Source organism: Paramisgurnus dabryanus, chromosome 18 (assembly GCF_030506205.2).
Source record: "Paramisgurnus dabryanus chromosome 18, PD_genome_1.1, whole genome shotgun sequence".
NCBI classification, from domain to species: domain Eukaryota; kingdom Metazoa; phylum Chordata; class Actinopteri; order Cypriniformes; family Cobitidae; genus Paramisgurnus; species Paramisgurnus dabryanus.
In genome coordinates this window covers 4,728,019-4,872,197 of record NC_133354.1, presented here as the reverse complement: position 1 = coordinate 4,872,197, position 144,179 = coordinate 4,728,019, and the positions used below count along the sequence as shown (strand labels likewise).

General features: G+C 36.7%; 1 protein-coding gene and 1 long non-coding RNA gene across 5 annotated transcripts; one reads left to right on the top strand and one right to left on the bottom strand.

The window, feature by feature from the left end:
- Window positions 1-13,122: 13,122 nt before the first annotated feature.
- LOC135721786 (uncharacterized) lies at window positions 13,123-15,633 on the top strand. Its single transcript, XR_010521572.2, has 3 exons — window positions 13,123-13,244; window positions 14,187-14,251; window positions 14,622-15,633. It is a non-coding gene; the product is annotated as an uncharacterized lncRNA (long non-coding RNA).
- Window positions 15,634-45,496: 29,863 nt separating this feature from the next.
- Window positions 45,497-113,874, bottom strand: ctif (CBP80/20-dependent translation initiation factor). 4 transcript variants are annotated; one of them, XM_065243795.1, is made up of 14 exons: window positions 113,716-113,874; window positions 100,959-101,172; window positions 100,724-100,795; window positions 96,534-96,650; window positions 96,367-96,437; window positions 93,661-93,765; window positions 92,926-93,001; window positions 82,125-82,201; window positions 77,773-77,841; window positions 70,187-70,679; window positions 66,712-67,029; window positions 62,254-62,409; window positions 49,412-49,465; window positions 45,497-48,876 (listed from the first exon to the last, which is right to left on the bottom strand). In XM_065243795.1, exons 2-14 carry the CDS (start codon window positions 101,136-101,138, stop codon window positions 48,661-48,663), a joined length of 2,004 nt encoding a protein of 667 aa, XP_065099867.1. In that variant the 5' UTR covers window positions 101,139-101,172; window positions 113,716-113,874; the 3' UTR covers window positions 45,497-48,660. The 4 variants fall into 4 exon arrangements, with proteins under 4 accessions (XP_065099867.1, XP_065099868.1, XP_065099869.1 ...); XM_065243796.1 differs by having other exon boundaries at window positions 66,712-67,011; XM_065243797.1 differs by lacking the exon at window positions 77,773-77,841.
- Between the last annotated feature and the right edge of the window lie 30,305 nt (window positions 113,875-144,179).

Sequence of the window (144,179 nt, the reverse complement as noted above, 5' to 3'; positions counted from 1 at the left end):
CCAAAACAGCCAAGAATTTACATTGCGATCTGTTCTGTCACTGAAGCGAAAGCGCAAGACATGCGGTTATTTAAAGTGACAGCGCGCTATTCTAATTCAGTCAGTTTGACATCGCTTTTTATCCAATCATGACTGTTGACACCACAAATATGCAAATGAAAATGTTAACCCAGGGTTTAAGAATGGACTGCAACACACGGCTAGTGAAAGACGAGAAGTTGGGAATTAAAAGTACTTTTATTTTGTTTTTTGGCGAAAATTATGATCGTTTCGCTAGACCCTAATGCCTCGGTTGGGATCATTTAGAGCCCTTTGAAGCTGCATTGAAACTGTAAACCGTTGAGTAAAGTCCACTATATGGAGAAAAATCCTGGAATGTTTTCCTCAAAAAACTTAATTTCTTTTAGCCTGAACAAAAAAAAGACAAAAACATCTTGGATAACATGGGGGTGAGTAAATTATCAGGATTTTTTAAATGAAAGTGGACTATTCCTTTACTAGACATATGTTATGCATAAGACAGCAGACAACTCGGGGCCGAATCCGCACCGGATCTGAGCCGTAGTCAGCAGCTCCGGTTCGGATCCGGCTCAGAGTTGTCTGCTGTCCTGGTTAATATTTTGTTATGTGATTAAACTGAAACAATTAATAAGAAGTTTAGCAACATCTACAAGAACAACCTACCTGAAACTACAGTACAACACAGCACTGATGTTTGCAAAAGTAACAAATAGATTTTTATTTATAAATAAATTAACCTCTATGAACTAAATCAAAACAATGTTTGGTGTGCCAACTTTACAATGGCTCACATCGCATACGGCAAAAAATAAATAAATAATAATAATTCAAATAAACATATAATAATAATAATAAGCTGAAATATATTTCGAAAAAAAAATAGCCTATGTTACAAAAATGTATTTTCACCAAAATTTTGTATATTTGAAAATATAACAATAAATATATTTTAAAGCATTTAAATTCACTTTACTTTGGAAGAAAAACTTTTTATGTTTAAAAAGGTTCAACAAAAAATATGTTTCTTGCCAAATGGTTTGGAAAAGTAGAAATGTATTTATTGCCAATGTGAAATATATGTTGATTCAAAAAATTTTCAAATTAAAAAATATATTTAATTAAGCTTAACTTTTTAAAAAATGCATATTTTTGGTTAGAGAAGTTAGAGAATATTTTTCACCGTATGGGATACTGTATTTATTTTTACCAGCCCATTCTCATGAAACACGTATGATTAGACTTTTTAGAGTTAAAAAGTCGTGCAATAGGCTACATATGCCAAATTCCAATTTTGCATGCATATGATACGCCAGTCTTTCCCATTGACTTATGCGGCGCATCTTTTCATGTCGTTTTATTTATTGTTTTTTTTACAATTGTCGCTTGGGTCAACTCTAATCATAAACCCAAGTGACAATGGTAAAAAACTGAAAAAAAGAGAAACCAAAAAATAAAACGACATGAAAAGATGCGCCATATAAGTGAACTGGAAGGACTTATGTATTACATGCACATAAAATTGGAATTTGGCGTATGTATTGCACGACTTTTGAACTAGGTGCTATACGAATTTTTATATTTATTAACGCTTAAATATTTTAAGGATCATCTTCATTGGTTTGTTTGTAAAGACAGCTAAGCAGTCACGCACAATAAGTTAATACATCTGTAAGTGATTCGACTTGAACAAACCAGTAATAAACCTCTCTCTGTGTGTGACACTGCACTAAAACTGGCCTGAGAAATCACTGTTTGGGAAGAAAAGGAAAAGAGAGATTGAGAGTTGTTCTCTGGCCGTTGTTAAGGAAAAGCTGAGTTGTGTGAATTCCTCAGTGGATTGCCATAAATTACAGCGAGGAAGTACACACAACACACACACATCACAGATACACAACAGTCAGAAACACACACAGAAACGAACAGCACTTATTGTGTGGGCCTTTGCTGTCTTTCCATCTCTCTCACTCACTCAAAACTGTAAATAACGCTGAAGACTTGAAAGCGTTTGTCGACTGATTATACCTTTAAACCATCGGTTTCTTAAACAGAGAGTCTGGAAAAACTTACTCATGAGATACTCAGCTACCTTTATTTATTCACTTTCTATACTTCACCAAACATGAAGAAGGGTTTACACGAGCAGCGTTTATTTCAATGCAAATGAAGTCGCTGATGTCATCGTTACAGAATCTTTACAAGCCTTTAGGTTTTTAGTTTCTGTTGTTTTCAATTAAACAGCGAATCTAACCAATAGCTGCCATTTTCTCAAACCAAAACTCATAAAATCTGCAGTGAATGTTCAAACAACAAACACTACATAAACAATAAACCAGATGAGTAAACACAGTTAGAGGAACAATAATGAATGTGTGTGCATTCATGCATAATGACATCAGACCTGAGCTACACTGTAAAAAAATTCCGTAGAAATTGCAGCTGGGTTGCCGGTAACTTACCGTAGATTTAATTTTATGTTTTTTACTGGCAACATTTTGTTCAAAGTTAAATGAAAATGAAACATTTACAAGTCTTTGTCTTTACAGAGTAAAACTAAAAAAACAGCATCAAGCAAAACATTCTGGGAAACAAAATCTGAAGCAAGAAACAGAAAAAGGTTGATGATGATTTCTGGTTCCCAGAATGCTTTGCATGAGGCTGTTACTGTATAGTTTTATTCTGTAAAGATAAAGACTTGTTAATATTTAAAATGTATTTGACTTTGAACAAACTCTTGCCAGTAAATAACATAAATGTAAATCTACGGTAAATTACCGGCAACCCAGCTGCAATAACATTGTAATTTCAACGGATTTTTTTTACAGTGTACAGACTCAATAAAACCCTAAAGACTGATGTGAAACTTTCAAAATAACCAGCAATTCTGTCATTTAACATAATGCAATGTAAATAAAATTTGAGTTAAACATATTAATGACATAGTTCTCTTTTAATTCATTAAGTATTTATGTCATTGCATCTATGGTTATATTCATGGTGAGAACCACACATTGGCGAAGGGCAATTAGTAACGGATTACATGTAATCTGGATTACGTAATCAGATTCCAAAAATCAAGTACTTGTAATTAGATTAAACTACATTTTAAAAAACTTGTAATCAGACTACTAATTTTTTATGGATTACATGATTACATATTATTCACCTTATGGCAGTATGATGTTCACAATTTTGTTTATCTTTTTTTTTTTACATTTTTCATAATAAATGTATCTACCGCTTACGTTAGACAAGATGCAAAATGGAGAAGCACTCAGCGTTTAATCACTGGATGCAAAGGCGTTGATTTGGGTAAGGACACTAGGGACATGTCCCTACGAATATGCAGGGAACACTAAATTGTCCCTAGCAATAATTTCGACCAAACAATGAATCTATATGTAAGTATAACCACTGATGTCTGTTTGTTTTTTATGTATTACTTATTTTATTTAAAATAAAGCAGATCTGGGGGAAATATTTTGGTTCAATTCTTGCCATGCCAGAATTTTAAAATTAACCAAAAATGTACCAAAAATAATAAATTAAATATAATGATAGTATATTTGTTGTTTTTTACTGAGCCCATAAGGTGACATTCGAGTAAAAAAATCTAAAGTTTAGTTTCATGTGCTCACGTGATAGTTTACGTGTAGCCTGGCTCCGCCCTCCTACGTGCTTCCGCTTAATTTTCATTTCGCTTCAGCAGTACGTCTGGGATTTCTCTATAGAGTTTCGTTTTCTCCTGAAAAAATCTGCAGGACCAATCAGCGAACAGATGGGGGTGGCTAAGAACGATGACGTTGAGGTCGTGCGTCAGTTTGAGTTGTAGTTCAGTAATGGCAGCGGAGAAAGACGTGAGAAAAGCTATTCGGTCCGTTGTTGCAAAACTGCCGAATATACAGAAGTTAAAGCCGGAGCAAGAACCAGGTTTGGTAAGTTTTGTTTGTTTGATTATTCTGACTTGTTTGTTTCCGGATGGTTTCGGTGCATGATATACGTCACGACCACACGTTAGCGATTGGCTTTGGCAGATCCTGAGTGACTCTGGGCAGATCCAATAGTTTTAAACTTCAACAATGGACCCTCCTTAATGGAAGTAACGCTTTGCAATGGAGCGTGGCCAGACTCTCTGTACAAATGAAATGAATGTACGAGAGTCTGGTTGGACCAGGCTAGTTTACGTGGGCACGCAAAACTAAAATTTAATTAATTTTTGCTCCAAGTTCCCTTAGGGGCTCCGTCGTTTTTTGCCTGTTACCTTAATAAATAAGATTATGATAACAAAAATACTATTTAAAATATTGTTCAAGTAAACAGCAAAAAACCTTTGTGACAATGCAGCTCTGAAGACAGTTTTATTTATTTCCCCACCAATGTCAAAATCAAACTTACTGGCTGTATAGACACCACTTTATTTTTAAAGAAACTCGCGGTTTAAAGAAACACTTCAGTTTTATTTGTGATAAGAAATTTTAGACCTACCAGTGTTGTTGCAGTGAATTTTGTGAAATTCACAATTGTTTTTTGCAATGTAGCTACTTTTGTTTTTATTAGTGCTGGGCAAAGATTAATCGCGATTAATCGCATACAAAATAAAAGTGATTTTTTGCATAATATATGTGCGTGTACTGTGTCTAATAATTGTGTATGTTTAACCCCACACACATTCATATATTCATTTCAGAATTGTTTTACTTATATATAATTGTTTTTAATTTATTTTTAATATAGAATATATAAAAATATAAATAAATATATATAAACATGTAAATGTGTCTTAAATACATACATGATTGTGTCTGTATTTATTTATACATAATAATTACACACAGCACATACTTATATATTATGCCAAAAATCACTTTTATTTTGTATGCGATTAATCGCGATTAATCTTTGCCCAGCACTAGTTTTTATTTAATTAAAATGAGGTAAATGTGTTTTAAATTCATAAAGAGTGATTTTTTTATCAGTTGAAACTAATAGCAAAGTAAATCAGTGTTAGTATTGTAAAATATTAACTGTCCGTACATTTCACTTTAAAAATGAGTTTTTAAGGCTCTTGTTGGTGAAAAAGAATTGAATATATTTTCCCCCTATATTTGAAATCAAATAAGATGTCAAAAGTAATCTAAATGTAATCCAAAAGTAGTCAGATTACGTTACCAATGATGTGTAATCTAAGAGATTATATTACTGACTACAAATTTTCTCATGTAATTCATAATCAGTAACAGATTACAATTCATAATCTACACCAATGTTTTGGACTGAGAAAGGTAATCAAAGTCACTTCTCTTTTTTTGATGGTGGTGCTGTGTCTGAGTGACAGCACGCTGATGTTTGGAGGGTGGAGGAGGTGCAGGACGACTGTCTGTCCCACCTGTGGAGCTCCTGACTGCACTGCACTGTCTACTAATGGCCTGTAAATCAGCTCACAGTCACACTGGAAGAGAGGTTGACTTTAATCCACACGCCTTTTATCTTATTAAAGTGTCTGTAAGAAGAGCTGTAGGGAGCCGACAATAACCCAGCGCACGCACACACACACACATGCACACGCACACAGAAAGAGAGAGAGAGAGAAAGAGAGAGAGAGATAGAGAAAGATAGAGAGAGAGAGAGAGAGAGAGAGAGAGAGAGAGAGAGAGAGAGAGAGAGAGAGAGAGAGAGACACGCACACAGAAAGAGACAGACAGACAGACAGACAGACACACATGCACACACACACACACACACACACACACACACAAAATGCTGAAAAGCAGAAAAATATGCATGCCAGTAAATAAACACACACAATCCTGTAACAAACAATCACAAAATGCCAGTAAACAAACATACACACACATATACATGTTGCTCATAAACACACACACACATAGCTGAAAAGTAGAAACATGTGTGTGCCAGTAAACAAACACACAAACTCTCTCAAACACACTGTTCAGTTCACATCACTATGTAATTATTTTCTGGGTTTTGAACCAGTGGCGGCTGCTGACTTCTTTTTCAGAGGGCGCTCGATGTAAAGTTCGTCACAAAATGTATGTAGCCCGTCATGTGTGTGGTTCGTCATTTCAATAATGGGTGATTCTCGCAAAATTAGACTTATGAGGTGTCATGAAACATTTTGATAAAAAAGTAAGAGTATCAAAATAATAAGCATACAGTTATAAACATCTCTTCATGTATTATGATTTCAAATGACATCATACAAACTAATTTTGTTGTTTTTCCACATTTAAGGGGACATTTTTCATTACCGCAACGTGTCCATGACTGGACTTTGGTTCTTTGACATGGAAATATTTATAATTAAAAAATCTAAAAAATAAAAAGCTTCAGTGCATGTTATACTATAAACATTTACAGTAAAGAAACATGTGGTATTTGGTGATCATTGGTAAATGTAGAGACAATAATAAGGAATATAAATGTGTCCAAGGATGTGTCTCATCCTCCGCAACAATTTTCAATCATTGTTTAAGCCCTCAAGGAACTAACAAAAAAAAATTGTTGTAAGGGACATAATTGACCATGTAAGCAGTTCTTATTTTTCTCTCCAGATAAAAGTTAAAATTTTGTTTGTCATAGTACCTAGACAACTTTTTAGTTCTCATTACCGAAACATGAGTTTGTAAATGCATATATTTAATGTAATATCATGTTGCAGTAATGATCATTTTTGATAATGATAATCAAAAAAATTTAAATAATTCGATAGGAATTTATATTTTTTAAATCCCCTAAAAATAATGGTAATAGTAAGTTTACACTTTAATCTTATATGTGCAAAAAAATTGGCTTCAAGGGCTTTTTAAAAATTCTGATGCTGGACACCTTCTAAGTCTGGATTTCGTGAGAATCACCCAAACGCTCGCGTTTGCCAGATACTCACATATCTCACTTGAGATTCACAAGACTTTTATAAGATGTAATATAAATCTTTGCTGTCCCAAGAGTACATATATGAATTTTTAGCTCAAAATACCCCACAGATAATTTATTATAACATGTTAAAATTGCCACTTTGTAGGTGTGAGCAAAAATTGGCCGTTTTTGGTGTGTCCTTTAAAATTCAAATGAGCTGATGAAATGCAAACACTGATCGCCATAATGGTGGTTTGTTGAAATTGAAACACAATTGTGCTGTCAATTATTTTATTTCTCTCTCTCTACAATAAATGGCAGTGCTGTGGTTGGACATTGCAGATTAAGGGGTGGTATTATCCCCTTCTGACATCAAAAGGGGAGCCACATTTGAATTACCTATTTTTTCACATGCTAAGTCTAAGGCCCTGTTTATATTAGAGCATTTGTGTTTTAAAACGGCATTTTAAAATGAAAACGATCCTCGTTTATACTGGCATTTTAAAAAGAATCTTCATCCACACTATACACCACCATAAACGCATGAAACATGACCAATTACGTAACTGGGCATGCGCATAAAAGTGTAAAATAACTTATTACTCTAATAATAGTTTACCTTTGCGCATTTATGCAGCCTAGGGGTGTGCGATATTGACAAAATTCATACCTGGGTCCTTTGCTGGCAACTATAACAGACATTATTTTTGAACCTATAAAAATGTGTTTGGGAAAGTCTTATACTGTTCTAGCTTCCCCCTACAACATATTAATATGATTAATAGGTTAATTTTGATTTTATAACTAAACAGAAAGGTCTTTATGATTTAAAAAGAAAGCATTCAAGTGAACAGTACTAAATGTACTTGAAGCAAAAATAAATTTCAGCAAATGCAAACTTCAATCAAACATACAGTAGTAAGAGGTGAAGTATAGCTTTAGCCTACCAGAAATGCTTATTGCATTCATTTTTAAAAGTGTGCGAGGTCCGTGCACGTCCTCCGCTAGCAACACAGAAATAGCTAAAAGCGCAAGCGGCTAAACGAGCATTAAATATGAATTTTTATTGAGTTTATTTTTTTTAAAATTTATATTCACAAAACATCGATTAAAATTAAGAGACAAATTATATGAAACGAAACTCATTTTAAAGTAGAAAACAAAACTTAAATTAAACTCGAAAATAATGTCTGACCCATTACAATTCTCCCATCATATTGGCCTTTACAACGCCCTATATGGCGTTTAAAATTACGGTCTATCTTTCGTAATAAGCTAACTAAATTTAAACAAAACATAAACACATTACAATATTCAAACCCAACAATACTCAAATATAAATATAAAATAGACATGTATCCTTATAGATCATGTTAAAACAATCCGATATAGGGTTTATAATAGCTGGTTGGTAGATGTTTACTATTTTTGGCAAAACCTCCGTTGCAAACCTCCATTTACCTGAATAAAATAATTTTTACTTTGAAAATGATGCGCTGTCACGTTAACATCAGCTGTTCGTTTACATAAGACTCCGTCTACGTTCATTTACAATCAGCGCAATGTCTGAGTTCTCAAACTAAAACAGGGTCTTCAGCGTTTGCGAACAAATCCGTTTATGAGGGTCGAAAACGGTGATGTAGTGTATATGAAAGGCGTAAACGTAGCAAAAGTAACGCGTTTTAAAGGATAAACGCATTAATGTAAACATAGCCTAAGTTACTGGGTTGATCTTTTTCACATTTTCTAGGCACTGGGGACCATATTACAGCACTTAAAAAACAAATAGGAAAAAGTCAGATTTTCATGATATGTCCCCTTTAATGAATGAGAAAGATAAGAATAGACAACTCAGCGACTTGTTAGTTATTGCACATACAGTATGAAGAGGTTTTTTTATACAAAACACTTAAAGTCTGTTTAATTTTGATGTTTTCGCTCAATGTTATTTAAACATCCTACCTTGTCAAATTCTCTTCAAACGACATCTTTCAGATTAAAATGCACACATGAAGTTGACATCATAACATGTCTTCATTCTGACCACATGAAAGATCTCATTGTGTTTATGTGAATGTCTCTACACATGATGGATGTTCTGACAGTCCAACAATCAAGATAAAAGGTTGAATGAATCTCTATACTGCACATCAACACATCACCGCAGTAAAATAAAGGCCAGATTACGGGAACACACACACGCACAATGTTGATGTCATGTCAAAACATATATGTGATTGATGCCATTAGCAGAAGGTCACACCTGCTTTGAGTCACGTCTTATGAGACAGAAGCACAAACAAACATCATGTTGATCTGATTCTAGCTGATCATCTGATCGATGGGTCTGATCCCCTTCCAGAAATTCACCATGTTTTACACACAAAAAAAATCACAATCACTACAGTAAAATCATGGTAACTATGCAGAGAAAATAACCAAATGACAGAAAGGTAAAGTTTAGTTCACTATTTACAAGAAAATAATAAGCTCACATTGAGGCAGATGTTGTCCAGAACATCACAGAAACCTGAACGAGAAGCTTTGGGCCATCAAACATCCATCAACCACCGAGAAGACTCTAGAAACCAGAAGAAAAGACTTTAAGATTCATCCCACAACATATGAGCTTCATGAAGGTACATTTCTTATTCATAAAGTATTTGATCAGAAACATAAAACATCATTTCATGTAGACAAACCATAGAGACAGTGTTTCATTTATGGTTCTGGGTCTACATATCATTATATATTTAATAATAGCATCATCCATCATATTTAATACAAACATGCCGTGCATCTTTTATGGAGCCTGGTTTTGAATTCCCACAATTAGTGTCCAGTAAGACCACAATGAAATTCCCCTTCATACAGTTACCAAGCAACCATCCGCCTGAAAATAGAAGTGATAACCAAAGTTATTTTTGACAATGGACTCATCACTTGTTTTCATCCTTTAGCCTCACATCCAAAACTGTACAAGCAGATTTAATATTCAACGACATACCAACAGTAACCTACAAATTTATCAACTTAGTTTGACAAGTCAATCCATCTGTGGGTTAGTTTGGCTAAACGCTCATTGTTTATTAACATCTCGAAACCAGTTTACCATGTCTAAAGTTAAGAGCAATAAACACGTTTACAAACACACCTGTCAATACAAATAAACTAACAATACACTGTAATAAAACACATATTAATAACATTAAGTGAGAAAAAGTTATATTAACATAACACACATGCATGGATCATTGACAAAAATGTCAATGGCAAGATGAGAAATTCAAATTAACATAAATACACTGTGCATTGAAATTAACCTGATGCATGCTTTTAAAACTTGTTTAACTTGGTTAATTTCAATGCACAGTGTATTTATGTTAATTTTATGCAATAAAAAATTACATTTGCACCATTTTTATGAAAGACTAAATGAACCTGAAAATGTCAAATGGTGTAATCACCAATTGCGCCAAAGAATGAGAAATATTAAATATTTTATCCAGCTTGATGTAAGCATAATCATAAAAAAATAATAATTTTAAAATATCATTTTATTAGTTATTTCTAAATGTACATTTTAATGTGTTTTTGTAATATTTGTCCTGACATATGCTGAAAACAGCTCTGTTTTCTAAATAATCTTTGACAAATGATGTAAAAATGTATGTAAAAAAATCATATTACACTAAACAAGATGATTATATTTTTTTCCACATTTGTTATGAATATATTTATATTTTAATAAAAAAAATGCTAGTTACACCAATTGACACAGACCGGTTACACAACATTGACATTTTTGCAATTATCCCCCAAATATTCTTTCAAAATGAAAAAAACCCAGAAATTTTAGAGTTGGTCCTCAAAAAGAGAATGTATGGAAGTAATCTGCAAATTTATTTTGAAATTTTAACCCATTTACATTTTATTTATCCATACTACGGACACAAAATACACACATTTTAGGGACTCAAAATCATTTTAACTCAAGATGCTTGGTAGTTTACTCATAGTGCTCAAATTTAAAGTAGATTTAAGTTTTTAAAAGTGATGTAAAGGCATCTTTGTCATATATAAATGTACAGAAATGCAATGTAAAAAGGTACTTTTTTTGGCAAAAAAGTCTTTCATCCACAGACAGACTGAAGTGAACTTATGACTGCATGGATATCAGATAGAAAACTCAATCTACCTGCTCTGATCCCTGCACAAAACATCAACCAGCAGGAATTACAATAAAAGCAAAGATAAACCTACAACTGAACTTTCCATTACAATTTGATTTGAAGATAACACATGCAATGCAATGCGATTTCATGCAACATTTACACACGCACACACATGCATGCACGCACGCAAACGCACACACACAGCAAAGAAACACATGGAAAAAACAACAACATTACACTTTCTAAGTGCAAACACAAAAGATTCACACAATGCAAAGATGCCATACTGAACAAAGCTTAGTATAAACAGTTATTTCAGCAAAATATGTGAACTGAGCTTAGATGAAAATCTAAATTTTTTAAAGATATGCAATCCAGAATTGCATGTAAAGATTTACAAAATCAGCATTTTATTTTTCAGTTTCACAGTTCTAAAGTGAGCTGAGATGGTGACAGACAGAGAGAGAGAGAGAGAGAGCGAGAGCGAGCGAGAGACAGAGAGAGCGAGAGAGAGATGAGTTCTTGAATGTCAAGGGTTTGGGTAAGGTTACAACCCTAACCCCTAACCCTACCCCAAGGGAAATTATACAGCAATCTTTTTGGTATAAAATTTTTGTAAATGCTTTACATTTTGTAGCTTTAAAAACCTAATGCTACGATTAAATGTTGCAAATACGTCTACATTGTACACATCCGCATCCTCTTAAAAGTATGTTTTATGTTTTTTTTTTTTAGTTCCGTGCACTAAACAGCGGCTCTTGAACATCATGTCTCTGATGGTGACTGTGGTTTCCTGTCGGCACGGCAACAGTGATGTCTGATGCCTGACAGGTACAAATGAACAAAAAATTACCCATAAAAGAAAAAAAAATGTGTCTGAACATTAAAACTTAGCTCCTGAGTCTGCAGGTGGACCTGATCTCATTTTAATACTTAGGAAGTAAAGCGGTTGCTAGGGTGTTGGATGTTGTTAAATGGTTACTAAGGTGCAATGAGTTGCAGGGATTGGACAGATGAATATCTGATATATCATTTTCCAAACTTCCTATCAATATACATGTACATTTCAAAAAAATAAATTCAGATGGTACTATTTTATTTCTGCTACTGATACAAACAGAACACACAGACTCCCGAGGTATTAAAAACATACATCATTCGAATGTCTTGGCATGATCATCCTTTCCTCAATAACAGAAATGTAATATTATATCACAGCAGATCAGCATTCATCATGAATATTACACACAAACAGCTCTGTGGATGTTTGATTGCTTCTGACTGATTAAAACAATCAAACCAGAAGCTTTGTGCAGGAGATATAAAAGAGAGATCCCAGAAGATTACGTGTGTGTTGTTTTTCAGACTCGGTGTGGGTTTAATGTAAAGTGTCTCCTTCTGTTTGTCGTAATTCTGTTGCTTTTGATGAATATACACATATCTGTATCTGTGTGTGATGATGGGTAACATCTGCAGGTCTTTTGGTGGATTCTGGGATTGCTGGTGATGAATCGATATGTTGTGAAAGCTTGTGTTGCTGCCTTCATGTGCTATCAAAAATGTGATAATTTCCACTTCTGAAGTTGTGATTACGAGCTTGTTGTGTTCAGGTGTTTTGTTGTCTTGACTTAAAGAATGGAGGACACTTGCATGTGTCTTCAGTTAATGTTATTTAAATACTACTGGGCGGTTTCGCAAACAAGGCTTACATTAAGTCAGGATTAGGTCTTATTTATAAAAGGAGTTTGTACAACTTATAAAAACATTACTGGTTGCATCTTGAGACTAAACAATGGCACTGATATATTTTAGGATATGTGAGTGCAGTTTTTTAGTTGCTCAAACATGTATTTTAGTCAAAGTAATCTCATTAGAATACGTGTCTATTTTTACGTAAAGTGGTTGTAGGACACATACTTTTACACTCTAAAAACGGCTGGGTTATTTTTTAACCCAAAATGCTGGGTTGAGTCTGTTGGGTTGTTTTGCTGGGTTAATTTTTAACATTTTAAACACTTTTGGGTAGTTTCAGTTTTCTGGTTGTTGGGTTAAAACTGCTGGGTTATTATACTGGGTTGTTTGAAGAGGCTCACGTGCTTCGCGCCTTTGATGTTTGAATGTGCTCAGCAACGGTCGTCGTGAAAGGACAGAGTCACTGGAAGCAGTTGTTTCAAGGTAAGTTTATATGTTTTTGTAAACATTTCATGAATATAAACAAGATTATAACATTTTGCGAGACAGTAACGTGTTAATTTATACAGACTAAGACGACGGGTGTAATTTAGAGGAATGACGACTGTTACCTCAGATCGCCATTTACAAAAATTGACTCGAATAATCGTTCTAAGATGTTTAATATGGCATATTAATAAAATTAATAAAATCGATGTTACAAAATCCCCATCATACGGTTGATTACGTTAACTCATGACAATTTCTGTAAGCCTTTAACAAAGCGAGTCAAAACCGGTACCGAGCCGACCTCCGCAACGTTTCGGCTTTTTGTGTCACACACGCGCATAGTTTTCCCAGCTTAGCAATAGCGACACTATTAAATTAAAGTTGATGACAAACGAGTTGCTTTCTTGTCATTCGATATGGAAAGACAGACCGCGAGGCGCGAGCACAAGTTAACTTAACCGGCGGCGGAGAATTGCGGAGCCGCGGCGTCTACTCTGTCACTGAGAGGCAGGGACAAGCAGCACATTCACTTCACAGTCGGTACGGCGGGTAACGCGTCGATAAATGAAAACGAAACAGCGTTTCCAAGAACCGGTGTCTTATATGTATATTGCTTGGTCCTCTCTTTTAAAATGAAACAATAATGTCAGTGTTTGGACATGAACTTGAATACATAAATGCATTTGTCACCAAGACACTGCGTGTCACTGCGTGTACAGTTTAACAAACATTTATATGTGTTATATGAATGAAGATGTGTTATTGAGTCGTATTTAGTAACTATTTTATATTAATTTTATAATATTCTTGGGTTGTCTCCTGTGATTTCAAATTTATATTGACCAACCCTCTGATCTGTGGCTGATACTGTATCAGAGATGTTATGTTTTTAGCAGAGATCAGATGTGATGTTGTTTTCCCATTCTTTTTGTCTAGAGTGTGCAGAGTTTTTATGTCCATCCATTAATGAGGCTAGCAAGACCTTCATACAACTTCAGCCAGTAAGTATAACATTTAATAACTCCTATTTAAAATGTATTGGGAATGTCTTAATTATCTGCTGCATTTTATTCTGCAGCACTTTATTCTTTATAGTCAGATCATCCTATTTGTCAGTCTGTGTGGTTTGCAGCCGTTGTTGTTGGCACAACAGTTAAAGGAGTGTAACACCAAAGTCGTATGCAAACCGACGACAGGCCATTGCATTTTTGGGGAAAAAAATCTCACACGTGGTGGTAATGCGGCCAGGGATGCAAAAGAAAGTCTTATAATTTTTATAAAATGTATAATTCACTTGGCCCACATGGTTTTCTGAACACTTAAATCTGATCATTTAGTTCAGACCACTAAAAGTTTTTTCCTCTTTTGTAGGTTGCAACAAATGTGGTGGAAGTTCTTCTCTGGACAGAATCCTCGAAATCCTTTCCTTTATTTCCTGGCCATGGGAAACATGCAATCAGTCTCTCTGATGGAGCCAATACGGAAGTGACTTAAACTGCAATTCGGCCAAGATGGCGACGGCACGCACCGCCTACTTTAGGCTTCAAAAATGCTCTTCACAATCAATGGGTGACATCACGGACACTACTTTCATATTTTTTTTCAGTCTATGGTTTAAAGGCATTTTACGTGCTTGAAAATAAATACCCCAGGCAATGTGCATCTACTGTAGTCTGTCATTTTCCAAATGGATGAATCCTCTGCTGTTCGGTTCCTTTGTACATCTTTGTTCGTGAGGAGTAACTTTAATAAATGAAGTATTTTTAGTCAAATACATTCCATACTCTGAAACTTGGAACATCTGTTCTGTAAAAACTTTACACATCTGTAAATGATTTTACTTTTAATTTAACAATTACATTGTTTATTTTCTTACACTGCTGCAGTTTTGTTTATGTACATTTCAGTATTTCATTTATATATTGTATATACTTATATACAAATTCTGTCTTAAATTCAAACAAATTGATTTAACCTGTTACATTGTTACTTCAATGTGCATAATTTCTGATATTTAATAAATATATTTATACTTGATGTCAGTAAGCAGCAGTCCTTTAAATGATTTTGCAACTGCCAACTGTAAAAATGTAAGAGTTTGTAGTTATTTTGAAGTCAAATAAACATTTATTTGGTGTTCACAATGGTCTTGATTTACAATAAAGCACATGATAAAAATAACCCAGCAAGAATAACCCAAACCCAGAATATTAATCTCATAAGTGGTTAAAATGACTACACGTTGGGTTTTTTCAACAACCCAACCTGCTGGGTTAAAATGTGTTACCCAGCGTGTTGGGTTACTTTAACCCAGCATGTGTTCTGTCCAATATTTACCCAGCGCTGGGTTGCCAATTGGGTTGTTTTTAACCCAACCATTTTTAGAGTGTACTTACGTTTTCATATAGACTGAAACGTATAATATTGACGCACTGACAGGACTAATATGTTAATTATTTACGTATTAACAGCTTTAAAGAGGTACAAATTTGTACGTATTCCTATTAATAAAAATTGCAAGCATTGCCATTTCTTACTCATATTAATGACATGTTTCATTCATGACTTATTTATTTAAGACCATTTATTAATTAACTAATGAAATGTTTGTGAATGACACAATATTAAACACGTCTACACTTTAAAACCTTACAATCACTAACGTTTCTGTAATCATTTAACCATTTTGAAATATTTAGTTTGTTTGTCATGACACACAAAAACAAGTTTTCTCATATCATATGCAATAATAATTACACCAAGACACAACATAAATTGTTAATTTTATTAATTTGCTGTATTTCAAATCTTTAAAATTTATACATTGCGATGAAGTTATCAAAATTCAGCCCTTTATCCAACGATCTTCATCCCAGTTGTTATCAGCGACTGTAAACATCAAATCTTGCGTGCATTATAAATCTAAATTCAAATATTGTGCCTCAAGAAGCTTTACGACACGTTGCTGTATGGCAGTGATGTCAAACGCTCATTGGTTCTTGCGTGCTACATCACAGATTTGCGACATTTCCGTCTTTCAGTCGATGTACTTTTGAAATTTGAAATGCGCGCCTTGACAGAGAGAAGCTGGATTAACGTTCTCATAGATTAATAACTTCAATATTTCTGTGTACTTCATCATAAACTAAGCACATTGTCATTTTTAATACTTTTGGTCATGCTTTTAAAATTTTACAATAAATAAATTATTGTGATTACACTTGTCTGTCTGTTATGCTTATTATTTATAACAATAAATTACTTTAATAAACTGTTTTTGGTAGGTATAGGGGTAGCGGCGTAAAATATTCTTTAAATGCTATTTTGATACTAAAATTTTTCTACACATTTCTGTCATTTACGTTGCATAATATAAAAATAATACATTGCGTATTTAAATTTTTGTATATATTTGGGGTAGGGTTAGGTTGGTAACATTATTGTTAAAATGGTGATAGGGAAATTGTACCGCAATCTTCATGGTATGATCGATTTGTGAATGTTTTACGTTTTATAGCTGTAAAAACGTAATAATGCTATTATTAAATGTTGCAAATACTTCTACATTGAACGCTTCAGCATTCAATTAAACGTACAATAGAGTATGTTTTGTGTTTTTGTGTTACATGTTAATACTATGTTTTAACAGCGAGACCAGGCTGATTTTAGTCTTGCACTACGCCTAAACCCTGTCCGGAAAACCACCCTACAGTACATGTACTACTTTAACCACAAACAAATTAAATAAGGATAAAATAATGCAATGAAGCATACCTGCAATGCACAGCAGAAATCTTTTTCTCATCCACCATTTTTAAAGTTTGAGGCCCATATCGAAATGATTTCCAATCAGAGGGCGTTACGATAATTCTGGACTGATGAGTTGATATCTAAAAAAAACAAGGAAGAGGTTCAGAAACTAAAATAAAAAATGAGTATCTAATAAAAGTGAATAATTTGATGGGTATGCTTAATGAAAGGCAAAATATATTTAAATATTTACAATAAAAATGTAGTTCCCAGACAGCAGACAACTTCAGGCCGGAGTCGTCTGCTTTAAACAAATTGTTAAACAATATCGTTCAGAACTTTACAACATTTTATAAATGTTAAATGCATTTAAAAACATGAACAAATGATACAAAAATGACACAAGTTCTTCAAACTGTAAATATTTTTTCATAATTCTCTGAAAGATGTTTGGACGTGACCTATATCACAGCTCAAGTTCCTCTGTGTTAAGTTTGTAAGGTTATGATTGTGTTATATGTTGATATGAAAATCTGTTAAATCATCACTAATAATTCATTTTAGACTGAAAATTCAACGACCATGTACGATGTGATGACTCTCTGGTGCAGATACAGAGAGGTTTCTCCTGCATTCATCTTCTCGTCTCATGCTCTGACAGGTTCGGGTTTAGTTGACTATTGTCTGTTGATCGATGGTGCCGGGCGGTTATGAATAACAACAGTGGGTTAGTTGACAGGTTATTCAGAAAGGCATGTGTTTTAACCTGACGGTATCTCTTGAAAGTCTTCTTTGCATCTCTGAACAATAGCAGATAGGGTGTGTGTGCGTCAAAAACACTTAAATCATCTAGTCGTCTTCTACACGCATTTGTTCCTATAGTGCAGTGTTAATACAGGATTGACATTATCCTCAAGTCAATTAAATATAATTAGTGTGAGAAAAAACACGCACAAACACACACACAATGAGTGTCTGTGCAGTCGTGTTTTCACGTGTACGGCAGGGGTAAAGGAGATTAGCCGAGGACAAACGGCATGTGATTGGTTGATACAGAGTAATGTTTGATGTATGTTTAACATACATATACTGTGAGAACGACTGTTTCATCACATGAAAGGAATGTTGTACAGAAAGTACGACCACACACACACACAACTGTATATACCGACACTTGCCACTATTGCCCATAGACGTCTACAATACTTAAATCAGAATAAAGGTATAATTGGTACAGTTTAAGTCTAAAGAGGGTTCACATGGGACCAAAACGCACAGCTGCTGGTTTTGTTGGATCTGTGTGATGGGGTTTGATGGTAGTGTGTACAATTACAGTAATGTACCTCAACAAATGCATTGATGCGACTGTTTTTTATTACGGTAAAATAAGTACTGTCATCATGATATGAGTTTTTTTTATGGCGGATGCCAATATCGATATAGAAAAAGTAGGATGACCGATTGGCCGATATAACACAAATTTAATTACAGCCAAAGAAAGACAAACCCATAATAAATATTATGCATAAAAATGCATAAACATTTTTATGCGTAATATTTATAAACATAACTTTTTAAGTACTTGAAAAGTATCTACAAGACATATGTACTGAGGATGATTTTGCTGCACACCAAAGTGTTGTTGTGTGTATCTTCACAATAAAAAGTGAATAATGATTGGTTATTTTACTGTCTGTCAGACTTTGGCTTTACATCAGAATGGATTTACATTACAAACATGCAACAAATATAAGTAACAGAAAGATTTATTATTCGATTAAAAAGATTTATCGGCTGATGTCAATTATTTAAATTTTACAAATATGGGCCAATATAAAAGCCACTGCAATAAATCGGTCTACCGCTACAAATAATATTTTTAGCAATAATTGAAGAGAAAAATTGAATGGAAAAATGATCATGAAATTAAGAAACATGAATATAAAATATTAATTTGAATGAAATTATTTGGTAAGTGTACACGGCAAAAAAAATATTTTCAAATAAAGAAAAATTCTTAGTATTTTTGTCTTGTTTTCAGTAAAAATATTTTAAATTAAGATGCATTTTCTTGATGATCAAAACAACCCAGGAAAATAAGTCTAGTTTTTAGACCAAAAATGTCAAATTTAAGTGACTTTGTGAATGAAACAAGCAAAAAAAATCTGCCAATGGGGTAAGCAAAACAATTTTGAACATTTTTCTTAAACATTAAATTCAAGAAAAATTAATGAAAAATGTGCTTACCCTTATTGGCAGATTTTGCTTGTTTTATGCACAAAATCACTTAAATTTGATATCTAAAAACTAGACTTATTTTCTTGAGTCGTTTTGGTCATCAAGAAAAAGCATCTTAATTTAAGAATTTTTATTTATTTTACTGAAAACAAGACAAAAATACAAAGAATTTTTTTCTTGAAAATCATTTTTTGCAGTGAATTCTTCTTTTTAAAATTATAAATATTTCTAAGCTGATTGCTTGTATACTTTACTCCATGTATTAAACATACATTTTAACATATAAATACAAATAATTTTCACATTTTACATTAAAATGTCATTAAGTGTTAATACTCTTTATCTCAATATTTTTCTTGACCTCAACTACAGTGGTAAAAATTGAACTTGTAATTAAAATGTCAATAAGTGTCAATACTATGTCAAATAAATGCATTTACCTTAACAAAATGCAACAGATACGTCAAAAGATTATACTTAATTTTATGTGATAATGCAATAAAATATAATTTGATTAATTTTTAGTTATTATTGGATTTTATTTCTTAAACACCTGGAGGAAACAAACAAAAAAGAAAAAAATATTATTAATGATGTTGTTGATGATATTTTAATTACAAGTTCAATTTGTGTAGTTGAGGTCAAGAAAAATATTTATGATGCTGTTATCAAACTGTTTGACAGAGTATTAACACTTAACGATATATTAATCACACTGGTAAAAAGTGGTCATTTATGATGTCTTGGTATTGTCAAGTTTTCATAACAAAGACATCTCAAAAAATGTCATATTTGCATTAAAATTGACATAATTGAACAAATGACACTTAATGTCATAAATGTGCATAAAATCTTCAGTTGCCAGTACTGTAATTTCTACAACATTTTACTATGTGTGTGAAAGAGAGGATGAAAATGACTTCACAATTCAGGAAACCAGATAATATCTATAAAGGCACCCCAAATGTTGTTAAAATATAAAGATCTTAAGAACTCATGAAGTAATGTCTTTAGGGGTAAGAAAATATCATTATCACAGTATAATAAGCATTAAGTCAACAGTAAGCAGACATTCTGTGTGCACTTATCAGTGTTTTAATCCTTCATGCACTCTTATCACCATTAATTTGAGCGTATAGGGGGCTTTGCCTTAGATTTGTCACCTTAAATTACAATGTTGCACATAAAGTTTTAACAGGAAAGTTGTGCTGGTGTTGTGTAGCATTACTGGGCATGCAGTGCACACATCAGCAAACACATTTGTGTGTCGTAAATGTTTCCTCCATTACTGAACTGCTGGCAATAATTTCACACGCCAGACACCATTTAGCAGAAAGAAACGCAAACGCTCTGACAAAATCTGAGTATGTGAATGACGAAAAGATGGAAAACGGGATAAAGAGAAGAAAGAGAGGGAAAAGAAAAGTACAGATGAAAAGACGACAAAAATGTAGAGGGGGAAGTGAATCAAAGAATGAGGTTAATCATAGTTCTCTCTCTCTCATCTTGTTAAAATGTAATTGTTTACTGTAATTGCACCAACTGACTCTTGCGTTGGAAGCAAAAATTCGGAGAAAAAATGTATACTTGTAATGCACTGAACGCACTTTGGATAAAAACATCTGGCAAATGAATAAATGTACATGTAACATGAAAACTAAGACGTCCCAAGAATTACTCTCGTGGGTAAATGCAATTTTAATGTCAAAGATTCCCCATCTGCTGTTACTAGTTAAAAAACAGTGCCATGGTGGGATAGTGCAGATTAAGGGGCGGTATTATCCCCTTCTGACATCACAAGGGGAGCCAAATTTCAATAAGCTATTTTTTCACATGCTTGCAGAGAATGGTTTACCAAAACTAAGTTACTGGGTTGATCTTTTTCACAATTCTAGGTTGAAAGAAGCACTTGGGACCCAATTATAGGACTTAAACATGAAAAAGTCCGATTTTCATGATATGTCCCCTTTAATGTCTTTCTAGCTGTGAAATGATGCTGGCTAGGTGCAGTATTTAGAGGTCAGGTTATGTTAACAAACCGTCGCACACTCTTGAGTTTACATTGTGTTTCACAGCTACACATCAGTCCTTACCAGACCTCTGAATGTGAATGTGTGTGTTTTCACACCATCTTATTTGCTTGGCCTTCACGATCTGTTAAACAGTGAAAGCCAAACACATTCAATCTGGTGTCCTGCACACGGTTCAGCTAAACAGTGTACAAGGTGAGAACATTATACAAATGTTTTCATTTCTCTTGAGTGGGAGTTTCTGTGAATTTATACGACCTGACTTAAGTAAACACTTTAAATGGTGAGTTTATTGAATAAATATTCCTAAACTTAGGTATCTACTCAGCCCATCCTCTAGTGAAGATCCAATGCTGTTTTAATAGAAATGAAAACCTTCTCCCAAAAAATCCTCCCCTTGATCACAGCTCTCACGATTTAATTCACCTTTTGAACTTGTTTAGGATACTGAAGGTTTGAATGTTGCTGATTGGTTAGTTTGAACATTATGCTAATAATGAGAGAGACAGAGAGCGAGAGAGAGAGAAAGAGAGATAAGGCATATGTGAAAAGAGGAAAACAGGAGATTTTGGGTGTGTGCATGGCGTGATGAATGTGGCTTTGTTTGACTCACATGGCAGTGCAGATTCAGTCGAGCCGAATGACCCCTGACCCACAGCGACGGGCCAGAAGAGTACTTGACTCCAGAATACAACACTGAAGAGATCCAAGAAACATTTAACAGATGGAGGAAGAAACCGAAAGTTGAATTATTATTAGGGATGCACCGAATCCAGGATTCGGCCGAATACTGGGCTTTTTGACGGGGTTCGGCCGAATCCTAGATTTTTTTCCACCGAACCGAACCCTAGGCTTGCGCTACGCTGGTCGATGTCACGCGGCCGTTGATTAAACACATGGGGTGCTGACATAGAGATAAGCTTTTTCTTTCAGTGAGCCTTAGGGGCGGTTCACATTTCGTGGGAGCACCTGGAAAAATGAGCGTGTCACACCGCATCGCTTTTATTATGCATAGGCTTATGGTAATTGTCAAAATTGTTTTTCCCACTTGTCATCCCGGCATAATGTTGCCTTTCTTTTACAGTTAAAATTAAATAAAATGAAAAATACACTGCTGTGGACGTTGTTTACGTCATTAATGGGTTTTACTGTGTTAATGGAATAAGGATGCGAGTAGGATTCGGTATTCGGTTTCGGATGAATCTTAAACAGTGGATTTGGTATTCGGCCGAACCCAAAAAATCTGGATTCAGTGCATCCCTAATTATTATATAAATGACAATATTACAGATGTACGGTGGCCCTGAAGTGCAAACCACAACAACAAATTACTAAACAACAACAACAAATTAAAACTACAAAATAAAAACACCACAGCAAGTTAAAAAAACACTACAGCAAATTAAAAAACACAACTACAAATTAAAAAACACTACAACAAATTAAAAACACAACTACAAATCAAAAAACACTACAACAAAATAAAAAACCATAACAAAATAAAAAACACAACAGCAAGTTAAAAAACACTACAACAAAATAAAAAACAACTACAAAATAAAAAACATTACAACAAATTAAAAAACACAACTACAAATTAAAAAACAAAACAACAAATTAAAATCACAACTACAAATTAAAAAACACAACTACAAATTAAAAAACACAACAACAAATTAAAAACACAACTACAAATTAAAAAACACAACAACAAATTAAAAACACAACTACAAATTAAAAAACACAACTACAGTAACCTATCGAAAGAGGTAGGTACCAGTGGGCAACATGAGACATCGATGATTAGACGACACTGCAGTTCGGCTTTTGAACCGGAAGTTATTCTTCGGAATATTCACTTCGGAATATTCAGTTATTCACTTGTTGTGGTGTTTTTTTATTTGTTGTTGTTGTTTAGTAATTTTTTGTTGTGGTTTGCACTTCAGGGCCACCGTACAGATGTGATAAATGACAGAATATCAGACTTAAAACAAATCAACTCATTAACACAGTTATTCTAATCACTGATCAATATCATAATTATATGATCTGCATCTTTATGCATTCTTTAGGGCAGCCACGGCCTACTGCTAAGAGAGTCAAGCTTGTCGGTTCGAGTCTCACGGCCGGCGGGACCGAGGTGCCCTTGAGGAAGGCACCTGTCTCACATTGCTCCAGTGATGGATGCCCATTGCAGCAGGTCAATTTTCAAATATGGGTCAGCACCATACACTGTAAAAAAAATCCGTAGAAATTGCAGCTGGGTTGCCGGTAATTTACCGTAGATTTAAATTTATGTTTTTACTGGCAATATTTTGTTCAAAGTTAAATGAACATCAAACATTTACAAGTCTTCGTCTTTACAGAGTAAAACTAAAAAAACAGCATCAAGCTAAAAATTCTGGGAAACAAAATCTAAAGCAAAAAACAGAAAAAGGTTGATGATGATTTCTGGTTCCCAGAATGCTTTGCATGAGGCTGTTATTGTATAGTTTTATTCTGTAAAGATTTAAAATTTATTTAACTTTGAACAAACTCTTGCCAGTAAATAACATAAATGTAAATCTACGGTAAATTACCGGCAACCCAGCTGCAATAACATTGTAATTTCTACGGATTTTTTTTACAGTGTAGATTGGTCATTGCATCACTTTAACTTCACTAAAAAGTGTTGGGTTGGGTTTAAATATGGACAAACCCAATCATTAAGTTATAAATAAACCTATACTGGGTTGTTGTTACCCAATCATGGGGCACAAACCTGGATGCCATTTCACGATAGGATTATTTACAGTTTCTTTCCTGCAAAAATGTTCACAGTCACAGAAAATGTAGAAAAAATGGCGTTTTTAACTGATTTAGTAGATGAAAAATACAACAATGAGAGAAAGAGATGACCACATACAGGAATCCAGTGGGCTGTTAGTCTGTCTATTCCAGCGGTGACGCCGTCAGATCTGTGTCTTACATGCTCAACAGTGTATTGTGCTGAGAGCGACCTGACCTTGTGCTCTGACTCTAGAGAGACTTTAAATCAATTTAACATTCAAATCAAATTAACAACATTACAATCACAAACACACCGAACAATCAACTTCATGCAAAAACTCAAACTCTGAACCAGAATCTCAATGCAAATGTTTCTACCCATGCAAACTTGATTTTATTTATTTAGCTTTAAAATATATGCAAATTAAAATACAACACAAGTACATGATCTATCAATATAAGTCCCCAATGGCCTGTTTAACCAATAGATAGGAGAGGACAGGAAAGTATAGGGTGGAGAGATGGGTACGGGATCGGCAAAGGATCTTGGGACCAGGATTTGAACTTGGGTTGGCGAAAGTGCATATGCACCCTATAGTTGGAGCATTGCCCAATACACCATCAACTTTTGGGATCTTTCAATGCTATCTCAGGAAAATGTTTACATATTTTAAGAGTTGGCTAATTTGTATGAATTCATACAAAGCTAATCGTGCAAAAACGTACGATTCTCATGAAAAAACAACTACGAAACAAAACCCCTAACCCCAAGGGTCAAGGCAAATCGTAGAAAAACTTACGAACAGTGTTGGGGAAATTTACTTTTTAAAGTAATGAATTACAATATTAAGTTACTCCCCAAAAAAGTAACTGATTGCGTTACTTTGTTACTTTTCATGGATAGTACGTACGTTAGTTTTGCGTTACTTTTTCTTGCTTGGCTGAGGCTCAATCTCTTTCAGGCCTTGCAGGTGTTTTTTTTACTTAGAAGTTCAGAAATCGCATATTTCCATCATAAAAATGTCAAGCTCTGTCCATCTCCGTTTTTGACTCAAACCGTTCCCGCTCAGGCGCGCATACAAAGAGTGCGTAATTCTACGTGACTACATTCAGTTTAATTCAGTACATTATTTTGTTTTAAATCAAATTAATTAATTGAAAAGTAACTTGCATTACTTTTTTTTAAAAGTAACTCAAATAATAATGTGTACATTTAGAGTATAAAGTAATGCGTTACTTTACTCGTTACCTCAGAAAAGTAATATTATTACTTATTACACGGCTCTCTGGAATGCTTGATTCTGATTGGTCAGTTGAGACATTTGCAGGTTAGTTCTTTTCAAATAATAACCGCTCCAAAATAATAACGCATAGCCGGACTACTTGCACGAGTAAAATCGCTCCGCGCCAATAAAGATCAATAAAGATTACTGTCTGTTTGGCGCCATCTTGTGACAAACACTTGACAACCACGACAAGACACAGACAGCTTACTGAGACTGAACTTGACAAAATAGAGCATGACAGCTACAAAGCCAACACACACAAAATACAGAATGGGCATTAAAACTTCTCAAAGACTGGCTAAAAGAGAAAAAATGGAGACAAGTATGAAGCAGAGGATCTTAATAAGGTATTACGATCATTTTATGCATCTGTGCAAAGTTTCGTGGAAGGATAAAAATGTTAATTTAAAACAAATATGCCAATAAAATGTTTCAAATTCATATTCATGTCCAGTTTTTTTCTTATGTGGCAAGCAGCCGTGTAATAAGCGGGATAATGTAGAGGCAGCCGGTAGTTATTGGGAAATAAGCCCCTTCAGTGTGATACAAGACCCTCCGCTTCGCGTCGGGTCCTGATCACACTGTCGGGGCTTATTTCCCGATAACTACCGGCTGCCTATACATTATCCCTTACAGTACGTAATGCACGTTACTGTACTTGTAATGCGTTACACCCAACACTGCTTACAAATGTGGTGGTCGTATGAATTAATATGAATTAGCCAACTTGTGAAATATGTACGAATTTTCGTGAGAGTGTTGAAAGATCCTCAAAGTTGATGGTGTAGTGGGCAGTGCTCCGACATATGGTGCATCTGCACTTTCGGCAACCTGAGTTTAAATCCTGGTTAGAGATCCTTCGCCGATCCTGTACCCCTCTTTCCACCTTATACTTTCCTGTCCTCTCCTATTATCTAATAAAAGCAAAAATGTCCAAAACACATAACTTTAAAAGTAAAGATCCCAAATGTTGCATGGTCTTTATCGAAACAGTAGTCATGTAACGACAATTTAAAATACACACTTTCAAATATTTACTTTTTATCCACTGATTTTAGAATAACATGCAGTATACACTAAATAGTGCACACTATGCAGTAAGCATGTATTCCATTCCATGGGTCAAAAAGGGACAAACCCAGCATTTTGGGTTGTAATTTAAGATGTGCTGGGTTGTTTAATCCATCTTTGGGTCAAATTTAACATTGTCTGATATAAACGACTGGGCTTGTCCCTTTTTGACCCAACACTGGGTTGAAAATAATCCAGCATTTTTAGAGTCTACTTCAGCCATGAGTGTAACTGTGGGTTCACACCAGACACGAGTTCAACGATTTGCGCGAGTAGATTACATACAAAGTCAATGCAAAGATGCAATCAGACACGTCCTCGCATGGGGCGATGCGAATGATGCAATATGGGTGCCGCGTTTGCCGCGAAAACAGCTCGAGCGAAAAATTCACATGACACGAAGTTAAATCCCACGAGTAATCTAGAGTGAGTCAACAGTCTGGCTCAAATCATGTTTAACATCATATTATAAATAAATTCCATTTAAAGTTTTATAAAGTTCAGAATAAGAAAATTTTTATTATACAAAATTTAGGGTAACACTTTATATTACGACCCACAATGTACCGCGTAATTAAGCCGAATTTAATGCGTATTTATATGTAACAACAGGGTGCCTCTACAGTACGTACTTGTAGGTATAAGGGAACAATATGAAAAAATATATCTTTTTTTTAAGGCAAGTACAATAAAAATAGCAACTTATTCCCTATTTACCAGGTACCTCTAACATTTGCGGACATATTTGAAGTGGTGCTTTGCAATCGGATATGCTTGACTCTGAAACTCTTTTATTTCAAATGACACAATAAAGTCCACAAAGCAGCACGCTATTTATTTATTTTTAATTGCTGTTATCATTGGTAGAATAAAACTTTGCAACATGTGTAAGTACAAGTATTTTAGCCAAATATAATTTATGCAATGGCAAACCAGAATGAAACAACAGCAGATGGGTATCCAGCTCGCAAAAGAATGGCATCTCAATATCACTGCAGTTAAACGCATACGCGAGGACGCGCATCGTCTACGCTGAGCATAGCTGCATCTGGTCGTAGTTTCAGATGGTGTGTAAATATTTTTCACAATGTCGGATGTAGCCAAGCCCGAGGTAGGGCTTACACCCAACTTTTTTACGTCCGGCTGGTGCAACCGGCCCCTGAAATCTAAGCAGTGGCTTTAACACAGAAGCACAAACTATTGGTCCTTTAACAGGAAGTGACATCAGTAACACAAACATGGAAGACAATCAATCAATGTCCACAGGTGTTTATCCAGAGAATGTCAGATACAGAAGCAGCAAATTTACTACAGTGAAACAACCATAAAAAACGCTTAGGTTACTCACGTAACCCCGGTTCCCTGAAATAACGGGAACGAAGCATTGCGTCAGTTAGCTGACGCTATGGGGGAAACTCCTGTTTACTCCGTGACTGAAGCCTATTGGTTAACGTCTGTACAAAGTACAGACCAATGACGTTTGAACCCGCGCGCGGGAGGAACGCGTCCCTATATAAGCGCGGTTCAATCGTCAGGAGCTCATTATATTCGACTGAAGCGCGCAGCCGAATAACACTCGCTGCGTAGACGTTTGTAGCACGGCAAGAGACGCAATGCTTCGTTCCCGTTATTTCAGGGAACCGGGGTTACGTGAGTAACCTAAGCGTTCCCTTTCAATACGGTTCACTTCGCATTGCGTCAGTTAGCTGACGCTATGGGGGAACGTAATCCCATCACGCCGTGCATACACAACGTACTGAAGTGCCTTACCGGAGAGACACTGCGTGTGGCCCTATACCCGGCATATTCACAGCTTTAAAAGCAAATGTGTAAGCACCATATAAATTGTTGACGCGCATACGGTGGGGTTTTAAACGCACCGGGGGCACATAACATAGCACAAGACGGCGAGGTACCGAGCGCGCCGCGGCTGTGCGAGATAAGTAAATTCAGAGTCACGTTGGTGAGCTCGCTGAGCGCACCGTGGTGTACACATAAAACGCATGAGCGTGCATGATTGAGCCGAGAGAACCTGCGCTCGTAGGGCAGGGACGTCTAAGCTGTACAATCTGACAACGTAGACGGCGAAGACCAGCCGGCCGCGTAGCAGATATCAAATATAGATATAGATACCCCTGTAGACCAAGTTCATGAAGAAGCCAAACTCGCACAGAGTGGGCTCTATATAGGACATAGCTCATAGAGGGGCGTGAGCCAGTGCGATGGTTTCAACGATCCATCTAAATAACCACTGTTAGCAACAGACATACGTAGTGAGTGATCTGCGCAGCTCACGAACGGCCGATCTGACTATAATATGCGGCAGAACGGTTCGTAGCGTGGGATTATACAGATACCACAATAGTGTGAACCCAGGTGCACCCTCGAGCGCATCGGGATGCATATAGGTAGTATTATAGTGCACAGATCGGTGAGCTTTCCAAGCGCGCCGTAAATGTGTATTGACTATAAATTGCACGGGCACAGGTGAACACTTGAATACATCGTGAATGCATATAGATGAATCAGAGTGTTATAATGCACAGGCCGGCAAGATTCTCGAGCGCGCCGTCATGTGTTCTGATAATAAATTGTGCGCACACGGGTGAACTCTTCAGTGCACCGTGAATGCGTATAGATAAATCAGTGCACAGAACGCGCCGTGAATGTGTACAGATATGATTGATGAACGTAACGGTGGGCACCCAACGCACCGTGAACGTACACAGATGAACAACAATGTACAGTAGCAGTTTTAACATAAAATGGCATGGCATCTTACGCACAGAAGCCACTGGCACGTGCCACTATGTTTAGTGGCACTTCCGGTTTCCATTGGCTCGTACCAGTGGCTCGTCGAGTGGCACTTCCGGTGTCCAGTGGCTCATGCCACTTTTTAGTGGCTCTTCGAGTGGCACTTCCGATGGCCAGTGGCTCATACCACTCCGTTTGGTTGCTTGTACACTGACACATGTCAGTAAAACTTAGGTCTGTTTGATTGAGGCATGTGGCACTGATAGTCACCGATCGATCATTACAGATTCGAGTGTAACTTACGCGTGCTGCTGCTATGTTAATTTAATTATGACACAATGATTTTGTGTGTCCTTTCTGACTCTGATGTTTCAGGTAACCGAATGCGTAAATTGAGTCGAGAGCTAAATATATCATATTGACGCTCATTCATAAAGGAATTGTATGATCACAATATTTAAAATGGAAATATGCAAAGTGTTTTCATTTAATAAAGCACAGTATTTGTCTGAGCCATGGTCGTGTGAACATTGTGCCTTTTCTTAATATTTAATCAGTTTTTGTAAATCTTTTTTTTTTAAGTAGTATGCCTAATTTAATTGAGTCTACTAGATACCCTTTAAATGAAAGACGAGATCGAAGAAAAAAACTGACTCCTCCTTAAAGCATACTGTCGGCAACATTTAGATCCAATGAAATGCATAAAATAAAGGAAAAAACTGTGTTTGATTTAATCGTTTGTAAAGTGTATTGCTAAGTGCTTTGTAAATCTGTTTTGCTTTGAAATAATCCAACAATTTATTTAAAATAATTACCATCTCATAAATGTTGTGAAATAATAATTTGTTCAAACCCTTATTTCTTATAGACAACAATCTATATAGACTATATAAAATGTAATTTTGAAGGGCACGTGACGTATCTGCACTGTCAACATCGTGTAAATATCAAGTTGTAAAAAAATAAAATAAATATCAAGTTGTAAAATATGTAATAGGACATTGTTTTTAAACATAAACATGGTTAGACTGACACCTACTGTTTTGGCGTGCATGTGTGTAAATGCGGTACTTTGCAGAAAAAAAATATTATAATATTCTGCGAGATTCTTATAAATGACACTTTTTATTAAATACAACACATTGGCACTGTTTACAAATAAAAACATGGCACTCACAGACTACATTTTCACAAATAATACAATTTTGTATATAAAAACTATTATACAATATACAATATAGCTCAGACAAATGTTGTGCTTTATTAAATATATAAAATATTTGCCTTCCCATTTTAAATATTTACATTTTTAATACTTAATTTTTGAATTATGATCATACGATCATCAAAATGTCCTTTTTAGCTCTCGATGCATTTCAAACATTCGGTTACCTGAAACATCAGAGTCAGAAAGGACACACAAAATCATTTTGTCACAATTGAATGAACATAGCAGCAGCACGCGTAAGTTACTCTCGGTTCTGTAATGATCGATCGGTGAATATCAGTGCCACATGCCTCAATCCAACAGACCTAAGTTTTACTGACATGTGTCAGTAGACAAGCCACAAACGGAATGGTATGAGCCACTGTACATCGGAAGTGCCACTCGACGAGCCACCACTAAACAGTGACATGAGCCACTGGACACCGGAAGTGCCACTCGACGAGCCACTAAACGGAGTGGCATGAGCCACTGGACACCGGAAGTGCCACTCGACGAGCCACTAAACGGAGTGGCATGAGCCACTGGACACCGGAAGTGCCACTCGACGAGCCACTGGTACTAGCCAATTGAAACCGGAAGTGCCACAAAACGTAGTGGCACGTGCCACTGGCTTCTGTGCGTAAGATGCCATGCCACTTAATGTTAAAACCCCTTCTCACAATGTATGTGTCACAAAGCATAACACAGCTGTGTATTCAGGTGAGCTTTCCCAAGCGCATCTTATTGTATACCAAAATGTTATAGCGTGTACATGTGAGCTTCTCTAAGCGCACGGTGGACGCATATAATTAAAAACCATATCGTGCATACAGGTGAGCTAATGGGCGCACCTTTAATGCAACAAACCTCAGTAGTGCGCGAAGCAGGGATGTCGAAGCTGTAAACTGACAACGTGGACGGCGGGGACCAGCCGGCCGTGTCACAATTGTCAATGAGAAACCTCTAAGACCATGCCCATGCTCTAAGACAAGTGAGCATAATTGTCACGGGAGGTGATAACGTCAACGATCCATAAATAGCCTGTATTGACAGGTGCTCTAGTGAGTGATCTGTGACGCAGATGAACAGCTGATCGTCTGATGTACGTCAGACGTATGTGTCATACAGGACCTTGGACAGTTCCAGAGCGCTGTGCCTCGGGCACCGTCCGCATCTGAGAAATGACAGGCTTATGAATAAAGTGAATGGCCAGCCGTAAAAGCATGGTTCGCTGTTACCGCCGCCGTCCGCATCTGAGAGATGACAGGCTTGTGAATTAAATGAATGGTCGGTCGTAAAAGCGTGGTTCGCTGTTATCACGGCCACATAGATATAGGTAGGGGAGAGAGCCGCCGTGCCTCTGTAGTGAGGAGAAAAGTGTTCCACCGGCGATTCGCGGGGGGGTTTGACTTTCAAATGTCACTAGACAGAATGGATCAGACTTTGCATAAGGACGCCTCGTGAAAGGGGTCCTAGCAGCTTGTGTCAATGTGTCATAAGGCACGTAATGTAGGTCGTGTCCCACGGATGCCATCTCCGCACGCCCATCGTAATGGGTTAATATTGGTAGTTAAGCATGAGATGCGTATCACTCTGATTGAACATAGCTTATAAAGCGATGCAATGAGTTTATAAAGGAGATGACTCGTCAGCTTGTTCAGGGGGCGAGATCTCAGTCTGGTTCGGTAAATAATGAAACCACCGTAGATTGCCCGACCGCATTATCACAATAACACGGTCGAGAGTGCTGCAGTGCTAAATCATCCTCTTAATGTACCGTATTCACAGTACAAGGTGATTTATATGAGACAAACGGCGTTCCACGCGCCGAAGGCTGATTGCCGTCGTAAAGCGTGTTCAACCCACAGCAAATGCTGGGCTAGCTCGTAATGACAGCACTTCATGCAACCGTGTGTAACTTAAGCAAGCTTCCCGGCCGTCAGCTCGGGGCGGGACCTTTGCTTAGTCAAACTGAAGTGGACTTATGAACAGAATGCCACGATATTCAGCTTTCTGAGGCTCGTTAGAGGGGTACGTGTGCCCGTCTTAAACGAGATGCCGCGCGCGTCTGACTGTGCGCGCGCTTTAAGCTTTGAAACTTATTGTGGCGGGTAGCAAGCTCACTTGAGGTTGATATTACCCTTAATATCTCCGAGTATTGGAGCGGAGGTGTGAGCGTCTTCGGATCCGCTAATATAAATCAGCTATATGGCCGAAAAACGTCATAAACCGCTTGGCTGTAAAGGGCGATTTATACTCGTGCGTAGGTCCTACGGCGTAGCAGCGACGGAGTAGGTTCCGCGTCGGTTTTCATTTATACTTGTGCGTCGCCGTCCGCGTCGACGTGCAAAGACACGCGAAACCGCTGGTTGGCAGTAATCACGCGTGTTACCACAGTAGCAGCAGAAGTCGTCACAGAAGAAGAAGCTAAGCAAGTTAACCCACAAACGAAGAAAAAATAGCAACTTGTTGTGTATAATTTGAGAAGACCAGCAATGATGTAAGTAAATAAACAGCGACTTATGTTGCAGTTTTAGTTAAATCACTCCTCGACTTGGCTCATCTTTGTTTTCACCGTCTCAACCGGAAATACCTATGACGCAGTTTTTTTTACCTGACGGGAGGGGTTCTGGTGGACCAATCACAGAGCTTGCGGTCCGCGTAGGTCCGACGCGCTGTTAGGAATTTTGTGAGGTGCGCGTCAGGCTACGCAGAGCTACGCACAGGCTACGGATAGCCTACGCCGTAGCTACGGCGTAGCACCTACGCACGACTATAAATCGCCCTTAAGCCTTTGAGTGGCCGTCCGGAGAGGGCGCGATTCAAACGCTTGGAGCCATGCAAAAGTCTGAGGCTGTCCTTCCTCTAGGAAGAGAGAATAACAGCCGTAAGACCGTGCTCGTTTGCGCCATCAGCATCGTAGCGGAGAAACTGAGGTGGGCTGCGAGCGAATTTGGCAGAAAGGTGTTAGAGACACCGTACAGTCGTGGGGTGTCAATACACAGTATATGGCCAAACCGGGGTTTTTTCGGCTAGCGTCGATAGAATTATGGACAGCGGGCCGTGTGTGCGTATTACTGATTGCTTGTCAGTAAGGCGATAAAGTGTTTAGAGACACCGTACAACCGTGGGTGTCAAAACACAGTATAGTAAGCACGGAAATTACTCTTTTTAGAGGAATTAAATACCGTTCGCCACTATAGTGAGGTCGCATAGCCGACAGTATTACACAGTATGTTTGGATAAACAGCACACAGAAAACATTTCAGGGCAGTCCAGCCGAGGCGCGACATAACCCCTTTTCTCCCAGACAGTTTCGTTCTCTGTTGATGCAGCTGTGCTGCGGAGACCAGAGCTCAGCCGTTCAGGTGCACAAGCCTCAGTAGTGACGGTGACCGAACGGCTCACGGAGCAGGGTAGTATGTCTAGGTGGTTTAATGTCAGACTGAACCCATCGCAGAGAGGAAGTCTGCCGTGAGGCCCGCGGTTTTGCCGTTTATTAAAAGGGCAGAAAAACCGGGTATATATATAAGAATGTACCAATATTCAGCGCACTGATATAGGACGGGACTGAATAAAGGGAGGTATTCGGGCCTCAGTATATTATAAACAAATTCGTTCTGCCTCTGATTCCGTCTAAACCAGAGAGAAATTACCAGGCAGACAAAGAATGAGCTATCTGAAGTGAGATCGGCTCAGGCCAGTAAAGCTCTATAATAAGTGTTTTAGCGCTCCAATAGAGGCGTGTCCGCCTTATCGAGCAGACGAATGAGATCGTGCCGCTCCAGGAGGGGAGGGGCATGAAGCTCTCTTATAATGAGTGTTCTTGGTGCTCCAATAGCGGCGAATCGGCCCTATCGAGCAGACGAATGAGATCGCGCCGCTCCAGGAGGGGAGGGGCATGAAGCTCTGTAATCGTTGAACACTGGACAGCTGCATTTAGAGGCAGCGAGCCGTAATACCGCGTGCTAGCTAAGCCGTTAAGAGACCTCACCACTGTGGGGAAAGGAGCGAGGGACTCCGCGAGCGTGGAGCACGAGTGGCTGTGCTATGACAGAGACAGGGGCAGACCGCCCGTGTTTGCTTGTCGTATGCATCTATCCAGGTCTACGGTTCCCCGCTTGTTCATCTCAACAAGAGAGGAACGGCAGAGGGGAGCAGCAACACAGACAGAACAGCCATGCGTCGTGACGGTATCACCCGATGCACTCGGGGGATTAATATATGTGCCAGAGATCTCGCCACTGAATGTAAGAGGAGCGAAGGGACTCTGTAAGCATGAACGGTTGCGGTGTGACAGAACACAGGGGGGGGTTAGTCCGTGTGTGCTTGTCTATGCATCCATCTAGTCTCATGGCTCGCCGTGTGTTCATCCCGGCGAGAGAGGAACAGCAGGGGGAGCACGAAACATGGATAAGACAACCAAAGCATAAGCGCGGTCCCGGCGTGGGAGGTGCCAGACCGGTAACGCGCTCGGAGGAAATTCATAGCAGAGAGGCTCACCGAGCCGCTGTGCTGGACGCTATTACAACAGCGCCTGCTCTTTTAGCTTATAGCTTTATATTAAAAATATTGATCTTACCGGGCGGCCGCAGGGGAGACCTCGTCAGGCGTGTGTCCGCTGCACAGGGCTCGTACCACGGCAAGCGAAGGCTATCTTCGGTTCTCGGCCGGAAAGCGGCAGGGGAAGACGCTAGACCTGGACTCTGCTATCTTCGGTTCTCAGCCGGAAAACGGCAGGGGAAGACGCTAGGCCTGGACTCCGCTGCAGGGCTTTTGTCAACGGCGAGGTAAGGCTTCTTCTTTTTCTTCGGAGCAGCGAGAGGTTCGCGCTGAAGGAGAAAATAATGAGCTCCTGACGATTGAACCGCGCTTATATAGGGACGCGTTCCTCCCGCGCGCGGGTTCAAACGTCATTGGTCTGTACTTTGTACAGACGTTAACCAATAGGCTTCAGTCACGGAGTAAACAGGAGTTTCCCCCATAGCGTCAGCTAACTGACGCAATGCGAAGTGAACCGTATTGAAAGGGAACTGAAGCATTGTGTGATATCATTATATAAAGGGGAAGTGAAAACAATGAATAACCCTAAACTCTTCCCATTAACATCAGCATGAGTTTCATTAGACGATGTTCCCTTTTGAGAAATATATACAGTATATATTTGAAATACATTTACAGTATGTTCATATACGTATCACACACACATTTTGCAGATTCTGTAAGTTTTATGTAAACATACAACCACCAAGCATATAAAGCTAAATTAATCTGACTTAACAGGTTGTTGCTAAGATGCTCGCTAGGATGTTGTGAATGGTTAGGTGCCAAAGATTGAAATTTCCCCAGAATAATAAAAGTTTCAATAATCTATACAAGCAAGAGGAATATATACAAACACCACTTACATCTGTGGCTTTTCTGACTTGATAAATATATAAACTATGACAGAAACCACAGTCAAGGTGAAGGCCGTTCACACACAAATACACACAAGTGTGTGCGTGTAATAACTGACAGGCAGCCAAATGAAAGCTACAGTCAAACAAGAGCTTTCCTTGTACAACTGATCACATGACTGTGGTGTTTGATTGAAGCTTTCATGTGAAGCTACATTAAACACAAACACATTCACGGGCACACACACACACACCTCACAAATCAATGGCCTGAGTGTGGAAAGCTGGAGATGTTTTGAGAACCTCCTGACCGAAGTCTCACGGCTGCTCGTGTGTTAAACTCACATCTTTGTATTTGTGAAGATTAACTCTGACGTGTTCCTCTAGAGGAAGAACAAACTACACGCCATCTTTAAATTAGTCTGTTTGTCATTTTGAAACCTGACAACACTCACTTTGTTTCTCTTTCATTTTATTTAAATGATGGGCCATTTAAAAAAAGCTTTTGTGTTTCACAAAAGTCAGTCATAAGCAAGATTAGAGTGTCAACAATGACAAAATTATTTCTATTTTTTTTTCAAATGCATCACATAAAAAAATATAATTTTACTTTTGCCAGTTTTACTAAGTGCTATAATTGGATCCCCAGTGCTTCTATCAACCTAGAAAATGTGAAAAAGATCAACCCAGTAACTTAGTTTTGGGAAACGGGCAAACATGTGAAAATAGGTGTTTGAAATTTGGCTCCCCTTGTGATGTCAGAAGGGGATAATACAATAATTTAGTGCAGAGATCCGTTCATTTGGATTTTTAAGGACACACCCAAAAATTGCACAATTTTGCTCACACCTACAAAGTGGCAATTTTAACATAGAACTTCACATATGTACTCTGGGGACACCAAAGATTTATTTGACATCTTAAAAAAGCCTTGTGAAATGTCCCCTTAAAAAGCAGTTTAAAGAGCACCTATTGTCCGATTCACGATTTTACATTTCCTTTGGTGTGTAAGTGTGTATTAGTACATGTTAACGATATGCAAAAGGTACAACCCCAAAGTTAACAATGACGCGAGTTATCGTCTCCAACGTAGATCTCTTTTCTTGGACTACAACAAACAAATGGATTGTATGCAACAGTTTACTTCCTGTGATTGGTGATGTAGAGAAGACCGACATTATCATAATTCCACCCGCTTCAGATTCACACCCTTTAAGTTAACTCCTGTTAGCATTGCATTGTGAGCGAATCTTTCAAACATCGTAAGGAGCGTCACATTTCTTGCTGACGTCAGAGGTATTCAGGCCAATCACAACGTACAGATTAGCTGGCCAATCAGGGACAAAGAGCTTTTCAAATCCATGCATTTCAGGAAGAGATTGAAATCTGGAGCTACAAAAATGCACGGTATGTGCAAAATAATGTGTTTCTTAAACCATAAACCACACGAACACATTGTATTATACCAAATACACAAAATAATATTGTTTTTTAGCAATGAAATGGGTGCTCTTTAACAATGGGAACTTAATTTAATTGAGTTAATTCAACAAAAAAATGTGTCTTGTCAGCTTTATTTAACAATTCTTTGTTTACACAACATAACATTGTTGGGTAAAATTAACAGATTAATAAAACCATTACATACTGACATCTTATTGGCTGACTTTGTTGCAGTGTATTGTGGGTAATTGTTGTTCTGGCATACATGAGTAATAAGTGGCCAAGTATGGGTCAATGAACTTGTTCTGATATATTTTTAGGGCAAAACAAACAAATGAATGGTTTAAAAGATAATATTCAATTTTAAATATGTCTTTGATGTATTTGATAAGCTGTTATTAAAAGGTCCATATGATTAGTTAGTATCGAGCAGCTGCATTACGATTGATTGATTGTTATGTATGAGTTTTTAAATAGGGGATCCTAAAGGGGGTGGAGTTTACATAATGGCATTATTCAAATTTTTGTCATCATTAAATAAATTATTCATGTACAATTAACTCGATTGTTGTTTGTTGACACTACTAAGGTTGGTTAAGTTTCATTTGTAAATTGAACTAAATTATTTTTTGTTGAGATTGCTTGCTTGCAAATTGCGTGGAACCGGTTGACACACTTTTTTAAGTAAATCCAACACTGCAAAAAAAGATTTTCAAGAAAAAAAATCTTGGTATTTTTGTCTTGTTTTCAGTAAAAATATCTAAAACTTCTTAAATTAAGATGCTTTTTCTTGATGAGCAAAACGACCCAAGAAAATAAGTCTAGTTTTTAGACCAAGAAAATCAAATTTAGGTGATTTTGTGCCTAAAACAAGCAAAAAAATCTGAATTTTTCTTGAATTTAGTGTTTAAGAAGATTTTTGCTTACCTAATTGGCAAATTTTTTGCTTGTTTTAAATTTGATATTTTTGGGTCGTTTTGCTTATCAGGAAAAAGCATCTTAATTTAAGAATTTTTAAATATTTTTACTGAAAACAAGACAAAAATACTAAGAATTTTTTCTTGAAAATAATTTTCTGCAGTGAACATTCGTTTTTTGAGTGAATGATAAAACAGTAATGGCGAGACTTAAGCTTATAGCCAAAATCATCGCTGTTGCCATCACGACCGAGCATAGCAGGGGTCAAACGATCAGACTGTCACCAATGTTGCCTAGCGACAGGAGAACACTCCCAGGATAGTTTCCACGGTGACAGTTGCTAGACAGAAACAAGAGCTTAGCAACGAAGACATCGGTTGCTGCATCCTGCAGCTCATGAACTCACACCTAAACCACATACTGACACATTGAGGGAGGTGTGTGTACGTGTGCGCGTGTTCCCGAAACATAACACCAAAATGACTAAACAAATCTTTCTCGCAACGAAGGAAAAAATAAACAGACGCACCTTTCTGGCACACGCCGTCGTTTTTTCTTGCCCTTCGGTTTTTCCACCATGCAGATAATTCGATCTGTATTTAAAAGAGTCAGTCGACACCAAAATGAAATCGGTCACTTCACAAACTCATTTGACTTGCTTTGCTCTGTGGAACATAAAAAGACAAGGTTTTAAACACAATGCAAATGATCTCATGCAAGTTTTCTCTCTGCAGGCTACAAAATAAAACCCCTGGTTGAGTAAGAAACGCTGTTCAGCGCCGAGCGTCTGGCCTGTTGCTGTTGGCAGGCAGGGCAGTGATGGTTTGGACACAGATCAGGCCTGGCTGGAAATGAAGAGGGTTTGGCTTTATAACAAGGAGCCTGAGCGGAGATGAAGTGAGGGGGGGGGGGTGGATGAGCTGAAAAGATGAAAGTTGGAAAAACAGAGCAGAGAGAGAATTCCTGGCTCCAGCAGCTTTAAGTTATGTGACTGAAAAACACAATCATTAAACAGTTCATTCAGGAAGTGAACAGGTCATGACATCATTTCCTGGTTGGCAGGGGCAGGATGTGGGCCGAAGCTTGTTCAGTTCCTCCAGAGAGAGAGAAAGAAAAATGAACTACAAACAGCCCCGTACAACACAGCCGATCTCGGTAACTTCAGCGTGTGCATCCATCTGCTCGTCTCTTTGATGGACATGAATGAAGCTCGCTGAAGATTTACTTTCAAAGCAATCAATTGCATTTATTTCCATTTGCAATGAAAAACTACTACCATAGCATGAAATGACAGACTGAAGCTTTACGAAGAAACAGACATCATGCACATTTCTTATTTCACTTCACTAAAACTCAAATACTGTGGGTAGTCAACACGAGGAGCAACAAGCTTTTCACACTTTTTAAACTACATCACTATAGATCTACTCATATTTAGACATCTATACATTAAAGGGATATTCCAGCCAAAGAGCAAGATTAACCCATGATTTACTCACTCTCAAGCAATATGACATACACACGTCTATCATCTTTCAGATGGACACATTTGGAGTTATTTTAGTAAATGTTTTTGCTGTATAATGGTAGAAAACAGAGATTAGGGAACAACTTCGGCCTTTAAACCCCAAAAAAGTGCATTCATCCTTCACAGTAGTAATCCAAACGGCTCCAATGGGTTAAAGGATTAGTCAATTTTCTTAAAAAAATCCAGATAATTTACTCACCACCACGTCATCCAAAATGTTGATGTCTTTCTTTGTTCAGTAAAGAAGAAATTATGTTTTTTGAGGAAAACATTCCAGGATTTTTCTCATTTTAATGGACTTTAATGGACCCCAACACTTAATAGTTTAATGCAGTTTAAAATTGCAGTTTCAATGGACTCTAAACGATCTCAAACGAGGCATAAGGGTCTTATCTAGCGAAACGATTGTCATTTTTGGCAAGAAAATTAAAAATATGCACTTTTAAACCACAACTTCTATTCTTCCTTCGGCTGTGACGCGCCAGTGCTACCTCACGTAATTGCGCAATGACGTGGAAAGATCACGTGTTACATTTATGAAACGCACAGTTGCCGACCATTTTAAACAATAAACTGACACAAAGACATTGATTAGTATCATTCGACATACAACAACATCGGAACGCTCCTCTTTCTCCACACTTGTAAACACTGGAGCGTAGTTTCGCATTTGTCATCCGTGACCTTTTGACGTGATGCTGTATAACGTGGTCGCGCTGGCGCGTCACAGGACCGGATGAGAAGTTGTTGTTTAAAAGTGCATATTTTTTATTTTTCTTGCCAAAAATGACAATCGTTTCACTAGATAAGACCCTTATACCTTTTTTGAGATCGTTTAGAGTCCTTTGAAATTCCGTTGAAACTGCAATTTTAAACTGCATTAAAACTGTTAAGTGTTGGGGTCCATTAAAGTCCATTAAAATGAGAAAAATCCTGGAATGTTTTCCTCAAAAAACATAATTTGTTCTCGACTGAACAAAGAAAGACATCAACATTTTGGATGACATGGTGGTGAGTAAATTATCTGGATTTTTTTTTTAAGAAAATGTACTAATCCTTTAATAACAGACTAATTTCATGGAAAGTTGTGTTATATTCACAAAAATGTTATTAATTATTCATGTCAATGGCACGAAATTCAGCTTTCTTTCGTGCTTTGAGCACAAATGTCTTTTTTCGTGTCACTCGCACAAATTTCTATGAATAGTTTTTCCTGTCCGTTGCACGACTTTCTTTTCGTGTCATTTTATGTATTGTTTTCTAATTTTTTTTCTTATTTTCTTACCATTGTCCCTTGGGGTTGGGGTTAAAATTCATTTCAGTTACACTTTATTTTGCTACCCAGTCTCACAAAGTTTCGTGATATAGTCACGTATTTTTTTGATTCTTTTTTCGTGCTATTATCACGAAATTTCGTGTTTTTTCGTGATCGTATAACGAATTCCTGTTTTCGTGTGATTATCACGTATTGGTTCCTCAACTGCTTTTTCCTATTTTTAAACCAGTGTCGCTTCGGTTTAGGGTAAGATTTGGTGCTTGCATTAGAATGTCACTTTATACATTGGTTTATACTATTTTTTCTGATTAATTTTTTTATATGTCGCCTGGCGTTAGGGTTAGAGTTGGGTTTGGTTAGGGATGTCATTTTATATAAATCTAACCCTAAACCGAAGCGACAATGGTAAGAAAATAGGACAAAACAGTTGAGTAACCAATACGTGATAATCACACGAAAACAGGAATTCGTTATACGATCACGAAAAAACACAAAATTTCGTGATAATAGCACGAAAAAAGAATCAAAAAATACGTGACTATATAACGAAATTTCGTGAGACTGGGCTGTTATTTTGATAGTCCACTTTAGACATTCTACTAACTATAAATAACTTTGCAACTACATGTCAACTAACTTTCATTAATTTATGTGTCAACTAACTAGAGTATCAGTAAGGGTTAGGGTTAGGGAAGAGGTTAGCCCTTTGGAGGCGTGTGGATTACCTCTGTGTAAGATGGATGCACTTTTTGGGGTTTAAAGTCAGACGTTGTTCCCTGATACCTGTTTTCTTCCATTATATGCTTGGAAAATGAAGGACATTTACTAAAATAACTCCAAATGTTTGTCTGAAAGATGAATCTCATGGGTAAATCATGGGATAATTTTGATATTTGGCAGGAGGAGTATCACTTTAAGTTGACCCAATACAATTCATTAACATTTAATTATTCTATTAGGCAGATCGCTCTTATAAGAGATTTCTAAAATGACCTGGATAAGAGACAAGGCTTAGATTAATGGGATAGTTCACACAAAAATGAAAATTACCCCATGATTTACTTAACCACAAACCATCCTCGATGTATATGATTATATTTTTTCATAAGAAAACAATCGGATATCCTGGCTGTTTCAAGCTTTATAATGGTAGTAAATGGTGCTTTGGATTTAAAGCCCCCCCCCCCCAAAAAAAAAAATTGTTCATTCTTCACAGAAGTAATCCACACAGCTTCAGAAGGTTATTAAAGGCCTTCTGATGGCAATCGTTGCGATTTTGTAAGAAACATATCAATATTTAAAATTTTACAAACTAAAATAACTAGCTTCCAGGAACAACTCGTGCATTCACAAGAGAGTGCGTTTCCAGTGTAGGATTTAGCGTATGAGAAATAGTGGCGTAAAGATGAATGTGCAAGTGCAGTCAGCAAAAAAACACAGTCAGGAAATAGAAATCTAAAATGGGGATTTAAAAAAAATATTGGAGGATTTCAATAATAGACAAGAGGATATTGAGGGGTATTTTTGCTTGCGCTTTTTCGCCACTGCATCTTGTATGATATTTCCTACTCAAATATTACTGTTATGCATCTTGAGACAAAACAATGGCATTGATATTATATTATATTTTAAGTCAGGGCAAACTGTTTCCAGTTAAGACCATGCATTTTAGTCTGGGACTTGGTTTAAGCCCTGCCTGTGATACCAGGGCAATGAAAACATACTGGTATGACAGAATGAGACAAAGTCAAAAAGACAGTGTACACACACACACACACACACACGCACGCATGCACTCACACAAACACTCTGCAGGTTGCTGCTTTCTCCTGCGCAGCTGTCAGATTTGTGTGTGTAAATCTGTGTGGCAGCTGCAGGGAGAACCCAGCTGTGTGTGTGTCTTTGTGTGTGTGTGTGTGTGTGTCTGGAGCCAAATACTCTCTTTGTCATTCACAGACAAAAGCAACAAACGGCAACACGCTCGTGGCCAATTTATCACACAACCTTGGGGGTGGACGGATGAGGCAGGAGATGAACCCATAAACACACACACACGCGCACGCTTCATCACTTACATTACACTCTGTGCTCTGTTAAGAGCATCCTTGTACGCGTGAAAACAAATGTTGTATAGTGTTTATTATAATGTTGACAGCTGAGATGAAGCAGCATTTACAAGTAAGGAATAATTATTCGAAAATAATGCACAGCCAATGTGGAAATGCATTATTTTCTAATAATTCAATGGACCGGAGTCCATTATTCTGCTTATACCACTGTTACCACACAATAAGACATTACGCAGATGTTTTATTTTAAGACATCTGACAAGTTTTTGTGAGTATATTTTCTTAAGCAGTCCATCTAAAGCTTCTATTGCTATTTATTTTATAGCGAGCGTGCGTAGCACTTACACGTGCATGTTGCTTTTGATGTAAAGTGTTTGCAGTAATGGGAACAAGTTGGCCTATCAATATTTATATTTTATTTTTTTCTTCAGTATTTATGTTTAACTTGTTTTAGTTTTATATTTTCGCAAAAACAAAACTGAACAATCAGTGTTTATTTACTGTATTTATTTTCATCTCTTTTGAATTCTTTTATTCATTCTCTTCAATTTCTTTCTTTCACTACCACACATATGTTTATGCTTTATTTGTTAAAATTAAATAAACCTGTTATTTTCGTTAAACTTGCATGGTGTGATATGGACCTGGAGCTGAAAAAGTAATGCACACTGTTAAAATGTTTATCAATGAAAATGACGCATTTAAAATTGCGGCCTTTAAACTAAAATTAGTTATGTTATTTTAATGTCAACTAATATATCCACAACTTTACACTGAAAAAAACTTTTTGGTTTAGTAAAATATATTAGATTCACCCTCATAATTTCTACATGGTAATATTAACATTTATTAAGAACTAGATTTGTAAAATTGTTATTAATTGTTAATACACAATTAATTAATGTACAAAAAGAACTGTGTGGAACAGTAAGGCGTATTATATATTTTCTTGTATTATTTAACAGTTCCATTAAACTAAAACATTCCAGTAAAATGAACTTAAAATTATCAGAACATGTTGTAAAATACCCATAATCCTTTGTGCCTGATTATTTTGATTATTTGTGCCTTTGCACAGAATAAGAACTGATGAGAACTTTAACTACTTAAATATTTGTTAATAAAATGTCATCGAGGTTAAAGCTGTTATACTTTAATGTTGTTTTGTTGTAAATGATAATTTTGTGAAGTCACCGTTCACTGAAAAAAAAATATTCATTCAATTTACTCAATTTATTTAAGCTACATTTACACAAAACAAAAAACTTTTGTTTAAATGTATCTTAAATAAATTGATTTTAACCACTTACCTTAAAAAATTGAGTAAATTGAATGAATCATATTTTTCAGTGTTTAGGTGATCAGTGTTTTACAGCACATTTTATTGTATTTCTCTCCACAGTACTGACAATTCATGTCAAAAACGCAGTTTTGTATGAGTTTGATGTGGAGAATCAAGGTTATTCAAGGACTCACTTACAGTTTTTTGTGTTATAATATTATTTATAACACTAAGTAACTAAGTCCATACAACTATATGTTAAAGAAAATAACAAACAGTAAATACAATCTACCATGCAACAGTAAATAATTTATTCAATTATTTATTTATTTAATATTAATATTAATTTAATTATTTAATATTAATGATTTATTTAATATTTTTAGGATAGCAATGCTTCAATGTTTTGTTTTAAAAAGTAATAGACTTTACCTAAACAATTAAAATAAATCTAAAAATAAAACAAAAAATAACATTTACTTAATTATTTAACAAATGTTTCATGTATTATTTAGAAGATTTTTGAGTGTGGTAGGAAAGTTGTACGTGCAGGGAAATCGAGAAGTAAATTTTACTTAACGTTCGTGCAAATTGTTACAAGGATTTTAAAAGTTGTTTTTTTCAGTGTACCTAATATGTTGCACATTAAGCAACCCAGAAATTTCCCTGGAAACCCTGACAAGTTGAATTTACTTTAAAAATTGGAGAAAAGTTGTTGCCTTAAAAAAAAATTAAGTAATTTACAAGAGTACATTTAACTTAAAATTTCTAGTAATTCCAATATAATTCAGCAAGTTCATTAAACATTTTTTTTTAAGTTGATTTAACTTAAAATAAATTGTAATATCAATTGCTCTGTCCAACATCACTACAATAAAATGTGCTGAAATTGGTTCATGATAGTAAACACTGATCACCTGAACGGTGACTTTACAAAATGATCATTTACAACAAAACAACATTATAAATCTCTCTCTATCTCTCTCATAAATAAAAATATTCAGGCACAAAGGATTATGGGTATTCCTTACAACACGTACTCATAATTTTAAGTCAATTTCACTTAAATGTTTTAGTTGAATGAATTTTATACGCTTATAAGTTAAATAAAGTAAGATTTTTTTAAGTATTTGTGCAAAACACAAAATATATAGTGATGTTTACCACAATGTTTAAGTAAAGACAATATCAAAGATGTGGCAGCTGAACCATAAAAAAAGACAAACTCCATTTTACACCCCTTCATTTATTTTCACTTGCATAAAAAGTTCTGATGACATCTTTTTTTTAATAAGCCCAAATCTACAGTTCGGTCAGCTGACATTGTTTTCACACCTGCCTTGCACATCTAAAAGATGCAAATGAAGATGATTTGCATTCAACAATCCTGGTGGCTCGCACTGCTTAAAGAGTCAAAGGGTTCGAGAGAGTCTGCCACAAACAACATAAACACCCTGACAGTGCTGAAAACTAAAGTCAGGAGCCAATTAAATTAAAAAACAAAAATAAACTCAAGAGACAAACACACGCTCACAAACATGCATCCGTTCTTCAATAAATCACCTGTGTGTGCACGTAAAATCATTCACATGAAACTATTACACAGTACCATAATGACATTTTGAATTGACAATTAAACACAAACCCAATACTCTCATGATAAAAAGTGATTTTTTTTACCAAGGCTAAATTAGAAACAAAACCACAGCATTGAAAATCTGATAAAATTAAAGAAAATAATAAGCATAAAAAAAACAATAAGCTAAAACATCAAATCATGATGAGATAAAGAATGTGCCTAACCATCAAAACAATAAAAACTGTGTACTGTCAATACAAAAATTAGATTTGATTTACTAATGTGACCTTTCATGAGCGTGTGTTCATCTTTATATTTGAATTCTTGATACAAGACAAATAAAACACAAAAGCCCACAACAACACAAAAGAGGTTCTGCTTGTGTTTCCTTCCATAAATGAGTCCACCAACGAATTCGAAACACTTCCTATGTTTAATATTCAAATTCATATGCCGTTTACAAGATTACATAGCTTATATAGAACTAGATGACTGGCTCGTATTAATTCAATATCATAATGCACATAGTCATCATCAAAGCCAGAGAAATTGACACTTATTAGCTATATATTATATATATACTGTTAAAAGATTTGACCGCCATCTTCATCAAACAAATTTGTTAAAAGTAAACAGTTTCAAACAGAACGACTTGCACGTGGTCTTTATATTTAGTTTTCACTCATGCTTGATTTTTTAAGATTTCTCTATTTAGGAAACTGAACGCCGCAGGGCAAAAAACAAAATCCTTTTCGCTGCACAGGTCTCTCAAAGATTCATCATTACACTCGCAGGGGTTTAAAGGCCACTAGTATCTCCCCAAAACCATTTAAAACCTAAAATTCATTCGAGCAAAAAATGCTTAACATTCGAAATCCTCTACAACCCACATCACTTTTTCTTTTTCGATTTTTAAAGCATTTGTCTTAAAACAGTGCAAAACAAATGAATCCTGTGCAACAGATCTACGCTACAAACACTGAACCTCATTCATAAAAGACATGCCTGTAAAAATTCACTTCCTACGCATGATCGTGTCAACAATTCCCATAGAAGTTTTTTCTACGCATTCATCTGTGAAACCATTTTTCGTTAACAGTATACATTTGTAAAAATGGTTTCATGGACGAAACACATTCTGCTTTGTTTATAAATGAGGTTCATTACACAAACATTTATACGCTCTTCGTAAAAAAAAAACACAATAAAAGAAAAGAGTAATAATATTAACAATAATGCATAATAATATAACACATTATAAACAAGGACGAGAGGCCAGAACGGTAAGATCCAACTGACGTTCGTGAAGAGAATCTGAGCACTTTATGTTCAATGTGTCCTCATCACAAACACACACCGTGTGCGTCCAAGCCTTTCAGAGTCTTCTAGCCATCTGCTGTGTGTATGACAAAAGAAGGTCTCGCTCTTTGGAGCTGACGTGACCCCAGCTGGACACCCCTGTGGGGAGACGGCGTGCTCCCGATACCCGAGGGACTGAAGGGGGGTGGGACGGACGGACGGACGGAGCTCAACCCTCAGGCTTCCAAACTGTCTGCAGACACAACTGCCCTTCGCTTAATAATTTATCATTTCGAGGATGATAAATTCAGGAACATGTGGCACATTTTACACCAAAATGAAAATATTTATTTTCCCATTGCAATTTTTTTAATCATAATTTTCTAATAATCATTGTTAAACCCCATTAATGCGCTGTCCAGTGAGCAGGACACATGAGTTTACTTCAATATTTTGCATGTAAATTTGAATCCATCACGAAAAAAACTTTATAGCAACTTTATATTTCAAACCATTTTAGCCATAATAATAATGCAGTGACAGTAATTAATTAATTTGTGACAGGAGTATGCAGCAATCTGCTGACACCTAGTGGTCGTTGTGGGTAAAACCACTAAAAGTGTGACACAAACCTCATTTTTTGTGATAGTTTAATGTATAAAATATACACTTTATTGCATTATTTTTAATTATTCAAATAAATGTAAACTGCTATTACATTTTTTATAAATTTTTTTTAAAGTGAATTCTTAAAAAAAACTAAGATTAGGCTTTTAAACCAAAATAAATGCCAGAGTTATATTAATTTGAACCTTTTCACCGCTGCCCTTTTAAAAATGGCTGCGCCAGTTAATGAGTTAAGAGTAGCAGAAATAATTATGACTGTAATATGAATGAAATTGTAAAACATTTAATCATAGTATTATGTTTTCGGTAACTTGCGTTGATTTAAGTGTTAAAAATAATAATTGTAAAACAGTAATTGCTAAAAATACAGTTTACTAAATACTCACACTTTCAAAAAATGCAAATTAAAAAGAAATTTGTGCCAAAATATGCTTAGAAGTCATACATATCCTAATGCAAAAAAATTCTTTAAAACAGACTTTATTTTCTCTATATTGTTTGAAAATATTTATTTTGATTTCGGTGTGAAATGTGACCATGTTTTTTATGAGAAGCTCCTCTAAATCTTTCTCTAAAACACACACACACCCAAACATGACGGACTGTCTGTCTGCGTCGTGTGTAATGACTGTCTGGTTTTGCGTCCTCGTGTCTGGATTTACTCATGAATATGCAGGTCTGAAGTGAAAACAAATACATATTCATTTCAATCTGCATATTTCACCCTCTGAACTTTGACCATTCGGCCAACCCCCATCCCATACTGGCTGCAGTACTGTGTTTGACGGTGTGTGTCGTCTGTATGTGTATGTGTGTCTGTTCTGCATGTTTATGGCCTCTAGTGGTTTGTCTGAAAGTTAAGTTAGTTGTTGGGTTGTGTTTGGGTCATGCCGTGAGTTTCTGGATGGTTCTGTTGTAGTAAGCGGTGGTCAGAGCCTCCAGTGGGCTCCAGCGATGAGCGTGAAGCTCGATAACCTCCATCAGGAGAGAGCGCGTCAGCTGGGACTCGGACGGACACAACATCTTATCCCGTACGGCGGCGAGCAGCTCGGTCATCATTTCGGGAAGCTGCTCCTCCAACAACCGTCCAGCGCTCTGGAGCTACAACAACAGAAGGCAGTTGTGAGGAAAACGTGTAGGATGTATACAGATGATAGGATGAGCCAGTTAGACGTGCAGACACATTAATGAGAAATGAATGGTAGCACAGAATTGTTACATTTGTATCACACAGACGTTTCTTTGTAAATGACCCATACGAACACAATGAGGCAGACACGCGACGGAAATCACAGAGAGGAAATAAGACGTTCAAAGAGACTGACAGACTCATGCTAGAGGAGAGGTCAGAGGTCAAACACAAAGGGAGGAGGGAGACAGATGCTGGTCTGAGTATGAGACACAGTTTGGATGGTGTCAGTCTGTCTCCTGATGACAAATTATTGCATGTAGTTTTCATCCACTGACTGAATGAAGATGTGATGGAGACGACTGTCTGTCTGTGTGCCTGTGCATCTGCCATTCAGAATTTTAATTAATTTATTCAGAATTGTTTATTAAGAGACCCATCTAATCGGTAAGAAAAAACCTTAAATTATGCACCCGAGTACAGTTCAACATGAATTTTATAACGTACCTCCATAGAACAGCAAAGTACAGCGTCCTCCTTAACCTCAGGAGACTCCAGAAGCTACGAGAGAGAGAGAGAGAGAGAGAGAGAGAGAGAGAGAGAGAGAGAGAGAGAGAGAGAGAGAGAGAGAGAGAGAGAGAGAGAGAGAGAGAGAGAGAGAGAGAGAGAGAGAGAGAGAGAGAGAGAGAGAGAGAGAGAGAGAGAGAGAGAGAGAGAGAGAGAGAGAGAGAGAGAGAGAGAGAGACTTTGTTCAAAAGTAAATTATAATGATGCAACTTTTTGGTTTATTAGGTCATATTGGGTTTCTCTGCTGGTGCCGAATAGTTTTCTTTACATTTTGTGTCACAAACTTATCCATTGTTAACTTTTAAACCCACTACAGCCTATACTGCCTAATAAAGGAATTAAGAGATCACAAAAACAACAAAATTTGTCACACCCAACTTGTAATGTTCTTATTCCCCACCAGTAGGGGGATTATGAAATTTGGCTGACGGTTAATTATTTAGTAAATTGTGACGATTATGACGATTAATTGCCTGTTTATTGCTTTGACATTTAATTCTTATACATTTTTTGTTTATAAAATAATTTCCACCGATTGTTATGATTATTTAAATAATATCTTTACACATAACACATTTTTAAAAGTAATCTGATACTGTCTCATTTATACAGGCGCTGCAGCTCCCCCTTGTGTTTTTAGAGAGATGTGCAATCATTGCGGTGATCTGAAATTATCACAATGAGGTCAAACAATTGCAGATACAGTATATATACTACGTTGTTTGCTACTGGTGACCCAGGTCACTCAGGCCATGTTTACATTAACGCGTTTAACTTTTAAAGCGCATTACATTTACCTCGTTTATCCCTAAACGCTGCAGACCATGTTTTAGTTTGAGAACTCCAGGGTTGCATTGCAGTGTAAATGAACGTCTTATATAAACGAACAGCTGGATTTAACGTGACACCACATAATTTTCAAAGTGAAAGTGATTTTTATTTAGTACAATGGAGGTTTGCAACAGAGATTTGCCCAAAATAGTAAACATCCACCAACCAACTATTATAAATGCATTAACATTTATCCTAATGCTGCGTTCAGACCAGCCACTGTAGAGGCGTCAAGCGCGAGTGATTTCAATGTTAAGTCAATGTGAAGACATGTTGACGCGCGTCTGGAGGTCTTGTGGCGGGAATGAGGTGTTTAGCGTGGCACAGTAGCACGATTGCAGCGAATTGAGAAACGCGCAAGTTAAAAAGCGCGTTAAAAACGTGCAAGTTAAAAAATTTGAACTTTGGCGGAAAAACTCGCAGCGTTAACCAATCAGGAGCTTGCACTAGTTGTGACGTGATTACAGTAAGCGAGTGGAGTTGCAGAAGCCCCTCCCATGACGCGAATTTCCGCGTGAATGTCTCGATGACTACAAGTTCACGCGCAAATGAAGCGAGTAAACTCAAAATGTTCAAGAGGCTTTGAAAGTTGTTGTAATGTTGTTCATGTTTTGTTTCAATTTAATTCGCTTATTACGAAAGACAGACTGTAATTTTAAATGGCATATAAAGAGCGTTTTGTTTGCTTCTTTTAAACAAATTTCGTTTCATTTAATTTGTCTCTTAATTTTACGATTAAGTTTTGTACGATGCCAGTATAGACAAGGATCGTTTTCAAATGGCGTTTTAAAACGCAAATGCTCTGATGTAAAGATGGCCTCACTGTAGTAACACCAGCCAACCCTTTCACTTCAGTCAGCGGGTCTCTTGTTCAGGCGTAATAATCAAGGACTTTGCTGATGTAACATGGCTGCAGGAGGCGCAATGATATAACGCATCGCCCTGAAAATAGTTCTCTGCTATTGAAGGATACTAAGAGGACTATTTTCTGGTAGTGCGTAATATCACTACGCCTGCTGCAGCCATGTTACGGCAGCAAAGTCCTTGATTTTTATGCAAGAATGAGAGTATAGTTCCTAGCCATATCTGCCTAGAAAATCACAACTAATTTTCTGTCGGTCTTAGTACACGATGTAACTACAGAAGAGTCAAGTTTTAAATAGGAAAAATATCAAAACTCTTGGTTATTTTTAAGCGCGATGCTAATCAGATTCAATGGATTGTGCTAAGCTATGCTAAAAGTCCTAGCGCCAGACCCAGAGATCGGCCAAAACCGTAAAAATCAAATGTTTAACTCTAGGGGAGCTGGACAATGAGCATATTTTCAAAAAAAGTGGAGTGTCCCTTTAAAGACATCAACTTTTTGGATGACATGGGGGTGAGTAAATTATCAGGATTTCTAATCTTTTAAACTAGCACAGCTATAGAACGATGACAATAATACAGATATATTTTTAGCAAACAACGCAATGCAATGATTGATCACTATCAACTTAGCAAAAAATGACTTTCTAAATATTTAAAGTTTTTCAGGTCTTAGATTTAAAGTCTTAAATTAAGATGCATTTTAGGGCTGCATAACAATTAATCGCGATTAATCGCGATTAATCGTTTGCAGAATAAAAGTTTTTGTTTACAACATATATGTGTGTGTACTGTGTATAATAATTATGCATAAATAAATACACATACATGTAGATATTTAAGGCGTATTTACATGTGTATATAAATTTTTATATTTATAAAAAATTTATATTATATATAAATATTTAATCTATAAATATTTTTTTCTTAAAATTATACATGCATGTGTGTATATTTATTTATACATAATTATTATACACACAGTACACACACACATATATGATGTAAACGAAAACTTTTATTCTGCAAACGATTAATCACGATTAATCGTTATGCAGCCCTAATGCATTTTCTTGGTGAGCCAAAGGGCCTAAAAAATAAGTCTAGTTTTAAGACAAAAACATAGAATGTAAGTGAATTTCTGCTTAAAACAAAAACGAAAAATGTGCTTTTTTGCATGTTTCAAGCACAAACTCACTTAAATTGTATATTTTTGTCTAAAAACTAGACTTATTTCCTAAGGTCATTTTGTTCATTAAGAAAATACATAATATTTGTACTAAAAACAAGACAAAAGTCATTTTTTGCAGTGAAGAGGCTCATTTGATGTCACTGCTGGTAATCTACCCTAAATATACACACAACATACCATAAAACAAACCATTCTTTCATTTCCTATTTTACTCAGAAAACCACCAGACAGACAGCAGCAAGATTAATGTTATCTTGTGACAGACAAAAATGAGCTCAGATTGACCACAAAATGTCACAAATTCACTTTAATACACAGAATTTCTCTCTTAGATATAATCAATGCAATGCACATCTCCTCTGTGTCATTTAACATTTCTCCCACAATGCACCTGTAATGCTTTGATCAATAAGCATGCTCGCTCATCTTCAACACAGCTGAAATAAAACATTAATGTGTAGCAGACCTCGTGTGTCTTGCGAGTTCTGGTTTTTCATATGTTTAACTGGCATTTCTTGTAAAAGACGCGATTATGTCACTTGACAATATGATTATGTAAGAATGTACTTTTTGCTTTGGCCAAAATGTGTGAAATCCTGATGAGACGCTGATCTGCTCCAGACACCCGCAGATGACTCACAGTAAAGATTCATTCATGAATTCACACAGAGCTCTCATGCCAAAACATTACTAATGAAGATTTCAATGATGACACAGAAGCATACAGACGCTCAATGTTGAGATATAATGGAGATGATTTCGGTTCCTTTAAGAAGAATAAAGATTCGGTTGACACTGCATGCGTGCAAGTTTTTGCCAGGGGCGAGATCGGAGGGGGCAGATTTTAGTCTGTATATGTCTGAAGAGATCGACTGCAATAACTAACAGAACGCTAGGCGGGTAAAGTCGGTCGGGTACTGAGACAGAAAGCTCTTTGTAAGTCAGGGGCCTGCAGGGGCCGAACACAGCGCTGATCAAAGTGAACACGAGCGGCTCTGCTTACTGTCACACAACTGACAGCGCCGGCACAAACCACAAATCTCATTCAACACACACTCACAACCTAAATATATTTCAGCTAAAACACAGCTAATGCTAACCACCACCATAACATTAGAGCAGATGAAGAAACACTGATCACCTTCATAACCTCTTGTCTTTCCCCTGAAGTCCACTTACAGGAAAATGTTAATCAAGTTTCTTGTACCAAACCTCAAATTTAAAAACAGGCTATTTTTGGAACTGCACCTTTAAAAGATTTTATAAAAAACAGACATTGGTAACACCTTACAGTAGGGTTGTATTTGTTAACACTAGTAAACAAAAAACTGTATATTTGTTAATACCAATACAATTGTTCATGTAAATTTATTGTGCAACAACTTTTGATTTTAAAAATGTATTTGAAAATGTTGATGTGAGCAACAATTAAAGCTGCAGTGTGTAAGATTTGCCTCTCTATCGCCATCTCTGTTTGGACTATAAAATTGCATTTATATGTGGAGGAATCTTAAAGCATCACCAAAAAGTTTTTTTTACCTTAAACCAGGGGATTCCCAAAGTGTGGTGCGCACACTCCCAGGGGTACACGAGCTGCAACCAGGGGGTGCGCGAGAGGAAAAATGTAATGGCAGTCGGTTTCTTTAAGTGGGATTTTTCATACACTAAATAACTAAAAAAATGAACAGTAAACATTTCCGTTGTAATCGCTTTTATTATTAGCGCACTGGTAAACATGAGGAAACTCTCATATATCATCTATTAGCTGACGGCAGTAAGTGTAAGTATAAGTTTTTTACCATGGCATTTTACGAATGGCATCTAAATATCACAGTGGTTAAACGCATACACGGGGGCACACATCATCTACGCTGAGCGTAGCTGCGTCTGGTCGTAGTTTCAGATGGTGCAACACGCGTAAATATGGTGCAACATGCTTTTTTTAACGTCTGCCTGTTGCAACCAGCCCCTGGTTATTTGCGCATGATTAAACATGAGTCTTTAAAAACAAATCTTTTTAGCGGTTTTTTTTAAAGTGGGGATTGGGGGTGCGCCAACCCGGTTGGGACATAGAAGGGGGTGCGCAGGAAAAAAAGTTTGGGAACCCCTGCCTTAAACCATAATGTTTTCAAAACAGTTTCAGTCGTTCATCCACTCGAAACAGGGTGAACGGCACTTTCACATTCACTTTGCAGCCCTCTATCGGCCAAAACCGCACTAAAGAAGTTTCCAACCGTCGGGTCGCGGTCCTTCAAGTGAAAACTACAAAAACTTGCTTTTCGGCAGACCTACAATCCAATCAGAGCCAGCTTTGCTGCAGTAGGCTAAATTATTACATATACAGTGGTACTGGACAATTCCGCTTCCAACCTGTAGGGGGAGCAAAGAGCAAAAACTCTTTAGTTTTGCTTTAAAATAAATAAATTCTACAAAAATATTGTTCAGTGTTAGTTAAGTTTAAAGTACTACTCCACTTTCATTAGAAAAATCCTGATAATTTACTCACCCTCGTGTAATCCAAGATGTTTATGTTTTTCTTTGTTCAGTCGAGAAGAAATTACGTTTATTGAGGAAAACATTCCAGCATTTTTTTCCATATAGTGGACATTTCAATGCAATCCTAACTGAGGCATAAGGGACTTATCGTCTAAGTAAAACAATCGTCATTTTTACTAAACAAATAAAAAATAGGTACTTTTTAACCACAACTTCTCGTTTGGCATATATATTTAGAAGTTTTAATTTTCATCCATATTTACTTTTCTCATCTATTTTATTAAGATACAAACAGAAAATACATTCACATTTTCAGGACTAAATGTCTTCTTAAGGCATTGTCAGTGTTTAGTGTGACCTCTCTTGGCACTAAACACATCTTAAGTGTTTTTGAGCAGAATGAAGTAAAAAGACTTCAAAACTTTAATTTTAGTTAGGTTTAAGAGATTCTGCAGTTTCCTGCTATTGCTCAAGTGGAAGGGTGGTTTACCCCAAAAACTTGACACATCAGTTAAGATTTTTAATACTATATACACATTTCCTGTATTTTCTGGATGTATTCTATTAAAAAGACTGAGAAACAATTATATATGATCACTGTAACATTGCAAAAACAAAAAATGTAAGTCTGACATAAAAAAAAATAATAATATTAATAAATATATATAGGGGTTTTCCCCCAAAGGACTTTCCCCCCTTAATAAAATTAGGGTTTTTTTCTCCTAGGAGTTTTTTCAACCCCTAGGGAGTCAGCTGACATTGAACTTAACTTAGAACTGTATTGTATACATTACATTATTACTACGCTCGCTACTATGGTTTAATTTTAGCCACTGTACTTTGCCAACTTTTGTTGTCCATAGATTTTCTGTGTTTTCTCCTGCTTTTATTAATGTAAAGCTGTTTTGAAACAATTAAATAGTGAAAAGCGCTATATAAATAAAATTGACTTGACTTAATAAAGAGGACCGTTTTGACATTGTTGTATTTGAAATGATACTAAATAATGCCTTTGTGTCAGTTTATTGTTTAAAATTGTTTGCAAGTGCGCACACATGACCTTTTGACTTGATTACATAATACGTAAGGTCGCGGTGGCGCATCACATGGCTAGTGCAAGACAAGAATTTTTTTTAATGTTTGCCGAAAATTGGCAATCGTTTCGCTATATTAGACCCTTATGCCTCGGTTGGGATCATTTAGAGTCCTTTGAAGCTGTATTGAAACTGTAAACTGTTGAGTAAAGTCCACTATGGAGAAAAATTCTGAAATGTTTTCCTCTAAAAAAAAAATTTTTTCTTCCTAAACTGAAGAAAAAAGACATAAACATCTTGCATGACATGTGGGTGAGTAAATTATTGGGATTTTTTTAAAGAAAGTGTTAAACTAATGTTAAAGTCCCCATGAAATCAAAACAGACAATTTTTATTTTTTAATGGAATATTGCAGTGCTTATTATAAATAATTTAACTGTGTGGGTCATTATTATTATTTTTTTAATTTTATGTCCTCCTAAACTTTAATTAAAATCAGAAAATGTACCTCTTCTGGGAATCCTTCTCTGATGATGTCAGCTAGACGGTTTGGGCGGGAACATCCAGTAACCCCACCCCCTCCCAACAATCAGTCTGCTGCTAGGTCTATTTCTGAATGAAATGCCTACTGTCTGATCCATTTACAATGGAAAACACAAGGCACACCCACTAGTTTCCTTGTGTGACATTCCTTTTGACTCGGAAATATGTTGCAATATGGAAGTAAACTCGATTGCTATTTCCTGTTTAGAGGGACTTTAACAAATACAACCTTATTGTAAAGTGTTACCCAGACATTGTCGTACGATGAATTCTATAAAAATTACAAATACAAGAAACAACCCTCTGTGAGAACCCTGCTCTGTTATCAAGTTTCAGCTAAAAACACCAACATTTCCAAAGCAACGTTCCTTAGATACAGCAGGTCTGAATTCACAGTCTGTAGTGTTTGATGAAGTGTAAATGTATATGGGTGTCTAGAGGATTGTAGTCCTGGTGGTCCGGAGTAATTACTGATGGGGTCTCTGTATGCTATATGTATATATACTCCATAATGACATCCCCAGAGAACCAAAGCTTCTGAGATCACATTACATAAATGCATTACCATAGTAACTCAAAGACAAAGACAGAAATATTTATAAAACTCAACTCAAGAACCAGAACATACGGAGTTTATAACTCCTGCAATACTGTACAAAATAATGCAACTGTACAATAATGTGCAAACTGTATCCTTAAGAGCTTTAACATCACACACAATTGCTAAAATATTGCTAAGGCATATTAAAAAACTAGTTCGGGGGGGTTTAAAACGTATTAACACTGTTTAGGAGTTGGATTCCTCATGCTAATCATAGGCAAAGTGTCAAAAAAGCAGTTGAACGTATGACGGAGTATTTCTGCACTTCGCCAGGGTTCGTACAAGTTTCGGAAAGTTTTTTTTTTGTACATGAAAGATTCATACGTAATAATCTTGCTTTATTTTTTTACAGACAATTTCAGTGTAGGGAGTACAGTGGAAGTCCTTATATGGGTGCTTTCACCGGAATTATGTACTTACACACCAACCAAGAGCTGACACAAAATCAATGTCACCAAACAAGTTTTTGGTTAAGAAAGAAATGTAAGCTTGTTCAGCTTCTCAAACAATAAAGCATTATGGAAACAATGGATATAGTTTGTATTTACAGAGAAGCAGCGAAGTTGTGTGTCTTTGTTTAACACTGGATTTCGTTGAAATGGGGCAATCCCAAATGGGTCATGAGTCACAGGCGGTAAGTAAAACTGCATCAAATGTCTGTGTTTTGTTGGCAATCGATGTGTAAGTGCATACAATGTAAACGACACGAACATATAGAGAATTACAAGTTATTCAGAAATATGGGGTTATGTTTTGTGTATTGCTTGCTCGTCACTCGCACCGCCCACGGTATGCCTCCAGGACCTCGGGTTTATTCGAAAAGAATCAGTAAAGATGATCTGTCTTTTATAAATCTGATAAAACTAGAGATTCTTCAGAGATATGAAGGATGTTATACTACTATTTATACCACGGGTCTGTTGAATGCTGTATTCTGATTGGCTGAGAAATGTTGTATGGGTGTTGATTATTTTTCTGTAAACCGCACACCTAACTTTTTAAATGTCTTAAAAATAGGCACCAGAGCAATGTTTGTGGTAACCGTGGTATAAGCGGAATAATTGACTCGGGTCCTTTGAATTATTTGAAAATAATGCACACCCGCGGTGTAACTTTGCGTCGTGCCGCATTGCACCTTGGTAGTGTGCATATTTTTCTTATAATTCAATGGCCCGCCATCAATCATTCCTTACAGGTACTACATTGCAAAAAATGATTTAAGAAAAAAAATTCTTAGTATTTTTGTCTTGTTTTCAGTACAAATATCTAAAAATTCTTAAATAAAGATGCTTTTTCTTGATGAGCAAAACGATGCAAGAAAATGAGTCTAGTTTTTAGACCAAAAATATCAAATTTAAGTGAGTTTGTGCATAAAACAAGCAAAAAATCTGCCAATGGGTTAGGCAAAAAAAATCTTGAACATTTTTCACACCAAACACTAAATTCAAGAAAAATTCTAGAAAATTTTGATTACCCCATTGGCAGATTTTTTGCTTGTTTTATGCACAAAATCACAATTTTTTATATTTTTGGTCTAAAAACTAGACTTATTTTCTTGGGTCGATTTGCTCACCAAGAAAAAGCATCTTCATTTAAGAATTTTTAGATATTTTTACTGAAAACAAGACAAAAATACAAAAACATTTTTTTATTAAAAATCATTTTTTGCAGTGTAACATGAGATAAGCATGTGCTTTGTAAGCTTTAATGTTTCTAGTTTTAATGCCTGATAATCCATCACTTAATTAACACACCCTGGTATGTACTGTTTCAAATGACAAAGCTTATTTTTAAAAAATATAATTAGATTTTTTCCTGTTCATAAAAGAGTCATACACACAATAAACACAATAAATATAAACTTGTTGACAAGAAAGTATACCGGTATAAATAAAATAATGCATAGCTTCACAATATAACATGAAAACATATCAGAAGAATACATTCTGCATGTTACCCGAGTCTATTTGAAATAAAGTATATGTGAAATCACATTTTGGTATGCACTCTGCAAAATTATTTCATTTGAAACTCATGCCCTCTGTATTGCTGAAAAAAATATTTCTGCTATTAATATGCACCTGTTACACCACACACCTCAGCGTTTCTAGATCATTCAGGGTTCACACCTTAGTTAACTTCAAATGCAAGGACCTTTCAAGGACTTTCCAGGTCAAATACCCTCAAATTTAAGGCATAAATGTTATAAATAAATTTTAAGTGAGAGCAAGCTTACATTGTGTTACCTTTTAAGAAACATTGTTCCAGTTCCCTTTCGAGGGAACTCGCGCTGCGTCACTGTGGTGACACTTTGGGGACGCCTCCAGGTGTAAGTGCGTCTGAATGTGTATATCAAATTCAAACAATGGTGAGACTTAACGACAAAGACAGGGTGACGCGGGAGCCAGGAAGTATATCGCTATCTGAAATATTGCCAAAGACAGCGTTACAGGGACGCAGGAAGTATGGCAAGAGAGACGCAGCGTCTCGTTCCCTTCTCAGTGAACAACAGTTAGATACGTAACCCGAGACTTTTTCATGTGTCAAACACAACTATGCAAAAAAGCATTTTGGTATGAATCAACATTCGTATACAGAAGATATAAGCATTTAAAGTGAACAGTTTAGCACGTGTGCTTAAAAAGTCTGGAATTTTAATTATATTATCGTACACTACACAGAGAATAATGTGTTTTTTTTTTCAGAAAACTTCTTGCATAAAATAGATTCAAGCACTTTCAATGATCTGTATCCATGTATTTATATATATTTTTTAAAACTTCCAGGGCCTTGAATTTTTTCCCCCAGATTCACAAACCTTCAAGGATTTCAAGGACCCGAGGGAACCCTGATTATTCTCTGATTTAACCCTTAGATTTCCTCTTCTAATCTTTGATGGTCTCATAACTCTGATAGGATATTTCTGCGTGAGATGGTTTTCTAACTCTTACGTTTTAAAAGCAGAGATGTGTCCAACCCTTCAGTTCAAATGAAGAACATGCACACAAACCCTTTCCTCCCTTTATTTTCTCCACACCCACATACACCGGGATCACCTGTAATTATCAAACCTGCTCGACCGCTCTACAAACACACACTTTACACCTGACTGAGACAGATCACAGTGAAAACACACTGTAAACATGGTCAAAAACACACAAAGTGCTTGTTAAACCCTCCAGATGTTCAGGTCCAGACACGCTGAACGGGTTGTTGCTGTGATATTATTTATTAATGCACACAAACACAACAAACTCTCACCCACATCACTGACGCGTTTAGCTCTTTGATGTTAAGCCCGCCAAAAATCAAACTTTACTTTAGACAGATTGTGTCTTGCAGCAGACATCCCTGCCTGGATTCTCTCCAGTAAAGAACAGTTTATCCTGTTTACTTTTTTTAATGAGGGAAAAGTCAAATTCTGTCTTTTATTTTTCATTCATCCTAAGGTTTTTATGCTAAATTATATCACGACATGTGTAGTTAGGACACAGTGTTAGTTCTCAAGCCTCTCATTACTTAAAATGATAGTCAACTATGGTCAAGTTGAAGCCGCCTTAGGGCCGGTTCACATTTCATGTCTAAAACAGCAAGGAAAACGTGACCACACCACTCCCCTCCTTCTTTCCAACTCGGCATTCTGAAAAGTTTGAGTTAGTATTTTTAAGGGCCGTCAAAAGATTAATCGCGATTAATCACATAAATAAAAAATTTTGTTTGCATAATATATGTGGCTGTGTATATATTATGTGTATATAAATACACACATACATGTTTGAATTTAAGAAAAAAATTATTTAGGTATATTTTTATTTATAATATAGAATAAATCGAGATATATTTAAATATACATGTAAATGTTTCTTAAATACAAACATTAACGTGTGTGTATTTTTATATATAAAATAATAACAAGCAGTGCACACACATAAATGATGCAAAAACTTTTATTTTGTATGCGATTAATCACGATTAATCACGATTAATCTTTTGACAGCCCTAATATTTTCAAATTGCTGCCACATCACCGCGCCTGAAAAAAAGAGCGCGTCGCACTACGTGTCAAGACCGCGTCGCTCTCTGTTTGAGCGCGCTAGCCGCACGTCTACATCCAAAATAATGTATTTGCATGCGCAAGAAATGCTAAATCTTCATCAATCAGACAGTACATTACTGAGAAAAAATACATGCAGAATTTTTCTAAGTGGCCAATTAAATTTAAATTTTATAATTAATATTTATTTTTGTAAATTATTGTATAATTATAATTGTACTCAATTATATTAGATTATATCATTTAATTTGGACAATCTCTGCAGTATTTATCTGGAACGCAAACAAAGAAAATATCCATTAAATTTGATTTACACACAATTAAAATTATAACAATAATAATAAAAAAAACAATTTACATACAAAAGTCAAACACATATTGTAGCGCTGAACTAAGCATGACAATGCAAACGAAACTGCATGAAACTGAATCACTAACATAAATCTCACTTCATATGAGATATATACAAAACCATAAGTCCCATATTTTTTATAAATTTATTTGTAGCAAGCCAATGATATTTTGTATGGGTTAAAATGATCTATTTTGCGTTTATAAAATATTATGTAAAGATCATGTTCAATGAAGATATTTTCTACTATAAATATATATATATTTAAAAAAGTGGATGCAGTTGCTAAGGACTTCATTTGGACAACTTTAAAGGCGATTTTCTTAATATTTATTTTCAATATTTTTTACACACTCAGATTCAAATCAGATTAGTTGTATCTGGGCTAAATATTAACCTATCCTAACAGATGACGTATAAATCTTAGGGATGCACCGATACCACTTTTTCCATTTCCGATACGTGAATTCTGAGTACCAGTCGATACCGATACCTGCCGGGCGATGCTACTGCAGTGTATCTTTCTTGAACAATTTAAAAAAGCCTGAATCTGCCCTGCTACCGAATATTGGATCGTTGCATCCCTAAATCTCAATAAAAAATTTGACACTTATGACTGGTTTGGTGGTCCATACAGATTACAGACATAAGTACATTTTATAAGTATCACACTAAAAATTATGGAGATCTGCTGTTGCAATTCCCATTAATGGCAGCCGTAACATTTTATGCATCACAAAACGATGAATGACTTTAAACAGAAGAACATTAGGCTCAGCATCGCTCTGAAGGGTGTGCGATGTTGTGTTGTGTACCTCTCTTAAGCAGGAGTAGATTGGGCACACCAGGACTCTGAATGGCTCTCCAGCGCTGCTCCTCATGGTGCCAAACACTTCACACAGAAATGTGATGAAACCCAACCAGCACTCCACATTCGTCTGGCGCAACTCCTCACGACGCGTGAAGTCTCTCTGGAGAGAATGACAGGCAGAGAGAGAGAAATTTAATTTAATTTCACACAACACACAACATGTTTTTGCACGACTGTTACTAGGGCTGCCACGATTAATCGCGTGTCCAATTAAAAATGCCTCTGAAATCGATTCAGAATCCATTCTGTGTTTCATGCACATCTTGTGCATGCACTACGGCATTTGGTCAGTAGGAAGTCCTTATCAATCTAAAACAATTTGAAGAACAGCGATATAAATATTATTCATATAGACATTTCATGGAATTTCATTTTAATGCTACTACTTCTGTGGGGCACAAAGGGAGTCTCATTAAAATTAATTCATTGTAGGGATGCACCGATACCACTTTTTTGGAATACGAGTACGAGTACTTGCATTTCAGTACTTGCCGATACCGATACAGAGTACTTAATAAAAAAACATGATTTAAATTTACAGGTAACAGCTTTAGTCATATAATTTAACAAAAAAAACAAAGGACTAGTTTTCCAGTTTGTTGTAAACTCTGCCTCTTTGGACAACACAAGAGGCATTAACCTCTTACACGCCGCTCAAACATAGACATTTCTCAGACCGTGGTATCGATTCCAGGTATCGGGGGACTTTTAACGAGTACGAGTACTTTAGAAAATGTGGTATCGAGGCCAGTATAGGTATCGGTGCATTCCTAATTCATTGAGAAAACGCACATTTGCACGATTAATCGTTACAGCCCTAACTGTCACTGTAATCTACATTGCACACATTGTATGCAGCCTAGTTGCAATAAAGCAAATAAATCAAACTTAAATTTAAATATACAAAGAATAAAAGATATGTGTACCCATATTTCACAGTTTACTCAAGAAAATTAAAGGTGTTTACAGTTTAAGAATGCACACACACCTAACCATAACCCTAACACACATGATCACACCATCCATTTTAAACACACAAAGTGGTGTTGAGATGTTTATATTAAATTCATTTTTATGTCTGAATCTGCCACAATGCATTCTGGGAATGTTTTATCTGTGATGGACAGATGTACTTTAATTGTACAGTAGGGCTGCATAACGATTAATCGCAACTAATCGTTTGCAGAATTAGAGTTTTTTTTAACATCATATATGCGTGTGTATAATAATTATGTATAAATAAATACACACATGCATTGTTTTTGTTTTAAAGCAGCCTCACATTAAAGTAAAGAGAGCATTAGAGCGACTCTGTTCAAACATCACATTGCTGATGAGAGGTGGTTTACATGAACACATGTGATTCATTTATACACAAAAACCCAAACTGAACACATCAACCTGATAAGCATTTCCATGTAACTCTCAGAAAACATTACATGTTACATTAAGTGCTGTGGAATAGATCTGAAAGATGATAATTAATATGTTTAAATAAGGAAAAGATTAAGTTGGTAGGTCTGTGAGTTGAGTTTGTGTTTTAGTTTAGTTAGTGTGTGTAAGGTAAGTGTGTGTTTGTGTTAAACAGGATGTGTGTTTTGCAGCAGTAGAAACACAAAGTTCTGATGTCAAACCACAGAGAGAAATAAGTCTGAAACTCACTTCCTAAAACAATGACAAAACACTTCAGCTGCACCACCAAAACCACACTACAGACAGTCTGACCTGACCTGAAAGACAGGCAACCATGTGTCTGTCTGCCTGTGGTGTGAGAACGCGCAAGCGATAGAGAGCAATAGAGAGAGAGAGAGCGAGAGAGAGAGAGACACTGACTGTAAATGAATCTTCCGGGTTCAGCAGAAGTTGAGCTTCCTATCATCTAAGCATCACCACACATCTGACACATGTTCTAACTTCATACAGTTTCGGTAATGCACTGCCGACGGAAATAAAAGAGACGGAGGTTTAAAAACAGCCACAAAGATTCGCGTTTACACGGATTTGCAAAGACAACTGAATCCGCTGTATTATTATTTATGCCAGGCCAGTAGATGGCGATGCTAGCTTGTAAAGAAACAGTACACGATTGCACACATATGCATTTGTCTACAGAGCGATATATACAAACAATCAAGCAGTTTGGTTAAGACAGATCATGAGGTAGGTTTTTACTAGTGAAAATAGTCCTGTACGCCACCGTTTTGGTTTACTCAGGCATGCTATTCGACTGAATGAACAAATGCACATGACGTTACCGCTATCACAGATTTGCGTTTTCGAAAATAAGCCTTCAAAACCTTTGAAACCCGTCTTCAAAAATTTAAATTTTCAGAAACTTTAAAGGAGCTGTGAATCACATTCTCAATTTTAACTTGATACCTTGTTATATAAGAGGTAATTATAGTTAAATGAACATTTTGCAAGTTTCAGAACTAAAAATGTCCGTGCTACTGAAATATGACAGTTTTTGGCACCAAGCCAGTTTTACAACCGAGTGTGGAATTCGGAGAAATATGACGTCAAAGTAGAATTGAAGCACCTCCCCAAAGCCAAATACAACGACCACTTTTGTAGCCCCGCCCACAGCTTCGCGTGACACACGTGTGTCTCAACAATCATTAAACATGTCTTTAAAGATTGCCAAATGTAAACAAAATTACTTTTATTTTGATGCAGTGACCTGTTATGATAGAGTAACCATGGAAACAGAGTCTTGGGTTGTGGAAGAACCGCGTGGAAACAACACAGAAGCTGAATACTTTAATTCGGAGTCTTAACACGTATGTTTGACTGTTTAAATTTAGTAAAAACATTAAACGATTAATAAAGGTACAACACTTAACAACACGACTGTAATTTAACGGTAGAAATATACAGTGTTATTTATAAACAAGGATTTATCAGCCGCAGTTTAGATTCTGATGCCCGCTTACTGGGTTGTATACGGTAATTTTAGGCAAGTTGAGTTTGAACGGTCCAACACTCAACAAAGCTTTTTTATCATTTAACTGTGGTATGTAATGTTACGTGTATCTAAGAGCAACCTCACAAGCACAATAGAAATATACAAAGTTATTGATAAGGATTTATCAGCCGCAGTTTAGATTCTGATGCGCGCTTACCCTGTTGTATACGGTAATTTTAGGCAAGTTGAGTTTGAAAGGTCAAACACTCAACAAAGCTTTTTTATCATATAACTGTGGTATGTAACGTTACGTGTATCTAAGAGCAACCTCACAAGCACAATAAAAATATACAAAGTTATTGATAAGAGCTTATCAGCCACAGTTTAGAATCTGATGCGCGCTTACTGTGTTGTTTACGGTAATTTAGTCACGTCGAGTTTAAATTTTTGTTTCTACTTTACTATACGTATTGTCATTTATGTGTATCATCTTTAGCACCCAGAATCTTTTGTGGCTCAAACATATATGTGTTCAGCTGCTATTTTTACACATTAATGTTTTTAAAACATTTCCCCACATGTAATGACGGGGAATGAAGCCGTCCAATCATAGCAGTGGGCGTTTACGTCCAGGTTTTCAATGCGACCCGCCCCTTCAAACGAAGCTTTTCTCCAGAGAGCCACTAATCCATGTTACAAAATAGCCTATTACTTATTGTTTTTGAATGTAAAAATCACGCGAACATCATAAGTAGACATCAGACAACAGTATGAAACAATAAAATCGACAAATTCACCGCCCCTTTAACTTAAAAGTAGGGCTGTCAAAAGATTAATCGCGATTAATCGCATACAAAATAAAAGTTTGTGTTTGCATAATATATTTGCGTGTGTTCTATGTTTAAGTATTATGTATTTATAAACACACACTTACATTTAAGAAATTTAAGAAACATGTTATTTATTTTAAAAAATTATTATTTTTAATTCATATGTTTAATTCATGTGCTTGAATTAAAAACGCAAATCTGCTCCCCTCCTTGAAACGATCTTTCTTTAATTCCGGTCATATGGTATGGCAGGTGGGCGGGGCCCGGGAAAAGATCGATGCGATTAGCGATTAGCAATTAGCAACATGATCAAATAAAGTCACCACAGGTAAAATAAAACTATTGCTACTTCTGTTTCATGACGATTAAGTTTTAAAATAGCCAAACTGCATCAAACTTTCCCATTTGTGGTTGAATTCTTTGTTGTGTAAAAAACTCCCCTAGTACTGCACACTTCCCAGAATTCCCCTGTGAGTGACAGCTTTAGTCTTAAGTAAATGTCATCAGATGTGGCCTACATTTCAAATAACCCCCTCAGAAAGGTACAGGACATACTTTACTCTTATAAATACATGTATTGTCTGAAGTGAATTATAACTGGACAAACCGTACACACAAACATTCATCATTCAGTGCAGATGTAGAAACCTGCAGCTGATCTCCTCACCTGTAACATGTTGAGTAACAGAGAGCGAAATTTGGTGCCCTCCACCATGAACAGCGCCATCTTATCACAGAGTTTGGCCGCAGTGGCTGCAAAGCTTCGATCGCTGATGGCTTTATGATAAATGGTGTGAACGATCTCATTCAGAGTCTCTTCTGAATCTGCCGAGCTCTGCGCTTCTTCCATAAACGTGGTGAGCTGGGACTCCACATCACTTCTGTTGTTTTTCATACTGTTCAAAATCTCTAATAATCGATCCATTCGGTTCTGCTGAGGTCCGGCCGTCGCCACGGGAACTTCCTCCTGCCAATCAGAAAATACCTGCGATTATGTGATGACAATGAATGGATGCATTCAAACAAATAGAAACACACATACACAAGCAAACAAACAGACACGCAACTACACAGACACACATGCGCAAACACTACACAAGCAAACACTACACAAGCAAACACAGATACACACAACTACAAAAGCAAAAACATCCACAAGAAACACACAGACACACAACTACACTAGCAAAGACACAGACACGCAACTACAAAAGCAAAAACATCCACAAGAAACACACAGACACACAACTACACTAGCAAAGACACAGACACACAACTACAAAAGCAAAAACATCCACAAGAAACACACACGCAACTACACTGGCAAAGACACAGACACGCAACTACACAAGTAAAAACACAGACACGCAACTGCACAAGCAAAATAATACACAAGAAACACATAGACATGCATCTACACAAGCAAGCACACAGACACACAACTACACAAGCAAACACACACACACAAGCAAACACAACTACATAAACAAACACACAGACACGCAAACACTACACAAACAAACATAGAGACACACAACTACAAAAGCAAAAACATACACAAGAAACACAGACACGCAACTACACTAGCAAACACAGACAAATACAACTACACAAGCAAACACATAGACACCTAACTACACAAGCAAACACACAGACACGCAACTACACTAGCAAACACAGACAAATACAACTACACAAGCAAACACATAGACACGCAACTACACAAGCAAACACACAGACACGCAACTACACTAGCAAACACAGACAAACACAACTACACAAGCAAACACACAGACACGCAACTACACAAGCAAACACACAGACACGCAACTACACTAGCAAACACAGACAAATACAACTACACAAGCAAACACACAGACATGCAACTACACAAGCAAACACACAGACACGCAACTACACAAGCAAAAACACAGACACGCAACTAGACAAGCAAAAACATACACAAGAAACACATAGACACGCAACTACACTAGCAAACACAGACAAATACAACTACACAAGCAAACACAACTACACAAGCAAACACACAGACACGCAACTACACAAGCAAACACACAGACACGCAACTACACTAGCAAACACAGACAAATACAACTACACAAGCAAACACACAAACACGCAACTACACAAGCAAAAAAACAGACACGCAACTAGACAAGCAAAAACATACACAAGAAACATATAGACACGCAACTACACTAGCAAACACAGACAAATACAACTACACAAGCAAACACAACTACACAAGCAAACACACAGACACGCAACTACACAAGCAAACACACAGACACGCAACTACACTAGCAAACACAGACAAATACAACTACACAAGCAAACACACAGCCACGCAACTACACTAGCAAACACACAGACACGCAACTACACAAGCAAAAACACAGACACGCAACTAGACAAGCAAAAACATACACAAGAAACACATAGACACGCAACTACACTAGCAAACACACAGACACACAACTACACAAGCAAACACATAGACACACAACTACACAAGCAAACACACAGACACGCAACTACACAAGGAAAAACAAACACAAGCAAACACATAGACACACAACTTCACTAGCAAACACAGAGACACACAACTACACTAGCAAACACAGAGACACACAACTACACAAGCAAAAACATACACAAGAAACACACACAGACACGAAACTACACAAGAAAAACAAACACAGCAAACACTTAGACACACGACTACACTAGCAAACACACAGACACACAACTACACAAGCAAACACACAGACACGCAACTACACTAGCAAACACACAGACACACAACTTCACAAGCAAAAACATACACAAGAAACACATAGACACGCAACTACACAAGCAAAAACATACACAAGAAACACATAGACACGCAACTACACAAGCAAGCACACAGACACACAACTACACAAGCAAACACACCCACACAAGCAAACACAACTACAAACCACACAACTACACAAACAAACACACAGACACGCAAACACTACACAAGCAAACACAGAGACACACAACTACAAAAGCAAAAACATACACAAGAAACAAAGACACGCAACTACACTAGCAAACACAGACAAATACAACTACACAAGCAAACACACAGACACACAACTACACTAGCAAACACAGAGACACACAACTACACAAGCAAAAACATACACAAGAAACACACAGACACGCAACTACACGAGCAAAAGCATACACAAGAAACACACACAGACACGAAACTACACAAGAAAAACAAACACAGCAAACACTTAGACACACGACTACACTAGCAAACACACAGACACACAACTACACAAGCAAACACACAGACACGCAACTACACTAGCAAACACACAGACACAACTACAAAAGCAAACACACAGACACACAACTACACAAGCAAACACACAGACACGCAACTACACTAGCAAACACACAGACACAACTACACAAGCAAACACACAGACACGCAACTACACTAGCAAAAACACAGACACGCAACTACACTAACAAACACAGACAAATACAACTACACAAGCAAACACACAGACACGCAACTACACAAGCAAAAACATACACAAGAAACACACAGACACGCAACTACACGAGCAAAAACATACACAAGAAACACACACAGACACGAAACTACACAAGAAAAACAAACACAGCAAACACTTAGACACACGACTACACTAGCAAACACACAGACACACAACTACACAAGCAAACACACAGACACGCAACTACACTAGCAAACACACAGACACACAACTACACAAGCAAACATACATACATGCAACTACACAAGGAAAAACATACACAAGAATCACAAAGACAACCAACTACACACACACTCAACTACACAAGCAAACACAGAGGCATGCACAAGCAAACACACAGACAAACGCACACTTACACAAGCAAACACACATACACACACCAACACAAGTAAACACACACAGAAACGCAACTAAAAAGCAAACACTAAGACACAAAACTACACAAGCAAACACTAAGACACAAAACTACACAAGCAAACACACAAACACACACTTACACAAGCAAACACGCACACACACGCGCGCACACGCACACGCACACACACACACTTCTCTCACCTCCTCTTTTAATCTTCTCTGTAGTCTCTCTTTTGAGGACTGTAGTAAGCAGATCTTCCCAGCTTCTGTTTTTTCATCTTTCTCATTCTTCTGTTTGTGATCTCTCACCGGCTCGTCCTTCACTCCTCTCTCGGTCTGAAGCTCCGGCTCCTCCTGTTTCACATTCTCCGTCTCTTTGGTATAACGTGTTGGGGCCCTGTCGGCCCCTGGGGGCCCTTGATTGAAATTGTTCGTCTGGTGTTTCGGATGTTGGTGCCAGCGACGGTTCTGACTGTAGCCATGATGCGGACCGCCCTGCCGCCCGCCCTGGTTCTGCTGTCCCTGGTATCCCCGCCCCCCGTGCTTAGCGCAGATTCCCGATTGGTGGTCCGCATTGGGCTGTTGCGTCTGATTGGCCGGCTGCTGTTGCTGCTGCTGCTGTGGTCCCTGCTGCTGAAGATTCTGGGGTTTCCCACCCCCTCCTCCTCCTCCTCCAGGTGGACGTTGTTGTCTCCTAAAAGATGAACAGTGTTGGAGAAAGTTACTTTTAAAAGTAATGCATTACAATATTAAGTTACTCCCCAAAAAAGTAACTAATTGCGTTACTTAGTTAATTTTCAATGCTTACGTTACTTTTAAGTTACTTTTTAGTTACTTTTGCGTTGGCTGAGGCTTGATCTCTTTTAGGCCTTGTAGGTGTGTTTATGATCGCAAAAATGTCAAGCTCTGGCCTGCCATCTCCATTTCTAATTCTACGTAAATATGTTCAGTTTAATTCAGTACATTATTTTTAAATTTAATAATTAAACTGAAAAGTAACTCGCATTACTTTTTAAAAAAACTTTTTGTTTTACATTTATAAAGTAATGCGTTACTTTACTCGTAACTTCGGAAAAGTAATATTACGTAATGCTTGTTACTTGTAATGCGTTACCCCCAACACTTAAGATGAAGAATATATTAGTAGAAAAGAGTGTAAAGGTTGTGAGTTTGATCCACAGGGAACCCACATACTGAAAAAATGTAGAAATTAAATGTACTGCAAGTCAGTTTGGATAAAATTGTCTGCCAAATGCATAAGCTTGAACAAATACTACAGACACAGACAGGATGTGTATTCAGGTTCAGTCATTATGAGACTGTCTGTGTGTACATTACACACGTGCCCATTCGGTAAACACCGGCGTGTGCTGTATGTGTCAGAACACATCTACTGTATGTAGGTCAGTATTTATTTGTGTACAAGGATTTCAGATATAACTAGATGGAAAACTGCTATCACTATGAATGAGGGGACAATGCATCGCTCATTAAGACAGAAGTCCCGCCTTCCGTTTAAAAGAACCAATCAACAATCGATAACTATTCGCTTGGGGAGGGGCTCTGTATGGAGTTGCGTTAGGCGCTTGCTAAACGGTGCATGTGCAGTAGCTAAATGACCTCGAAAAAACAAAAATTATGATGATTTCAGATCACCACGATGATTGCACATCTCTCTAAAAAACACAAGGGGGAGCTGCAGCGCCTGTATAAATGAGAAAGTATCTTACTTCTAAAAATGTGTATAAATATTTACTTCCAGATAAACCTTGCAAAATATTTAATTTAAATAATCACAACAATCTGTGAAAATTATTATATAAACATTTCATAAAAATTTATGAGAATTAAATGTCAAAGCAATAAACAGGCAATTAATCGTCACAAATAACCTTCAGCCAAATTTCATAATCGTGACAGCCCTAGATACATCTGGTTTTTTGTTGGTATTTTAAAGATATCTGTCTTTCCCCATTCAAGTAGATAAGACTTGCAAAAGTCTTGCAAAAGTTTAAAATGTACCTTTGGGAAATTAATGGTACATTTAAATCTGTTTGAAAGAGTCGTTCACATCAAAAACACTTTAATGTTTCAGTATTGTTCAAAGTTCGGTCACAAGCTTAATGTAAATAACTTGCCGGCTTTGTCTCCATGATGTCATGGGCCATCACAAATCAAACAACATCAAAGCTTAACATCTCCACTAAAGAGCAAACACCAAGTCACCTCTGTACCTTGTAAAACATGATATTTCTGCTCTTTAAAATGCTCACGCACACATAACCGGGAAGTCTTTCTGTTTGATTGACAGCTTTAAAGTAAGACATCATGTTAAGGTCACATTTGATGGGGACGTTCTGGGGTTTTATGAGGGTTAATTTTAGGGGACACACACCGAATGATATTTTAAAAATAAACAGTGGAGCGTGACATTCTTCAAGAGTTCACACATTACACAACATATGCACACGCAATATACATTTCGATATGATCACCAACACCAAACTGTAAAAATAATCCCTGTATCCAAACATCTCAGTTTGGATAAACAGTACATCTAAATCCCATTCCTGTAAATGTAGACAGAGATGTATTTCAGTTGGCTGTTGTGTTTTACAAAACATTTTACCATGTTTTATGAAGTGTTGAAATTGTGTTTCAGATTCTCTATAGAAAACACTAAACTTAACCTTTTCAAAGTGCAAATCTCATCAGAACGAGAAAACCTTCTTCTTAAAAAGCACCTAAGAAGAAATCTTAAGAAGCTTTTATTAATGTCCTTGAATGTGTTTCTAAAGAAGAATAAAGCACTTTTCTATCAAACACAATTACATACAAAAGATAAGGCACTCATTACATTAAATACAGCAAGAGAGATACAATTCACATCCCAAAGTCTTTAAATAGCACCTATTACATTGCTAAAAACAACATTATTTTGTGTATTTTGGGTAATACAATTTGTTCACATGGTTTATGGTTAAAAAACACATTATTTTCCACATACCGTACATTATTGTTGACCCTCTTAGGGATGCTAAACAATTAATCGGGATTAATCGTTAGCAGAATAAAAGTTTTTGTTTACATCACATATGTGTGTAAACTGTGTATAATAAATATGAATATATATATATATATATATATATATATATATATATATATATATATATATATATATATATATATATATATATATAAATAAATATGAAAACATTCATGTATAATTTTAAGAATTTTTTTATATATTAAGTATTTATATTTATATATAATATAAATTATACATAAATATACAAATGTATATACACATGTAAACATTTCTAAAACATATACATGCACGTGTGTACATTTATTTATACAAAGTTATTATACACAGTTCACACACATATATGATATAAACAAAAACTTTTATTCTGCTAACGATTAATCGCGATTAATCGTTAAGCATCCCTATTTTGAACAGTCAGTAGTAAATTCTTTAAATATGAAAACATAAACTACTTACAGATTGTAAAGTTAGAAGCGGGGGGATTATGATAATGACCATGGTGTCCACGTCAAACAGCCGAGGAAGTAAACTGTTGCCTACAATCCGTGTGTTTCTTGTAGTCCAAAAAAAGAGATTTAAGTTGTAGACGATATCTCGCGTCATCATTTACTTTGGGATTTGTACACTTGCATCAAAGGATGTGTAAAACCATGAAAGGAAAATAGGTGCTCTTTAACGTTAATATGAGAAAATTAGCTATAAATATTAACTATTAATTTTGTAGTATCTAAACATTTAATCTTTTAATGTTTACACACTAATACTGTTGGTATAGAATCACATTGATGTTTTTATTAGATACACATTACTATAACACAATTACATAAACGGTATATGTACAGTTATGTTGTATTTTTAACTAGGGCTGGGCATAGATTAATCGTGATTAATCTCATACAAAATAAAAGTAATTTTTGCATAACATATGAGTTTGTGCTGTGTTTAATTATTATGTATATATAAATACACACGCATTCATGTATCTATTTAAGAAACATTTACATGTGTATATACATGTATTTATATTTTTATAAATTCTATATTGTGTTATATATATATATATATACATATATATACATCATAGGTGTGATTGGCAAAGGACAAAAAAGCAGGAAAATATACGACACACCTACCATGACGTGGCGACATACATACGCACGCATGCACGCATAAAATGAAATACAGTTGAAATATAATTTGGGCTCAAAATTGATCGATCTGAGTGGCCAATCATCAATATGCTTGGGCAAGTGCCACCCTGACCATTATGTAGTCTTGCCACTGCATCAGACTGAACAAAATCATCTTGTGCATTTAAAGGTAAATACATCAATGTGGTGCATTTTGAGAGTAAAAATAAGTGACTAAATCTATGAGGATTTTTTTTGTTCTTGTAAACAAATTTGTGCCCTTTTAGTAAAATCTTTGGTTACATATTGTAATAATAATAATAATAATAATAATAATAATAAGGCACACAAACCACATACACAACTTGATAAATGAGATTCGCCATTGGTCAAAACATGTTTAATGTTTATAGAATAATTAGTGGGGGAATTTAATACAGATTAATTATTGATTACAACATTTGATCGCTGAATTTAAAGTGGATACTGTTACATTAAAGTTACTTAATTCAAATGATGCTGTGACTTTCTGGAAAGACAGTCAAGTGCATTTGTCTTATTTTGCATAGTTCTTTTGGTAAAGCATCTAACAGTCAAGAGCTAAGCGTTTCACAAAGCAGATCCATGAATGTGTGTGTTTATCATTATATTATTCTGTAATCCCAAGCATTACTGCCCGATTCACAAACCATTAAGAGAAGCAAACGTATGCGTGTGTTCGTCAGGATGACGTTGGATCTGATTTGCGTGGATGTGTGCGTTAACGTATGTGATTACAGTATAATATAATGCAAGCAAACTTTTTGACACAAACGCAACTTTATATTGATATCGCGAGACCGCATTTCACCTCGATGAGAAATCTGATATTTACATTACTGGCATATAGCGGTCTGATTTGAAACGGACAGTTTTGTCAAAGCAGCAAACACCTGGCTGGCTCTCTTAATTTCTTAACACTAAAATGCTGTTTGTCTCTGCCTATTCCTTCCCATGCCCAGCGCCACTGATTTAAGTCCTTTATCAATTAGGTCGTCTTACCTAGGCTTCACTTTTCATCCTGCTGATAAAGTTAACTTGTTATGACTTCTCCGCGCCGCGACCGCGCGGCATCTGCAGCTGGATCTCAGCCACACCTCAAATACCCCTCCCTATTCTACTTCTTATTGGCTAGTTTGTTAGTTTGGTTGAGAGTGAAAGATGTGTCTCATATTATTTGTAGGCGAACGCATTATTTTTTTTATTCGCAGCGAACACCACACGCCGGAGATCCGACTGCAAGCTCTTTAGTGAGCTCTGCTTTGAATGAAGTTCCATCGTGACAAATAAATAGACTACTTGCGGAGTGATATGCGGTCATTTATAACGATGCCTTGCACCCCCCACACACAAAAAAAAAATTGGATTTGCATGATTCACGAAAGCCTCATTTTCAGGTCGGAAAAGCCGGAATTCCGGATTTATCCGGAAGAATCACACCCCTGATACATACATATATATATACACATATATATACACACATATATATACATATACATATACATATACATATATATATATATATATATACATATACATATACATATACATATATATATATATATATATATACATATACATATACATATACATATACATATACATATACATATATATATATATATATATATTATATATATATATAAATAAAACATTTCTTAAATGTATATATGCGTGTGTGTTTAAATATACATAATATTTACACACAGCACAGACTCATATATTATGCAAACAATAACTTTTATTTTGTATGAGATTAATCACGATTAATCTATGCCCAGCCCTAATTTTTACACATATGAGAATCAAAAAAGAAACAAAAAAAATTTAAGATGGCATAATTCTTTAAGCAAAATATAATTTCTTTGAGTAAGCACATAAATCACGTTTTTCTCCAGCTCTTATTCGAGTTCATTATTTGTGATCATGAGAGTTTTTTCCCGTCTGCCCGCCCTTGGCATCTCTCCATTATGAGTGTTCGTGTGTTCTCTAATCTGTCTGGCTCTCATCGTCAGACACTTAAAAGTACAGAGCTGACTGACTCAATACTGTCCACACCCGGCCGTCCCTGTTCTCATTTACACACAAACACAACCTTAACAGCTCAACAGCTCCTTACCAACCCCAATTTACATCATTTGCTGGCGTATCAACTTCAAGTTAAACACACAAATTTGTTTACAATCTCAAATAAGCAATACCACACACATTCATCTCCTTCAAAATGTAAAACACCTAATGTGCATTTCTATAGGTACAGCTACATTCAGTTAAAGGTGCATTGTGCAGATTTTAGAGGCATCTAGTGGTAAGGTTGCCAATTGCAACCAACGGCTCAGTCCTCCGCTCACACCCCCCTTTCGAAACGCATAGAGAAGCTACGGTAGGCGCCATATCTAAGACAACATAGTGATGAAATGCAGTCTGTAGAGCAGTTTGTCCGTTTAGGGCTACTGTAGAAACATGGTGGCACAAAATGGCGACCTCCATGTAAGAGACACGCAGTGTATGTAGATAAAAAAGTTTATTGTGTTTAAGGTCTTTATGCACCACTAATAATATAGTCATATATATTATATTGCATTTCTGTCATGAGATCCTCCTAAAATTCACACTGCACCTTTAAAGGTTTGCAATAGATTTCTGTACACAGCAAAATTCAGAAAAATCAAGACAAGAACTTGATGTAATAATGCTTACCCAACAAACAAAAAAAATACTTCAAGTAAAGACAAAGCTACACAGACAGGACAACAAAGTTAGTTATTTAGATCGGCATGCATAGTGAGCATTATTCCAGTACGCCATTTAGTGCAGACACTATGACACACTTTTGGCAGACACACTTTCGGTGACGAGAGTTTGAAGCATAAAAAATAACTTTAAAAAAAAGGCATCCGTCCATTGACTCATGAAAAGATTTTACAGGAGCTATTGTGATGAATGTCTTTAATCAACCAACTCATAAAAGATAACAGATCAAAAGATACTGGGCATCAACATTCAATTCTTTGTTTTGTGGGTTTAATTTTGCACACCCTTCACCAAACCAGTCCTACTGAACACCATAATGACCGTGATTTAAAATCGTTCCTCCTTTCAACCATCTTAATACCCGTGATTCACATACATCACCCTTTAAAAGTGCTTTAAGTGATCTGTTATAAAATGACACAGACAACATCTCTGTGACCTGACAGAAACATCACTCTGACATCACTAGACATGTGGGTGTGGTCAGATTATAGCCAATCAGAAGTCTTTGTGGTGTCAATCATTTTCTATCTTTATGTGCAATTTGCACATGTGATTAAACATTTTTATGTTACAGCACTTTTAATGGACACTAAATAAATAAAGGTCACCTGAGGTTAATAGCAGTGATCGTAGTGAGTTTGTTTGAATCCCAAAAGCAGATCATCACCAAGCGTTATTGTCAGAAACATCCACAGTATGAACGTTCAACCTCAATCCAGCGGCTCGATTCACAGAGAACCAAGTTTAAGAGATGGAAAGCACATGAGTGAGTGAAGACAATTCCTGCTACAGGACCTGTTTGAGACACTGACCTGGACACATGCCGCTTCCCCTCAGGTGACAGTTGCACTGTGAGTTGGTCCTGGGGCGGGACAGTTCGGCTACGGATGTGATAATGACATGACATATAATTAAGGGATAGTGGATAGAAAAAAAAAGGAAAAACAGATAAAAACAAGAAAGGGAAAAAGAAAAGTGAAATGGATAAAAATAAATAACCTAAACAGTAAATAAAGAACAAAAATGATTCAGACAAATCTACTAGAATGAGACTACAAAATGCTGTGAAAGTAACAAAAAATTACAAATTTTGTAATCATTTACTCCCCCTTAAAGGCGGGGTGCATGATTTTTGAAAAACACTTTGTAAAAGGGAGTCGGGCCGAGTACCAAAACACACTTGTAGCCAATCAGCAGTAAGAGGCGTGTCTACTAACCGACATCATTGCCTGGGTTGCGTATGTGTGGGGCGGGTCTATCAAAAGAAGGTCCAAATTCTATTGGTGTAGGGTCGTGTTTGTTTAGATGATTTCAAATGTCAACATTGGCTTTCAAAGATCATGCACCCCGCCTTTAAGTTGTTCCAAACTTGTATAAATCTTTGTGCTTGACTGCCATAGTAAGAAAAGAGATACGAAGTGAATGGTGCCCGGGATCTGTTTAGTTATTTTTCTTTCCCAGCCAGCATTTTTTTTAAAAGTTGCCAGTCAGCAGCCGCATTTTTATGATTTTCACAAAAGTTTAATGCCTTCCAGAAAATGTTCTTCTTTAAAAATTGTTAGATACAATATATAAAATGAAAAAAAAAACATTTCATCCTACCTTCATTTGTTCTTTTATCATCACATCTCAAATGCAGGTTTCTTCAAATATATAAAATTTTGAGCAAAAATCTGAGATAATTGCGCTTTTTGTGAAGGACTTTGGATAGATATCAGATTCAGAGCGATGATCAAAACATACACAGAGTTTGAACTGTTTGCCCTAATGCTGCGTTCAGACCAGCCGCGATAAAGGCGTCAAGCGCGAGTGATTTCTATGTAAAGTCAATGTATAGACGTGTTTCCGCCTCATTTGCAGTTTGCGCGAATGCCGTGAATTGAGCGTTGCCGCGGAAAAACATGCAAGTTGAAACATTTAAGTCGCAGAAGCGACTAGCCCTTCCCATGACGTGAATTTCTCGATTACTAGAATTTCACACGCAAATGAAGCGAGTAAACTCAAAATATTCAAGCGGCAAACTAGACGCAGTAGAGGCGAATTTGATGCCTCAAACCCGGCTGGTGTGAACGCACGGTAAGAGGTTGCTTCTTCGTTTTTATAAGTTAGGTAAGAGCGCCACCTGGTGGATAGTAGGAGATATGTCAGAAAAAAATCTGCTTTTTACAGGGAAGCGTTTTCTCTTAATTGACAAGATAACTCGTAAATGGCGGGGAAAGAATGAAAATTTTTCAAAATATCTTCCTTTATGTACAGCAAAACAAAGAAATTGTAAAAGTTTGGAACAACTGTAAATGATTTTTTGTGAACTATCCCTTTAAGGTGACTACAACCACCAGCAACTATTGTAAAGCTCAATACTGAAAGCTATAAGAAGCTGTGGCAAACACAGGACACAATGAAGAACAAGTTTGATGCTAGATGGGGAAATGCTATTAAGAACTAAAGGTCTAAATGAAAAACCTATTTATAAAATGTTCATTCAGAAATGTAAATTCTCTCTTGTGCTTTTCAGATGAGTTTGGTGAATCAGATTATTGACCAAGCAGAACAAAGTCATCTGCCATCCGGCTTTCTGTGTGTTTAGATACTGCAAAATGTGTGCCATGATATGGGATCACACACACACGCATGCATGGATGCAGACACGCACGTCGCACGCACACAGACTTGCACGCAGACACTTGCAACAATACTTCCTTCTGATATCCGTTTTTAGACATAGCTACAATATGTACAATTCAGTGGTACAGAAATGCGATAGCAGCGCAAATGGTCATGAGTTTAAAACCAGGAACACATATACTGATGAATAATGTAAACATGTATAACTTCGTATAAAAGCATTTGCTGAAGGCATAAATGTATATAAAATAGCTGATCTAAAATACAAAATATCTGCATATGTAACCTGTAACGTATACGCATGAATCAGCTAATTACGTTCTAAATTCTATTTAGTAAATGATACAAAGATTAAAAGCTTAAAACAGCTCGAATAAAGTACATAAATTATTCTGGTCCCACTTTAGGGTCCAATTCTCACTATTAACTACTTTTGCCTCAATATACTCCAACTAATGTTTATTCATTCTTAGTAAAGTAGTTGCTAAGTTGAAGTATTGGGTAGGATTAAGGATGTAGAATCAGGTTTTGCAAAATCAGCCATTCGAGTCAACGTGTTCACAATTTTAGGGGCTGTTTACACTTGGTATTAAGATGTGTTTTCATCGATCGGATCACAAGTGGACGAGAGAGACACATTATGTTTACACCTGGTATTTAAATCCGTCTCTTTTGTCCACTTTCGACCACTTCTGTCCTGAATACTGTGAGGGGGTGGTCTGTGAGACGGTGGGCGAGTCTCTCTGCTGTCATTCAAACGCGAGCGAGAGTAATTATGAGTTTATATGGACGCAAACTTATATTATGTCGGAGCCCGCTGCTTGTTTAGCAAGTATAAATGCTGCACAGAGTTTTGTACGTGTGTATGGAAGAGCTTTCTCTGAATTTCAGCGCAATTGATGAAATAGGATCTCGCAACTTTCACACGCTTTCAAAACGAAACTACGGAGATCAGCCGCTTTAGATGTATCAATGAAAGGCTAAAAATAGTGCTGTTCACTGTATGTTCACGCCAGAAGTCAAAAAAAGACGTAAAACTTGTGTTTAATACCTCAGATTAGATAAATGGGCGGAGAGAAGGCGGTCGCGTGTGGCTGTTCGAACACATTCAACCACAAATGCGTTCCGCAACTCCAAAGCGATCCGATTGAAAGTGGTTTCGACTACCTCTGGATGTGGTTGAAAGTGGTCGAAAGTGGACGAGCTCAAAACGTTTACACCTGGCATTAACGTCGTCCACTTGTGATCCGATCGACGAAAACGCATGTTAATGCCAAGTGTAAACAGCCTCTTAAGTTCAACAAACTTAAATAAAATGAGTTAAAGAACTTAATTTTATTTATTACTTTAAACTGAGTCATTTCAATACCACAGCCTCATTCTAACAAACACTGCAAATAATTAAACCTTTTGGTGGTTGTGATGAGTTCAATTTGCCAGATAAGCTAAGAAAGAGTCAAATTTACTTCAGATTAAAGTTAAATCAACACGATTGGTTGAAGAGGTTCCAGTTCCCAGCATGCTTTGCATGAGACCACAATACGAGAGCACGATTTCACTGGTTTTAAATTTTCATAATCTGTTTCTGTGACTTGTGAACAAAAATTGAATGATAAAAGAAGTTTTAAGTACAGTATACAAAAATTTTTAAAAGTCTTTATAATAAACAGTAGATTTATGTATAGTGTACTAAAATATTTAATAAAATTAAGCTTGAACTTTTAAGTTTGGGTTAACTGAATTTTTTTTATTTGAAAAAGTTGGTTTACTTAAAAATTTTGATATAATCAGTTAACAAAATTTTTGAGCGTTCAGCTGAAAAAAGCTGGCAAGCGGCCACAGTCGGCGTCTGCCTGGCGTTTTTAGCCACGTTTAAACACTTTAGTTTCACCAGAGCTGACACGCAAACAAAAAACATTTTTAACCTCTCAGTCTAACAGATTAACCCAAGTGCATTCTGGGCCACCAGGAGTTTAGTTGCCTTTATTTACAGCAAGCCGTCAAAGCAAAACCTCATCAGAAACACCCTTCACTAGACAGGCATCAGAAAAGATAAAACCCAAAAAATTGTCCGGCATCCGAGTCCTTTGAAGCCATCCAGTCAGACTGGGTTCAACACACACAAGAAGATCAGATCAACGGCGACAAGACTTTTTTTCTACCTGAACAAAGCTGCAAATAAAAGAGGGGTTTTGCTTTCTTTCACGCTCTGCTCTCTGCTTTTCTTTCATACGACTTCAGACCAAAATATTTTCTTTTTCCTTCCGTTCCTTAGCAACTGCAAACTGCAACCCAACTTTCCAGTGACGTCGAAACCGAATGCAAAAGAAAGCGACTGGAAGTCGTTTAATGGGCAGATATGAAGATTTACTGTACGCTTGACTCCAAACACAACAGCCTGACGCTCTCGATTAAAACTCGTTCACATGTGAGAAGTTTGTGCCGTCCGCTTTACGACTCTCACATCTGCGTTTGATGTTTGAGCTGCCGACAGCAAGGGAACAAGAACTTCATCTCAGATTTATGTGACGTGACTCACCGACGGTCGGTTCTGCGCCGGCGAAACAGTTTTTTTGCGTGTGCGATCTCAGCTTCATTCGGCAATGGAGGAAAGACCTGCAGAGAGAGAAAGAGAGTCTGTCACAAATTAAATACCAAATAATGATAAAAAATATACATTTTAAATTATAGCATTAACTATAAGTACAATTTAATACAATACAACAATGTTAAAAGTATAAATAATAAATAATACATGTGCATTCAGAGATCAATCTGCACAGGCAGACACTATCTCCAGACAACCACAGTGTCTGCGATAAGCAAAAGATAAAAGTTTAAACGAAGAAATGTTGTCTCGTCAGGACCTGAATAGGTTAAAGCATTAAAGTTTTTGGGAAGGGAAACTACTGGTGCATGATGGGTAATAAAACCCTAAATTCTGAACATTCTTGAGCTCTGAGCAGCGGTGACACACACAAGAGTGTTCAGGGTTTGAGTTTCTGTGTCCTCTTTGCCTTACTGAGTTTTTGAAGCCAAAACCGCTGTATGATGATTGGCTCGTTCTGATTGGACACAGATGTTGGGAGAGATTAGTGTAATTGGCTGCTTTTCCTCATGGGCTCAGTAATAAAAGGCTTCTAACACTTAAGCCCACCTCCACAAAATGACAGAGCCAATGTTTGTCACAGAAATGAGAAAGGCCGTTTCTCAACACCAAGTTAGGGCTCGCGTCCTTCGTAGTTCGGACTTGCAAGTTCAGACTCAAAAGAACAAATTCCTGAGTAAGGAGTTATATTACAAATGGAACAGCAGAGTACTTGAGGTCGTCATTCAGTCTAACCAATACGTGCAAGCTCAACCGATACATATTTTTATAATAAAACTAAATATTTCAAATGCAAAAACACTACTTGTTTTCGATTTGAAAATATAAATATGTGGTTCAGGAAAAATGCATATGCTAATTAGCTTTAAAGGAGACATTTCAAAAGACTTTTTTTAAAGATGTCAAATGTTTGGTGTCCCCAGAATACATGTGAAGTTTAAGTGTGAAAATACCATATAGATAATTTATTATAACATGTTAAAATTGCCACCTTGTAGGCAGGGCCGCATTAATGCATGGGCTTACCTGGGCTTAAGCCCAGGGCCTCGGGCTGGAAAGGGCCCCGAGATGCCGGAAAAAAATAACAACCGCATTTTATAAAAAGTTGATACTCCCTTTAAAATTATGCTTAATCGCTTTGCTTTGAATGTCCGTGCGTGAATGCAGTTCCTGTGCAAGAAAATCTCTCACTTACTGTAGGCTACCCTGCATTAGTGAGCTTTTAAAAATTTCTGTCTGAAATATCCATTATTGCATTTCTGATGAACAAAGACGAAACTGAGGACGCGTTTTTATCTTTATGAAAGACAACGTGTAAACATTCATTAAATGATTCCTCGTAACATTTTAAAGCCAAGATGTACAGAACAGCACACAAAGATATTACACAAAAAAATTTTGATAACTAAATCTAATAAATAACAAATTAGATTCTGCCTCGGAAGCCAGTTCAGCGATCTTATTTCATTTTGAGATTTAGCGTGGCAAGGAAATAAAAGACGAGAAATTACATATAATTTGTTACTGTAAATTATAAAAAACAAGCTTTATATACAGTTCCTTAAACGGTTCATTTATAAAAAGAAAACACTGAAATTAATCATTTCATAGACACTATATATGCTTTATATTTTTGTACAGAAATATCTGATTGCTTACTTTCACTTTGATCATCTCGGTATTCACTTGAAACATCTGATGTTTCTTATAACATTTGTTTCAGGAATCTCTTTTCTATCATTTGAAAGTTAACACCGACCATATTATTAAATCACAAGAGAGACAATTGTGTCAGATTCGGTAGATATATTTATATTCGGTGTCATCACCGAAAAAAAAAACGGCTTACCTGTTTTGTAGCTCAACTTTTGACAAGTTAAGCAACCTTTTTAAATAAATTTTAAAACTTAAACTTGTTGAAAAATCTGTTTTTTGATGTTTAGTTTGATGAACGCCTAAATATGATCACGCAGAACACCTAGCGCGTTCGGCTTAATTTAATGTGACAGCATGCAACAGCGTAACATCGACACAACGGAAAGCAATCCAAAACTTACAGAACTTAAATTAGATCAGAATTTACCTTTATAATTAATAAAAAATAAAAACAAAATGAAGTCAGAATCAATAAGGTGCAGAACATGGGTGCAAAATGCCTAAATGCGCAGGGGAATAAAACACAAGCCACAAATAGTTTAATCAAATAACACTAAATAATCTATAAATTAAATAAAAACAAAGAAATATTAAAATAAATGTTAAAATAAAGAAAGTATAGAATTGCCTGTTTTGTCTTTTAAATTGCAGAAACAAAGAGACTTTGCAATGGTTTCTGGATATGGACGTGTAGCCCTGTCACAGGATTTAGGCTATTAACAGACTTTAAAAATATTTATTGAAAGCTACTTTTTCACATATTATTTACTTAGTATTATCATAATAGGCTGTTTATTTTTTATATTGGAAGAAAGCTGTTATATGTGAAATCAGATAATGTGCACTCTTATACAGCCAAAATTAAATGATCCTCATTTTATAACACATCTGCGACGATTCGACTGTGCAGTAGTCGAATCAGGCTACTCCTGTCAAAGCATCAAATCTTAGACTATTCGGGTCACCCCTAGCTAGGACTATGTGCATACTGTATGTTATGCAGTGATATTTGTGTAGATTGTGGGCATTCTGATATGGTTTTAATATTTTGTTATTGCATTTATTCCAGCAAAATAAAAGCCTGACAACTTGCACTTAATGCCCAGCTAAAAAAACAGCATACCAGCCAGACCAGCATATGTTGTGTTTTGGTGCTGGTTTGCTAGTGAACACCAGCTAAACCAGCATTAGCACCAGCATTAGCACCAGCTAAACAAGGACCAAACCAGCATTAGCACCAGCTATACCAGCACCAAACCAGCATTAGCACCAGCATCCCATGCTGGTCATACCAGCAAGACCGGCATATGTTGTGTTTTGGTGCTGGTAACCAGCATAGACCAGCATAATTCCCATGCTGGTCCATGCTGGTTTGATGCTGTTTTTTTCAGCAGGGTTATTATAAAGATTGTGTGAATGTAGGCTGTAATTCTGGTGGATGAAGGGCCCCACAAAAGGGTAAAGCCCAGGGGCCCCTTACAGTGTTAATGCGGCCCTGCTTGTAGGTGTGAGCAAAACTGTTTTTGGGTGTTTCCTTCAAAGGTAGGGTAACAGATTTGATCCGGAAACATTTTTAGTTATGCTGGTTAAAAGTCTCCTCACATCCTGATAGCAATCACTGTGTTTAGTTGTTTAAATGTATTGTAGAAATGTATGTCATCTGTGAAAGGCGTAGGACCAAAAAATGTTCAACCAATCATAGATTTCGGTGCGAACGGACGTTTCCTTTTTTGTCCCTCTTATGTAAGCGTAATTTGAATGTCCACCGTGCAGCTAGTCCACGTGTACAAATAACAAGGGGATATGAGACACAGCTATCTTTTAACTGTATACATACTGGGTTAACCATATACATACACGGTGTGACTATACAAAACACAACACAACACAGGAAAATGTTTGCGTTATTTTGTCACTTATCGGGAGCAGTATGCTAGCTGGAGCCATTCACTTCCAGTCTTTGTGCTGAGCTAAGCTAGCGGGGGCTGCGTCAGACAGAGTTACAGCACGCACGGAGATGAGAAAGGTATGTATGGACTTATCCAACTCAGGGGGATACTGTGAATAAGCTGAATTCCCAAAATGTGGGCGTGTTCCTTTAAATGAGGCTCAGCGGAGCGTGTCGACTGATGCCACGGGTGTTTGTACAGAAACTGTCATCTGAGACTGAGGTAGTGATAAATGCAAGATGCATTCGATGAATTTGAATTTTGTGGCGGACTGAGAAATAAATAAATGTATGGGAATGTACAACGACGCTCTCACTTATATAGCACAAATATAACGACACGCCTATAATCCCTCCCACTGCGAAGTGTAACTAAACTTGATGAAAAAGCTAACCAAGTCAAAATGAGGTGAGCTGACCCAACCTGACCCATGCAATGGGAAAGCACCATAAATGGCAGTGCTGTGGTTGGATAGTGCAGGTAAAGGGGCGGTATTATCCCTTTCTGACATCACAAGGGGAGCCAAATTTCAATTCCTATTTTTTCACATGCTTGCAGAGAATGGTTTAAAAAAACTAAGTTACTGGGTTGATCTTTTAAACATTTTCTAGGTTGATAGAAGCACCTGGGACCCAATTATAGCACTTAAACATGAAAAAAGTCAGATTGTCATGATGTGTCCACTTTAATGTATTTATTACAAAATGAAATGTGATAGAAAAAACAACTATTTATTTTAATACTACAAAACGTGTGTACAACATGAAATAGCCACAAGAAAAAACGAGTTTATTTACATTTACTTTAAACATAACTGACTGCATTAAAATAAACCCAAACATGTGTGTAATGATGTGACCGAAACCCTTTCTCTGATTTACATCTGAAAGTTTCAAGAACTGTGACTTAAATCCTGAGTAGATCAGATCGGATTTAAAACTACACCTGAAAAAGATTCACACAGAAAACAAAATCAGATCTCAGCTCATTGATTTTACACGCACGCAACAAGATCCGATCTGTGCCATCCAGGTAAAAAAAAGCAGATAAGACGGAAAGAGATTTGTGAGATCACTGCTAGCACAGTGGGTTTCATTTTGGGGCGAACTATCCCTTTAATTCATCTGATTTGCATAACTAGACAAACACAGAAGTGAAAACTAATCCCAAATTATTGTATATTAATAAAAACACAAACAACATCGGTCAACTCATTTTAAATAAAAGAGTGCTGTTTTTTTTTATCTGAAACAATGAGAAGGAGTTTGTATATCCTGTATGTGACCGACTACAGATCAAAGCCAGTGAGACACTGAGTTGAGCACGTCCTGCTGAGTCTGACCTTTGACCCACACGCAGCGGGACCGACGGTCAGCTTGTAGACGTGACTGTGGAGGGCGGGGTGGCGGGTGAGTCGACCCCGGCAGGAAACGTTTGCATACCACCGCATTCCAGAGTTCAAAGGTCATATCGGAATCAACCTGGAAGAGCAGCTTACAGAAACTGCTCCCACTCTGCCGTGATTGGCTGCGATCAGAGATGCAGTGATGACATCATAATGACACTCAGCTGCGTGTTAAGTAAATGCACTGGAGAGATTTAAAGCTCAGTTTCTGATGTCAGATTAAATAAAATTATTTTTCAAGCTAGCTACAATTTCTTTGAGTAGTGCCGAAGCAGCGTTGGGCTGAATTTCCACTTCTCGCATCATTCAAAGCTATCAAAATCCACAAAATTCAAGCTGAGCTCATCCTGTCAGAGATGATATTCAAAAAACTGTGAGGATTATGAAAAACATGAACCTGAAGTGAATGAGGACATGAAGCGTGACATATTTGATTTAAGCCAAAAAGGCTCAACATGTCAATATTTTACTCCATCACCCCTTAAAGCCTTAACGTGGAACCGAAAACTGAGCGGAAAACATCTGTAAATAATCCTGACTACTCGGGAAAGTGCTTGTACCCACTTCACCCTATTAAATGTCCCATTGAACCGGCCATACACACACAACAGATCCCAGAAGACAGCTCGGTTGATTCTCGCACTCTGATTGGCCGGGATTTTTATCCAGTCATTGTGAACGTTACTGGTACGTTTCTAAATCCAGCACCTACAAAAATGGCTCTTTGTCAACATCACTAACGCAGGATGAGCAAAGCCATCACCTCTGGAATTAACCCGACCCTTTTCCTGTTCATAAGTCAAGACATTCCGGATGATGAAGCAGAATTCCAAGAGGGAAAGTGACACAGGAATTCCGGCGCTGCTAGTGGGAGGAATCAGGAAGAAAATAAACCATCAGTCAATGCTGAACGCATGGAGAAATAGAGAGAGATATATCAGCTGTATGTCAGCTTATTTTGGGGGCTTTTCCACTTTTTTTAGTACCACCTCAGTTGAGGATCTAAGCGAGCTGAGCTAAAACTAAAACTGTAGATCACCGATTGGTCCGAGAGAATCGATCGGGCCAAGTTATAAACTCTTGGCTTAAAGAAAATCCCACTCGTGTTTATGACGTTAGTGTGCGTTTATCTCGTAAATACGATATATCGGTCATGACCATTCGTTTCACTGCCAGCTACATCCCATCTCATCTCTCTCTCGGAGTGACAGCACATAAATACTTTATGATCAAATCAGCTTTAGTAAACAAACTAACACAGCGCTGGAAACACAAAAAAACCTGTGCTGTCACTTCACATAAGCCGTTATAGTTATGTGCAGTGGGGTTTTGTAATGTGACACGTCATAAAGCTGCTTGAATCAGCCAACAAGCATACACCCACAAATTCCACAACTCCCAACGGATCATTCCGCATCCAAGATTCCCTGACTGACCTTATCATTCCAGAGCCGAGGATTACGACAGAGAGAGAAAGTGGGGGAGAGAGACCTCGGTATTCAATAAACCGTGAAAGAGAGAGAGAGATGGTGAGAGCAGGTAAGCGCGTGCGTGTGTTTGTGTGTGTGTGTGTGTGTGTGTGTGTGTGTGTGTTGATCCGAGTTTCTCGTCTGGCTGACAATCACAGGATGAGGGAGGCGGTCTGACCTCCTTATTGTTCTGTAAGAGAAGTGCAGGGGTCTCTCCCTCTTTCTCTCTCTCTTTCTTTCTCTCTCGGCCTGCAGTGCTGCACGTAGCCCCGGGTCAAGCCAGTCCGTTTCTGGCCCAGTTAAGGTCTTTTGTTTTGCAGAAACTGAACACATCTACAGTAGCCCATCATAGTCTGCTTCAACACACGCACACATCTAATAATCTAATATTTAAATAAATGACATTATTACACCTCAAAAGTAACTTTTACACAAAAGTAACTTGGATAACATCAGTATCATTTAGTTGATTTAGAAGCTGAGGACTCAAAAGTCAAACCCTTTATTTCTGAAATGTTTCACTGTATTTGTGAGACCTTTTTAAAACATTTGGTCCTCACCAGTACAACAAAACGTGTACATGCATTTACTTAGTATTTTTGTCTTGAGTACAAATATCTTAAGTCTTAAAGATGCAATTTCTTGACGAGCAAAATTACTTCAAACAAAAAAATATCAAATTTAAGTGAATTTGGGCATTAAAAAAAGTTAACAGTCACAAAAAGCCTAATCTTGGTCTTGTATTAAAGAAGACACTTTAAAGTTTTTCACTGAAGTTTCTGGATTTGAAAAAATTAAATAAAACATTGTTATAACAGTTTTAGCATGTTTACATTTATTGTTATAAATAAAAATAATTAAATTATATATTTTATACATTAAATTATAAAAAAGTTTTACGTCAGAAACATTACAAAATTCAAGACATAAGTGTCAAGTAGTTGTGATCCAAATTTTAAGTGAAAATCACAAAAAATGAGGTTTGTGTTACACTTTTAGTGGTTTTACCAACAATGGCCACTAGGTGTCAACGGTTTGCTACATACTCGTCAGAAATTAATAAATTACTGTTATTGCAATATTATTACTGAGAAAACGTTTTGAAATATGAAAAATACATATTGCTTTTCAATTATATACATTTTTGTAAATTTATAACAGGATATAGCGTTATGTAAGGGATAATGTAGAGGCAGCCGGTAGTTATTGGGAAATAAGCCCCGACAGTGTGATCAGGACCCGACGCGAAGCGGAGGGTCTTGTATCACACTGAAGTGGCTTATTTCCCAATAACTACCGGCTGCCTCTACATTATCCCGCTTATTACACGGCTACTTGTCACATAAGAAAAAAAACGGACATGAATGTGAATTTGAAACATTTTATTGGCATATTTGTTTTAAATGAAAATTTTTATCCTTCCGCGAAACTTTGCACAGATGCATAAAATGATCGTAATACCTTATTAAGATCCTCTGCTTCATACTTGTCTGTCTCCATTTTTTCTCTTTTAGCCAGTCTTTGAGAAGTTTTAATGCCCATTCTGTATTTTTTTTGTGTGTTGGCTTCGTAGCTGTCATGCTCTATTTTGTCAAGTTCAGTCTCAGTAAGCTGTCTGTGTCTTGTCGTGGTTGTCGAGTGTTTGTCACAAGATGGCGCCAAACAGACAGTAATCTTTATTGATCTTTATTGGCGCGGAGCGATTTTACTCGTGCAAGTAGTACCGGCTATGCGTTATTATTTTGGAGCGGTTATTATTTGAAAAGAACGAACCTGCAAATGTCTCAACTGACCAATCAGAATCAAGCATTCCAGAGAGCCGTGTAATAAGAATATGTATTAATTAATATGCATTCCTTTGGGGAGGGCGGTCATGTAACAAAAAACTGTCACTACAGTATTTCAATCATCAGATGAAATATGAAAATTACATTGAGAGCTTTGCAATATATAGTTTATCAAGATTTTTTTGGTTTAGGGTAGGGGTTTAGTGTTATAAATATGTCAAAACAAATTGGGCCTACATGTGGGCCCGTGACCTTTTAGAAACTGACTCTCACTACGTCATTTCTTTCCCAAAATGCTGATGACATAAGCGAACTACACTCTCCGAGCTTTCAAATGATATATAGTTTGTCATGATGATTAGATAAGAATTCACATGCAAAACACTGAAGTAAATGTAGGCGTCCTGCTGGCGGGTCAGTGACATTTAGCAGGATAGAAATGTTTTGAGGATCACACTCGCTTTTCTCACTTTTCTAAGGTCACTTTTTTCATCAAGAAAATGCATCTAGACACAATCATTTTTAAATATTTGTACTAAACAATAGACAAAAATACGAAGTAATAAAGTCATCTAGCTATTTATATTCAACTTTGTAGACTTCAATTGTTTTATGTCCCTGTAATGACTCAAACCCTAATTGTAAATGATATTTATGAATCACTTTCACTTTTAAGGAAATCCCCTGTCAGATCTGGCTCACTTATAATGATAACTATAAATAAATCCACACACACAATCAACAAACACAAACACACACCTGTGTAAAAGCGGAAACAGACAGACTGACTCTGGCTTTATTGGAAACGGAGCTAAATCTGTGCGAGACTCCGTGAACGTGATGAAACACACACAGACACACCGAGTATTATCACTTCCTTAAACTCGATATTAAACACAATATAAGTTCACATGTTCATGAACATCCGTATACACGCACGCACACACACACACACACACAGAGAGAGAGAGAGATCTGCAGACTTGGAGGGTTTATTCACATGCATGCATATTTGATATCCAATAATGCATTCTTCAATAGCCAACTTCTACGTGTAAATACGCACACATTAAACTGAAGCTTTACACTAAAACAAAACACTACCATTTACGTAAAGTCACACAGACAAAGGGCAAATATGGCAAATGGCTGAAACAATGCCAGATATCACACACACACCCTGTCTGAAATTAATAATGGACTCATGTCTAGACGATAACACATGGGCTGGGTCCACAGAGGACCATTTAACCGTATGGTACCTAACTACCAACATCCTGCTCTGGGTAGAGAGAGAGAGAGAGAGAGACTTTAAAAATTGAAATTGACTCTTAAAATTTACTTTTAAATTTTAATAACATCAAAGTAAAAAAAACTTTCAAATATAGATTTGTGAAACTTCATCAGACTTAACTTCACAGATGCATTGATTAACTTTCCATTTTTCTTTAAACATCATCAGGTCATCTTATCAACTTATTTAAATAAATATACTCAATATTAATACAGTATTGTAAGCATCAATTGATCCCTTCTCTATCAACTTGTTTTTTCTTGATAACCGTATAGCCATCTTTGCTTGCCCAAATAGGAAGTTTACTAAAGTACGACACTCCTCATTGTACTTGGTCCCAAAAATAAAACGTTCAGGTTTGAGCCCACTTTTTCATTGTATAAAATAATGGTTGTAATCTAATAATAATAATAATAAATGAAAAACAGTCTGTTGTATTCCAAAAAAAGAGATAGAGAGAGAAAGCGAGCAGTATAATGCTGATAACATCATGACACCACTAGATGGCGCCACTTAACTGCCGTTTCTCGGGAGAACTTACACCGGTACAACACAAATGTATGTGTTGTGACGATGTGAAAGTATACATTTTAAGTTGCAAAACAGTCACATTACACATACATTAATAATACGTGTTTTCAAACTGAAGAGGTCTAAAGCACAAAACTCAAAAACTATTTACAAGCTGCTTTTAATAGACTAGGATGTAGGACACCGTGCCAGAACAATTTATGTCAAATTAAAGCTCAGTGAAAAAACATCCAGCAAATCTTGCTAGAAAACTGCTTACATCTCTCAAAAACTGTCATTTAATCTCTTCATCACTAGATGGCGGTGTGGGATCATCTACTACAATAAAGCCAATATAAACATCCCTCCACCAGGAGGCGACCTGATATAAGCCCATATCTACAACTTTGCAAATATTTAAGGGGGCATTTCCCAGACAGGGATTAGACTAATCCTATACTAACAAACTGAAAACAACTTGCACTGACATTTCTTCAAATACATCAGTGCTCTTTGCTTTGCCTCAAAATGCACACAAGTAATGTTTTAAGTTAGGCATGTTTGTTAAAACTAATGTTATGTTTCTAAGTCCTAGCCCTGGCTTAAGATATCCCTGTCCGGGAAACCACCCAAGGTGTTTAAGTGTTGAAGTATTTTCTTACCGGCAAGGTGGGCAGGAATTTGTCCATGTTGTCCAGGTCAATACCATCATCATCATCAAATTTGCCCTTCATCATCCTGTGAGGAGACAGACGTAATTTAACTAGATGTTTAATATTATTAATATTTTACCAGAGGAAGTTAATTACACAAAATGTTTAGGGGGTTGCTAAACGTATAACAAATATTATATAACCAACACAGTACATTAGACTTACTGTTGACCATTTATGATTGCAACAATAACCAATATTTTTTAAACATGCATGTTTATTTTACGGCAATATATCAGAATAGTGTACGTGTAATCAAATATAATTTTAAGGGGTTTAAATGTGATCCAATCAGATTTAAGAGTCAAAATATGAATAGTTGCAAAATAGCTAGAATTTAATAAGCAAGAAATGAGTATAGTTTTTGTGTATAAAAAGTTCTGATGTACAGGACAGATTTCATGTTAAATAATACTTTGTATCATGTCATGTCAATATACAGTCACTAGAGGACAGCAAAGAGGAACTGCCACACCCCACCCAAACAACACCAGATTTTAAATTAGAAATAAAAAGTGACTTCTTAAACCATAAAACAGACATGATGGCACAAATGTGAACATGTTTAAAAAGAATATGAGGAAAAAGTGATATGTTTTGACTGGTGTTATATTATCTGTGAGACAGAGACTGAATGTGTCTCTGATCTGAGGTCAGTGTTATTGAGGGTTAAAGCCGTCTTACCCCTCTCTGTCGATGTGTGGAAGATGTTTTGGTGTCCCTCGGTACGCCCTCCTGTGAAACTGGGAAAAATCCAGTTTCTCTGGCTGCATGTCCCACGTAGCACCTCTGAAAATACACAAAAAAAAAAACAATTAACACACACATACGAAACATGTTATACACATAAAACATTTAATAAACAAAGAACAGGGACTTTTATCCTGAAACATTTGATCCCAAAATCAAACTTTGTTTCATTATTTTGTTTGTGGGAACGTTTTTTTAAGGGGAAAAAATAGCCTTAAAAAATTATTTTATTATTATTATTTTTTTTTTTCTCAGGCCTACAAAGTGGTAATTTTTTTATTTTATTTTATTATTATAAGTGCAGACATACAACAGATAGTTAAGTAGTAAACAACGAAAACATAACAGACAACAAAAACAACAATTGTGACAATGATTTGTTCTGCTCAATGATATAGTAAATAAATGAATAATATATTAAAGATAATATTGTTATGAAGCAATGATAATAAGCAAAATAATAATAATAAGACAAAAAAATAGTAAAAATAATTTAAACAGATAATAATACATATTTGGGTAGTATTAATAATAATAATAATAAATATAATATCATTTATATTATGTCATAATAGTATTTACAATAATAATGGTAATACCAATGATAATTCTAGGGATTGTTATGGTTTTAGGATAGTTTTTTTTCCTAATCCCATTATAATAACTTAATAATAATAAATAATAAACAATGATTATTATTAATGATTATTATTAAAAGAAATGATCATTGTCAATAGCAATAGCAATAACAGTAACAATACTGACAACAATCAATATAATATTATATAAAATGATGGTGATGATATTAACATTTTGTAAAAATTGTATTATTAAATGTAATTATTAATAAATGTATTATTTATTTTTATTTGATAGTTTTAATGTTGGCTTTTTGTCATTATTTTTTATATGTGACATATGCAGCAAACATTAATTGTTTTTTTTATTTACTGTATTCAGGGATTTATTACAACATTCCTTTAAAGCAGCTTTACAAGAAGAAAAAACAGAAAAGCAGGAAATTATTAGAAAATAGAAATGATTATATAAATATTAATATATAAATAGCATATGCAATATAATATATAGTGCATTACAGTTTTTATTGTCCCCTAATATATCAAACATACATCAGAACACAAGAGTTTATAAGGCACAATGTTCACAGAAGTCGAACAATATTCATGTTATATCTGGATTTATTATATCACGAAAATCTGACTTTTTCCATATTTAAGTGCTTAAATTGGGTCCCCAGTGCTTCTATCAACCTAGAAAACGTGAAAAAGATCAACTCAGTAAGTTTTAAAAAATAGGTCATTGAAATTTGGCTCCCCTTGTGATGTCAGAAGGGGATAATACCGCCCACCCTTCACCTGCACTATCCAACCACAGCACTGACATTTAGTGCACAGATCAACTCATTTAAACGGACACACCCAAAAACGGCACATTTTTTGCTCACACCTACAAAGTGGCAATTTTAACATGAAATTATAAATTATCTATATGGTATTTTAAGCTAAAACTTCACATATGTACTCTGGAAACACCAAAGATTTATTTGACATCTTAAAAAAGGTGAAATGCCACCTTTAAGTCTTATGTGTATAGTGCCATCCAAGTATTTAATTCCTACATAAAACTATACGCTGTGCAGTTTACATGTACATAGTGCATGCTTGAGAAACAGTAACAGTGGTATGCTAGTATACACAAACTACTGTGACACAAATCAGCTGCTTCAGTGAAGTCTTAATCTCCTGAGATCTCATACATAACACTGATTTAGTCAGAACAATGTGTTCCTTACAAAATCCACTTCAAAAACATAAGAGTTTATTTTAGAAAGCTGTGTGAAACTCTTAAGGGATTACAAATGTCTGCAGAGAGAGCGAGAGACTAAGATAGAGAGAGAGAGAGAGCAAGAGAGAGAGAGAGAGAGAGAGAGAGAGAGAGAGAGAGAGCGAGAGAGACAGAGAGAGGGCGAGAGAGAGACAGAGAGAGAGAGAGAGAGAGAGAGAGAGAGATAGAGAGAGAGAGAGAGAGAGCGAGCGAGAGAGACAGAGAGAGGGCGAGAGAGAGAGACAGAGAGAGAGAGGAGAGAGAGAGAGCGAGCGAGAGAGAGAGACAGAGAGAGAGATAGAGAGAGAGAGAGAGAAAGAGCGAGAGACCTTAGGGCGATGAAGATTCATGACTTGGCAAGGTTTAAATGAGAGCATGAATCAGCACCACAACACTGATATGAGTCTGAGCAAACCAATCATTGTTTTACGGCAACATTGCATATATAAACATTTACGTTTGATACATTAAGATACATTAAACAAGAAAGTCATGCTGTTTTCAAAATAAATGAAAAAGGTATCTGTAGTTGGGTGTTTAAGCACATTTTGAAGTATCGCATAAGAAATGAGTGATGTAGATGCCAAATTTCAAATAAAAATCCCTTGCAAAAAAGCTTGAGGTGGTTTTTGACTTATGTGAAAAGGGTAAATGCAAATAATATGAGATGCAGACGCATTTGCCGAATAAAAGATTCGTTTCAAGCTTCAATGGAAAACCAGCTTGTGATGATTTAGTTTAAAGGTTAAAATATCATGAACTCCTGAAAATATTACGTTTATTTGTGTGTCTCACCCGTGGCATTCCAAGTTAGCAGCCCAAATGTCCGTTCCCAGGATGTCAAGAGAAGGATCTCGGTTTCCATTCTTAAACAAACGGACAAACATGCAGATGTTGCATTATTTTTTATTTTTATAGGGCAGGTAATAAGTGTTTTAACTCCTATATAAGAGTTCTCTCACCTTAGCTCTGAACTGATTGTTTTGTCCTCTGCTGCCTGATCTAGAACCAGAACCGGGTCGAGAACCTGAACTGGGTCTAGAACCTGTGCTGCCATTGCTGCTGTGCTCCCACTCATCCTGAGAGAGAGAGAGGATCAAAGGTTCATCAGACTCTACTGAGCATGTGCAGAACAAACACAACGTGTCATATTAAATGTTAAACAAACACTGGCACACCAGCACAACACAAACACTTTTCTCAAAAGCAAAGTTTCATTCATCAATGCAAAATAAATCTGGAAGAAGTTTTATAGTTCCCCTGTGGTGAAAATTAAGTTTTTATAGTTGTTTATATGTTTTTATGTAGTGCTTTAATATGCAAATCATGTGCAAATTTATCATTCAATATTTCCGTCTCATTCTCGTGATTCGAAATCGTCTGGTTTTCTACGTCATAACAAATCATCATTTTAACACATATCAGTTGATCGAGTTATAGATTTTATGTACGGATGCCGCATAGACTCGACGCTGAAAGGATCACAGCACAGCTGCTTCAGCTTTGCTACTGTGATGGTCACATGTGCTGTTTGAGTGCTGTAACCCGTTAACATCAGCGCTAAAAAAATAGTGTACGTGTAGTTCACATATGCATTGCGTGAAACCGTGCCTGATGTTGGGTTCACACCAGATGCGTTTGAGGCATCAAATTTGCGTCTACCGCGAATAGTTGGACCTTGAAAATTTTGAGTGTACTCCCTTCATTCTCTCATGAAATTCTAGTTATCTAGACATTTACGCGGAAATTCCCATCATGGCAGGGCCTTCTGTGACTCCGCTCGCTTCCTGTAATCAAGTCACTACTAAAGCAAGCTCCTGATTGGTTCACGCAGCTTTTTCCCGCCAAAGTTCAAATTTTTCAACTCGCGCATTTCCTGCGGCAATGCTCAATTCGTGGCATTTGCGCGAACTCTAGACGCGCAAATGAGGATGAATTGCGTCTACAGTGCCGCGCTAAACGCCTCATTCGCACTGCAGAACCTCCAGACGCGCCTCAACGTGTCTTTACATTGACTTTAAATTTAAATCACTCGCACTTGACGCCTCTACCGCGGCTGGTCTGAACGCAGCATGAGACCGCCGAATGTAGCATCTATTTAAATATACATCTATGGTCCGAGCTGTGTTATTGAGTAGAGACAAGGACTAGGGATTAGAGCTGTAATCGGGCCTTAAAAGTTAGGCCCGAAATGTCCGGAGCCCGACAGAATGCAGCCCGAACCCGAACGTACATTTAGATTGACAGCTTTTTAAAAGCCCGAACCCGTTTACAGCCCGACATTATTTAAATGTGCGCACACACACAGCTTTTGTCAAGAATGAGAAATTTACACAGGTTTTAACATTATTTATTCATGACTAATAATCTACACGCCACTTGGAAGTTGAAACAAAGAAATAAGTAATCTGTAACATAACATCTCATTCTAAATAGGCTTATGCAATACACTATAAATATGCCAATAAAATTATTATTTCTTAACGAATTAAATTAAGATAATACATTCTGAATTAAGATGGGTATTTGGCAATAACGAAATTAAGAGAAAGGCTCCGCGGGATTTGCGTCGGCACTTCTCTCCATTACTGCCAACATTAGTCTATATCCTCTGTCTAAATTATGTAAGACTCGATTCATATTTAGTTATACATTGAAAAACCTACTCACCAAGATTAGGCTACATGTTTTTGATGAGGAAAATCATTAAATCCACTGTAAATGAATTCAGCGCGATCCTGCGCTACTGATTTGAACTTGACCGCTCATTTACCTCACAAAGCCGGAGCGGAAGCCCGAGCCCGCCCCGAGCCCGTGTAAAATGTTAGAAATGAAGCCCGAACCCGCCCGAGCCCGTCGGGTCCCGACGGGTCCCGTCGGGTTCGGGCAAAGATCTTCAGCTCTACTAGGGATGTTCTTTTCAGTTAACTTTACCGACCGACAACCGCAGCTTGTTAATTGAACATTAACTTTAAATATTAAAGTTGTCATTAAGTAAAAATGCAGTTGACGGTCGTCTGTGAGCACACAATTATTCCAAGGATTAATATCTACAGAGGGCGGATTGTCTCTTTTTTATCTACCACTTTTCTAAAGCGTCTTCTTTCTCTGTTTTGTGCAAACAGAGAGATTTATGTTTATGGTCAGGGTTTAGGACAGAGGCGATCAGCAAAGGTCTGTCCAGACTCCGGACGCACGAGATGGACGGCATAATCTTGCGCACACATGCGTGTCTCCAAACTGTACTCAAGCACGGACACATATGCATTACAAATGATCTCTCATACGAATAATTACTTTACCAGACCGTCAGGGCAGCAATAATTCACGCCATTTACAAATTAAGGATAGAAAAGTGGTGAAATGTCTGTAGGCACAGGTGGACACGCAAAAAATCTTAGAATAACTGATAATATTAAAGAGACATTCCACATTTTTTTGAAAAAATGCTCATTTTCCAGCTCCCCTAGAGTTAAACATTTGATTTTTCTCGTTTTGGAATCCATTCAGCCGATCTCCGGGTCTGGCGCTAGCACTTTTAGCATAGCTTAGCACAATCCATTGACTCTGATTAGACCATTAGCATCACGCTAAAGAATAACTAAAGAGTTTTCCTATTTAAAACTTGACTCTTCTGTAGTTACATTGTGTACTAAGACCAAAAGAAAATTAAAAGTTGTGATTTTCTAGGCAGATATGGTTAGGAATGGATTATGCTAAGCTATGCTAAAAATGCTAGCGGCAGACTCATTCAGTCAAACTCCGGGTCTGACGCTAGCACTTTTAGCATAGTTTAGCATAATCCATTGAATCTGATTAGACCATCAGCATTGTGCTCAATAATGACCAAAGAGTTTGGATATTTTTTCTATTTTAAACTTGACTCTTCTGTAGTTACATTGTGTACTAAGACCGACAGAAAATTAAAAGTTGTGATTTTCTAGGCAGATATGGTTAGGACTATACTCTCATTCTGGCGTAATAATCAAGGACTTTTCTGCTGTAACATGGCTGCAGCAGGCGTAGTGATATTACGCACTGCCCGAAAATAGTCCCCTGCTGTTGAAAGATACTAAAGGGACTATTTTCGTCTGCTGCGTAATATAATTGCGCCTTCTGCAGCCATGTTACGGCAGCAAAGTCCTTGATTATTACGCCAGAATGAGAGTATAGTTTAGTGTGATGCTAATGGTCTAATCAGATTTAATGGATTATGCTAAGCTATGCTAAAAGTGCTAGCGCCAGACCCGTAGATCGGCTGAATGGATTCCAAAACAGTAAAAATCAAATGTTTAACTCTAGGGGAGCTGAAAAATGAGCATATTTTCAAAAAAAGTGGAGTGTCCCTTTCATAAATTAAGTCAAAAATTCGTACCTTCGGTTAACCGACCAATATGAACATCCCTAACGAGAACAAATTTGCATATTCATAGAAATGCATATATTAAATGAGGCAAGGGTGTGGAGCTACGTTCAAGCAGTTTTAAAGCAAGAAGAAATTACTTTCACAGGAAAAATATTTATATATGCTTTTATAATGCTTAAAGGTGAGTTTTAGGTAATAAAATTATCGACTACAGGGGGACTTTAATTTTTTTAAAGTCCCCTCGGATAGTGTCAAAGCTACTGTAGACATGAACAAAAAACTACAAAATGGAAATTTGTTGATACAACTCGTTTATGATGAGGTCTTGAGGGTCTCTCGATATAAACACATCAAACACAGATTTGTAACAGAGATCCACCTGAACTGCCCAATAAAGCAACCGCGTGAGTTACAAAAATAGCAACCCGCAGGACAGCACACAATGCAACGCCCTTCTCATGTTTGCCAAACACCTTGACACGGTCTTTAATATTTCATGTAAACACAAAGTAAGCGTACAGTTTAGAGTCTTAGTTTGTAAGCAAGAAAAAAAGTGCAACATCAGCATTATTGAGATAGTTATTAAATCACTTATTAAAGGATGTCATGTGTCCATAGATCAAACACACTGTAGCTGTGAAGTTCACATGAAAAACTAAATTGACTGTCACAACAAATGGCTTTATCTGCTTGTTAAGTCTGACATAAAACACATCACTGCTTCAGTGGATTAATAATAATAATAATTGTTCATTAAAATAAACTGGTTATGGATCAGAAACTTACTGGTTTGGATGAACCCCTCCCCCTCGACGATGACCAGCTTCCATCAACCTTATCACTGCAGTCCTCTGTCCACTGAGAGAGAGACAAAATTCATTTGTCAATATCATTAGAAGACATTAATCCATTATGGTGAGTAAATGAGCATCAGTTTTTCAACCCATAAGTAATGTGTGCTTAAATTATTCATTTGAAAGCCCCTCCCACACAGGTGCTGATGTCATTGCGCTGATGTCACCTGTGAGGTGTGGGACGGGGTCTTGTCCACATCCTGGTCCGTGTCATTTTTGTCGCTCAGAAGTCCCTGCACCTGATACTCGAGCACGTAGCTGTCGATGAAGCGTTCCAGCTCCTCGATCTCCTGCGACCGAGTGCTTCCCGCCTCCGACGATGCTGATGCCACCGATGAGCTCTCCATGGCAACCGGCCCACAGTAGGGGGAGGGAGGGGAGCTGTGGGCGGAGCAAAACAAATAAAGAAATGATGAATTATCATAATGATAAAAAATTTGACAACAATGAAAATAACACATTGCGCAATGAATATCAAATGGATACTGAGACAACCGTATCCGATATTGTCAAGAAGCTGAACGGTTTCTGTGAGATTAACCCATTTAGTAAAAACTGTTACTGAAACTTCTAGCATGTGACAACTTCTGCTTTATCTTCAAACATCCAGGAACATTGCTTTATCGAAATCTGAATATTAAAATATAGCAATTATACGCAAAAATGTACTTAACCCTTATGTTGGGTTCGGGTTATTTTGACCCAGAGAGATTCTCTTTTACCAAAAATACAAGTTAATGAATCTGGACTTTTTCACAAAATAAATATCAACCTCTCACAAAAATATTATTTTTGTCACTTTTCCACCTTTCAAACACATATGGTGTTTCATATGAGGCCTACAGAAAATAGTTTTTAAATCAGCCATTATGCAAAATATAACCAAATATTGGATTCAATCTTTTTGTCAACTTTCTTTCATTAAGGACTGGCTTTCTATTTCTTTTCTGAACTGGCTAATCGTAGGCCTCATTAGGTTTGTTTACATGCAACCAAATAATACAATTGTAATCGTATCGATGGCTCAATCGGATTAAAAATCCTCCAGGTAAACACCGTAATGAGGTCACTCGCTGTACATTCTACACTGCAGCGTTCATGTTTTTCATAACATCACATAATGCAATAAAATAGCACTGTGGCTTTTGAAAAGGGTTTTCTTTGACTATATCTGAAAACTTGTTAGGAACAACTTTCTCCAACTCAAATTTGACTTTGTACATTTATCCAGAGATAAAGCATGAGCTCAACAAGAGATGCTGCGCTGCCAAGTCCTCTGCTTTTGGCGGAGTTCAGATTAAGGTTACTTTTGGTTTCTGCAAATTAAAAATCTAAGGATTTTGTTCATTAGTTATTGGCATTTGGACTGAATCGGTTTTGGGATACTTTTGGCATAGTTTTGAATGTCCGTTGGGCAGGCTTTGTTACGCAAATCTGGCAACCCTGTGTGTGTTTGCCCAGACGTTTAGATGGATTATTCATCCGCATTCAGAATAAATTTAGTCGGATTGACAGAATTTTGTGCATGTAAACATAGCCATTGATCTGATCTTATGCACCTTAGTGTTTGATTGAAAACAAATAATGCTCTTTTCACAAAAAAACAAGGTGCCTAAGCATTTTAGATTAATTAAGCCAATGATTAAAAATTTATTAATTTAAAAAAATGCAAAACTAGTCCTACCTTAAAGAAAACAAGTTGACAAAAAGATTAAAATCCAAGATATGGTGCTAATGTAGCATAACAAATGATTTGTCATGGTAATTTTTAACCGGAAACACCGGGTAACATAGGGTTATGAACGCAGCACAAGGGTTAAGTGCAATTACACAAAAAAAAATTTTTTTTTAGGTATTTAAATTTTGTTTTTGCTTCAGAAAAACAATGGGACATTTAAGAGTGACTGGATAATTTCTTAGTTTATTTCCGGATATCTACTCTGTGTGAAAGCTTTGTGCACTGTTTATAGGAGGCAGGTAAAGAGAGAAAGTGAGAGTTTAATCTGGTGTTACTGTAGGTCAGACTCAGCAAATAGGATTTACAACTTTACCAACGTCTTAAACCACACACAGAACAACATCACATTATTTACCATCACTTGTTTGATTTCATCAGCTGTTCAGTGAACCCAGAACCTGTGCAAACATCTCAAACAAATATACTAACAGTGAAGTCTATATAATGTGATAGGAATGGTTACATTAATATCATTCACAGCATTTACAAGAAACAAAAAGGATTGAAAATGATGCATAATATGCCAATGAGATTTTATTTCAATCCTATTTTAACAGTTTTGCCTCCGTAAAAGAAATCACTATACTATTTTCCTTTTTTGTAGGTGTAAGCATCTACATTTAAATGAAACTTTACATTAACATTAAGAGGATGGTGTATATAATTTAGTGCTCCACTTATTTGCTTCCTCTGGTTTAACAAATCAATTTTAAAAGTACAATGCATATGCAATAAATATGAAGGAATTATTAAACTGATGTGTAAAATAGTTTCAAAATTATCCAATACCGCAGGACACAACTTCTATTCCACAAACAAATTATAAACCGAGTCTCATTCTACAGCGATCCTGGTCCAGAGAGACAAACACAGCAAAAAGAAATAAATGGACGGCACTGACAGATCCAGACACAGGAAGACTGTCATGATTGACAGGAAGTCCAAGCATATGGCAGGAAGTAACTGCTGGGAGACAATAAACGTGCTGGATATACGAGGAAGAAGAACAACATCTGGTTCTGTTCAGTTACCATGTGTGCACTAAAACTCACATGGTGTACTCGAGTCTAAGGGTGTTTTCAGACCTGTAGATCGACCTGTAGCAATTTCATATTGGTTCGGTTTGCAATCACAAGGCAATTTTTCCAAGTCACATAAGATTTAAATCTCCTTCAATTGGTCAGAGTGCATCAGTTTATTGTCCGTGATTCCACTCTTAAGTTGTCTATCAGGATGGACAGACAGCAGCTTTGCGGGATTATTGTATGTTTCTTGGGGGGGGTAACTGTGGTCATATTACTGCATTATTGTGTACCTATTGCAGGGAAGAGCAATTTTATGAAAACAGGTGCGCTTTGATTTTGAATGGCATTGTTATACTCACCAAAATTTGTCACCAAAGAGCTATCAGGTATGTTAATGGTTAATAAAGCAATAAGATGGCCTGTTCATTGGTCCGTTGGGTCGGATTGCTTTCACACGTATACCGAACCACTCCAGAGTTCGTTTGCAGTCGGGCACCTCATTCGGACCACCTGAACCGAACCACGGGAAAAATGCACCAGGTTCCGAAACAAAGGCTCAGGTCCGAAAACACCCTTACATTTACATTTATGCATTTGGTGACTTACAGTGCATTTTACATTTTCTTCAGTATGTCTGCTCCTTGGGTTTGAAACCATGAGTTGTAAGCTAATTTGGCTGAATAAAAAACATTGATCTATAGGGGTGTGACGAGACACTTAATACACAAGACAAGACACGAGATTGGTTTCACGAGACGAGAATTGTACATTTTTTAAGAAATCCTCAATAATAAAATAAATGGGAAACTGAAATCACCTTATTTTGAAATGTTCTAACTAATCTAGGACTAGGGCTGGGTATCGATTCAGATGTTCCAGATCGATTCGATTTCGATTCACAAGCTATCAAATCGATTCGATTCCGATTCTCGATTAAATTTTCGATTCCGGTTCTCAGGTAGGTTTTTATACTCGATTCTCGATTCAACTCAATGAATATAGATTTAATACACATACTGTATTAATTAAAAAAAAAACAGTGAACAGCAGTTTACAAGTGGGTAATTAATAAAAAGAAATTAAAAGCCACAACAAGTCTTGCTTGCGAAATCTAAAATGCTTCCATTCCTCCGTTCAATGTTTGCGGAAATAAATATGAAAAAAAAAAATCGATTCTGCTCTTTGAGAATCGATTTTTAATCGACCACATTTTAAAATTCGATTAATCGAAAAATCGATTTTTTTGCCCAGCCCTATCTAGGACTGTCCCTAACAAGTATTTTGCTAATTGATAATGAAGTCATTTGATATTTTTTGGTAATAAAAATAGACCCAAGTGAGCAATAACCTTTAAAATAACATAATAATGATGATGCAATAATAATTGGTTCCAATAAAGTATCAAAACAAGTAAACGCATTACAGTAATATTTAGTCTATTTAATAAAAAAACATTATGTTAAAATATAACAAATGCCTGCAGGTGGCGTTAACGAACCCGCTTCTGTTACTTTCACTTTAGATGCTTAATTTTAGCCAACAACGTTTAAATTCATTTAAATCTTTAATATTTGTCCAATTCTTTACAATAGAAAAGATACAACCACTGTTATTCTCTGCATTTTACATGCAGAGATAAAATCATGTAAACTCAGGGTTTAATTTGCAGAGACACTTCACATCTGACACCGAGACAAACACAACGCGCCTCAGACGAACATTATTAGAAAACCAAAACAAAAAAGCACATGCATTGCACTAAAAAAGGTTTAGCCAGAAACTAAACGTTATGCTGATATTAGGACATTGGCCGTCTCTCAAACAGAAAGCTGCATCCTCCGGAGGTCGCATATATGCAGGCTGCATACATCATCAAACATGATTTATTTCAGTTAACTGAACATTACATTCACAAGTCATAAGAGTCCTAACAGAGAAACCAAAATGTCCAGAAACTATTTGAAATGTTTGTTTATTTAGCTAAATCTGATGTTTGTTTATTTAGCTAAAGCTGGTCTGTAACACCAGCTGTTCAAAGTAACAACACCATGATTCAAACACACGGAGAAAACAATGAAACTGATTTGAACATCTGAAGACCATGCCAACATTTCCAGTGTGAGAATGTTTACATATAGAGAAGAGCTTTAATGATCGAGTCCAAAGTTACAGATCTTCACCTCTACTGACTCCACTACAGTCACCTGTAAATCTTTCACACAAACTCACTAACAAAACTATTCAACCTCAGATAAGAGTTTACAATACTGCTATAAATCACAGTGATTCAAGAACAACAATTATTACAAATGGACTAATTTCCCACGAAGCCCACGGCCCACCAGGAATCACCCGGTTGTCCTGTTGGCCAGTACATGCTGGTGCATGGTGACATGGTGAAAAAGCTGGGCATGGATTAAAACAGGATCATGGCATAACCTAGACACGCTGTCATCTATGGTAACTGGAACGGAAGTGCTAACAGTAATATTCCATTCTCAGACTTTAGACTGGATTTCAGAGACAGTGTCACAAATTTGAATATCTTAATATAGAAGAATATACCAAGAGGACACACACAGTTCATACAGATGGTCACAAAAGTAAACATGTACAAATGTACTCTACTCTGAAATCACTTGTAAACTTTGCCCTGGTGCGAGATAAGGAAATACTAGCGTTTACTTTCAGTCTGTGACTATGGGAACACGTTCATTGTAAAACTGACTGATAGACACAGACATGCAAACCACTTTAAACACAGTTTTTAATGATGGATATCTGCAGAGTTTCCAGTCAGGAGGCATCTCACTGGGGTTAGAAACAGAGATTCAGAGTGAGTTTCTCCATTACATTAAGGTGAATAAATGAATTTCAGATCAAATTTCATCCCCATCGTTTTAAAATTCAACAACAAATCCTATAAAGTGTCATATCAAACAAGTTACTTTACATGAATTAATGCATTCTGTTTAAGGGTTTACGCTCATTTGGAAAGTGTCAGCGTGTTTAACACCTGATGCAAAAGTTGGTCATGTGATTGACAACCTTGATGATGTCAGCTGGTTGTCAGGACGACCCATCGGTCACATCAGCACCAGTGCAATGCTGACGGCAGGATGTCAAGACAATGAGCTTTCTAAGAGAATGGATGTGCATGCGTCTCATCACAAAACAGATCAGGATCCTTTCTGATAACAATGTTGTGATGTAATACATAACAGGGTCTATCTTGACTACATAACATGTCACTCAATGTGACCTCTCAAAATACCAGCTGAGAAGCCAAAAACATCTTCCTGAGCAACATCTAAGCATCCAGACAGAAGATGAGATATTTAGGAAACCTATGGAGAAAGAGGACGCAGTAAAACAGAGTTTGGTGATGAAAGAACTGAAGTCCACCAGCAGCAGAACAACAGAAACAAAAGATGTTTTGTTCTCTGACAACCGAAGCGGCACTGAATGAAGCCGATGCAAAACTACAAACATCTCATCTCACTGCACATTGTTACCGAAGCCAAATCTCATCGCAACACACAAAAAAAAGAGTTCACAATTAACAATCTATCTCTCTACCACATAAACTCTAGTAAATATTAAAAAAAATCCTTAAACTACAATTAACTAGACAACCAACTTACAGCCCATATCTGGTGGCTGTCATGTTAACCCAGTGTTATAAATGAATCCAGAATTAGGGTGGCGCTATAATTATTATTTTTTTATAATATATAATAATATATAATCGGATAAAACATAATTCAATTTTACTTATAGCTAACTTATAAATTAGGGTATTCATGTGTAGAAGTGTACTTTTAAAAGTGCAAAAGCCGCACAATACTACAAAGTTTTACTAATATAAACGTTTGAGTTTGATATTTTAAGCCTTGAAATAAAAAGTTTGTGGAGCTTTTAAATGTCAAAATATAAATAAACAAAAAGAGTTTTAAATAAACTCTTTTAAATCTTCAACTATAGACCTTGATGAAAATAAACATTATTTGTTATTAACAAAATATATATGCCATCACAATATGAAAGTGACATACATGCGTTGTTACAGTAATAAAACCTGGATTTCCTCCTTACTTTAAAACAGATGCTTAGTTTGTAGTTCATACAATTTTTATAAAAAACCAACAACAATTAACCAGCATCCATTTGCACTTTTGCTTCAGTCATTGTTCTTTCACGGTTGCCAGATCCGCATAACAAAACCAGGCCAATGGCCATTTAAAATTAGCATCTCAATGACTATTCCCATTCCAAATACCAACAACTAATGAACCAAATCCTTCCATCTCTAACCCGCAGAAAAACATCAACCTGCAGAAACAGTTTAAAAGTAGCCCAATTCAGAACTTTGCCAAATGGCAGAGGACCTGGCAACGCAGGCTTGCTTTTAACCAAGCTGGTCGTACGGTGAGAAGAATCAGCATCTGATAAACATGAAGCTTGTGTTGTATAAAGAAAATAACAGTGGCTGACTTTAATTCTAAGCGCACAGCTGTGCTATATGAAGCAGACCCGTGTCCGCTCTGTTTTTTTTTTTTTTGGGGGTGTTCATACTTTTTTTTTGCGTGTCCGCTCTGTCCGATGGTGATGCGGGAGTATGTGACGTCATAGACCAACAAATTGATAATGAAATTTGTTCAATTTAATTTCTAACTCACTAGATTAGCTGTTGCAGCAAACTTATTATGAAACTAATTCAATGCTAATTTGGTAAAATATCTATTTATATTGTCAATACTGGGGGTTTTGTTTAAGGACGGTTCTCTTGGATAGCAAAGGATCACAAGTCCTGCTAAACACTGGCCTCAACACAAAACAAGCAAACAAACAAACACAACAAACAAACACAACAAATGCATAACATGATGTCAAATATGAAGGTTACAGCGGTCAAAGTCAGTCACACAACACACACGTGATCAGATGTGACATGAGCATGCCCCACAAAAAAGAAAATCAATATTTACTCTATAAATGTCATATAACACATGAGCTTCTGGTCCAGATGATTAGTATAACAAACATAATAATAATAATAATAATAATAATAATAATAATAATAATAATAATGTGATGAAAATGACCAGTCCTTAAAGCTAAAGTCTCAACAAACTCAATTACACACAAACACACACAAAAATCTCTGCTCTGCTTCTCATGATGTGAGCTGAATTCCCACAGATTGTGTATCTGTTCTGATTGGCTGATGAAGCAGGAAGTGCTTACACATTCCACCTCACACAGAATGAGCCAATCAGAATCTTAATGCAAACTAACAGGGATTAAAAAACATTGATGGGCGGGGCCAAAGCTGAAAGCAGCCCAATCAGCATTGTTCTATTAAAAAACAAAGCCCCTCTTGTGAGATTCAAATACAGAGGACTGAAGCAGAGCGTACTGAAATGACATGTGTACTGTTTTGATGGTTATCATTCATGTCATATTTAAAATCATGGTTTAATCATATTTGCAGTGTCAACAGTGAACTTATGTTCACATGAATATCACACACTAATCCAAAAACAAATACAGGACATTTTAACACAGACACACTTAAAAAACAACCTAATCTTCCCATCATCAAGTACAAAATTCTGTAACACATTCCTCATAAACGTTCCTCCTGTGAGTCTATCAGACTTTACGTTCGTTTACTTATTAAAAAAATATTCGTGCAAAATAAAAATGAAGTAAATTTTACTTATTGTACTGTAAGGCAGGTGTGACCAGACGTGTGTATTTGTTCTGACTGATGTTTTTTAACATTCAATCTGATTGGAGAGTCGAATACACCGTATGAAACAAACTCTAGTTTTGCACTGTAAAAAATGTGATATCTACTTTTGAAAAAAATCTCTACACATAATATTTGTAAGTACCAAAATCATTCATATAGTTTCAAACAAAAGTTAATTTCCTTCTTACAAATTTAAGTGGATTGTACAGGATAATTTTAAGTTGAATTAAGTTGAACACAGCTTGTCTGGAATTGATCCAGGGAAAATCTGTGGAATTTTGTCACATTCATTTAATGTGCAACTATTTCATTGCTAAAAAACAACAACGTTATTTTGTGTATAATAAAATGTGTTTGCATGGTTTTGGTTAAAAAAACACATTATTGTCCACATAATGTACATTTTTGTTGCATCTAGATATGCTTGCCTGCCTTCCTCAAGCGCTTTTATTTTGTACAAAGTTCATCGAGCTGATAAGCGCTGTTTCCTTGATTTGTCAGCTAATCTGTATGTTGCGATTGGCCTGAATACCTCTGATGTCACCTGGAAATGTGACGCTCCTTACCATGTTTGAAAGATGCCAATACTGACAGGAGATAATATCGTCTTAAATACCTTATCAATAGCCGAATCTCATCCAGAAAATGCAGATGACCAAGCTCATCGATCACTTTACCAGCGCGGTGCTGGTACACAATTTTACACACCAAAGGAAATGTAAACTAAAGCTAAACTTAAGACATTCTTCTTTAACAAAGCATTCACATAAAATGTCCAGTAAATGTACTTATCCCGCAATAGTTATTTTGTCTAGAACAAAGCACTCATATGGGTAATATACTTATGCCGCAATAGTTAGCCCGTCTGGAACAGAGCTGAATTAAACCATTACAATTTATGACACTTGCATTACATGCGAACGGCCCCTACGCTAATAGAATTCTGTTTTTGTCTCCCTGTCTCATCCTCGACCCCGAGGACACTGAGACAAACAGACCCAGTTCCTGTTGCTGTGAAGGTCATCGCACCACTGATCTACTGGCTGTCCTTCAACGTGATGCCCAGCCGATGCGCGACCAACGACCACCGGCTGAACCAGTTTAATCCGCTTACCTGCTTCCTATCCCTACAGTGTTATATATATATATATATATATATATATATATATATATATATATATATATATATATATATATATATATATATATATATATATATATATATATATATATATATATATATATATATATATATATATATATATATATATTAGGGCTGGGCGGTATGACGGTATATTCCGTTACCGCGGAATAAAATGTCAGACGTAACAGATTTTTCTATTCCGTCTATTCCGCGGAATGCAAATAAGTGGGCGTGGCTAACTCTGCCCTCCAGCATGTTAGACTGAGTGTGACGGAGAAACATGTAAAATAGTTCACTTATAAAAAATGAACGAGTTATTTGTGTAATTTTTATAATAAGTGCCAGTGAATCCACCGCGGGTCACGCAGCGAGACTCTTGTCTTGCTCGCTCTCGTGCTCTCTCTCTCTCTCTCGCGCACGCGCGCGCTCTCTCTATCTCCTCATGCAGCAGCCGGCCGGTCTCTCGCGTGCAGAGGTCTCTCTAGGCAAGCGCAAGGAGCTGCGACGCGAAATAAAGAGTTCTTCTCGCACATAATGCTAATAGTTGTTTTTCTGAACTTTAAGCAAGCTAAGATAAAACTCGCATTTATATCAGTGATCTGCGCTGCTGGAGCGACGTAGTTTGATGCGCCATTTGCTTATACAAACATATTTGATCGGAAAGACGAGAAAGAAATGCAAATGTTAAGGTATAATAGACAGTAAAGGGCGTCAAGATCTTAAAACAAACTTTATGATCATCACATCATAGCACCTGTCACATTTATAGAGCTTCGTCTCTCATATACTGTAGGTATTTATCCTGTCTGTAGGTTTTTGCATATATTTATACCTGTTCATTTTACATATTGCATATGTTTAATGTAATGTATGAATCAATACAAAATACAATGAAGCCATACTATAGCTTCAATAATCTATAAAATTAATAACTCAATTAAAAACAAGATTCTGTCCAATCAAGACTTATCTGTTGTTATCTTCTGGGCATTTTCACTTTAACATTATTAACTTTAAATTTCTCATATTTTAAAACTGTGGTGAGCATTTAGTTAAAAGCTATAGTGAGTGGTGTATTTCTGTACATTTTTATTATCAAAAAACAATATAAACTGAAAAACATGTATTCCGTCAAATATTCCGTTCCATGAAATAAAATGACTCATTCCGTGGAATACATTTTTGGTCATTCCGCCCACCCCTAATATATATATATATATATACACACACTAATTTCTCCCAAGGGTTTTTGTCCTTCTACGAGTTTTTCCCACTGGGTTTTCTCCTAGGGGTTTTTTCGTCCCCGGGAGAGTCAGCCAACTTTGGCTTAACTTTGCACTTTACTGTATACGTTACATTATTACTACGCTCGCTTGTACGGTTTATCCTTAGGCGCTACATTCTACTTCTTATATTATCTATTGATTTTCTGTGTTCTCCCTTACATCTACTCTTAAATTCCTGAATCGGACCATTGGTGCTCTTTAAAACCATGTCATGCATTTGTGATCGTAGAAACGACAAACAACAAGCGCTACTCAGCACTGCACAAAACTTGCATTTGAATCATGGTTTAGTCAGTAGTAAATTCTTTAAATATGAAAACATAGACAACTTACAGGCTCAGAAACGGGCGGGATTACAATAATAACCGTTGTGTCCACGTCAACTGTATGAGGAAGTTAACTGTTGCCTACAATCTCTGTGTCAGTTGTAGTTCAAGAAAAGAGATTTACTTTGGGACTTGTACCTTTTGCATATCGTTGACATGTACTAAAACACACTTACACACCAATATGTGCTTTCAATCACAATCATCATAAACTGTATTAAATGAGTCCTGGACTTCTACAGCTGAAATCAAAAACTATTTCATTGAAAACACACTTGTGTGAACACATTCAGCTCAGCTGCTTAACATTTCTTAGCATTTATAGCAATGCAGCATTTTTTCACACACACAATTCTGACCACATTTCTACAAAACATCTTATTTCTGTTTTAAGACCCGTATTTACATCAGACCTGTACATCAGGAGACGAGAAGTGGAATATGACCCTAGATCAGTAGAAACAGGCAATGTTCTTGTACTATTAAAGAGAGCCATTACACAAAGAGGTCAGATTGTGACCCATCAATCTATTGACAGTGAATGTATTGCTCTGAGATTGATTGAGTCAGACTGCTGATTCACAGACAATCTTTAACTCCATTCTCACGCTTAATCTGAGTGGGTTTATTATTAACTGCACTGATTTGTTTTTGTGTGTCAATGAAGGGTTAACCAGCACTAATATGCTGCTATAGGATCAGATGTATATCTGTGTAGACACGTCTCTGCAAACATTCCTCTATAGATCCTGAGAAAATGACAACATGTATTACGCAAGCTAAATTCCCGTCATACCTGCGCCTCACGGTGTTGCCTGCTATTACATCACCAAAACATGCATAAATTAATGACTACAAAACTATGCACACTACACATATATATTATAAACATACACATGCAGTCACATCTTCATTAGTTGTATAAATTGCATTGCATTGGGTCACAACTGTGCAATAATGACACAGCAAATGTGCACTATCTAGCAATGACCAAAGTGACATTTACAGCTAATTCAATCTCTGCTACCGTCGTACAAGATGAATAACGTGTTCTAAGTGATATCACGTTACCATCAGTTAACAATGCTAATGAAAGACTAAACCATACATTAAAATATATCATCAGTCCAGTGATCAGACACGAGACAGAGCCCGTTTAAAACACGTCTGAAGGGCGAGGAAGATGATGATGATGGAAGCAGCTGAAGAAGACCACAGCTGTTTAACTAATAGATGATCGCTTAACTGAGCTGATGCAACCACCCTACAACAATACTGGACAGCACGCAGCAAATCCTCTGTGTGTATGCACATGTATGAGCTGAAATGCAGATGTCTGGACACTTCTCTTTACAATGCGCTTTGTGTCTTTGTTGCTTTTTAAAGGGACCCGAACATGATAAGACAAAAAGCTAACAGACACTCAGCAGAAGAGACGGTCGGTCAGCGGGTTCAATGAGCGCGGAGGATCAAAGACACAATGTGTATCAATAACGAGACACAAAGTTGCGATCATAAGCGTAAAGCGTTACAATAATGTATCAGAGGCGTGCCACCCGGCCGCGCGGCGTTACTACAGGCTGCGCAAAACGGCGGATCAGCGCGTAAACACCCAAACCCGCCCGGCGAAATCACGCGAATACTCACCCGATATCCGCGATCGGTTCTGCGGGGGTCGCCGGGTGTCCACCGGGCTCAGATCCGCCCTGTCATGAGAAGGTTTCCCGGGGACAGAGAGGTGTACGGGGTGAGAGATTAGCCTGCGTCCCTCATACACAGACAGACGCACGCACGCACGCGCAGGGAGGGAGAATGCTGGAATGTGACGTTTAGTCCGGTTTGCTGACAGGACGCGCACGTGGCAACCAAGGATTGTGGGAAGTAGAGTTTAAACAAAAGAAAAGTAGGCCTACGTAAGTTTTTGTATCGGTGCTGCTTAAATACTGTCTATATATTTGTTCATTAAAAACTTTACTAATAAGGCCAACCAACATAATTGCAACTAACTCATTAACATTAGATTTTGAAATTTAACTAGAGGGTGGATTTTACATTTTATTTCAATGACCAACAAAATCATACACATTTAAAAAAAAAATGCTGGGTTGTTTTAACTCTTGGATAGGAAAAATTTGGACCAACCCAATTGCTGGGTTAAAATAAACCTATATTATTATGTATCAATTAAACCCATGCGACAAACAAATTAATTTCTCTGGCCAAAAATATTTTAAATATATGCTTAATACATTTTGTAGAAGGTAAAGACTAATTATATATATATTTTTGAATTTTAACCTTCATATATTAACATATATTTCAAAATATATTTCAAAGGCAAGCAAATCTATTTTTAATTGTACAACCCATATGGAAAAAAATATTTTTGGCCTTGTACTAGCTAATTTTATAAAATATATTTAATTTGAACCTTTTTCAACAGGTTTGTAACTTTTTCTTCCGATGCGACGTTAATATATTTCCTTTATTTGAAATAGATGGATGGCTAAATATATATTTTAAATGGTTTAAATATATATTTATTAAAAAAATAAATATATAAAAAAATGGCCAATAAATATAGGTAAAATATATGTTTAACATATTCCAAAATATATTTGAGCAAATATATTTTTGGCCCATACATTTCTGTATATTTTGAAATATATTTAATTTGAACCTTTTCCAACAGGTTTGTAAATTTTTCTTCCAATGCGACGTTAATATATTTCCTTTATTTGAAATAGATGGATGGCTAAATATATATTTTAAATGGTTTAAATATATATTTATTAAAAAAATAAATATATAAAAAAATGGCCAATAAATATATAGGTAAAATATATGTTATATATTTGAGCAAAAATATTTTTGGCTATTTCTGTATATTTTGAAATATATTTATATTTTATTAAACAATACATAGTACAACACATGCGTGTATAGTATTCTTTTTTTATAAATTTATTAAAAGACCACAAGACAAATAATTTTGCAAACTAATCATTCTTTTTTGTGATATCTGATGCCCTCTGGTGGCTATATTGTTCCTCTAATCTTCATACTTGATGTACATGTTTGTTTTCTGTCGCCCTCTTGTGGTTTGCCTGTCAATGTCACACAATTTTCAAGAACCTAAAACAGATTGATCATATTCAAGTTCAGTTAAGTAAATTTAGTAATTGTACTAAGCAGATACATACAAAATCTCTAATATATTACAATCTTTGTGTCAATGTAAGTGGGTCTGTTTTTTTCATATCTAAGCTACACTATAGTAGATCTTACTGGGCCCATTTTAAACCAGTAGGTCCTGTAATGGGGCAGCACGTGTATGAACAATTAAAAAGCTTTAGATGCAAAACTTTCTAAGTGCGTCTGACATGTTTTTTTTTGTAAATGAGCATTTTTTTATCAGACTTTCTGCTAACATACTGGTATTTCTGAATGATCTGAGGTCAGGATTGAGCAGATTTGCGAAAAAAAGTATTTAATGTACGTATAATATGCACAGACAGCATTAGGTTAATATCATAATCAAATTTTTGATAAAAGTGGCGTTTAGCGGCTATTGCATCTGAGACAATCTAAAAGTCATGCCCTCTATATGCCAAAACACATGTTCACACACACAGACACACAATTATCACTTTGTTTGTGAAGGTCATAGCATGTGATGTCCTTCTACAACACCTTTTAGTCGCTTTGCCATTTTGGCGAGAACTGTTCTCATCAATAACAGCACTGCCAAGCTCCAAGTCTTACACACACACACACACAACACGCCGAACTCACGCACACACTCAGAAGTCTCCTGAAGTTCCTCACTCTCCAGATGGCAATAACACGTTAGCTGTCACTGTCAGAGATTAATTAATGTTCCTGGTGTGATGTATCTTCCTGCAGACTGCAGCTTTCTCTTCCTCCATCCTCTCTATCACTCCATCTCTCGCCCGTCCTGGACAGCCTGTCACTAACGTAACCCTAGAAACCCAGCATCCTCCACGGCCTCCTCCGAGAAACAAGGATGCCAAATATCAGCATCACTGACGCCGCTGGCTACTTGCAGTTTGTCAGGATGTTACTCAACAGCACTTCTTTAAAAAGTCACTTTACAACAAAACTTTGCGTATACTGAAATCTTCTCGGCGCATTGGTTCCAATGCCTATGGGTGATTCTCACGGAATTAGACTTAAGGGAAACATTTTGATAAAAAAAGTAAATGCAAAGTAAGAGTATCAAAATAAGAAGCAAACATCTCTTCACGTACTATTTTGCACGATTAATGACATCATACAAACCAATTTTGTTTTTTTCACATTTAAGGGGAAAAATTTCATTACCGCAACGTGTCCATGACTGGATTTTGGTTCTTTGACATGGAAATATTTATAATTAAAAAATCTAAAAAATAAAAAGCTTCAGTGCATGTTATACTATAAACATTTATAGTAAATAAACATGTGCTATTTGGTGATCATTGGTAAATGTAGAGACAATAATAAGGAATATAAATGTGTCCAAGACCAATTTTCTCATCCTCCGCAACAATTTTCAATCATTGTTTAAGCCCTCGACATTTTCAAAAAAAAAAAAAAAAAAATTGTAAAAAGGGACATAATTGACTGTGACACTCAAGAGGGCTACCAGGTAAGCAGTTCTTATTTTTTAGTTCTCATTACCGAAACATGAGTTTGTAAATGCATATTTTTAATGTAATATCATGTTGCGGTAATGATAATTTTTGATAATGATAATCTAAAAATGTAAATAATTCTATAGGAAATATTTTTAAATCCTTTTTTTAAATCCTGGCTTTTTAAAATAATTTGATGCTGGACACCTAAATCTGGATTTCGTGGATGATAAGACATCATCATCGGCGGCTATAAGGTGAGGCGTTTCTTGTGTTTTATATTTGCCATCTTAAGGTTGGCTTTGTTTCAGTGATTGTAATAGTCTGTCATTAGCTCAATGAGTCACACAGGCGTCGTGCCAGGCTGTGTGTGGGACGATTTGTTGACTGTTTATTTGTCATGAACCTTTGTGTGCATCCCTGTTTAAATTGTTGAGCTGGTGACATGCAAACACACGCACGCACGTACACACAAACACAATAAATGTGTGATGTGCATGGGCCATTCAATCTATGGAGTTCACTGTCTGGTCACAAAATCTGTCATTTTTCCTTTCATACCTTTTAGGGAAGCATAACGATTAATTGCGATAAATCTATAGCAGAATAAAAGTTTTTGTTTACATCATATATGTGTGTGAACTGTGTATATAATTATGTGTATATAAATATGCACACATGCAGTATAATTTTAAGAAAAAAAATATATTTATATATTAAGTATTTATATATAATATAAATTATGAATAAATATACAAATGTATATACACATGATTTTGTTTTTTTTATTTATACATGCATGTGTGTGCATTTATCTATACAAAGTTATTATACACAATTCACACAAAACAAAAACTTTTATTCTGCCAAGTACCAAATGTATACATATTTGTAAATAAGTGGTACTTGTTAGGAAAGGGTACTGCCCCAGTCACAGATAGGGACCATTTTTTTTATAAAAATAATTTTTAGTTTTTAAAAAGTATCTAAAATAGCCTAGAATCTATTTAGAAACTATTTATTTATTTCTAACTTCTAAAATAAAAAAAACTTTTTATTAAGAAATATTTACTTTTTTGAAAAATAAAATGCATTGAAATAAATAGCAAAATTTTAATAGCTAATAAAGGTATGGTGTGATTTCACAGACTGGGTTTAGGATTAGGCCTTAGTTAAATGATGACATAATTTAACTAACATGGTGTGCATTTAGAGGCAAAACAATGGCACTGATATATTTTAAGATATCTCACCTTATTTTTATTTAAGACAGCTCAAACATGCATTTTAGTTTGTGATACCGGACCTATGTTTTAAATAAGGTTAAATAAAAGATAATAAGATGAATTATTTTATAAATGTGTTATACAGAGCATGTCTAAAATATGACTTTCCGTTCTATTAGACAGTGGCAAGCGGTGACTTCTTTTTTCGAGGGCGCACGATGCGAAGTTCGTCACAACATGTATGTAGCCCATCATGTGTGTGGTTCGTAATTTCAAAATATGTGATCGGCGCATCGAGTGATCCTATGTGCATCATGTGTCTTGTTAAAATAAGTGCCTGCTGCAGACGCGTCTAAATAGTTGATAAAAAATTATAAAAGAGACGCTCACATTTGCCACACTTGTCTTACGTGTATTTGGTGAGCGTGAGCGTCTCTTTTATCTAATACGGTTTTGACGCGTGCACAGCAGACAAAACATGTAATGCATATGGTTCACATGACGCAACAAACACACATTTTGAAAACACGAGCAACACACATGACACTCCGAACACATATTTGTAACTTGCAGAGTCACTAGCCGCCACTGTTAGATGATAAAAATGAAAGCGTCACTAAGTTGAAAGCCTCATGTAAGCCAACCACAGAAATGAAAAAAAAACAATTCTTCAAAGCAATTTTTCAGTACTGGATCACAGCAATAGTTCATCTTTTGATTCATATTCACTCGTATTATCCAAAATGGCCACACCTAACAGACACAACAGATGTGAAGTGATGTTTAGCGTTTGTTTTTCTCTGTGAATATTACAGCTTGATTCAGACAGAGCGGTGTGGAGTTGAGCTGGTGGAGGGTACTGAAGGCAGTAATTAGTGAGCGAGAGCCAGCATGATGATATTTCCGTGAGTCTGTGGCCTGCGTTTAAAAACTGAAACGTAGAATTATGCAGTACGGCCACCTCCCTGTCCTCTGGTCCACAGCCCCATCCCAAACATACACACAACAGACTGGGGATTTAACCGTCTCTGCACCTGCTCGTGACAAATCACTCATTCATTCACATAAACACATCATCTTATCTGAACAGGACACAGCTGCGTGTATTGATGGCGTTTACTGCCTTTTCTAAAAGTTTGCTTTTGAACAAATTGTATAAAAATAGTATTAGTCTTCATGTTTCTTTTACTCTTCTAAATGATCAGACTCATGATGGATAATTAAACAGAATCATAAAAACTTTTGCTGAATTTAAGTATAGAGACTTATGGACTCTTTAGACTTGAGTCAGTTAGTTTAACCTAACAACTAGCATCTGGCAAAGAGCTTACAAGCACTGATCAACTTGATAACGGTATACCCTACTGAAAAATAAGCATCAGGTGGTAGTTGGTTTAAGGTGGTAGTAGATGAGTTTAAGCTGGTCCTCCCAGTCTGGCAAAGCTGGTGATTCAGCTGATCTTCCAGCTAGACCAGCTGTAAAAGGTGACCAAAATGCGGCTACACCGGCTTAAAAAACGTCCGAAACGCAGTTAGACCGGCCTAAAAAGCAACAGAAACACAACTAGACCGGCTTAAAAAGCGACCGAAACGCCCCTAGACCAGCCTAAAAAGCGACCGGAACGCAGCTAGACTGGCCTAAATAATGACCGAAACGAAGCTAGACCGGCCTTAAAAGCGACCGAAACGAAGCTAGACCGGCCTTAAAAGCGACCGAAACGAAGCTAGACCGGCCTTAAAAGCGACCGAAACACAGCTAGACCGGCCTAAAAAGTGACCGAAACGCAGCTAGACCGGCCTTAAAAGCGACCGAAACACAGCTAGACCGGCCTAAAAGTGACCGAAACGCAGCTAGACCGGCCTAAAAAGCAACAGAAACACAGCTAGACCGGCTTAAAAAGCGACCGAAACGCCCCTAGACCGGCTTAAAAAGCGACCGAAACGCCCCTAGACCGGCTTAAAAAGCGACCGAAATGCCCCTAGACCAGCCTAAAAAGCGACCGAAACGCAGCTAGACTGGCCTAAATAATAACCGAAACGAAGCTAGACCGGCCTTAAAAGCGACCGAAACACAGCTAGATCGGCCTAAAAAGTGGCCGAAACGCGGCTAGACCGGCCTAAAAAGCGACCAAAACGTGGTTAGACCAGCTTAAAAGATGACCAAAACACGGCTAGACCAGCTCAAAAGGCAACCAATACGCGGCTAGACCAGCTTAAAAAGCGACCAAAACGCAGATAGACCGGCCTAAAAAGTGACCGAAACGGGGCTAGACCAGCTTATAAAGCGACCAAAGCACAGCTAGACCATCTTAAAAAGCGACCAAAACACAACTAGACCAGCTTAAAAAGCGACCAAAACGCAGATAGACCGGCCTTAAAAGTGACCGAAACGGGGCTAGACCAGCTTATAAAGCGACCAAAGCACAGCTAGACCATCTTAAAAAGCGACCAAAACACAACTAGACCAGCTTAAAAAGCGACCAAAACGCAGATAGACCGGCCTTAAAAGTGACCGAAACGGGGCTAGACCAGCTTATAAAGCGACCAAAGCACAGCTAGACCATCTTAAAAAGCGACCAAAACACAACTAGACCAGCTTAAAAAGCGACCAAAACGCAGATAGACCGGCCTTAAAAGTGACCGAAACGGGGCTAGACCAGCTTATAAAGCGACCAAAGCACAGCTAGACCATCTTAAAAAGCGACCAAAACACAACTAGACCAGCTTAAAAAGCGACCAAAACACAACTAGACCAGCTTAAAAAGCGACCAAAACGCAGATAGACCGGCCTAAAAAGTGACCGAAACGGGGCTAGACCAGCTTATAAAGCGACCAAAGCACAGCTAGACCATCTTAAAAAGCGACCAAAACACAACTAGACCAGCTTAAAAAGCGACCAAAACACAACTAGACCAGCTTAAAAAGCGACCAAAACGCTGATAGACCGGCCTTAAAAGTGACCGAAACGGGGCTAGACCAGCTTATAAAGCGACCAAAGCACAGCTAGACCATCTTAAAAAGCGACCAAAACACAACTAGACCAGCTTAAAAAGCGACCAAAACACAACTAGACCAGCTTAAAAAGCGACCAAAACGCAGATAGACCGGCCTAAAAAGTGACCGAAACGGGGCTAGACCAGCTTATAAAGCGGCCAAAGCACAGCTAGACCATCTTAAAAAGCGACCAAAACACAACTAGACCAGCTTAAAAAGCGACCAAAACACAACTAGACCAGCTTAAAAAGCGACCAAAACGCAGATAGACCGGCCTAAAAAGTGACCGAAACGGGGCTAGACCAGCTTATAAAGCGACCAAAGCACAGCTAGACCATCTTAAAAAGCGACCAAAACACAACTAGACCAGCTTAAAAAGCGACCAAAACACAACTAGACCAGCTTAAAAAGCGACCAAAACGCAGATAGACCGGCCTTAAAAGTGACCGAAACGGGGCTAGACCAGCTTATAAAGCGACCAAAGCACAGCTAGACCATCTTAAAAAGCGACCAAAACACAACTAGACCAGCTTAAAAAGCGACCAAAACACAACTAGACCAGCTTAAAAAGCGACCAAAACGCAGATAGACCGGCCTAAAAAGTGACCGAAACGGGGCTAGACCAGCTTATAAAGCGACCAAAGCACAGCTAGACCATCTTAAAAAGCGACCAAAACACAACTAGACCAGCTTAAAAAGCGACCAAAACACAACTAGACCAGCTTAAAAAGCGACCAAAACGCAGATAGACCGGCCTAAAAAGTGACCGAAACGGGGCTAGACCAGCTTATAAAGCGACCAAAGCACAGCTAGACCATCTTAAAAAGCGACCAAAACACAACTAGACCAGCTTAAAAAGCGACCAAAACACAACTAGACCAGCTTAAAAAGCGACCAAAACGCAGATAGACCGGCCTAAAAAGTGACCGAAACGGGGCTAGACCAGCTTATAAAGCGACCAAAGCACAGCTAGACCATCTTAAAAAGCGACCAAAACACAACTAGACCAGCTTAAAAAGCGACCAAAACACAACTAGACCAGCTTAAAAAGCGACCAAAACGCAGATAGACCGGCCTTAAAAGTGACCGAAACGGGGCTAGACCAGCTTATAAAGCGACCAAAGCACAGCTAGACCAGCTTATAAAGCGACCAAAGCACAGCTAGACCATCTTAAAAAGCGACCAAAACACAACTAGACCAGCTTAAAAAGCGACCAAAACACAACTAGACCAGCTTAAAAAGCGACCAAAACGCAGATAGACCGGCCTAAAAAGTGACCGAAACGGGGCTAGACCAGCTTATAAAGCGACCAAAGCACAGCTAGACCATCTTAAAAAGCGACCAAAACACAACTAGACCAGCTTAAAAAGCGACCAAAACACAACTAGACCAGCTTAAAAAGCGACCAAAACGCAGATAGACCGGCCTAAAAAGTGACCGAAACGGGGCTAGACCAGCTTATAAAGCGACCAAAGCACAGCTAGACCATCTTAAAAAGCGACCAAAACACAACTAGACCAGCTTAAAAAGCGACCAAAACACAACTAGACCAGCTTAAAAAGCGACCAAAACGCAGATAGACCGGCCTTAAAAGTGACCGAAACGGGGCTAGACCAGCTTATAAAGCGACCAAAGCACAGCTAGACCATCTTAAAAAGCGACCAAAACACAACTAGACCAGCTTAAAAAGCGACCAAAACACAACTAGACCAGCTTAAAAAGCGACCAAAACACAACTAGACCAGCTTAAAAAGCGACCAAAACGCAGATAGACCGGCCTTAAAAGTGACCGAAACGGGGCTAGACCAGCTTATAAAGCGACCAAAGCACAGCTAGACCAGCCTAAAAAGCGACCAAAACACAGCTAGACCAGCTTTAATAGCGACCAAAACGCAGATAGACCAGCCTAAAAAGAGACCAAAACACAACTAGACCATCTTAAAAAGCGACCAAAACACATCTAGACCAGCCTAAAAAGCGACCAAAACACAGCTAGACCAGCTTAAAAGGCGACCAAAATACAGCTAGACCAGCTTTAAAAGCGACCAAAACGCAGATAGACCAGCCTAAAAAGAGACCAAAATACAACTAGACCAGCTTAAAAAGTGACAAAAACAAAGCTAGACCAGCTTAAAAAGTGACAAAAACACAACTAGACCAGCTTATAAAGCAACCAAAGCGCAGCTAGACCAGCTTAAAAGGTGACCGAAACGCGGCTAGACCAGCCTAAAAGGTGACCAAAACACAACTAGACCAGTTTAAAAAGTGACAAAAACACAGCAAGACCAGCTTGCTACACCAGCAAAACCAGCTAAAAGCAAGCTGGGAGACCCGCTAAAACCAGCTCACCAGCTTATGCTGGTCTTAGCTGGATTTAACAGACGGGTACTAAAAAAAACAACAACTCAAACAACACCTCAAAGCCCTGAAAACCCTTTAGCATCACCACAACGAGTACCAATGATGCAGCATTACAATACTGTATTACTGAGAGAGAGAGAGAGAGAGAGAGAGAGAGAGAGAGCGAGAGAGAGCGAGAGAGAGAGAGAGAGAGAGAGAGAGAGAGAGAGAGAGAGAGCGAGAGAGAGAGAGAGAGAGAGAGAGAGAGAGAGAGAGCGAGAGAGAGAGAGAGAGAGAGATTACCCGATTAGCTTAGAAGAACTAAAAGAAGCACTAAAGAAATTAAAACCCAGAAAGGCATGCGGTTTAGACAACATCAGAACAGAAATGTTGAAACACAGTCCTGCAGCAATGCAAGAGACACTTTTAAAAATGTTTAATTTAATCCTACAAACTGGACACTTTCCTGAAACCTGGAGTACAGGTTTAATACACCCGCTATATAAGAGCGGAGACAAATTTGACCCCAATAACTACAGAGGCATTTGTGTAAATAGTAATCTAGGGAAGACTTTCTGTGGTATCTTAAATGCTCGGATTCAGGCCTTCCTTACCAAACACAACGTCTTAAGTAAAAGTCAGATTGGATTTTTACCAAACCACCGCACCACTGACCACATTTATACACTACAGACGCTAGTCAATCAACACGTTCATCATAAAAACAAAGGCAAAGTTTATGCATGTTTCGTTGACTTTAAAAAAGCATTCGACTCGATATGGCACGACGGCTTATACTATAAAATTCTACAATCAGGCATAGGAGGAAAAGTATATGACATCATTAAATCCATGTACTCAGAAAACAAGTGCGGAGTTAAAATCGGTGACAAAAGAACAGAATTTTTCAGTCAAGGGCGTGGGGTGAGACAGGGCTGTAACTTGAGTCCAACTCTATTTAACTTATATATTAATGAGTTAGCAGTGTTACTGGAACAATCCAGCACACCCGGCCTCATCCTAAACAACTCAGAGATTAAAGCTCTTCTGTATGCAGATGATCTGGTGCTATTGTCAGACACTGCACAAGGTTTACAGCAACACCTGGACCTGCTGGAGAAATACTGTCAAAATTGGGCCCTGACGGTCAATCTGAAGAAAACTAAAATTATGATTTTCCAGAAAAAAGCAAGATTACAGGATAACAGATACACATTTACTCTGGGAAACACTGCACTAGAACACACCTTACACTACGACTATCTTGGGTTAAAAATCAGCGCATCAGGCGGTTTTGGTCTCGTGGTAAATGCACTTAAAGAGAAAGCTAGACGAGCATTCTATGTCATCAAAGGCAAATTTAAACAAACAGACATTCCTGCTACAGTTTGGTGTAAAATATTTGATAGTGTAATTATGCCCATAGCTCTATATGGTTGTGAGGTTTGGGGTCCACAATGCCTAACAGATTACTCCAAATGGGACAAACATCCAATGGAATCCCTGCATGCTGAATTCTGTAGAAATATTTTAAGAGTTCAGAGAAGAACACCTACTAATGCATGCAGGGCTGAATTAGGCAGATATCCCCTAATAATACACATCCAAAAACGCTCCCTTAAATTCTGGTCACACTTAAACTCAAGTCCCCCGAACACACTTCAATATGAAGCCCTTAAAACCCAAGAGAAGAGACCTAAAACCAGTCCCATCTGTCAACTGGCTCTAAAACTCCAGACCAGCACTAATGAACGCAAACAAACCACGATAAACCAAATCATTAAAGAAAGTCAAACTTTATATTTGGATCATTGGGATAATGAAAGTAAAAACCAAAGTAAACTAGAATGTTATCGGGCACTAAACAGAAAATACAGTCTGTCAGAATATCTCTCCACAGTTAGAGATGTAAAGCAGAGACGAATCCTCACTAAATACAGACTCAGTGATCACAGTCTGGCAATAGAGAAAGGCCGACATAGACAAACATGGCTCCCAAAAGAAGAGCGAATCTGTGTCCATTGTGACAGTGGTGAGATCGAGACAGAGACACACTTTCTCCTTTACTGTGGTAAATATAAAGAGCTTAGAGAAAAACACTTTGACAAAATCTCAAAGCTCATACCAGAGTTTCATAGCTCTTCAGACTCAGATCAAATGAAGATGTTACTGGGGGAAGACAGACACCCATCAGTTGCTGCTAAATTCATTTATCAGTTACACACCATCAGAAATAATCCACAGCCCTGATCTTGTACAGTATTTTTATTTTACCTCTCATGTGCCTCCATAAATGTACATTTGTATACTTCATATGTTTATATTTCAAAGTCTACTTTATATTGTAAATATCCTCTGATTCTATTTTATTTTATTTGCAGTAGTACTTCATCCATCACCCAGCACCTTAGCTTAATTGCACCTTAATGTTTGTTAATATTGTGTTATTGTATGTTTCTCGTTTTATGTATAATGCTTTGGCAATATTGTAAGTGACACAATCATGCCAATAAAGTTCTTTAAATTGAAAATTGAAATTGAAATTGAAAATTGAAATTGAGAGAGAGAGAGAGAGAGAGAGAGAGAGAGAGAGAGCGAGAGAGAGAGAGAGAGAGAGATGCTGTTAGACAGACAGTGGACTGTAGGACTAAACAGCTGAACATTTAAAAGTAATTGAAGATTACTGGGTGTTACTATAACACTACTAACCCAGTGTGTGCTTGACTCTTTAGCCAGCAGGTGGGGACAGAAAACCAGCCAGACAATCTGTATGTGTGTGTGTGTGTGTGTGTGTGTGTGTGTTCATTTATTGCTCATTTATCTCTGTCCTCCGTATGTCATCAACAGGACCCCCATTTTTAAAATGATTTAAAAAATGTTGTATTGATTGTAATTGTTTTATTTTGTATAAATGCCTATTATAACCAGAACTGACCATAATACTACAATATTAAATAAAGTCATTAAGGCTAAATTATATGTTTATTAGTGTATATTTTTTGTAGGCTCTCTATGTGTAAAAATGTCATTGCGTAATTCAGGGTTCCTATACATTTTTCATTTAAAAATTCCATACTTTTCCAGACACAATCATACAGACTTCCCTGAAGATTTTTTAGACCATATTTAACATCTGATTTATTTTGCTAAATAATCAGTGGATTTTTACCTCATACAAATTAATTAACACCAAAGGAAGACATGTTCAGTAGACATTTTATTGGAATTTAATTGAAATGCTGCCAAACTGAAAGTACGGGATGATGACACAAATAATCACTATGGTAGCGATATAACAGAATTGCGTTACATAAATACACACCTAACAATCACTAAACACCAACGCACAATATAATCTATAATAGCATGTTCCCTTAATCTTTTGCTTATTTGATTTAGTGACAATGAGGCGTTGTAATGTTTTCTAGCCATTTTACCGCTACACTGACTATCTCAGGTTCTCATTGTTTATCCGTTGTGCTGGTGGCTTCGTTGCTTGACATAGATCATGGTGTCATGTTAGTCTGGGCCTTGACTGTTGTTAATCTTGGTGTTGCAAACAAGAAACTGTGCCTTTTACACAAAGTTTGCATTTAACTTTCGTGGCCGATCGTTCGGTTCACACTCCAATGCATTTACTGTATGCGTTTAGTCGAACAGTCGGGGGTGCCTGACAGTCATGTTTACGGCTGCCTAACTGCGTAACATCCCATCACAGCAAACAGTCCTGCAGCAGATTTGATCTAGCGCTGATCTTACAGCAGAGCTCAAAACATGCTCCAAACGGCATAAAATAAATGTATTGTTTAAATTCTTGATATATCTTTACATTTTAGAAAACTAAATATTCTGGAAATCCATATTCATATATGGAAATCCATATATCTCCATACTCAATTTTCTTTTTTCCAAACTAATCTAGACTTGAAAAAAACAACAAATCAAATTCCATACTTTTCACAAAAAAAAACCGCGTAGTAACCCTGATAATTACAATTTCTGGTTTCAAAGGATTAGTAAAATGTCTTTAAAAAAATCCAGATAATTTACTCACCGCCATGTCATCCAAAATGTTGATGTCTTTCTTTGTTCAGTCGAGAAGAAATTATGTTTATTGAGGAAAACATTCCAGGATTTTTCTCATTTTAATGGACTTGAATGGACCCCAACACTTAACACTTAACTCAACACTCAACATTTGTTTTAAACAGAGTTTTAAAAGACTCTTAATGATCCTAAACGAGGTATAAGGGTCTTATTTAGCGAAGCGATTGTCATTTTTGACAAGAAAAATAAACCTCTGGTCCTGTGAAGCGCTAGCGCGACCTCACGCAATATGTCATCACATCAAGAGGTCATGGAGGACGAATGCAAAACTACGGCCCAGTGTTTACAAGTGTGGAGAAAGAGGAGCGTTCCGACGTTGCTGTATGTGGAATGATAATAATGAATGTCTTTGTGTCAGTTTATTGTTTACAATGTTCCGGAAATGTGCGATTCATATATGTAACACGTGACCTTTCTACGTAACTACGCAATTACATGAGGTCGCGCTGGCGCATCACAGGACCGGAGATAGACGAGAAGTCACGGTTTAAAAGTGCAAATTTTTATTTTTCTTGTCAAAAATGACAATCGTTTCTCTAGATAAAACTCTTATGCCTCGTTTGGGATTGTTTAGAGTCCTTTGAAACTCCGTTGAACAAGACTGTTAAGTGTTTAGTTAAGTGTTAAGTGTTGGGGTCCATTAAAATGAGAAAAATCTTCGAATGTTTTCCTAAAAAAAAAAAACATAATTTCTTCTCCACTGAACAAAGAAAGACATCAACATTTTGGATGACATGGTGGTGAGTAAATTATCTGGATTTTTTTTTAAGAAAATGGACTAATCCTTTAATTACAATAACTTAATATATATATATATATATATATATATATATTGTGCAAAAGTCTTAGGTCACCAGCTTTGTTGTTTTAGCAAAGTTTTAATGTACATGCATATTTATTTTTCACTCTTTTTATTAAGATAAAAATAGAAAATACAGGAAATATGTACAAAAAATTAAAAACAAAACAATTTTCAGAACAAAATGTCTTCTTCAGGCATCAGTCAGTATTTAGTGTGAACTCTCTTGGCACGAAACACATCTTGAGCTTTTTTGAGGAGACTGAAGTCCTGAAAACATTTGATTAGAATGAGAAATTAGGATTTAATTTTACTTAGGTTTAAGGGATCCTGCAGTTTCCTGCTATTGCTCAAGTGGAAGGGGAGTTTACCCTAAAAACTTCAGCTTACTTAACACAGTTCAGCTTTAACTTTTAAACTTTTTTTAAGACTGAGAAATAATTATACATGATCACTATAACATTGCAAAAACAACAAATCTAATGGAAGCATGGTGGCCTAAGACTATAGTATAGAGATATAGAGAGATATGGATGGATGGATTGATAGATAGAGAATAAAAGTTAATTAATACATTTTAAAATATAGTTAATACATATTAGTAACAGCACTATAGAAAAAATAAATATTTAATACATTACAGTATTATTGCAAAATACAAACAAACTTGAAAAAAAATTGTGGGAAAAAAAACTACAATATCAGACTCTCATATATTTATAGCTCTATCAAACAAGTACGTGTATCAAATGTTTCTTTAGATTTATATTAATGATGCTGTCTCTAAAAGCAATTATCTGTAGGATTGTAATCTACATTTCTATATTCCAGAAGTTTTGTTAAAATTCAGTTTTGACCCTTGTTGAAATGTTAGTTGTGATTACAAGTACCTAAAATGGTTTTGGGGTCACTCAGCCTTTCACACAAGAGTTAAAGTCTTCACGTGTGAGTGGTGAGACAGGTGTCATGCTGCCCCCTGCAGGCTATATGTGGCACTGCAGTGCGGCCCCCCGCTGCGTCCGCTGGGTGAGTGTGTGAGCACCCGTTGAGTAGGTGGGTGAGCTGGAAGAGTGTGGGAGAGGTGGTAAGGGGGCAGATGGGCCGGAGAGAGAAGTTCATGGAGGACCGAGAAGGTGTCAGGTACACGAGAAGGAGGGTGAGAGAGAACGAAAGAGAGAGACTTTTCCTCACACACTTCTCAACCTACAGATTTAATATATCGGATGCCGAAGTTTTCATTTAGCAACAGTTTATGTGACAGCAGACAAACTCCGTAGGATAAGAACTAAGAGCTTTTAGATAATCTTAAGGTTCTAAGGAAGTATCTGTGGTGCTTTTCTGAAGAATCAATAATAACAAAAATATTTCTTTAGGCACTTTGGAAATCTTTCTTTTACTTTAATTAGTGATTATTATTCCTATTGCTTATCTGACTGAGGTTGTAGCTCGACTTCCATCCTAAATTTATGTTGTTTGTCGAGATGTGCCGTGATCAGGGACATAAGTTATATCATAGAGACGTTCCAGTGGGTTTTTTGGGATCGGGTCAATCAACAACACCTTAGCAACCACTCGGAATCCCTTAGCAACTGAAAAGCAATGCCCGTAACACCCCAGCATCGTGGGCAACCATCGCATCATCTTCATAAAATGTACAAATCTTGCCCTTGTTCTCTATTATAATTGTCTAATATTATTATTGCACCCACAGAGGTTTGTGCAAAAATGTAAAGTTTTTGTTTTTTATGACGCACAGCCAATAAAATGAGAGTTGAGTTAACAGATGTTAAATAAACTGCTGTAATGAGCATTCCTGAGAGGCTGATGCTGGATTCAATGTCGTACTTTGTCGGACAGTCAGATTTTATTGCTGTTTTCTATTACATTGCCTGTCTGGACACCTTGTTATGCACAGATCGGTGTGTGTGTGTGTGTGTGTGTGTGTGTGTGTGTGTGTGTGTGTGTAGACAGCCCTGAAACCTCAGTGTCTTGCTACCAGACAGAGAATCATGTCATGATCTTGTTAAAATCTTAAAATGACCAAATTTTCACATTCTGTCCCCCATTTCAGTGACCCACGTGTCTATTTGTTCAACACATTTACCCGTTTAGTGACATTTCATATTGTGAAAGCAGAGATGCCTGGAGCTTCATTTAGCAACTACTTTTACTGTAGTTAAAGGCAAGACACATCAATGATGTGACAGACGAACATGTGCTACATGTTTTATGATTTGTAATGTTTTATGTTAGCAAAGACTCAAAGAGCTCAGATGCAAAACCCTCTAAAGCCATTTTAACACAGACATCACATACACTGAAAATGCATCCGGGATTTGTCCGGGATTGTTTGATTTTTGATTTATTCACACTGATAATGATTTTCCGGAATCTGTGTGTGCGTTCAAATGAGGTTTTAGTGAGCCTGACATGATTTCTTTTTTCTTTGATCAGACTCTTAATGGATTTTGTCAACAAACCGGTATTTCTAAATGGCCCGAGGCCAGGATTAAGCGGATTTGAAGTGATTGTTTTTGATACGTATACTGTGTGTTGAGATATACTAACATGAACAGATTATTTAATGTTAGAGATCCACCGATATATCTGGCAATAATCGGTATCGGACGATAAAAGCTATTTTTTCTCAATATCGGCTATCGGCCAATAGTTTAAAACAGCCGATAGTCATGGCCGATATATCTTCTTAATCAAACAGAGAACAGGAAAATGCAATGAATTTGAGCTCTGTGTATAGAAAATGTAAAGAAACATTACAAGTTTAATGTTCAATATGAATGATTATTATGTGAATGAAAAATATTCAGAAAATTCAATCTTCAGAATTTAGTAATGTAACCACTAAACTATCGGTATATTTGCCGATATCACTCTGAATAATCGGCACTGAAAAAAAATATTAATTCAATTTTTTTTAAGGTAAGTGGTCGCAATCAATTTATTAAGCTACATTAAAAAAAAAATAGAAAAACAAAACAAAAAACCTTCATTTAAATATAGCTTAAATAAATTGATTGTGACCACTTACCTTAAAAAAAAATGGAGTAAATTGAATGAATCATTTTTTTCAGTGTATTGGAATCTGTGGAAAAAGTATAATATGGCTGCATGTCTATTAAATAGGTTTTACATTCAAATATGTATATTTCTGACATGTTTTACTGAATTAAATTTTTGTCACTGTATGCTTTTAAAATGCATTTTTCTTTTAGTTGTCATTGTTTACACTTATATTGGACTCATCAAACTTTATTTTCTGTAACAACAAATAAATAAAGCACAATCCTGGGAGATTTTTATAACAAAACATATGAGATGGTTCAAATAAAGACACTGTAAGAAAATATTTTTGCAATATTTTTAGAACCCATGGGGTCAAATTTGGCAGCTGTTAATTGCTTCTACCCAAATTAGAGAATAAAGGGTTAAAATTAAAAAAGTTGATATTTTGGTGTTTGGTGAACTTATAGCAGTAATTTAATGCAGTTCATAATTTTCCAAAGAAAAAAAAATTGGTTTTTGGGTTCTCCAGGGTTAAGTATAATTAACTTGGATTTACAAATCATTTCAAATGTATTGACTAGTGATGAGCTGCTGTAACTTATAAAATAACTACTTGATTTAATAAGTTACAGCAACTCATCACTTGTCAAGATAGGTGAGAAAACTTGTAAATCCTAGGTGATTAAACTTAAAAATGTAAGTGCAAAAATATATTTTTTACAGTGTGTATCCGTGATAAATAACTTTTTGCAAGACTGTGCCCACATATGAAAGATTAAAAGCAATAGTTTCTATCACTCACTGTAAAAATGCAGTTAACAAATTAAGTTAAACAATTTCAACTTATTATTATAAGTTATGTCAACTTATCACAGGTCAAAATTTTAAATATTAGCTTGAATTGACTTGCAAAACCTAATTGTTTTAACTACATTCTGCTTTTTGTTTACAGCATCAGGCAAAAGAAGTGTGAAAATATCAATTGTCAGATTTCCCAAACAGTCCTCGAGTTTTTAGTCCTACTGGTCAGATACTGTAAACAGATGCTTCAAATTCACACCATGTGTTGAGTACATTGCTTTTAACAAAGCACACAATGCAGTCACAGGTGCAGGAATATCAATGTGTCACTTAAAAGACAATTACTGTAAATTAACAAGTACTGTATAAAACATAAAAGACAAATGTGAGCGCACACACACACCCTTATGATCTTATGATGGTGACAGATGATTTAAAAAATGGAGAATAACAGCCAAACCCATGAAACCAGGAGCGCTATCTAAAACATGTCGGTTAAAGATCTGAATTAATCTGATTCACACATTAAATTGAACTCCTCTGTACGGACATCACAATTGACGTTGAGCACTGCTTTTTATGTTATTATTTCTTCTGTGAAATTCACACTCATTTGATGCACTTCAGAAAAGGTTTGTGGATTTCTGATGACCATGCAGTCAATAACCGCGACATGAGGCCGAAGTGATTTTAGATTTTATGCAGAATAATTGTGATCGTGTCAAACCAGGTTGTAGACCAATCTGTACTGGAGACCGAACGAGTGCTCGCCCCACACCCTCGCTTCATGTCTTATAAACATGCCCTGGTCTGTCAAGAGGGGTGTAAAATTAAATCAAGTCTCACTGGATACACAGGCTTTCACGAAAGCTCGCCAAAACCAAACCCACATAAATACTAACGACTTTACCAGCCTAATGTTTAATTAGACCAAACCCCTGCCCTCCATTCCTGCCCCAAACAGACTGAAATACAGCACACAATAACCCCCAGCGACGGGCTGCAACACAAACCGCCTCCATGTGACTCAATCTACCGTTTCTGCTGAATGATTTGCTCACATCCACTTCTTTTTTCTGATCTGGTTTCGACTTCATAAAGGATAGGAAGAAAAATTAAATAACATAATGGCATTATTTTATTATCAATTAGCTACATTCTCCTATTATTTTAATTACAGTACTTTTATTTAATTACTGTAACACAACTCCTTTTTTAATTAACCAAGATTAAAGAAAATACAACATACTGTAAAAAATGTCTGTATAAATTACACTATTACTGGGTATTACTGGCAACTAGCTGCCAGTAACTTACTGTAGATGTGACATTTATGTTATTTACTGGCAACAGTTTGTTTTAAGTTAAATGAACATGAAACATTTTCAGTCTTTATCTTTTACAGTAAGTTACTGGCAACCAGCTGCTTAATTACAGCTACATTTTTACAAGTAATGAGAAATTTGTGTAAAACATGAAACATTTTCCTGACAATAATGTTACAATAAAGAAACACAATAGTCCTAAACCTTAATATATTATGCAAAACAAAGATTTTGTGTGTAAAAAATGAATCACACACTGTAAAAAATAGCTGTAATTATGCAGCTGATTGCCAGTAACTTACTGTAGAAGAAAAAGACTGAAAATGTTTCATGTTCATTTAGCTTTGAACAAACTGTTGCCAGTAAATAACATAAATGTAAAATCTACAGTAAGTTATTGGCAACCAGCTGCCGGTAATACTGTAATTTCTACAGGAATTTTTTACAGTGCACGTTTTTGACAAACTGTACCCTTCGCTTATATTCAGTCTAACATTTAAACCACTTTCTTCTGTAGAGACCATAAAATGTCACTAAAAATAATGATCTGGTTGGGAAAGTTTTGGGTTAAAGGTTTTTATAAACTCACAGAGCACATGAAGGGTTAAATGTTCTCTAAACTAAAACCCCAGGCCTTAAACCAACGTTTACCTTTGTGTGTGCGTGTGTGGATTACTCTTTGGTCTGTACAATGATGGTTTTTAATGTTTGAACTTGACATGTGGATAGGCACTTCAGATATTTTTGGGGAAGAGTAAAGGGTGGGTGCAGTATTTGGGTGGAGGGGTTTTGACAATGTTGTGTGTGTGTGTCTGCAGACAGATGTTGAGACCCACAATGTGGTGTGCCATGGAAAGGGTGTGTGTCTGCTAACCATGGCTTATTATTGAGTCTGTCTATAGAATATGTGTGTCTGTCTGTGTAATATATATATATATAAATCCACAGGTCTCTGCTGAAGTATACAATGTAAACGTATTTGCAACATTTCATCGCAACATTATTACGTTTTTACAGCTATAAAACGTAAAACATTTACAAACTTTCATACCATAAAGATTTTTGTATAAATTCCCTTCTCGATAATGTTACCACCCTAACCTTACCCCAAACCTTACCCTAAACATTTTAATAATTTATTTTTAATATTATTCATTTTAAGGTTTAAAGTTTAGTCTTGTTAAATATTATGTAATTCTCTGAAAGTCATGAACATTTCATTAAATAAATAAGTAAAAAAAATTAAAACATGTCATTAATATGAGTAAGAAACGTCAATGCCCACGATTTTAATATTTATAAATAGAAATTTGTCTGTAAAGCTGTTAATACGTAAATAAAATAACATATTAGTCCTGTCAATACGTCAATATTATATGTTTTAGTGTGTATGAAAACGTAAATGTAGACGTATGTGTGTAAAAATACAAACATATTCTCATAAGATCAGGTTTCTTTGAGTAAAACATATTTTATAAATGTTTATATGATAATTATGATACACTTATGTGTTTTTTTTTACCCTAACCCATGTCACTGTATGTTTATGTTGTTGTTCTGTCTTTGGTTTTGTTTTCAAAGAAATAATACAGAAACGCACTTGCGTCTGTCTGCCCCAAACATACTTAAGTCGTTTCGATGACAACGGTCTGTCCGCCGACGTAAATTTTTGCGGAGGCATTCAGAAATCATCTCTCTGCTTGAAGTTCGTCAATCACGCTTGTCGTCTTCTCGTTTACAGCGGTTGCCAAGCAACATGAGAACGCGCCGGCTGCAGCTTGATGATGCAAGCGTACCGCAGTTCGGATGCAAAAATAATATGTGAACACAGTCCATGGGGGACATGGGGAGGGGGGAGCAATCGAACTCGGGTTCGGACCAGGCAATCGCACCAAATGTGAAACCGTCCTAAAAGATGAATTTCTATGAGACTGAGATGTTAAGCATGTCTAGCACATTTTCTATGTTCGTGAATGCGGGTAGACTACCATTATTCAACAAAGACAAGGTAAAAATGTTTTTTCATTCTCTGTCCCCTTTAAAGTTAAATGAACATTAAACATTAACAAGTCTTTGTCTTTACAGAATAAAACTATGAAATAACAGCCTCATGCAAAGCGAACCAGAAATCCTCCTCAACCATTTTTATGTTTTTTTTTCTCCAGATTTTGGTTCCCAGAATGCTTTGCACGAGGCTGTTATTTTAGTTTTATTCTGTAGAGATAAAGACTTGTTAATGTTTAATGTTTATTTAACTTTTGCCAGCAAATAACATACATTTGCATAACTACAGCAAATTTGTACTGTGTGAGAATAGAAAACTATAGTGTTACTATTATTCTTATTAACTTACCAAAGTATTTCAAGTGACAAGGATAAATAAAAAACATGCATTTTAACATTAGACTGATGTTAAAGGTGCAGTGTGTACATTTTAGCACCATCTAGTGGTGAGGTTGCGAATTGCAACCAATGGCTCAGTCCACTGCTGTTCCCTCGCTTTTGAAACACATAGAGGCTGTTTACACTTGGCATTAACATGCGTTTTCGTCGATCGGATCACAAGTGGACGACGTTAATGCCAGGTGTAAACGGTGTTCAAAACGTTTTGAACGCGTCCACTTTCGACCACTTTCAACCACATCCAGAGGTAGTCGAAACCACTTTCGATCGGATCGCTTTGGAGTTGCGGAACGCAATGTGGTTGAATGTGTTCGAACAGCCACACGCGAACGCCTTCTCTCCGCCCATTTATCTAATCTGAGGTATTAAACACAAGTTTTACGTCTTTTTTTACTTGTGGCGTGAACATACAGTGAACAGCGCTATTTTTAGCCTTTCATTGATACAACTAAAGCGGCTGATCTCCGTAGTTTCGTTTTGAAAGCGTGAAAGTTGCGCGATCCTATTTCATCAATTGCGCTGAAAATTCAGAGAAAACTCCAACATATAAACGTACAAAACTCTGTGCAGCATGTATACTTGCTAAACAAGCAGCGGACTCCGACATAATATTAGTTTGCGTCCATATAAACTCATAATTACTCTCGCTCGCGTTTAAATGACAGCAGAGAGACTCGCCCACCGTCTCACGGACCACCCCCTCACTGTATTCAGGACAGAAGCGGTCGAAAGTGGACAAAAGAGACGGATTTAAATACCAGGTGTAAACGTAATGTGTCTCTCTCGTCCACTTGTGATCCGATCGATGAAAACACATCTTAATACCAATTGTAAACAGCCCCCTAGAGAAGCTATGGTAGCCACCACCAAAAAATGTCATCGACGGAGACAACTTAGTAAAAAAGTTTGTCCGTTAAGGGCTTCTGTAGAAACATGGCAGCACTTAAACGTAAGGGGACCCTCGGTGTATGTAGATAAAAACGTCTCATTCTAATGTAATAAAAACATAACGGTTCATTATAAAAAGGTCTTTATACACCCCTGATAATATAGTTTTGTATATTACTTTGCATTTGTGTCAAGAGATCATTTTAAAAATCACACACTGCATCTTTAAATCCACTATTGTATTACAGTATACAGTACATAGTTGTTCTACAGTCTATACACAGTATTTAGTTTCATCAAAATTAAATTACAGTAAAAATAAGAGTAATCTCTTACTTTACTTTTTCAAGGGAAAAGTAATTAAATTACAATAATAACTTAGTAGTTACACCCAACAATGATTAATACATTTGAAAAATGTGCCAAAGTCTGTTTGTAGCTGAGACTAACACTGCTCCCGTTTGTAACTCTCCTAACCTGCAATTGTACTGAGCTGTACATTTAGCAGCTGGAATGTTGGGGTGGGCTGAGCGTGTGACACACACAACAAAGCTAAACACAAGGGTGTAACTGCCCGCTTCACATCCTTCTGTGAAACCACCCGCTGGCCCGACTTAAGGGAAACAACGGCATCACGGTCATCCAGATCTCCCCACCCTCAGCATAGAGACTCTTCCTCTCTTTCTTACATATACTATTTATTACATGTTTTGTGACACTTGCACTGCAGAAAAATGTAATGTGTCAAAAATAGAAATATATAATGACATACGTTAATATAATATTGCTTTCATGTTTACATACATACGCACTATACATATATACACAGACAAACGTACTGTAGCTGAATAAGTGAGTGAGTGATGTAAATCAATCTTATGTTTTTCAGGCGCAGAGATTTACATTTTTAACGAATCGCACCCCATACTGCCCCATGAATATGCAGATGCTCCCACTGTGTGTGTTTGTGTGTGAACGCGATGTGTTAAAATCATTTCGTGTGTCCCTCCGATCTGGTTATACAGTATGATCATTTCTACATTTTGCTAAGGTCTGGACACCTGAATGTCGCGTACTTAAAAACACATTTGTTTTGCAAGAAAGCAGAGGAAGAGAAATCTAGCAATTAATGTTATTTGGCTTTTTGATGAGAAAGAAAATGAGAATGATTATAGTTTTTGAGCAATAAGGGCATTTAGAAAGGACAACCACAGCGCCCACACTGACTCATACTGTCACACAAAACACACACATAATTTACAATAAAGTCCACTAATATTTACGTGCCAATGTGAATAAATGAAGAGAAAACTTTTTGGTAATACTTTACTTGAAGGGGTGTGTATAAGACTGACAAAACACATTCATAATTATGATACGATACGTGTCATTAACATGAAGGAGATTTTATGCACATTTATGACTTAACTTTATTTATATGCACAATATATATAAAACTGACAACTAACAGAACTTGTTCTTCCTCAGGGGTCTGAAATTTTCTGACATAGAAGAAAAAACTAACAAAACATTTAATCAATTTCATTTAAAATAATTAACTTTGTAGCAATATGGACCTAATGCTGCACACTCTAAAAACAAACGGTGCTATATAGCACCAAAAGTGGTTCTTTGCTCGTAATCATAGAAGAACCGTTTTTAGTGCCATATAGCACCGGTGAAGCACCTGTGTAGAACCATATGGGGGCCATATAGCACCATTTTTTTTTTTAGTGCATGGCTTAACCCATTATTGTATTGTTTTCATTTAATTTTAGGTGAATTAGTCTCCAAATGCAATAAAATATAATGTTATCAATTTTAATTATTATTTTTATTATTATTGAATTATTGATTTTATTTGTTAAACACATGGAGGAAACTTAAAAAACATTATGAATTGAAAATATGCATGATGTTGTTATAAAACTATTTGACATATAATTAAAGGATTAGTCCATTTTCTAAAAAGAAAATCCAGATAATTTACTCTCCACCATGTCAAATCCATGATGTCTTTTTTGTTCAGTCGAAAAGAAATTATGTCTTTTGAGGAAAACATTTCAGAATTTTTCTCATTTGAATGGACTTTAATGGACCCCAACACTTAAAGGAACAGTATGTAGGATTGTGGCCAAAACTGGTATTGCAATCACAAACCTTGTGGTTAAAACTGGTACTGCAATCACACAACTAGTGGCCAATATGCAAAATGACAACATAAACATCAGTTGAGGGCTGCAACTCCACATTTTAAATGACAATATCCTTGCCAGGCCACTGATGTCAGTGATATAAATATTTGAAATGAAAATTAATTCTTAATGTCTAGTGACATATCAGGGCCATTTTATGATTAATTTACATAAATTTCTTACATACTGTTCCTTTAACACTTAATTCAACACTTAAAGGTGCAGTGTGTAATTTTTAGAAGGATCTCTTGACAGAAATGCAAAATAATATACAAAACTATATTATCAGGGGTGTATAAAGACCTTTTTATAATAAACCGTTATGTTTTTATTACATTAGAATGAGACGTTTTTATCTACATACACTGAGGGTCCCCTTACGTTGAGATCGCCATTTTGTGCCGCCATGTTTCTACAGAAACCTTTAACAGACTTTTTTTACTAAGTTGTCTCTGTGATGACATGTTTTACCGGTGACGGCTACTGTAGCTTCTCTATGTGTTTCAAAAGCGAGGGGTGAGCAGTGGACTGAGCCGTTAGTTGCAATTTGCAACCTCACCACTAGATGCTTCTAAAATTTACACACTGCACCTTTAACACTTTTTTTCAACGGAGTTTCAAAAGACTGTAACGATCGCAAACGAGGCATAAGGGTATTATCTAGCTAAACTATTGTCATTTTTTACAAGAAAAATTAAAAATATGCACTTTTAAACCACAACTTCTCCGGTGTCATGAGCAATTCGGTCCCCCCGAGCAATTCGGTCTCCCCTAGGACCCCGCGTGATTCCATTGGCTGCAAAAACTTCTCATGGGTCGTTTTCTTAGCGCCTTATTACAATTCCTACAAAATCGCGTTATGATTTATGTAGTTAGAACGTTGTTAAAATTACAATTGATGTCTTTTAAATGATGTTTCATATAGCAGTATATAAATGAGGCTATAGGTGGGAGATCTACACATTGCTTGTGTCATTTTATTATTTAGATATTATATACTTTACCATTTCCACTTTTTACTGTCTACTTATATACAATTATTTACTCATTAATTACTTATACAAAACATGATTACTACATAGTTGAATCACACATTAAAATTATAATTATAAGCCATGATTACTACACTTTTACTATTAAAAAATATATTCCGTAAGGTATGTTAATAATTTACAAAAAATAAAAGTATTGTTTTTGTAAAGCAGATGATGACACAAAAGTACTGACGTGTCTGCAACATGAATATTAGTTTATTATATTATTTTTTTGTTAACTTTTATTTTTTTAAATGTTATGCTTCTATTTTGTAACATAACATTTTGTTAACATAATCAACTTGCTAGACCGCGTATGCAGACGAGATATCGCAATGACAAATTTTTGAGCAGGCATTAGTGCTAGGTACCAATCGGGGTCCTAGGGGAGACCGAATTGCTCGGGGGGACTGAATTGCTCATGACACCGGTCCTGTGAAGCGCCAGCGCAACCTCACGTAATTGCGTAATGACGTGAAAAGGTCACGTGTTACGCACATTTGCAGACCATTTAAAGCAAAAAACTGACACAAAGACATTAATAAGTATCATTCAACATGCAACAACGTCAGAACGGTCCTCTTTCTCCACACTTTTAAACACTGGGGCGTAGTTTCGCATTCGTCCTCCGTGACCTCTTGACATGAAAACGTATTACATGAGGTCACAGGCGCATCACAGGACCGGAGGAAGACGAGAAGTTGTGGTTTAAAAGTGCATATTTTTGACAATGACAATCGTTTCGCTAGATAAGACCCTTATGCCTTGTTTGGGATTGTTTAGAGTCTTTTAAAACTCTGTTTAAAAAAAGTGTTAAGTGTGTTGGGGTCCATTAAAATGAGAAAAATCCTGGAATGTTTTCCTCAAAAAACATAATTTCTTCTCGACTGAACAAAGAAAGACATCAACATTTTGGATGACATGGTGGTGAGTAAATTATCTTTTATTTTTTTTAAGAAAATGGACTAATCCTTTAACACTTAATGACATTTTAATGACAAATTATATTTGTATCGCTTTAGTTGAGGTCAAGAAAAATATTCATGATGCTGTTATAAAACTATTTGGCAGAGTATTAACACTTTATGACATTTTAATGACAAATTCAATTTGTATCGCTAGTAAAAAGTGGTCAGTTATGTTGTCTTGGTAATGTCAAGTTGTCATGACTAGTTATGATGTATTGTTTAATGTCAAGTTGTCATAACAAAGACATCTCAAACAATATAATCTTTGCATTGAAAAATGACACAATTGAACAAATGATACTTAATAACAGTTATCATAGTCATAAACATGAATACAATCTCTTTCATGTTCATAGCACATGTCATGTCATGATAATGAAGGTGTCATGTCAGTCTTATGAACACTTTTTCAAGTAAAGTGTTACCAACTTTTTTATGTTTTTATAGGACCTTTTTATAGGACCCCCTCAAAAAACTTAATTTCTTCTCGACATCTTGAATGACATAGGGGTGAGTAAATTATTGGGATTTTTTTATGAAAGTGCAGTAATCCTTTAAGCTACTGTACGTAAGGGTGATCTCTGAACAATACAGGTATTGTTTTGTGAACACAACGCTGTGAGGACCTAAGATCACTTAAAATCTCCTTAAAGCCTGGTGTTACAAACACTGAATAATCCCAGTACCAGACTGAAGGATTTCCTATGACAAATATATGTTTGACAGTGCACTGAATGCCGGATTTAACAAACGTCTGGGAATGTTCTCATAGACACTTGGATGAATGACAGCAGACACATATAATATTGCTGGCCACCCCTCCCCATCACTCTTTCTTTCTTTTATTTTTTTTATTTTTATCACATTGTTTTCCCGAATAGAGAAATTGAAACCATGAATTCTTTATATCAGCTTATTACACGGCTCTCTGGAATGCTTGATTCTGATTGGTCAGTTGAGACATTTGCAGGTTCGTTCTTTTCAAATAATAACCGCTCCAAAATAATAACGCATAGCCGGAACTACTTGCACGAGTAAAATCGCTCCGCGCCAATAAAGATTAATAAAGATTACTGTCTGTTTGGCGCCATCTTGTGACAAACACTCGACAACCACGACAAGACACAGAGAGCTTACTGTGACTGAACTTGACAAAATAGAGCATGACAGCTACGAAGCCAACACACAAAAAAATACAGAATGGGCATTAAAACTTCGACTGGTTAAAGAGAAAAAAATGGAGACAGACAAGTATGAAGCAGAGGATCTTAATAAGGTATTACGATCATTGTATGCATCTGTGCAAAGTTTCGCGGAAGGATAAAAATGTTAATTTAAAACAAATATGAGAATAAAATGTTTCAAATTCATATTCATGTCCAGTTTTTTTTCTTCTGTGGCAAGTAGCCGTGTAATAAGCGGGATAATGTAGAGGCAGCCGGTAGTTATTGGGAAATAAGCCCCTTCAGTGTGATACAAGACCCTCCGCTTCGCGTCGGGTCCTGATCACACTGTCGGGGCTTATTTCCCAATAACTACCGGCTGCCTCTACATTATCCCTTACATAAACTTACGTTTACATTGAACACAAGTGACAACAAACACACTGAACGGCAGTCAGAGCGTCGCCGGTGAGTATTAACCCAGAACAATAGACAGATATTTCACTAACATAAAAACAGGGAGGGTGTCTCACTCCACCCTGGCTGATATATGCAAGTGGCTCATCTTTCTCGTTGGGTGACCAGGCCCTTGAGATGACTGTTGTCTGTCGTCCCCCCACACCCTCCCTCTCTCTGGGGATGAAGGAAAGGAGGCGCGAGACGCCTCCCACCTTCTTTAATTTTCACCTCCGACACCATGGCAACTGAAGGGTGGCGACCTCGTGTATCCGGTTGTGTCGTTACCCTTCGATGCCCACGTCCTGAGAACCCATAACCACTCTGGACTGACGGGGGGTCAGTTGCTACGGTGGCCAAAAACTAAAGTTGTGCCAAATATAGTTCTCGGAAAAGAACAGGCAAGAGTTGAAGTACAGAATTAATTAGGAATGTGTGCTTTATATGTTTCCAGTAAGTTTAAGATGTATGTACTGTATACTGTGCACAATATGAATATTTTCCGTATTCATGAAATAATGTGTAATTTTTGCTAAAATATTCAGTGTACAACTGGAGGACAGAGCGTGAAATAGTGTATCAATGCCATGCACTCAACAAACAGCCTTGACTGATTTGATCTTGACTCACTTGAGAAATGATATATATTATACGAAGTATCGCATTCCTAAATTTAGATTACTTGCAAGATTTAACTTCATGCCATGCTAATTTTTTGCTAAAGTTGAATAGTTTCAACATGCGCGAAGACACGTTTAAGGCGAAAAGCGCGTATTTTCGCAGCAATCGCACAACCAATTCTCGCCATTTGCATTGCACGTGCCAAGTTCGCACCTATTCACATCTTTGCATTTACTTTGTATGTAATCTACTCACGCAAATCATTGAATTTGTGTTTGGTGTGTACGCCCCATAATGCTGCATACAGCATAATTATTCGCGGGGTTTAAGTAAAATGCTTGAGTAAAATATTTTTAATTTGCACAAAGACGCTTTTAAGGGAAATAGCCCATTTTTCGCAGCAATCACACCGACTCATTCACGTTGCCTGCGCAAGTTTGCATCTTTGCATGTAATTTGTATGTAAACTACTTGTAACAATTCGTTTAATTTGTGTTTGATGTGTACGCAACATAATGCTGTGTAAACACCAAACGTGAAGGATCAGTTCCTTGCTATAGATTACTCGCGGGGTTTAAGTTCGTACAATGGGAATTTTTAGCTTGAGTTGAATATTTTTAACTTGTAGAAGACACTTTTGAGGCAAATAGTGCATGTTTCGAAGCAATCGCACCACCCAATTCGTGTCATTTTCAACGCCCATGCAAGTTTGCATCTTTGCATTTAGTTTGCATGTAAACAACTCGCACAAATCATTTAATTCGTTTTAGATGTGTACGCCCCATAATGCTGCGTACACACCAAACGCGAAGCATCGCGTTCCTTTCTCTAGATTACTCGCGGGGTTTAAGTTCATATCATGGGAATTTTTCGTTTGAGTTGAATATTTTTAACTTGCTCGAAGACGCTTTTGAGGCAAATAGCGTGTGTTTCGCAGAAATCGCACCGCCCGATTCATGTCATTCGCATTTCCTGTCCAAGTTTGCATCTTTGCATTTAGTTTGTTTGTAAACTACTTACACAAATAGTTGAATTCGCAATTGATGTGTATGCCCCATAATGCTGCGTACACACCAACACAAAGCATTGTGTTCCTCGCTCTAGATTTCTCGCAGGGTTTAAGTTCGTA

What these genes read in the sequence shown, in the direction of transcription:
- ctif (XM_065243795.1), bottom strand. Translation starts at nt 101,138, where the DNA reads ATGGAGAGCTCATCGGTGGCATCAGCATCGTCGGAGGCGGGAAGCACT. An exon ending in GGAGGGGTTCATCCAAACCA is followed by an intron (nt 96,651 to 100,723) that starts GTAAGTTTCTGA and finishes TCTCTCTCTCAG; the next exon opens with GATGAGTGGGAGCACAGCAG. An exon ending in TCTACTCCTGCTTAAGAGAG is followed by an intron (nt 49,466 to 62,253) that starts GTACACAACACA and finishes TCTCTCTCGTAG; the next exon opens with CTTCTGGAGTCTCCTGAGGT.